The sequence below is a fragment of the Myxocyprinus asiaticus genome, chromosome 6 (assembly GCF_019703515.2).
Source record: "Myxocyprinus asiaticus isolate MX2 ecotype Aquarium Trade chromosome 6, UBuf_Myxa_2, whole genome shotgun sequence".
Lineage (NCBI taxonomy): Eukaryota > Metazoa > Chordata > Actinopteri > Cypriniformes > Catostomidae > Myxocyprinus > Myxocyprinus asiaticus.
This window is the reverse complement of record NC_059349.1, coordinates 53,994,019-54,138,197: the sequence shown is the minus strand read 5'-3', so window position 1 is coordinate 54,138,197 and position 144,179 is coordinate 53,994,019. Positions and strand designations below refer to the sequence as shown.

The 144,179-nt window shown below is 37.5% G+C and overlaps 3 protein-coding genes across 7 annotated transcripts; 2 read left to right on the top strand and 1 right to left on the bottom strand.

The window, feature by feature from the left end:
- Window positions 1-4,132: 4,132 nt before the first annotated feature.
- Window positions 4,133-15,361, top strand: LOC127443047 (methyl-CpG-binding domain protein 3-like). 2 transcript variants are annotated; one of them, XM_051701525.1, is made up of 7 exons: window positions 4,133-4,289; window positions 5,848-6,004; window positions 6,235-6,372; window positions 9,560-9,650; window positions 12,334-12,511; window positions 12,622-12,768; window positions 14,050-15,360. In XM_051701525.1, exons 1-6 carry the CDS (start codon window positions 4,276-4,278, stop codon window positions 12,764-12,766), a joined length of 723 nt encoding a protein of 240 aa, XP_051557485.1. In that variant the 5' UTR covers window positions 4,133-4,275; the 3' UTR covers window positions 12,767-12,768; window positions 14,050-15,360. The 2 variants fall into 2 exon arrangements, with proteins under 2 accessions (XP_051557485.1, XP_051557484.1); XM_051701524.1 differs by having other exon boundaries at window positions 4,162-4,385; window positions 14,050-15,361.
- Window positions 15,362-18,551: 3,190 nt separating this feature from the next.
- LOC127443022 (RNA-binding protein MEX3B-like) lies at window positions 18,552-30,277 on the top strand. The gene is made up of 3 exons (XM_051701501.1): window positions 18,552-19,507; window positions 20,124-20,642; window positions 23,259-30,277. Exons 2-3 carry the CDS (start codon window positions 20,168-20,170, stop codon window positions 24,620-24,622), a joined length of 1,839 nt encoding a protein of 612 aa, XP_051557461.1. The 5' UTR covers window positions 18,552-19,507; window positions 20,124-20,167; the 3' UTR covers window positions 24,623-30,277.
- Window positions 30,278-45,987: 15,710 nt separating this feature from the next.
- LOC127443008 (protein unc-13 homolog A) lies at window positions 45,988-140,795 on the bottom strand. 4 transcript variants are annotated; one of them, XM_051701467.1, is made up of 42 exons: window positions 140,705-140,795; window positions 124,741-124,770; window positions 121,604-121,703; window positions 112,888-113,005; window positions 105,273-105,396; window positions 104,520-104,590; window positions 104,341-104,395; window positions 101,440-101,469; window positions 101,042-101,249; window positions 97,108-98,142; window positions 96,199-96,301; window positions 95,091-95,137; window positions 94,092-94,173; window positions 92,688-92,693; window positions 92,481-92,555; window positions 90,388-90,607; window positions 89,121-89,348; window positions 88,467-88,608; window positions 86,222-86,391; window positions 85,509-85,624; window positions 81,453-81,616; window positions 81,174-81,327; window positions 80,975-81,043; window positions 76,476-76,565; window positions 76,118-76,252; window positions 74,267-74,394; window positions 68,329-68,414; window positions 68,099-68,225; window positions 67,752-67,848; window positions 67,490-67,633; window positions 63,753-63,830; window positions 63,149-63,226; window positions 56,408-56,496; window positions 54,800-54,949; window positions 54,137-54,260; window positions 50,423-50,479; window positions 50,219-50,299; window positions 49,968-50,115; window positions 49,651-49,707; window positions 47,928-48,020; window positions 47,421-47,580; window positions 45,988-46,392 (listed from the first exon to the last, which is right to left on the bottom strand). In XM_051701467.1, exons 1-42 carry the CDS (start codon window positions 140,724-140,726, stop codon window positions 46,101-46,103), a joined length of 5,583 nt encoding a protein of 1,860 aa, XP_051557427.1. In that variant the 5' UTR covers window positions 140,727-140,795; the 3' UTR covers window positions 45,988-46,100. The 4 variants fall into 4 exon arrangements, with proteins under 4 accessions (XP_051557427.1, XP_051557428.1, XP_051557429.1 ...); XM_051701468.1 differs by lacking the exons at window positions 92,688-92,693; window positions 95,091-95,137; window positions 96,199-96,301; ... (8 more) ...; window positions 124,741-124,770; window positions 140,705-140,795 and having other exon boundaries at window positions 74,267-74,388; window positions 94,092-94,188; XM_051701469.1 differs by lacking the exons at window positions 49,651-49,707; window positions 92,688-92,693; window positions 95,091-95,137; ... (9 more) ...; window positions 124,741-124,770; window positions 140,705-140,795 and having other exon boundaries at window positions 94,092-94,188.
- Window positions 140,796-144,179: the final 3,384 nt, after the last annotated feature.

Here is a 144,179-nt window from a genome sequence, read left to right as displayed (position 1 = left end):
AAAATAATCGGACATAAATACGCGTCAGTCGCGAAAGCATGGTAAGATCATATGGTAAGATCGTGGTAAAACGCTGTACAGCGGGCTGGCGGCAGTGTTTTATTGTAAAGATCGGCATCTGTTGGTTTTTATTAATAGTTTTGTCCTTGTCCTGACCTGAATAGCCTGCTAAGCTAATGAGCACATGTCACGATAACACACGTTTATGAACGTTATATTTGTGTTTAATTGTCTGATTTTATTATGAGTGTTTCAGTTAAGAAAAACTCCTTGTTATAGTTGTGTTGTACTTGATTTGAGAAATGTTTTTCACTCAACATGGCCAAAACATTAGACACGGCTAGTTTATAAAGCACATCCCATACACAATGGTGTATGAAAATAATAAAAGTCACTTAAGAACACGAAATATAATCCTTTAAACTCGGATGGGCCCGCGAGGAAAAAAACAATCATCTATATATTAATAACTACAGTCTTGACCAACACAAAATAGGGATCATTTGAAATGTGAGAAGCTCTACTTTATAATGCATGTAGACATTATGACCAAAACTGATCAAATGCTTTGAAATTTGCAGACAAATCAGAAATGTAGTGGTTAAATTATTTTTTTTAAATTGCACAGTACATATTATTGTAATCAGTAAAAACATCAATCTCATCAAATAGTCATGTGTCATATGTTGTTGGAAAGCTTTCAAAGAGTAAAATACAACCAGCCTATTTGTTTTACTCACATACAATAATATAGCGAGTAATGGTTAAGTATATGTCTATGACAATTATACTGGTGTTGCTTATATGTTGCGTTTTCACTAACAACTTCAAGAAAAATAAACTGTACATAAAATATTACATACCATTAGAGGAGGTGATTATCTTTCAAATGAGCCCTCACACAAGGTAATCAGATGCATAGATCATTAGATAATCCACATGAAGCACAATGTTACATATGACCACCAGGAGATGGCGCCAAATACATGACACAGACTCAATGATGACTCAAATGACACAGAATGAAACTCATTCTGTGAAATCTCATTACTAAAATCATGTCTGCATGCTATACAAACCTTTAGTCACTGTTGTGTTTGCATGTGTAATTAGTTCTTATGTACAATTATTATGTTTTATTTGTTTGGAGAGGCTTTTGGACACTAAGATAAATTATTTTTGTAATGTTATAACTTTTGATTGCTTTGTCATATCAACACAATATTTTTCTCAGATACAGTTGACATGATTGGAAACCACCTTATTTACACCCAGAGATATATAATGTCAAATAAGGTAGAATGTATCATAATTTATATCATTAAAAAAATTAGAATGTTTTCTTTAAAATTGTTCCAAACACTTGACCCTCTTTGTTTTTTGTTTTTTGTTGTTGTTGTTGTTGTTGTTGTTTTTGTCGAGTTACAAGCTTTTAATTTGGGGTATCCTGTTGAAACAGTAAATCTTTAAAAACACCTTCAGAGCTGAAAGGGATAAATAAGAATAAAAGGCAAAAAAAAAAAAAATTTTTTTATTTTAAAAAAAAAATATATATATATATATATATATATATATATATATATATATATATATATATAAGAAACTGACAAAAAAAAAAACAACAAAAAAAAGAGATTCCAATGATGAATCTAAAAATATAATTATATTATATAAATATTTTATTAAGAATATTATATTATAGAAATATTATCTAAATGAATTATGCTTCTTATATTTCTCAAAGAAGACTATTTTGGAACCTTGATTTTTATTGTTATTTTTTTCCATTGTGGCTGCATTTTCATGACAGTTAAGCACATTTCCCCCTAATTTCTCAAATATATTTATTTATTTATTTTTAGATTTTGAGTGAAATGTGACTGGGCTATCTTTTTGACAGGTTTTGTGGCATTCACCAAATGTCAATAATCTGTTGTAGACTGATTTCTAAATAGAATGAAAATAAAACTTTGTCCTTAAACTCATTAAACACACAACAGACATTATGTTCCTCTTCTGCCATCTTCAGGGTGCCCACGCTTGCAGTCTGGGGTGGAGTCGGAGGTGTAGCTCTTGTCCACTTCACAGACTGGCGGCTCTTCTTGGACTACGTTCCCTTCATTAGTGGAAAGTTCAAGAAGGACGAGTAGATGTCCGGAAGGTTTGTCTTCATTGCTATTTTCATATTTGAAGTGTCTGTGTGTGATTTGGATTGTGTTTGTAAACATCTGATATCATGTTTTGTTTTATTATGTTTTGCTGTTTATGCTACAAAAACTAAATGGATATGAGTTTCTTACAGCCTGTGTAAACTATGCCCAAGTAACTTTTCATTTCTGATGTTGACTGCTGCTTATCGTTGATCTTTTTGCCTTATTTTTCTCTAGATCAGAATGTTTGGATGGATTGAAAATGGACAAACATCATGATTGGTGATGACACCATTCTACCATGTGAAATGGATTAATGAATTAACTTTCCATTTCTTTATTCATGTTAATGAACAATGTGATATTTATTTTTTGGAGCATTTAGCCTGTTTTTTTTTTTTTCAGTGTGGGTTGTACTATAGCAGGTTGACTGGTGGTGCTTGTAAAGTAGAACAAAAAACAAATAATAAAATCAAAATAAAATGAGTTTGACTTGTTTGTTATATTTTGTGGCATACATATGTATAGGCTTCCCAAACTGAACTTGTTGTTCACTCGATTGATTCCATTATCTGTTGAAAATTGTTAATAGTAAATGTCTCAAAATGCTTTTTGAATCAATCAATGAATCTTCCAATACATGAGTCCCCAAGCTATTTAGAATAACTCGATGTATGCCCTTATTGTACTATATACATTAAAAGTTTAGTGAAATGCACGACAATTAAAAAATATCGATTCAAAGCGGAATAATAATAAAAACATTTCTCGCTTCAGTGAGTCGATTCAGACTGAACTGTAAGATTCGATTCTTTGAATCAAAACCCTTCCCACACATTTGTTTAACAGCGATCAACTCAGAAACAAATAATTACGCCTGCCAATAATTATAGCAAGACATAGTGTCAGACTTTGGACTTAAATTTTTTTTATTTATTTTGCCTTCAATAAAAAGGATTTTTAGATTCTACAGATGAATGAATCGCGAGTCGACTCCCAGTTCACAGGGAGTCATGTGTCAGAAGGTCGTGAGTTGATCCTGACACATATATTTACAGTGTTGGGTATAATGCATTACTAAGTAATTAATTACTGTAAATTATTTTTTCGTTGAAAAAATTAAAGTAAGGGATTACTCTTAATTTTTCAGTAATTTAATTAGTTACTTCTGAAGTAATTGTGTTAAACACTGTATAGACTATAGAACAATTCTATATAAAACAATAGTGAATTTAAAATCGAAATTTAACGTCTAATGTTAAAATGTATTTAACGCCGCCCCTTTAAATTCTTTGGCCAGTTCATGAATAATTTATTTGATTTCATATGAGTTATTTGAAAGAACTAAAAGAACAGTTTCATGTCTATCCTTGTATTTTTCATCTGGTCGAGGTTGATCAGGGTTTTAGACAGTAATTAGTAATAAGTAATGCAATTACTTTCCAGACAGAGTAATTAGTACAGTAATCTAATTACACTGTAGAAGATGTAATTAATTTTTTAGAGTAACTTACCCAACACTGTGTATATAAATATATATATATATATATATATATATATATATATATATATATATATATATATATATATATACATACATACAATCTATTACATTCACTTGATCTGTTGAAAATTGTTAATAGTTTATTTTCTTAATATGAGTTTTGAATCTTCCAATACACGATCTGAGCTATTTAGAAATGACTCATTATTTATGCTGTTATTATACTATATACGTTAGCAGTTCAGTGAAATACACGACTATTAAAAAAAATATATCGATTCAAAGCCGAATAATAATAATAAAAAATGTCTCGATTTAGTGAGTCGATACTGACTGAACTTCAAGACTCGATTCTTTGAATCAAAACCCTCTCCACACATTTGTGTGACAGCGATCGACTCTAAAACAATAATAGCAACACGTGTTTCAGACTTTTGTTGTTTTGCCTTCAATAAAAAGGATTTTGCGACTTTACAGATGAATGAAACGCGAGTCGACTCCCAGTTCACAGGGAGTCATGTGTCAGAAGGTCGTGAGGTGAGCGGATAGAGAGCAGCGACCAGCCGCCGTATAACCCCAAACATCCACCGCTTTTCCTTCCAGGCAGACTCCAGGGGAAACATGGAGAGGAAAAGGTGGGAGTGCTCGGCTCTCCCGAATGGTTGGAAAAGGGAAGAAGTGACCAGAAAGTCGGGCTTGTCCGCGGGGAAAAGTGATGTCTATTATTTTAGGTACTGCAGCGGGATTAGCCGGAGTGCAGCGAGACAAGACACTAAACTGCATTTATATGTTCGTTTACAGTGACTAAATAGATTTATATCGCGTAAGCGAGTCATTTAACACGTTATTACACCTGTTTAGGTTAGTTTTCAAGAGCGAAAATGACAATAATCTTGTTTTGGTGTCTCGCGCGAGTTAGCACGTGTTAGCAGTTACGCTAACTCAGTGTTGTTGTTTTTAGTTCTTTAAGTCATCATTATGTGCGAGTTCTAGTTGAGTCCGTATTATCTTAACTGTATGAAAATCAGCATTTATTATACGAACATGTACTGTATTATAAACAGACAGTACTACTCATGCGTTTGTGAACACTTAATCCCAACAATGCTTCCTTATGAAAAGGATAGCTGGATTAACAATTTAGAGTTATGCTTTTATTGAATATCAAAGATCTTGCTTGGATGAAAAAACCCATAAACTTGCACGGAAAGAGGGACTTGAGTAGGGTTGCCATGCAGTGTTTTTAAACATATTGCTTCTCTCATTCCTTCCAACATAATTCCCAAATATGTGTGATATTTACAAAGGACATGAATGTTTATAGAGAAATATACCTTAAACATTGTGTTAATTTTAAAAAAAGTTACTCGGAGGACAAAAATTTCAGCGTCAAAAAACTGGCATAAAAATATTTTATATTAATATTATTTTCCACATTCAGTGAGTTAATTTTTTTAACCAACATCAGTCCTGATCATAACTACCAAATATTCATTCATTTTCAGGATTTTAACCCTTTAAATGCCAGTTTATTTACGTAATGCCACTGTTGTTTTTTACACACACACATTTCTCAATACACACATGCAAAACACACCCACACAATTTTATCTGCATAATTTATTCAATTGTCCTGCAGTGCTCTATAATACAGCAAACAGAAAATAGGGGAAAAGCTTGTATTTGCTCCATAGGCTAAACATGAGAAAAATGGCACCATCTGGTGGAAAATATTAAACATGTAAATTTTGAACTCGGGGCTCTGGAATGAAAGCATAACATCATAGAATTCATGATTTTATGCTTTAATGGCACTGGGATCAGATATTGCAGTTTTAATGGGTTTCAATGGGGACATTTTTGTCCGGAAGGTCCTGAGTGTAACTATTTTGTGTACACAGTGTATTATAGATGTATTATAGGAACTGAGGTTGAAATATCAAAGTTCCACCAAAAATACACACCTTTGGAAAAATATAGGCCATTGGCATTAACAGCCCAAAATGATTGGAAAAAAATGAAAAAGATGAAAATGTCCCGAAGGTCGCACAAGGGTTAAACGTTGCTTGTGAAAACATGGACATCTTGCTTTGAGTTGTAGCTGACAGATTTGTATGTTTTGAAATGTCTTGGAAGTGCTGTTGTCTGTGTGGTGAATAACGAATATTTCTCGAACTGTGTTTTCATCCGTAGTCCATCGGGAAAGAAGTTTCGGAGTAAGCCACAGCTGGCCCGTTACCTGGGAAACTCCATGGACCTGAGCTCTTTTGATTTCCGCACAGGGAAAATGCTTATGAGCAAACTAAACAAGAATAGACACCGGACACGCTATGATCACAATCAAAGCAAGGTAAACACTAGTGACAAAATCCACTGTTGCTGGTCAGTACAGTTTAATGTGATCCATTTTATACAGTCATGAAGTAAATCAAAAACCAAATGAAGCATTTTCTGTTCGGTTTCAGTTTTGGCGCTGTTGTAGAATCTGGAATAGTTGTCTTTATGGTGTTGGGAAATGGAGACAGTAAATCTGATATTATATAAGAGTGAAGTGCCTTAAGATGATGGTTTTCTCACCAGGGTAAACCTGATCTGAACACGTCACTACCGGTTCGACAGACAGCATCCATCTTCAAACAGCCGGTCACCAAAGTTACAAACCACCCCAGCAACAAGGTTAAGACGGACCCACAAAAAGCTGTTGAGCAGCCCAAACAGGTAAACTTTCCCAAACTGTCAGAATCCAATTGAAGAACCCATTGAGAATCTTCTGTATTGGGCCTAGAAAATATTGTTTTTGCTTTTTAAGGCCTGTTTTTTCCCCCCTGTATGAATAAACTCAAATAAATAAATAAAAGGAAAAGTTCACACTCATGTCACTTTAAACATGTATGATGTTTAGGACTGTAAATCAGTTAAAAAATGTAATACAATTAATTACAGGATATGCTGATTAATTAATTGAATTTATTGCAATTAATCGCATAAGTATTTGCTGAGAAAGCCCCTCAAATAACAATAATTCAATATATAATGATTAAATAAATGTAAATAGTGATATTTAAATAATATAGATATATATTTTATAAAAATAATAAATTAGATATTTATATTGTGATGAGTAAAGACAAGTAAAGCATTGATAAGACACAAAGTGACTTTAGAAAGCAGTATATTGTTCATTTCTATATTATTGAACATAAGCCTATATACATAACATAACCCATGGGCAGTATGGCCGAGATTGATTTTCTCAGGACACGTCAATGCACACAAATGCGTCAGACGGACACTTTCGGAGCATCTCACTTCGGTTGTGGCGTCATACCGTGTTTAGGTCGCTGTGTCGGGAAAAACACGTCTCGAGATCGTTGCATTTGGAATTGCGCTCTGTCCTCATCTTGTTGTCACTAGCGTCAAGCAAGTCTGGCCCTGCATCTGAAATCGCGTACTGTCACATTATGTACTGTATTTGATGAAGGACGCACTTCTCGGCCGGTAAAACAGTACGTTCTTAAGGTATGAATGTGAGTAGTATGAATAGATTTCGGACATACTTTATCCGGGGACATGGATATTGACCTGTGACCCAAATTTATGATTTAAGAGCAACAACTACGTAAATAATCCCTTCTGGTTTTGTTAAAGAGCACCTATTATGGTTTTTAAACGTGCCTAATTTAGTTTTAAAGGTCTCATACAATAGATTTACATGCATCCAAGGTCAAAAAACACTTTAATTTGCTCATAATTTAAATTGCAGCATTACCGTTTTTTCCCAGTGTCAAAAACGACTCGTTCAGTGATCCGTTCTGAAGGATTCATTCTAAACTCCTCCTTTCAGAGAGCCTACTCTGCTCTGATTGGTCAGATGTCCCAGTCTGTTGTGATTGGTCTACCGCTTAGTGTAGTGTTTGAGGGCGGGTCAAAGCTATTCGCGAGCAGCCAATGAAGACCAGAGGCGGGTTTTTTGTTACCAAATTACGTAGGTTAGTACAGGAAGTAAGTCTGGAATTACTAACGACTCGTTTCAGGTGTTCAGAATCGGTTCTTTCTTTTGGGAGTCAATAACTCTATTTGTCGTGCAAGTTTTTTTACATTCACCAACAGCTATATAACACACTACATGAAAGGTAATATTTGAAAAACCATAATAGGTTCTCTTTAAATAAGCAATGAAAACAACATTCTTGATATATATTACTTACAGTTGAAAAGAGCCGTCCAACTTGCAGTTCTCCGCCGTTCTTTTAAACCCAGTGTTTTAAATGTGACGTCTCCTCAGCTCCTGAGAGATTATGGTATCGTAAAGTGTCCAGTCGATCCACACTTCAGAATCTCAGCGGAAATACATGTGAACCCTTTAGAATTTGCTGGTTTTCTGCATTAATTGTTCATAAAATGTGATCTCATCTTCATCAGTCACAAGTATAGACAAACACAATGTGTTTAGGGATTAGACCTGCACATTGTTCAGAAGGAATTTTGGACCATTCTTCCTTACAGAACTGCTTCAGCTCAGCCATATTAGGATGTCTGGTGTGAACGTCTCTCTTGAGGTCATCTATAGTAGACTCATGAACAGAGATGTTAACCAGCTCCAATGATTCCTTCAAGTCTTTATCTGTCACTCTAGGGTTCTTCTTTACCTCACTGAGCATTCTGCGGTGTTCCCTTTGAGTCATCTTGGCTGGGCGGCCACTTCTAGTGAGAGTACCTATAGTACTAAATCATCTCCATTTATAGACAGTTTGTTTAACTATGGACAGATGAATATCTAAACTCTTCTAGATAACTGTGTAACCCTTTCCAGCTTTATGCAAAGCAACAATTCTTGAGGTCTTCTAAGATCTCTTGTTTTGCGAGGCATGGTCCACATCAGCAGATGCTTCTTGTGAATAGCAAACTCAAAATGTTTGAGTGCTTTTAATAAGTCAAAGTAGCTCAAACCCACACCTCCTATCTCATTTCATTAATTTAATGCCAGGTTTGCCAACTACTGACTCTAGCTTTTGTTGACTTCATTAGACTAGGGATTCACATACTTTTTCCAACCTACACTGTGAATGTTTGATTGATGTATTCAATATGTACAATAACCAAACAGTAATTTGTGTGTTATTAGTTAAAACAGATTGTGTTTGTTCATTATTGTAACTTGGATGAAGATCAAACCAGATTTTAAGACAAATTTATACATAAATGCAGGTAATTCCAAAGGGTGCACATACTTTTTCTTTCCACTGTAGTAGGTCATCACGGTATTTCTCGCTTACTGTTTTATGAATACTGAAGATTTGGACATACTACTGATGGCATGCTGTTTTTGGCAAACAGTATAGTAGGGACGTAAGGATTCAGAGGCAGCAAGAGTGTGGTTTGTTCTCTTTATAAGTGGTGTGTTGCCTATACAGCTGGAGTTTCGCTTACTGCCCCCTGGAGAAAACAAGTGGTACTTCAAGTTTGAATCGCTGCAATGATAGGAATATTCCATATAACTGTCCGGGAACACAATTCATTGTATACATTTTTTTAATGCATTATATTTTATATAATTAACCGCACTGAATTAATGCATTAAATCGACATCCCTAATAATGTTATATATCCGTGGAAAGGAGTTAGAAGAATGTCACTCTGCTCTTTTCCATACAACAAAGTGGATGGTGACTAAATTGCAGTCTGAAGTGTTTTATATACTGTATAAACATTATCAACTGTCTGACACACTGTTCTCTAGCTGACGTATCTGCATCAGCCATTCAAAACCAAAATCAGCTGTCAAACTCCAGCAAGGACAAAACTGTCAGTGATGTAAACGCATAGAAACTTTTTTTTTTTCCTAGTCAGGGAACATTATATAATTTTTTGCAGTGTAATAACTTTTGTCCTGTTTAATTCACAGCTGTTCTGGGAGAAAAAGCTGAGTGGACTCAATGCGTATGATATAGCAGAGGAACTGGTGAAGACTATGGATCTTCCTAAAGGTTTGCAAGGTGAGTGTAGTAATAATAATAATAATAAAAAAAAGGTGGTTCTCAAAAGACCTCTCACAGACCCAGAAAGCGCACACACTAAAATGTTTCTCTATTTGAGCCATAAAGCTACATTATGCATTGGTTCATTTATGGATGTTTAAAGGAATATTCTGGGTTCAAAACAAGTTAAGCTCAATCTACAGCATTTGTAGCATAATGTTGATTACCACAACATACAACTCGTTCCTCCTTTTCTTTAAAAAAGCACAAATCTGTGTTCCAGTGAGACATTTACAATAGAAGTCAATGGGCTCAATTTTTGGAGGGTTTAAATGCCAAAATGTGAAGCTTATAATTTTATAAAAGCACTTACATTAATTCTCCTCTTAAAACTCGTGTATTACCGGATTACAGTGTTTACAACGTTATGTCATCAGGGCAACGAAGTTGTAAAATTGTCTATAACTTCACACAGATGTGGTTAGTAAGTGATTTTATCACGGTAAAATCATGTTAACACACATATTATTTATGTCTTGTGGCTATACTTTTGAAATAGGGATTATAAATAATATGAGAATAAAGTAAACTCAACTCATTTTAATGTTTACAGATTTGGCCCCATTTGAAAACGGGTTTCAAAGTGCGTTTTTTTTTTTTTTTTTTTTAAACGATGCCGTTATCGTCTCCGTGTAAACATACAAAAACGCGAATTTGTGAAAACGATGACGTCATGTGCACGTGTTTTACGTGTTCAGTCTATAGGCATGCGCGCGAGTACTTCAAAACAACGCGCGAGACATTCAAAACTACAATGGTGGACTACAGGACTGTGTTTGTGCTGCTCAAGATTTTGAGTTTATTGACGCTTCTCTGTAGATTTACTGCATCACTACTACGACCAGCGATCGCCATCTTCATTGTTTGTATTCACCGCTCTGTGGAAGAATGCTTATGTGCGCAGGCGCGTAGTGTTTCTTTACAAAGTGACATCGCCAACTACTGGCCTGGCATGCATAATACAGCCTTTTTAGTCATTTTCGCAGATCCGTGTGAACGGGGATCGTTTTGACAACGTTGTCATCTGTACGTGAAACTTTTTAAAAAACGCAAAGGAAAAATGTTTCCGTTTTTAGTACATCGTTGTCGTGTAAACATACCCTAAGTTGGAACTCATTCTTATTTACAGAATTGCTCGATTTAGATGGCTGTTTAGGAGCAAGATAGAAAGCTGAAGAAAAGGATAGCTGATAAATGATAACAATAGTAAATATATATATATATAATGTGTTAAAAATGTTCTTAGTCTTTCCTTACTGTGATGGGGTGGCCCAGAGGCTAAAAGAGTCCAAATTAGATGTCTCAGATGCAATTTATAGTGAAACCAAAATCTCAATAATAACCAGAAGAAAAACAAAACAAGATTTGGTGCATAACGTTGGATTTTTCATTATAAACATGCCCAAAGTACACCAGGTACTCTTAGGGTGTGTTCACACTTGGCAGGTTTGGTTCGAACTCTGTTGCGATTGCTCTGTTAGTGCGGTTCATTTGAACAAGTGTGAACGCTGCCATCCGAACCTTGGTGCGCACCAATCAAGCGAATAGTGGGTCTCGTCCGCTTCCAAACGAACTCTGGTGCGGTTCGACTGATATATGAATGCAGCATGGACCAAAGACGTCTAAACTGACCAAAAACGAAGTAATTTGCCTTACAGACCTCAAGCATATCTGGTTCTGCTCATCATAGGAGCTATGTTGCCCATTACAGTTCGGTACAGACGTCAGAACCGCCGGCAGCCGTCCTTGCAGCATATCTTCATTTGTGTGTGCAACGGAGGAATTCCTGGCGCTGTTTTGACTCCTTTACACATTTTATTAGCTCTTCTTTTGTTCTCAGCTGGTAAAAATACCACCATATATATATACTGTATATATACATAAATATAACAAGCACATTTCGCCCAGCAGCCAGCATTGTTTTGGACGATCGGCAAGTTCCGTCGCAAAATATACGTCATAAAAGCTGTCCAATCAGATTGTGAATTTTTCCTGATGACTTTTGTTTTGTATCTTTAGGTTCAGTGTTAAAAATACCAGTGTGAACGCTAAGCGAACCAGGACTAAATGTACCATTTTCTTTTTTGGTCCGGACCAAGAGAACCGAACTACAAGTGTGAACACACCCTTATTTTGAAATATCTGCAGGGAAACAAAAAATGCACTCTTATAATCATTTACAGTGTATTTCAATATAAACACTACAAAGTGAACATTTTTAAATAACAACATGAGCAGTAGTTTCAATCAGAGTCACTTTCAATTGAATCAGAGTCACTTTCTCACTGAGAAAGTGACTCTGATTCAAACTGCTTACCTGAGCTTCTCAGTTCAAATCTTTTCATCTGATTCATTTTAAAAAAGCTCAGTTCTAAAGAGTCATTTGTTCTTGATTCGGACATCATGGCTTATGCTTTGTTTATTGTTGCGTGCAGCGAGCTCATCTCAACGGAAAGGATGAAAAGTGGAGTGAGAAACGCTGGCGTGCTCTGCAGATGTAATTAAATTACTCGGAAGATGATATCGGATGAAACCGCAGATGAACACACACAAAGTGTTCCTGACTCGCAATGATTTATTTTAGTCGCAGTCTAGAGCCCTGAAATACACTCTTTAACTTGTGAGTTGTACTCTACTGCAGGTGTTGGTCCAGGCTACTCAGATAAGACTCTTCTGTCAGCTCTCGCGAGCGCTCTTCACACAAGCTCAAGTCCAATCACAGGCCAGCTGTCTGCAGCGGTGGAGAAGAACCCTGGAGTCTGGCTGAACACATCACAGCCACTCTGCAAAACCTTTATGGTCACTGATGAAGACATCAGGTAGATACAACCAGCTCAGAGCTTTCATGCTATTGTAAAAGTCAAGTGAACATGTTGCATTATATTGATGGTACTTTAAAATGTACTGAATCATTGTGCTGCTGTTACAGGAAGCAGGAAGATCTGGTGTATAATGTGAGGAAGAGGCTGGAGGAAGCGCTCATGGCAGACATGTTAGCACACATAGAGGAATCTGCTGTTGATGCCAAATCACTGGAGGAAGAATCCAATGATGAGGAGATGGAGGCTGTATAACTGTAAGAGAAAATCATTTCATCACGTCAGTGAACTAGATGATTCTTCTGATAGAGGAGCTTTTCTGTCCCCCAGGATGATTTTTAATAAATAGATAAAAATATTGAAATCTAATACAAATATAAAAGTAAAATATGTAATATTTTAATAAATATTAATAAAATATTATCTTAAATTAGAGGAACTTTTTTGTCCCCCAGGATGATTTTTAATAAATAGATCAAAATATTTAAATATAATAAATAAAAATATTAAAGTAAAATATGTAATAGTTTAATAAATATTAATATAATATAATCTTTAATTAGAGGAACTTTTCTGTCTCCCAGGATTATTTGTAAATAAATAAAAAATATTTCAATATATTATTTCAATATAGAAAAATAAAATATGTAATTTGTAATAAATATTAATATAATTTAATCTTTAATTAGAGGAATTTTTCTGTCCCCCAGGATTATTTTTAAATAAATAAATAAATATTTCAATATATGTAATTTATGTATTTAATATTTTATTTTTATATTTTAATAAATATTAATATAATATAATCTTTAATTATAGGAACTTTTCTGTCCCCCAGCATGATTTTAAAGAAGAAAATGCTATTAATTCTAGGTTTTTTAAGTTTATATTATCATAGTTTTCACTTTTAATTGTTTCACTTGATTTTGGCGCCACCTACTGGATATTTCACTGGGAAACCGCAGCAAAACTTGTAATAACGCACGTCATTTCATTTTGCTAAAATGCTGCCACGGTCACACAATTTTCATGAGATCAGACTGGAATTAAAAATTCAAAGACAGTCAATTTCTTTTTATTTTAATAAATGTAAAGCTAATTGACAACTAGGGTCCAAGTCTCTTTTAAAGGGTTAGTTCATCCACAAATGATAATTCTCTCATGATTGACTCACATTTAAGCCATCCCGGATGTGTAAGTCTTTCGTTCTTCAGCAGAACTGAAGTGAAGATTGTTATAAGCACATTTAAGCTCACATTTTTGTCCATATAATACAAGTAAACAGGTGCCATCAGGCTGCTGGCTGTTTAATCTTTTCTCAAAAAGTGGGTGATGTCATTAATTCACAACATCACACATTAAACCACAATCCACTTTAAGATAGAGGTTATGATCAGATCTTTATTCCAACAAGTAAATAATGTTTTCATATAACAAAACCAAGCAGTTAAATTTTCCGAAGTGTCTGTAATTGAGGAATCACCCAAAGACACGTTTGTGGTGTTTGATGTTACTCTAATATCTCTGTGTGTCCACAGGTTAATCAGTGTCGACTAGACCTGGATCATCACAGTATTTTTACTCCCAACACCCAAAGACGCATTCACACGCTGAAGCTGATCCCTATACAGAAAACAAAACCTCTTTGACTCAACACTTTCTTCTCTAAAGCATCTGTGAAGTTCATATTTTACCCAGAACATTTCAAGCAACAGTTTTTATAAAACCACGTTCACTTTTTCTTAAACTTCTGTGTATTTTCTTTTTTAACCAGTTTAATATTTGGGGTTGGGCTGAGATTAATTCGATGAACGCAGGTTACATTTCTCTTTCACTATTTGTCCATGAAACTGACATTTAGTATTTAACAGCATAACTTACTAGGTTTGACTGATGTCTATTTACTGTCAACAGGTTTTCTCCAGGTTTTGACTTTGATAATGTAAACTAAGTGTTTTATGTTTTCAAATCATGGTTGTAACAATTTTTATACCTTTTTTTTTTCATAAAATAAATGCCTTGTTTTTATGACTTATGTAGGAGACATTGTACTATTAGTGCATATTGTTGTTTGATAGCTGGTACAAAAATGGTGCTCATGTATTGTCTTGGTTACTTTATATTTTAGCTTGTGATGCAGTTATTTGAGTGTTGACATAAGCTTTTACATTGGTGCTTTTATGTTTTAGTTTGGTTTTTCTAGGTCTTCCCAAGCTATGTTGCCATGAATCTGTCATTGTATAGCTGACATTATCATAAATGAAAAGGAAGAGGTAGTTTACAATATTTCTTATGTATCAGTTTTACATTTATGCATTTGGCAGATGCTTTTATCCAGTGCATTCAAGGAAAACCTTTGATCAGTTTGTGTGTTCCCTGGGAATCGAACCTGTGATAGTGGCGTTGCTAGCGCCATGCAGTTTACTTGGAACAGATCAAATCGTTTTTGATTTGACTGATTTCTTGATGTGGACTCAATCTCTCTGTGAAGATTACAGTGCAGAAATGAGCATAATACAGCTTTTGTATTGTAATTATTATTTCTCCAATGTGTTAAATTAATGCTCTTTTAAAAACACACTTTCCCTCCTTTTCTTTGGTTAGTGGATGACCTGGTTTTATTTTTGATTTGTTTAATCTTTACACAGTCATGCTTGTATATACATTTTGTACCCAAGTATTCTTTTACATATTGTTTTATTGTACTCCCATATTGGAAATATGTATACACTTTGGGTGGGAGGGGAGTGCATTTTGTATTTTAAATTTTTTTTTTTTTTTTTTGCAAGAAAGCGTAGATCAGGTTTATGAGGAAAAAACTGTTAAAACATACTTAGTTTTGTAAACTTTGAAATTAAAATTTTCTTGGAATGCAAACAAGTGTAATACAGTTTTTCTCAATTGCTTTGGCACAATCGTCGAGTGACTATTAAGCTTCAAACTATACGACTAACTATACGAACAGGTCATTTGTTCACATGACTATAGTCATTTATAATTGCTCTGGCACAAAATGAATTGAGTAAGACTTGCAGATCAAAATAGTTTGCATTCATTTGCTATTGAATGATATTACTCTCAAATGTAATTATACACGTTTATTGTGTAAAATAGAACAACCAACAATCACAATAACCTGTGATATTAGATACATAATAGTTATGTGGTATTGTTGTAATAGTTGTCAGATGGATAGACTTAGGCTAGATGGGGAACAATTCAATTTCCTCACAATTTAGAGCAATGTCTATACAGGTATGAATTCATCATTGTACACTACTCAGTGCTGTAATCTCCTTGTGTTTCAGTATTGACAAGTACATCCTGTATATGCAGAATATGTTACACAATGTGGGATATGTGTAACTGTATGATTTACAATATCTACTGTAAATTATTTGCTAAATTGCTTTATTATCTTTTATAGAGCGTGATGGAGCTGGAGGCTGATGAATCCCCACACATTTTTGTGTATGTCGATGAGGCAGGATTCAACTTGACCAAAGTCAGGAGACATGGCCGTAATATTATTGGTCACCGAGCCACTGTTGACGTGCCAGGCCAGAGTGGAGGGAACATTACGATGTGTGCTGCCATATGTGGGAATGGTGTACTCCGCCACATTCCCATCATTGGGCCCTATAACACACAACATCTCCTCAGTTTCCTGGAAACTCTTTACAGGGATCTCATTCCTGAGAATGAGAGGGGGTTGGTAAGAAATGACTTGCCAATGTATGTTATAGTTTGGGACAACGTAAGTTTCCATCCTTTAAATACAGTCAGGGAATGGAGTTTCTCCCACCATCCTCCCCATTCCTAAATCCCATTGAGGACTTCTTTTCTGCATGGAGATGGAAGGTCTATGATCACCGTCCTCACGACCAGTTGTCCTTACTGGGTGCAGTGGATGCTGGTTGTGAGGATATCACAGCAGATTGTTGTAGGGTGTGGCTGCGTCATGCATTGCAAGGGAGGATATCAGGTGTGATGTAGTTGAAATGTTGTGGCCAGAGAGGAGAGACTGGAAGACCCATGAGGTTGATGAACATGCAGCATATTTTCTTTCCTCTTGCACATATTGTAGTTCCTTATATATTGTAATATTGTAAACATTCAAGGGTATGTAAACTTTTGATCAGGGCCATTTGGGTGATTTCTGTTATCACTATGATTTGAAAAGGAGCCAAACAACTCTGTGATGATAAATGGCTTCATATGATCACCACCCTTAAATTAAAGACCAAGACAAAATCAATGCCAACATTTCACAAGCAAACTTATGAGCACAGCTGTACAATGTTAGCAACTGGACAATATTACATAGTGGGTAACTATCACACTTTCAGAGTACACTGTCATTTGACAAGATGTCTTTGCATTTTGACTGTCTTGGTCTCAGCAATGATAAAGGAACCTTTTGTTTTGATGACAATGATTTATTCATTGATGGGTTTATTTACATTTGAAACATGAATCTTTTGATTAAGTAATCACCTTTTGCAAGTCACATGTGGTGTGCTGAATGTACCACATGATGTGAGAATTATACTTAGAGTTTTGACAATTGTAAGTTTGTTTCAGTAAATGTGCCAAATCAGGGCTGGTGTTTTACTGGGGTTTTTTTTTTTTTTTAAAAAGCACTGAATGTAAAAATGTAAGTGTCTTTTCTCCTTGTATTCAAATATTTCTATTTCCTTTGCTTTAATTGTACGTTTTTATTGTAATCTTTGTTTTTATTTTCATAATTTCTTTTTTGTTTGGAATGTTCATGTGGAGCACTTTGAACTACCATTTTAAGAATGTTCTAATTGTGTTCTATTGTTTTATAACCACCTTTACAAACACAGAACGTTGCCCTAACGTTAGCATATGGTTCCGTTTTTTTATTTTTTTATTTTATGCTTTGGGAACCAATTCTTACCATTGTAGGAATGTTCTAATTGTGTTCTAAACTCAGCAAAAAAAGAAACGTCCCTTTTTCAGGACACTGTATTTTAAAGATAATTTTGTAAAAATCCAAATAACTTTACAGATCTTTATTGTGAAGTGTTTAAACAATGTTTTCCATGCTTGTTCAATGAACCATAAACAATTAATGAACATGCACCTGTGGAACGGTCGTTAAGCACTAACAGCTTACAGACGGTAGGCAATTAAGGTCACAGTTATAAAAACTTAGGACACTAAAGAGACCTTTCTACTGACTCTGAAAAACACCAAAAGAAAGATGTCCAGGGTCCCTGCTCATCTGTGTGAACGTGCTTTAGGCATGCTGCATGGAGGCATGAGGACTGCAGATGTGACCAGGGCAATAAATTGCAATGTCCGTACTGTGAGACGCCTAAGACAGCGCTACAGGGAGACAGGAAGGACAGCTAATCGTCCTCGCAGTGGCAGACCATGTGTAACAACACCTGCACAGGATCGGTACATCCAAATATCATACCTGCGGGACAGGTACAGGATGGCAACAACAACTGCCCGAGTTACACCAGGAACGCACAATCCCTCCATCAGTGCTCAGACTGTCTGCAATAGGCTGAGAGAGGCTGGACTGAGAGCTTGTAGGCCTGTTGTAAGGGAGGTCCTTACCAGACATCACTGGCAACAATGTCGCCTATGGGCACAAACCCACCATCACTGGACCAGACAGGACTGGCAAAAAGTGGTCTTCACTGACGAGTCGTGGTTTTGTCTCATCAGGGGTGATGGTTGATCTCGAGTTTATCATCAACGGAATGAGTGTTACACCGAGGCCTGTACTCTGGAGTGAGATCGATTTGGAAGTGGAGGGTCCGTCATGGTCTGGGGCGGTGTGTCACAGCATCATCGGACTGAGCTTGTTGCCATTGCAGGCAATCTCAACACTGTGCGTTACAGGGAAGACATCCTCCTCCCTCATGTGGTACCCTTCCTGCAGGCTCATCCTGACATGACCCTCCAGTATGACAATGCTACCAGCCATACTGCTCGTTCTGTGCGTGATTTCCTGCAAGACAGGAATGTCAGTGTTCTGCCATGGCCACCGAAGAGCCTGGATCTCAATCCCATTGAGCACGTCTGGGACCTGTTGGATCGGAGGATGAGGGCTAGGGCCATTCCCTCCAGAAATATCCGGTAACTTGCAAGTGCCTTGGTGGAAGAGTGGGGTAACATCTCAATGTTCTAATTGTGTTCTATTTTTTTTATAAACACCCAGCAAACACAGAACGTTCTCCTAATGTTAGCATAAGGTTCCAGTTTGGTTATTTTCTGGAACCAATTCCTTACGTTATAGGAACGTTCTCTTGAGGGTTTTTATGTAACCATACAAATAAAATATTATCATGAAGAGTTGCTGTGCAGATAACATTTCAAAAGCCATGTTCAAGCCATCGGATATTGATAGTCAGTTATGTATAATGACAGATATATACATTGTCAACATCAATACCAGTTAATTGAAAGACTCAAAAACAAGTCAAGGCATCACATAAGATTTTTCACACACATTGAGTGGCCAATTAATGTCATTTAATTACATTTATTAAATGTTATATTATACATTCTAAAGAGAGTTGCATTTATTCGGTAAATAGATGAGCGTCGAGCGCGTTTGTGTCGCGTGGCCTTTGAACCCTTTGTTGTGCGCCGGGTGACGTCAGCGGAGAGAGAGAGAGAGCGCGTGGCGTGCGTCCACACACACACACACACACATACACACAGAGACAAAGACGGTGTACCGGAGGAACGGGAGGCAGCAGCGCGTTAGTCCTCTCCAGTGTTCCACGCGTGGAAAAGTCTAGAAAAACATGAGCGACACCGAGGCGGCACGTCTGATTTAAAGGCACAGGGGCGTTTGATGTGTACCGCTAATGCTTTTAAAGTACGAGTCTTTTCTTCAACGCCCCCCCAAAACAATTAGCAGCTCCGCTAGCGGTTAGCCATCCTCAGCCTCATCATCGACCAGAAAACACCGAGATAACAGCATCTGGCAGCGCGCGAGGATATAAGGTGAGACTTCCGCCGGTGCGTTTGAACGCATGTCCACGCGACTTTCATTTTTATCCGGGTTTTATAACGCGCGCGATTGTCCGCGTGCTGCACGGCTGAGATCCCCAAACAAAGGCGACAGTGTGACTGATCGTCTCCGGTTTGCGGCGCGGCTAACAACACTCCACTTTCAACTCTGATATTTCCCTCCAAACTCACAGTTTGACCAATTTGACATTCCAGCGCTGTTTGCCACAATGCTGCTGTTCAGTCTACGTCATAATGAGCCATTGACATGAAATGTAGCAGCGCTATGATACTGTAACAGGCTCAGACAATAAAGACAATGGGGATTGAAGACATGAGGCGCTTGAAAACAATAAACGCACTAGTTAGGGTCTCAAACTAACCTAGTCGTCTTGAACTGGTATATGTGACCATGTATCTCTAAATGTATGTATGGAATTACTTTATGATGCTTTAGCTAAAGAACATACACAAACAATAAAGACAAAAGGGACTTAAGAGAAAAATCACACTCAAATGCATCATAGTCCTGTATACTTAAGGTGATTACTTAATGGTTTGCATCACTTTTCATGTGTTAAATGCTTTAAAATATCTTTATTCCTTCTAGAAAGCGGTTGTTGTGTTGTCTGATGCACACACACGGGCACAACAATGCCTAGCCCCCTGTTCCACCCTGACATCATGGATCACGATATGGTTGTGAGCAGCACCGGCCAGTCCAGCGGGGTCACCCTGCCGCTCGCCCGGGACACAGAGCCGGAATCCCGGGACGAGGATCATCAGGGGGTGCTGCGCTTCGCCCTGGATCAGCTCTCACTCATGGCGCTGGATAAAGTCGACTGTTTGGACGGAACATCATCGGGCAGTGAGAACTTGAACGGAGGCGGTGGTTATGTGGACCTGCAGATGCATCCGAACGGGTCACGGGAGTCTCCCAGCTCCTGCTCGCCCTCTCCGGAGTACTACGGCTCGGGAGGAGGCGGCGGAGGATACCACATGGCCGGCCCGCACCAGCTCCCCATTCTCGGGGAACAAAGCTCCGTGCTCCGCAAGAGGAGTGTCAACATGACCGAGTGCGTGCCCGTGCCCACGTCAGAGCATGTGGCGGAAATTGTGGGCAGACAAGGTAATTTGACTCTGTTGTTTGCCAAAATCAATGCACTGCGTTCCTAGACATCATAATAAATGCAGTGCATTTGAACAACACGAAATCATCACTTTACTAGTATTTCAAATCTATGAGATAATAAAGTGGTTAGTTGCATTAAAAAAAAATGCAGTTTGAATGTGCTAAAATCCATGCATTTGTTTCCTTAGACATCATAAACAATGAATGCAATGCGTTTGAACAACACGAAAGAATCGCTATACTAGTATTTCTAATATCTGAGATTAATAAAGTGGTTAGTTGCATTCAAAAAAATGCAGTTTGAATGTGCTGAAATCCATGCATTTGTTTCCTTAGACATCATAAACAAATCCAATGCATTTGAATAACACAAAAGAATCACTACTAGTATTACTAAAGTCTTGAGATTAAGTGGTTAGTTGTATGCAAAAAGTGCATTGATTTTAGCACAATGTTCCTAGACATAATAAACTATAAATGCAATGCATTTGAACAATACTAAAGAATCACTTTACAAGTAATAGTCATGTCTGATATTAGATATGTGCCTAGTTGCATGCAAAATTGTAATTTGAATATTTACTAAAATGTCCGAAGAGATCATAAATAGTAAATGCAATGCATTAGGAGTAGAGGTGAATGTGCTCAGTGCTTGCATGCAATGTGCTGTTGTTATTGTGTTATTGTCTGCTGTTGACATGAAGCATGTGTCATGCATAGATGTTTTGAGACGATTTTTGTCTTTGTAAAAGCTACTAACGTTTAAAATGAAGGGTCTGGTGTGTGTTATTGCTCTAATAGATGGATGTTGATCGGGGGGGGGGTGGTCAGACAAAGCAGCAGATTGTAGGAGTCTGGACCTGTCTCGCGCTCTGTCCCAGACAAAAGAGACGCGAATCGACCGATGCGGCTTTACGGGCCTCACGCGCCCATCTGCGAAACAAACTTGTCTGTTTATTATTGATCTCTGATTGCGTTTTGTTTAGTGAAAGTAGGGTTTATTATGATTTTAAACGTTGTATGAATGCGTAGGGTCATGTAAGGATATATATTAGTTATGCAAGTATAGAGGGCCGAGGATGCACACTACGGTTATGGGCGGTGTTGTGTGGCTCGCGGGGTGTGTAATGCAGATGTTTGGTGAATTAATTCAATATAGTTTATTTATTATGTCTGTTAATGTTCTATAAATATGATTTATATGAGTGGCGCGGGGTTTAGTCTAATGGCATTGTTCTCTTTGTTTGAAATGCCATGCTTTCAGCCTCCCTCTATGACATCACAGAGCTCGCACACCATTGGCTGCTTGCAGTAATCCATCCGTTCGGATTTAAAGGAACAGTGCGCCTCTGCTGTGCACGCTAACAATGAAAACATTTGATGAATAAAATAATTCGGATGCATGTTTTAAGTTGTAATTTTGGGCTTGATTATCAATGTACACGCCAGTTATTTGATTAATATCCACTTGTATGCGTTATATTTCAAGATATTAGAAGTGATGCTTTCATTGTTATGTAACTTGGCTAATTAGCCTCCATACATTTCATGTAGTATCTGTTAGTTTGGTTTAACTTCTAATTAAATTCTAGAATAGTTTGGTTATGGACAAACAGACTTAACTATAGTATGCAGAATGCACCACACATATTGCACTACTGCACACACAGGACATTATAAACAAGGAATGAAATTAACTTAAAATGCAGTACTCTGCATATGGTTAGTCAGTTAACATCATTTTTTATTTTCATGTATAACTGGTCCCAATGTATATTTTTCACACATTTAAATCATTTTTGCTATCATTCATTTTAAATGATTCTGCAGTTAACATTTTCATTAGTATAAGGGAACGTGTATAAATTGGCTCCTGTAACTGGTCAAATTTTTTTATTTCGCCATTTGTAATTTTTGCCAGTACTAGATTATTGTAAATGGTCCTGCAATGTGACCGACGGATCGGCTGCCGATATTTATCGGCCAATTACTAACATATCGGCATATTGATAAGCATGAAAATGCTGATATGAAAAACCAATGTTTTAATTCTTGTTAATTTGTAAAGCACTTTGTAGAAACTCTGTGAATTCAAATGCACAATCCAATAAATAATAATGGCTACAATATGTAGAAAGTTTGGTTCTCCTAAGTACATGTTATATTTAATTTGTATTCATTCTCGTTCTCACGTTAATGCGGAAAAACGGCATAAACGGACGGTACAGTTGTGAAAACGGCACTTAATGAGGGAAACCATCTAAAATGCTTTGAAACCAGCAGACTTTGACTTCTGAGATATCAAATTATGGAAATTATTTATTGTTAGAACAGTAAAAAAAAAAAAAAAGATTTTGTACCTCTTTGTAATTTTTACAAAGTGATTTTTAAAAAGTGATCTGATAACAAAAATAAGGTAAGTGGCAAAATATCGGTATCTGCCTGTAGTTTTGTTAAAATTGGTATCGGCCAAAAAAAATTCTATCGGTGCATCCCTAATGTATAAATATTACAATACGCACGTTTATTGTTTGTGTCTTCATTTAACTTTTGGTATTTACACTTAAAACTGTTTGATAATTTTAATGACACTCTCTTTCTTAATATTCGCAGGTTGCAAGATCAAAGCTTTACGTGCAAAAACAAACACTTACATCAAGACGCCCGTGAGAGGAGAAGAATCCGTGTTTATCGTGACGGGTCGCCGTGAAGACGTCGAAATGGCCAAACGAGAGATCATTTCGGCGGCAGAGCACTTCTCCATGATACGAGCGTCACGCTGTAAAGCGGGCGGCGGCAGCGGGCCCGGGACGGGTGGATCTCTCCCTGGACCTCCAAACCTCCCGGGACAGACCACTATCCAGGTGCGCGTGCCCTATAGAGTCGTTGGTCTGGTGGTCGGACCCAAAGGTGCCACAATCAAACGCATCCAACAGCAGACACACACCTATATCGTGACGCCAAGCCGCGAGAAAGATCCAGTGTTTGAGGTGACAGGAATGCCGGAGAACGTCGATCGAGCACGAGAAGAAATCGAAACACACATCACGCTCCGCACGGGTGCGTTTGTGGACCTGCAAGGCGACAACGACTTCCACAGCAATGGTACTGATGTGAGTTTGGAAGGTCTCGGTGCGTTGGGGCTCAGCGCTACTCTGTGGTCGCGTGCCAGTCACTCTGCCCCGCCGCCTCCACCCCCTCTGCCTCCACCCTCTCTTCACCATTCGACCCGCAAGTCGTCATCCGCATCCTACTCCAACAGCGCCCTGAGCTCCGACTCGTTCTCGGCGACACGGCGAGCCACAGACGGCGGGAGTCCCACGAGTCCATTCAGTACAAGCAGCGCTGGTGGTAGCTTCTCATTCGGCGGCGATTCCACTCCAGTTCTGCCCGCCACGTCAGAAGACCTGGGCTTCGAGTTCAGTGCCGCCAACATCTGGGCACCTTTCGCCAAAGGCAATAAGCAGAAACAGCCACTTCGACGCAACAGTAGCGGGCTCAGCGGAGGAGCCGTTACCCCACGACTGTCACCCACCCTGCCCATCGACCCCTCCAGTCTGGATCACCCGCTTGCCCGCCGAGCGCAGAGTGACCCCCTTAGCACACTCTCCTGGCTACAAACGGGATCATTTTCGGGTGGTAGCAGTTGTAGCGGAGGAAGCACCACCGGTTACTCCTCCTGTTCAGCCTCCTCACTGCCCGGCGGATCGCCCACTGATTCCGAGGGAGGTGGCAGTGGCGTGGGCTTGGCATCCACCATGCTGGGTCGCCTGAAAGCAGGCAGTCTGGCTGGCATTGTGCCTGGTGGCAGCAGGGACTGCTACTTATGTTGCGAGAGTGAGGTAACGGCCGCTCTGGTCCCTTGCGGGCACAATCTCTTCTGCATGGATTGCGCCGGGCAGATATGCCAGTCGCAAGAGGCAGAGTGTCCAGTGTGCCACACCTCCGCAACGCAATGCATCAGAATCTTCTCTTAATGCCCAGGCGAAGGTGCCCACAATGCAAATCCTCACAATTAAATACTGCCTTCATAGGATTGACAGTAATTATTAGATATGACACTATTCTGATTTATTTACAATAATAATAATAATTACTATAAAGTTACTTATCGACTCAAGTACTTGTCTCAGACTGCGTAAGCAGGTTTTTTTCTTGAAACTGAGCAAAGAAATCCAGTGTCTTTAGCATTCACACTCATTCTGTCGTATTTAATGGTTATTTTTCCACTCATGCTTCCATGCGACCGCAAAGGGTTGTTTTTCGCTTGAGACTTTTTCTACTTGCAGATATTTTTCGAATTTATGCTGCATAAGTCTGCACTTTTTTCTAATGTATTGTTTGTTTAAGAGGGTTGGCAATGCAGTTGTTTTTTATTATTTTTTTTAAAATCTTGTGTTGCTGTTTTGCATTTAATTTAATTTTTTTTAAAGCAGTCGACTACGTGCATCACGCCCGTAACGACAACAACAAGAGCGTGCTTGGAAACACAAGACTGCAAAACCTGCACACTTGTTTAGACCAAAACATTACAGAGATAATACCTGTTTTTATTATCAATGAAGAATGGAACATTTAATATTTATACACGTTAAGAGTTGATATCCGATGTAATAGTTAATGTTGAATCTAAAATAGATAGAATAGTATATGTTATGAATATCATTACCGTGCTAGGAGTTTGTTTGCTACCTTGTTTTCTCTTTTGCCACACAACCTTAAAGCATTCATACTGTAATAGATGGTGCCAAATGCGCCTTCTTCGTTGATGTTTTTGGCGCCGATGATAATGCAGACTATCGTCATTGTTTACGCCTGTGAACAAAACGTCACATGTTAGTTCATTCCAACTGTCTACACACCTAAACAGGGTTGCTAGAATTTTTTTAAAAGACAGTGACAACTTTATCTGTTACAATTTTACTGTTCTTAGAGATTTTTTTTGTGTTAAGACTAGCTGATTGGTTGTGGATGTGTGGGCAGACTTTTGCCACGCCCCTCTTCAAACCACATGACTGAATTATAATATAGGTCTTTGTAACTACCCAAATGTTTCTCTTTGTTTGGGATTTGTGTGTGTGTGTGTGTTGAGAGTATGGAGTTGTTTTTAAATCGACTGTTGTAGAGCCATCCCGCTTCATGCACTGCGACACATTGAAATGTTCGTTTTTTTTTTTTTTTTTTTAATTCACGAGGGGCCCATCGCGGTCCCTTGGAGGCCAAGCAAGAGTAAAAGTCTTCCGGCCCTCGCGAGAGAATTTAGTCTCATTCTGAGGATAAACCGTTACGATCGCTTCCTGCGTACAGAGCAGCGCTCGCACTTACTACCATCATGGATCTATATTTCCATAAGCTGCCTGTGAACGTTGTTGTTTTGATAAATTAATCAACTCTCATAGCCCCTTTTGAAAGGTCTGTGACAATTTACGTGACAAGCCATGAATTCAAACTCTAAAGGGCTTCCGGTTACACACTACATACACTTCAGGTCGTATCCCGTGTTATTGCTAATAAAATAGGATGTATAGTCCCGACACAATCCGTATGGCAGCTATATCACCCAGGGCTTCCATACATTTAGTAATGCGGAATAATTTCACTGACAGTTAATCTTCCATGCCGTCAGTTTTTCTGCATTACAAGAGTGAAAACCTTTCTACCTAAACGTGGGACTTCGAACAAATCTTGAATGGGAAAAAATTATCGTTCAAGACTTTTGTTTTAAATTTGGGTTGCATGATTTGTACATATCTATGACATTTTCTTTCTTTAGCGAAATTGTGCTAGCCTCATAATTGGTCTGATTTGAAATGTGTATGAGTTAAACCACTGCAGTTTTCTTAATTTTTTGGACGTGTTGAATATTACGAAACATAAACATAGTGCCAGTCAGAATTAATTTCAAACTGAGACCAGTAATTGATGCCTTGGTGGTGTAGCTCGCTGCCGACGCGTTGTCTGTTATTAAAGGTGCCCTGTTAAGGGCGAAGGATACTTTCTGGTTTTCCACATTCAACGCAAATTTCGCCTTTAACACAGTAGCTATGCACGGACTGTCCGCCTGCATCATGTTTTTTACTAGATGCACGGACAGTTCGCGTCTTTGCGTATCGTAGGTGCGTGCCCCTGCTGTTGACTGATAAAAGGGTAATCGACGTCAGTTTGTAGGCGAACCCAGAATGCTTATTCACCATGGGTTCCCTCTGGATATTCCTATGGGTTTCTATAATGTCTGTTTTGGATTTGAGTAAAATGAGGTGTGTGGTATGTGCCTGCCGCTGTGCTTTTGTAACTGGAGCCAGCTGGTGCGTGATAGCTGTGCAGTGTGTAAACCTCACTACCCTGGCCCTAAGAGGCACACTAGTGGCTGACCCCGGTTCGAATCCCGCTCAGAGCGGGTCGAGCAGGACCGGTTATATTTTAACAGTACAGAGCGGTTCAGCTGTGATGTCAATTTGAAGTGAACCCGTAATGTTAATTCGCTACGTGTTCCCTCAGGATTTTCCTATGGGGTTTTGAAATATGAGGTCTATGGTAAACATTACTTGAAAGTACAACATATATTACACACAGTCATTCCTCAAACCTGAAACATGAACTAGTTGCTAATTAAGAACTACAACTACCACAAGCATGCGAGTGTACATGCCTGATGTAACGGAAAATTATTGTAGTCCATATTTAGCAACTTGTTAGCAACATTCTTTTTACTCCGCTTTAGAATTCACATTTGGGGTATGATTGTGTTGTAGAACAAAACGTCCAAGTATCTTCAAGGAATGTTTACCACAGACTTTATTTACCTCATAAATCCAAAACGAGTTTGCATTCAAATGAGTATACCGAGCGATCGTCGAAAATCGAAGTATACCCGAGCCTCTATAGAGAAATGAAGATTGTTTTCCATACAGACCACACGTCTGTCTTGTTACAGGCTTTGTGTCTCCTCTAGTTCGCACTCTTCTTCCAATTACAATTTATGTGGTTCTTTAATAAGGACATTATGCTTCAAACAGCGTGGCTGCGAAGCTATAATCGTAAAAGTATTTGTACAGAGAGCCATGTTGTATCTGAGCCGACCTTTTCCCTCTTTTGTCCCCAGGTTTGGTTTCACGGGAGCATCAGGAATATTATTGTGCGCTGAAGTTAGTTACTAAGTTAAGTTTTAAAAACCAGCCCCAATGGATTTTTCTGGTGAGGTATGGTAGTGTAATTTAAAAGGTTAAAAGGTACAAGAAACTAGCTGAAAGTGTTTTGTTTGGTGTTTTGTGTCTGTGGTTTTGGCATGAAGGTCAAGTGACTAGTGAAGAATCCGTCACATTAGACCTGAGTTTTTAGATTGACGCCACAGACCTGAAAATGGGTTGTGTTCCTTTTTGTCCTCCAAGGGTTAAAAACAGGGTTTACTGAGAAGATCTCAGGCAGTTTAGAATCGGAAAGACGTCAAACGCTGTTGTCCCATTAATCATTTTCGCCCTTAAACTCTATTTTGCTTTAATTCTTTTTGTACGCAGAACCAAAAGTTATTTCAATAAAGAAATGTCAGGCCTAATTGTAAATATCCTGAATACAATCACTGGGATTTGTTTTCAAGAAGTACACAACTAAAAGGTTAATGTAGTTTTTAAAACATGTATCATTATTTGTAAGTTAACTCTCTGCATGTCTTGCAGCCATCAGGCATTAATAAATTTTTTTTTTACACATTTTATTTTTACAATTTATTTGCTTATCTTGACAGAAATGACCCAGATTATAATGTGACCCTTTTATTACAGCAAATGTATCTTTATTTTCCATATTTCTGTTACCTGTGAACAACATATAGGCAATTTATAACAAAATGAGAAAAAATTATTGAAGAATTTTAAAATTGAAATATATTTTATTTGAAAGTTTATGGACCTTTTAACCGTGAGCTGGAACAATTGTATACACTTATAATTTGAGCTGACTGACGGTTCGAAGAAATGTATCAAGAGTTTTATTTTTTATGCTTCTTTAATAAAATCTTGTTTTTTGTTTCTGTTTTTGTACTGTAAAACAATAGTCTTCTGTGTCCGAGTGTTTATTTAATTCCTGTATAAAAGCAACAAAGTTAAGAATGTTTAATGTAATGTAGGATAGTATAATGTATAAAGGAATTAGTTTAGCTTTCCTTACAAATTAAATCATCAGAGAACTTTAATGGATAAACATATTTTAATTAAATGAAACTAGCTGCAGTCAGACTTGGCCAGTTTTTATTATTAGTAGGCAGTAACGACTTTTCAATGAGTTTTACCTGTTACAAAATTTGGGATGGTCTGAATATAGTTTAAAGCCATAATTTGAGGGATTTCTAGTCTAGGTTATCACTCATTAGGGGCGAGTTAGTTTGGCACGACATGTTGGTTTGTATTAAATTATCAAGTGTTTTGACAATTTTTCTGGTTACACTTTTGTTAACATTAGTTAATGAATTGGGTATTAAGCGCTAACCTGTTTTTAAATCTTGGTTAATGTTAATTAAAAATATTTACTTTCATTGATTGTTCAAGCTAATGTTAACGTAGCTTTTGACAAACATTTTTTTTTTTTTAGTGTATGTAGAAATTTACATTTGATTTACCGATATTAAAAAATGCTGTTCAAACATTGATCAATGTTAGTTCATGTTAACTGGGTTAACTAATATTAACCCTTATGTTGTGTTCTGGTCATTTTGACCCAGACAACTTTTTTTTCTTACGATTTTTTCCTTTACATAATCCAATTGGAATAAAATTATTTGACTTTGTTCACACATGGTATCTGAAAACACACAAAAAAATTGAACCATTTTCTTTAAATGTTTTGGGTTTTATTTCACTTTGTTACACTTTTGTTCATGGTCAAAAATGAACGGCCATTGGAAATGAATGGATTAGACAACAGAATACAGAAATATTAAGTGTTCAGGAGCATCCTAGTCCTTTAGATGAGCACATAATTTATGTGGATGTGTGTTTGTGCAAACACACTCTGTGTGTTGAGCGTGCTCTTGTGCATGGTCTTTCCATGTGCACTCTTTGAGGAATATTTCAAGATCTACTCATCATATTATGTTGTGTTTGGGCTTGTTTGAATCGGGATCGTCTGCTGTAAGTGATATGTCATTGTCTATGTTATATGTATGTTTCAGGAATTAATAAGGAAAAATGTGACAAAGACACTCCTGTTTATTATATTTATGTGTGTCTGTGGGAATTTCATACACTAAAACTCACTGCATTTTAACCTCTGGGTGAATCAAATTTGCTCATTACATTTTTCAAATTGAGACCTTTCCAACGATATATAACACATGGCTATCTCATCTTCTTTATGGTTTTACCAACTCTGAATATAATTGTTGTGATAACAAATGTGCAAATGATGAGAACGAAACAGTTCTTATTTGTCAGCTAATTAAAAAGCATTATTTAAGAATTGGTAGGATCAGCTATATGCATTATAAAGTCCAGATTCTAAGCTTACCTATTTTTTCTTAAAAACCTATTTTGTTCAGATCAAGCAAGTGGTTATTAATTTACGATGTAATTATTATATATTATATATTTTTTTGTTTTCCACAGGGAGTGTCCTCCTCTAGCTCAGTTCAATGAATCCTTCTATCCTTCTATCAATAAAAATTGATTGTTTTAAAAAAGGAGTACAAAAACTGTCATAATTACTAAAAAAGAAGTTGATAAAAAGATCTTGTCATTTTTGACCATGAACACAAAATGTATTAGCACAAAATGAACACAACACAAGGGTTAAAGGAATATTCCTGGTTCAATGCAAGTTTAGCTCAATCGACAGCATATGTGGCAAAATATGGATTATCACAAAAATAGTTTCAACTAGTACTTCGTTTATTTAAACATCACGGGAACATAAGATACTTACCATGGAAGTGAATGGGACCAGTCCATATATGCTAAAATACACACTTTTAAAAGTATATACACAAAATGTAAACATTATACACTGATCAGCCACAACATTAAAACCAATGACAGGAGATTTGAATAACATTTATTGGTAACACTTTATAATAATGGTCCATCATTAATAGGTAACTATGCAGGATTAATGAGTAGTACTACATTAACACTTTAGTTATTACTATTAACTAATATGGAAACATGGTTAACTAATCAGTAAGTAATGGTGATGACTGAGGTAGTTCACTGTTAGGTAATCAGTAATTACTGAATTAGATTTTCCTCATTGAGAACTATCATCTAACCTAATCAAAACATTAATGTGTTTAAAATATGAATGATTATGTTTTTATTGTGAACATGATCATGAAATGCGCCTTCAGAGAAATATGCACCTCACGTGTGTTCTTTGCTGGAATTAATTTATGAACATAACAGCTCTCTAAATCATGGCTACAGTGTCTGGTAGAGTGTCATAAGTCAGCTTACAGATGTACAGGTGCATCTCAATAAATTAGAATGTCGTGGGAAAAGTTCATTTATTTCAGTAATTCAACTCAAATTGTGAAACTCGTGTATTAAATAAATTCAATGCACACAGACTGAAGTAGTTTAAGTCTTTGGTTCTTTTAATTGTGATGATTTTGGCTTACATTTAACAAAAACCCACCAATTCACCATCTCAAAAAATTAGAATATGGTGACATGCCAATCAGCTAATCAACTCAAAACACCTGCAAAGGTTTCCTGAGCCTTCAAAATGGTCTCTCAGTTTGGTTCACTAGGTTACACAATCATGGGGAAGACTGCTGATCTGACAGTTGTCCAGAAGACAATCATTGACACCCTTCACAAGGAGGGTAAGCCACAAACATTCATTGCCAAAGAAGCTGGCTGTTCACAGAGTGCTGTATCCAAGCATGTTAACAGAAAGTTGAGTGGAAGGAAAAAGTGTGGAAGAAAAAGATGCACAACCAACTGAGAGAACTGCAGCCTTATGAGGATTGTCAAGCAAAATCGATTCAAGAATTTGGGTGAACTTCACAAGGAATGGACTGAGGCTGGGGTCAAGGCATCAAGAGCCACCACACACAGACATGTCAAGGAATTTGACTACAGTTGTCGTATTCCTCTTGTTAAGCCACTCCTGAACCACAGACAACGTCCGAGGCGTCTTAACTGGGCTAAGGAGAAGAAGAACTGGACTGTTGCCCAGTGGTCCAAAGTCCTCTTTTCAGATGAGAGCAAGTTTTGTATTTCATTTGGAAACCAAGGTCCTAGAGTCTGGAGGAAGGGTGGAGAAGCTCATAGCCCAAGTTGCTTGAAGTCCAGTGTTAAGTTTCCACAGTCTGTGATGATTTGGGGTGCAATGTCATCTGCTGGTGTTGGTCCATTGTGTTCTTTGAAAACCAAAGTCACTGCACCCGTTTACCAAGAAATTTTGGAGCACGTCATGCTTCCTTCTAAATGAACATACTTTCCAGAAGGCCAACAATTCACTAAAAATGTTTTTTTTTTATTGGTCTTATGATGTATTCTAATTTTTTGAGATAGTGAATTGGTGGGTTTTTGTTAAATGTGAGCCAAAATCACAATTAAAAGAACCAAAGACTTAAACTACTTCAGTCTGTGTGCATTGAATTTATTTAATACACGAGTTTCACAATTTGAGTTGAATTACTGAAATAAATGAACTTTTCCACGACATTCTAATTTATTGAAATGCACCTGTATATGCCCAACATGTGTATTCCTTTGGAAATCCATTCTGTACATTACAAATTATTAACTTTGGCATGTTTGATATTTCTGGAGGTCTTTTTAAAATAATTTTGGTAACCCATAAGTAATGCGTCGTGTTACCATATAAACATGGAGTTACTAATTATTTTAAATTGAGGGTCATGGTAACGCATTATTAATGAATACACAATTGAATATACACATTTTTTTAAATTAATTTTTTATTCATAGATACTGTAGGTTAATCTTACAAGAAGTGTTTAATTTTATGTGAAGTGCATTTTTTTCTGAGTAACTTAATGGATCCAATGAAAAAAAGAATGAGTGTCTAGTTCATCAAGCTTCTAATCCAGTCAGGGTTCACCATAATAAATGCTCGTGCTGAAACTGATCCCATCGATCCGCCTGCACGTGGTAAACTTTAACATACATTCTGTTCTGTTCATACCGAACATATTCAAATGAGGAAACGTCAAATTAATTTGATAAAAACTGTATGTATTTACCAAGTGGGCTGTCTAGGGAGGAAGTACACATGTGGAATTGGCCTCATGCTGCATGCTGGTTTTCTCTCTGTTGAAGTCTTGTGGAGATCAACACACTTGTTCTTTAGACACATAATTTTATTATTTTACTATATGTCAAGAGATAAGATTTTTTTTTTTTTGGATTCTTCCCCTTTTTCACCCAATTCCCAGTGCGCTTTTAAGTCCTCGTGATCGCGTAGTGATTTGCCTCAATCTGGGTGGTGGAGGACAAATCCCAGTTGCCTCTGTGTCTGAGACCATCAACCCATGTATCATATCATGTGGCTTGTTGAGTGTGTTGCCACAGAGACATAGTGCATGTGGAGGCTTCACGCCATCCACTGCGGCATCTGCACTCAACTCACCACACGCCCCACCGAGAACGAACCACATTATAGTGACCACAAGGAGGTTACCCCATGTGACTTTACCCTCCCTAGCAACCAGGCCAATTTGGAGTCACTCAGCACACCCTGGGATTTAAGCTAGTGAACTAGCGAACTCCAGGGGTGGTAGCCAGTGTCTTTCACCACTGAGCTACCCAGGCCCCAAGAGATAAGACTTTTATAACATGTAGTAACCATGAGCACCAGCAGTTAAAAGCATTATCCTGCTAAAGGTTTGTAGCCTATGCAATTATGTTCAATTATTTCAATGATTCATAATTCAGTGCCAGACATTTTTTTGAATGTCTGTGAATGTTTGTTAACTATCTGTTTGATTAAATGAATAAAATGTAGGAACAAACACTTGAGTGTTCATTACTAACTGACAAGTAATACCTCAGTTACTATTAATGGTTTATAATGTGTCTTCACTTTAGAATAATGGTCCAGATAACCTTTAACTACCAATGAAGGAACCAGTAAGATCCCATTATGTAATAATGTGTTACCATGACCATCACTTTAGAATAATGGTCCAGATAACCTTTAACTACCAAGGAAGGAAACAGTAAGATCTCATTAATTAATCATGTGTTACCATGACCCTCACTTTAAAATAATGGTCCAGATAACCTTTAACTACCAAGGAAGGAAACAGTATGATCCCATTAATTAATAATTTGTTACCATGACCCTCACTTTAGAATAATTGTCCAGATTACCTTTAACTCCCAAGGAAGGAAACAGTAAGATCTCATTCATTAATAATGTGTTACCATAACCCTCACTTTAAAATAATGGTCCAGATAACCTTTAACTACCAAGGAAGGAAACAGTAAGATCCCATTAATTAATAATGTGTTACCATGACCCTCATTTTAGAATAATGGTCCAGATAACCTTTAACTCCCAAGGAAGGAAACAGTAAGATCCCATTCATTAATAATGTGTTACCATAACCCTCACTTTAAAATAATGGTCGAGATAACCTTTAACTACCAAGGAAGGAAACAGTAAGATCCCATTAATTAATAATGTGTTACTATGACCCTCATTTTAGAATGATGGTCCAGATAACCTTTAACTCCCAAGGAAGGAAACAGTAAGATCTCATTAATTAATAATGTATTACCATGACCCTCACTTTAAAACAATGGCCAGATCATTAGTAATTCCTTGATATTTATGTGGTAACACTTAATCATTACTTATGGGTTACCAGGATTATTTAAAAAAGAACTTAAGCAATATCAAACATGCAGAAGTTAATCATTTTTTAATGAACAGAAGAGATATCCCAAGGAATAACATGTTGGGCACATCCCTGTATTTCTGTAAGGTAAGCTGACTATGATTATGGCCATTACCACCATAGACAACTGTACCCCCCCCCCCCCCCATTTTTCCATGGTTATTTATTACATTATTAAATTTGGTCCCCATCAATCCTGAATATGTGGTTACATCCTTGACTATGATACTCTACCAGACACTGTAGCCTTGATTTAGTGACTGGTTACGTTCATAAATGAATTCCCACAAAGAACCCATGCATGATCTTGTTCACAATAAAAACATATTCATTCACATTTTAGACAAACGTTAATGTTTTGATTAGTAATTAATTAGTAGTTATATTAAATTAACCATAGTTAGTTAATAGTTCTCACTGAGGCAGATCAAATTCAGTAATTATTGATTACCTAACAGTGAACTACCTCAGTCATCAGTTCATTATTACTTACTGATTGGTTAAACATGTTTCCATATTAGTTAATAGTAGTAACTAAAGTGTTAATGTAGTACTACTCATTAATCCTGCATTAATTCCTGCATAATTACCTATTAATGATGGACCATTATTATAAAGTGTTACCCATTTATTATCTCGTTACAATGGCACCTGTCAAGGAGTGGGATATATTAGGCAGAAAAAGAACAGTCAGCTCTTGAATTTCATGTGTTGGAAGCAGGAAAAATGGGCAAGAGTAAGGATCTGAGCGACTTTGACAAGGGCCAAATTGTGATGGCTAGACAACTAGATCAGAGCATCTCCAAAACGGCAGGTCTTGTGGGGTGTTCCCAGTATGCAGTGGTTAGTACCCACCAAAAGTGGTCCAAGGAAGGACAACCGGTGAACCAGCAACAAGGTCATGGGTGCCCAAGGCTCATTAATACACGTGGGGAGTGAAGGTTAGCCCATCTGGTCTGATCCCACAGAAGAGCTACTGTAGCACAAATTGCTGAAAAACACAATGCTGGCCATGATAGATAGGTGTCAGAACACACAGTGCATCACAGCTTGCTGCGTATGGGGCTGCATAGCCGCAGACCGGTCAGAGTGCCCATGCTGACCCCTGTCCACCACCAAAAGCGCCTACAATGGGCACGTGAGTGTCAGAACTGGACCATGGAGCAATGGAAGAAGGTGGCCTGGTCTGATGAATCACATTTTGTTTTAGATCATGTGGATGGCCAGGTGCATGTGCATAGTTTACCTGGGGAAGAGATGGCAGCAGGATGCACTATGGGAAGAAGGCAGGCCGGCAGAGGCAGTGTGATGCTCTGGGCAATGTTCTGCTGGAAAACCTTGGGTCCTGGCATTCATGTGGATGTTACTTTGACACATACATCCTCCCTAAAGATTGTTGCAGACCACATACACCCCTTCATGGCAACGGTATTCCCTGATGGCAGTGGCCTCTTTCAGCAGGATAATGCGCCCTGCCACACTGCACACTTTGTACAGGAATGGTTTGAGGAACATGACAAAGAATTCAAGGTGTTGACTTGGGCTCCAACTTCCCCAGATCTCAATCCGATTATCACCAAATATTGGATTCAATCTTTTTGTCAACTTGTTTTCTTTAATTTAGCACAGGTTTTGTATTTCTTTTTGGGGCTTATTGATCATAGGCCTCATTGACCTGAGATTATGCACCTCCGTTTTTGAGTGAAAAAAAGAATTATTTGTAGATAATTTTGGCAATATTAAATACTATTTATTCTGTACATTCTGTACTATTTATCACAAACATGAACACACACATACTCACGTACATGCACAAACTCTTTTGAGTATTACATGCTTGCTTTTTCACAGAGATGATCTTTATCCTACCCTGAACTGCATCCAACATCCATTCATCCATCCAACATTACCACACACACACACACACACACCAGAACTGTATTTGCCCCGCAGTGACCACTCTCCAATAGAATCAATAGAATTGTGGTGTTCCCGGTCAAAGATGAACAGTCATTGAAAATGAATGGGAAAGATTACAAAAAGCAGGAAGTTTATTTTGAAATGCTTTTATTTTCTGAAAAGTTGCACAAAGTAACACCTGTTGTGTTCGCTGACCAAATCTTAACACAGGGTATCACACCAGTCATCTTTGACCAGGAACACCACAATTCTACTGATTCTATTGGAGAGGGGTCACTGTGGGGCAAAGACAGTTCTGGTGTGTGTGGTAATGTTGGATGGATGTTGGATGCAGTTCAGGGTAGGATAAAGTTCATCTCTTTGAAAAAGTAAGCATGTAATACTCAAAACAGTTTGTGCATGTATGTGAGTGTGTGTTTATGTGTGCACGCATGTGTATGTGTGTATGTGTGCGTGCACAGATCCGAGGCCTTTATGTTTGCAAGCACACATGAACATATGTGAACACCAACATGTAAGATAGCATGAAATGCTCAAAGAGTTTGTGCGTGTACATGAGCATGTGTTCGAGTGTGTGTGTGTGTGTATGTGCATGTGCACAGATCTGAGGCTTTATGTTTGCAAGCACACATGCACATATGTGAACACCAACACGTAAGAAAGCATGTAATACTCAGAAGAGTTTGTACGTGTATGTGAGCGTGTGTGTGTGTGCGCATGCGTGTGTTTGTGTGTGTGTGGTAATGTTGGATGGATGAATGGATGTTGGATGCAGTTCAGGGTAGGATAAAGTTCATCTCTGTGAAAAAGAAAGCATGTAATGCTCAAAAGAGTTTGTGCGTGTACGTGAGCATGTGTGTGTGTGGGTTAGTGCACGTGTGCATGTATGTGCATGCGTACAGGTCTGAGGCCTTCATGTTTGCAAGCACACATGCACATATGTGAACATGAACATGATGAACATGCTCCTGAACACAAAATTTTTCTCTTATTTTTGATCTCCCCCATTCATTTTCAATGGCCGGACATTTTTGACCAGGAACACCACAAGTGTGACTTTGTGCCATTTTCTACAAAATAAAATCATTTCAAAACAAACTTCCTGATTAAACATTAAAGCACACTAGTGTGATAAATTGTAGAGAATGTTTTTTATTTTTTATTGAATATTGCCAAAATTATCCACAAACAATGTTTTTTCACTCAAATACGGAGGTGCATATAAGTTCATGCCAATGAGGCCTATGATCAATAAGTTCCAAAAAGAAATACAAAACCTGTGCTAATTGAAAGAAATCAAGTTGACAAAAAGATTGAATCCAATATTTGGTGATAATATGACATAATGAGAATTTTTTGGGAAGTTGTGATACCATATGTGAGCAAAGTCAGTAAGTTTTAGTCCAATAGGATAACATTAACTAGCATTTTCAGGCAAAAGAATATCCTCCTCGGGTCAAAATGACCGGAACACAACATGAGGGTTAAAGGATGTGCTGCTAATGTCTTGGTACCAGATACTACAGGACACCTTCAGAGGTCTTGTGGAGTCCATGCCTCCACGGGTCAGAGCTGTAGTGGTGGCACAAGGGGTACTTATACGATATTAGGCAGGTGGTTTTAATGTTGTGGCTGATCGGTGTACGTGCTTTTAGTGTGATAAAATTGCTAATCCTCTTCAACTCTGGTGCATTTTTGGGCTGCCGTCTGCAATTTTTCACTCTCAAATTTAAAAGCTCACCATACACACATAAAGTGGACTAACTGCATAAAATTGGCCACATTTTACAGAACAACACCCCCCCCCCCCCCCACGCACCCCTACACGTGCTGTTTTGAATTGAGATAAATACTTTATCTAACATGTAGCTTTTTAAAGAATATGGGACTTATGCCTTTATTGTGACACACATTTTTACCCTATTTGTGTAAAGTGACTCATATTTTCTCACAGCGACTTACATTTTTTAAATATTTATTAAATGCTTTCTTTAGATTTATTACAAAGACATTTAGTGAATCTTACGTTTCTTGTGTGGTGCAGATTTTTCATGAGAAAAGAGATGACAAGCCTCGGTTCATTATTTTTAATAGGTAGCAAATGCTGCAGTAATCCACTATCATCCTCATTAATAACAATAAATCCAAATGGTTAAAAATAAAAACTGTAAACATCCCCAGTATAAAAACATCCTCTCATGCGAACACCTTGAACACGCTACATTCATATCAGATACAATATTCACAAGCTCTTACTTTGAAAAATTAACAAACTGTGAAATATTATAAACGGAAGATTGAAATCAATTGAGATGTCAGGAGGCGCGTGCTGGCACCATTATTAACTTAATTTTCATCATGCACTTGAGTCTATTCACAGGTGGGCACCACTGCAGCGTTTCAGGGCATGCTCGCATGCATATGAGTTTTGTCCATGCCTGTTGGTGCTTCCACGTGTGTGTTTAAGGTATGTGCAAGTGTGTAGTGTGTGTAAATGAGTTAAAGTGAGAGAAAGCGGTACGTTCTTTTAATTTAATGGCATGGTTCCCTCTCTGTGGTCTCTGTAATGTTAAAGCTTGAGTTAATGAACATTCAGTGGCTGTGCTGCGTTTACGCAAAGACATCAAGCCTGGAGTGATCATTAATGTCCATTTTTTTCTAGGATTCTAACATTAGAGCAAAAAATTATGCCCTTAGAAGATTAGTTCACCTGAAAAATTATTCTGTATTTAAATTACTTCGCCACTGTGTCTTTCCAAACCGTATGCTGTTATTTTACCAACCCAGTCTCGTACAAGTCGGCTTGTGCAAAAATCCGACCGATGTTATTACGATTTTAACCCTAAATCTGAACCTTCACCCTTTAAGCTCGGATGGGCCACCAGGAGATGGCACCAAGTACATGACACAGACTCAATGATGACTCGAATGGCACAGAATGAAACTCATTCTGGGAAATCTCATTACTAAAATCATGTCTGCATGCTATGCAAACCTTTAGTCATTGTTGTGTTTGCATGTGTAATTAGTTCTTATGTACAATTATTATGATTTATTTGTTTGGAGAGGCTTTTAGAAACTTGGAGGCATTTTTTACACTATTAATTATATTTGTAATGCTATAACTTTTGATTGCTTTGTCGTATCAACACCATTTTTTTCTCAGTTACAGTTGACATGATTGGGAGTTGTTCAGAGCCACCTCTGAGATTTATAATGTAAAATCAGAAAAATAAGAAAAAGATTTTTCAGCAGTTTCTTAGTCTGAGAGTTGCAAAATTGATCATAATCTATATATCGATATCTATATATAATATCTTACAATAACGATATCTAATGATTAAGTCATCGATATTGTATTTTTCTGTGGGAAACAAAAGGAGAAATCTTTGAAGAATATCCTGGCTGCTCTTTTTCCATACAACGACAGTTTAGTGACCACGTCTGACATTTGACATTGTTTACAAATACAGCTGGTTTAAATATGCAGGATAGAAAACGAGAGTTGTTCTTCAGAGAAATCTATCGTACAACTTTAGAAGACTTAAAATATAGCGCAGAAGTCATATGGATTTCATGGTGGGTTTTTTTTGGAGAACAAAATGTTATGGTAAGATTGTTCAAAATGTCTCTGTGTTCCAAAAATAACGGCACAGAGGTTTGGAACAACATGAGGTTGAGTCAATTACAAAATGTAAATTTCTGAGTGAACTATTCCTTTAAGAATAGACTACAATGATTATTAATGATAGAAGATTAAACTATCACAGGCTACTGAATTCATGTGCACTCAAACAGCATTATTTACAGCAAGAAAACAGAAATGCAAGTACTTTGCTGATACAGTACGAATACTCTGCATTGTAAACATTTGAAATCTGTTTAAAGTGGACAGACAGACAGCTTCTGCAAATGTGATTTAATTTAATTGCACTGTGGTTTTGTTCTAAAATAGCAGTTTTTAATGGCTATCAATCCACGGGTGGCTTTGCTGTTTTTCTGACAACCACACGGATGTCATGAGAGACTTGCTGTCGATTAGAGTCTAAAATATAGGCAGCACATGTTATTTAAAGGGACAGTGCCCACAAAAATGAAATTTCTGTAATCTCTTTTTGTGTCATACGGGTTTGGAATGACAGAATTTTCATTTTTGAGTGAACGAATGTTTCCATGAAGTGTTTTAATTCACTGTATTGCTCTCGAATCAAGACAGAATAGACTACACAATCCAAGATAAACATAAAAACAAATCTTTACTGCCCTTACAATGTGGATATAATAGTATGCCTGAATGCTAGAAGGTGCTTTTTGTCATTTTGTCTCTTTGAGGCATCTTCCACCAAATAAACGTAACAGACGGTATTAAAGACAATAATATGTTCAGCAATCAAGAGCCACAGCAGGCCTGAATGCAGAAAAGTCGTTAATCGCTTGATTTATAAGCTCAATTAAGATGGATGTTATACGTTTCTTCAGGTAGGCCAGAAACATATGCAAGCACTTTACGCAAGTACGTGAACACCAGTGTTAATTTTTACACCGTTTTTTATTTTAGTCGTTTTGAATTTAGCCAATAATGATCAGATTCATTCATTTAAAATGGCATTTGTTTTTAGTCAACGCAAATAACATATTTTAGTTCACAAATATGTGCAACATGACAACAAAAGCATGTCAAACTGTAAAAGACCAAATATTCAAACATTTTGCATCAAATATAGAGTATAAAAATGTATCCAGAAAAAACTGTTTATATATAATTAATATAGTATACAGAAAAACAGTAATTAAGCTTACTGTATTTAGAAGTTACTGAGTTGTGAATTCTTCACGCTTTAGAGACTATTCCGTGTTTTAGACCATTTAGGATATTGCGTTACAATGCGTTTTTATTCTGACTAGCATGTAACCAGTGTTGGATGTAATCCAATTACAAAGCAATTAGTTACTGTCATATAATTACTTTTTACTCAAAAAAGTATTATAATGCATACAATTTTAAATTCTTGTAATCAGATTACAGTTACTGACTTTCAATTAATTTATTTACTTTTACTTTTAAAGTTATGCTTATTTCTAATATATTATTTATGTAAAATACATGAATTATGGCCCTGTAACGGTGAAGGAGAAATGTGAGGTGCTGAAAAATAGACATTATTTTAAAGTTGTTGAGGGGAAAAGTGTTTTTAAGAAGTAACTTAAATGTTAAGTAATTAGTAATGTGATTACTTTTTCCAATGAAGTAGTTAGTAAAGTAATCTGATTACATTTTTTTAGAAAGAATTAGTTATTTGTAGTGGATTAATATTTTTAAGTAACTTACCCAACACTGGCGTCATACGCGTCATTGTAAGCTGCAGATGTTATATTATTACGTGTATGTTGCGAATATAGCTGAAGAAAAAAAAAGAAAAAGATTGTTTTTCTCATCGTATTTCCATCAACGGTATGTTCTATCATGATGTGTCCTTTTCGTCTAGTCTTCGTTATTGTTGACGAAATCAAAAAACTAAACATTTCCGTGGTTATTTCATTGATGAGATTAACAGTGATGTACACAAACACATCTAGCTACGCAAGCTCGATTTCATGTGTTGTTGCGTTCCAAAATGTGTCAGAATTGCAATTCATAATACAATACAAGTATGCGTTCCAGCGATGTTTTCTTCTACGGTCAGTTTTCTCATTCAGGTCAACTGCTGTCACGGTGTAGCGACAGTTTGATGAGAATCCTGCTGAGAAAGTTAGTTAAAGATAGTTAAGATGTCAACATGTTAAAAGCTAGCTACCTGAATAATAACACATCTGGTTTAATGGCACAAACATTCAAAGGAAACTCTATCAACCCCTTGAGTACTACGGTTTCTTACCGCTACAGTAACAAAAGAACGCACATTACGTATTTACTAGGGCTGTAGATTTAACGCGTTAATTCGGTGCGATTAATTACATAAAAAATAATGCGTTAAAAAAAAAAATACGCAATTAATCATGTCCCCTCCAGGGGGCAGTAAGCGAAACTCCAGCTGTATAGGCAACACGCAGCTTATACAGAGAACAAACCGCACTTACTGACAGCAGACAGCACAAGATGAGAACACGTTCTTGCGTTCAAACACAGCTTGATGGAGCATAAATCCAAAGGCAGGGATATCAAGGCATGTTTTTCTACATTTCAAACTTCGTTTAACTTGACACAACGACCTAAAAAACGGTACATTTATGACGCAATGCAACTGAGATGCTCCAGAAGTGTTCGTCTGACACAGGTGTACATTGACGCGTCCTTAAACAAGCCTTTACAATAAATCTCAGACTGACTGACAAATTCAGTTGCAAAATTAATTGCTATGATGTTCAACAATATGCAAATAAACAATATATTGCATTCTAAAGCCACTTTTGTATTGTCTTTTTTAATGCTTAACTTGTGTGCCAAAATAATGTAATGCATTTTAATTATCTGTATTATTTTTTATTTTTATATATATATATATATATATATATATATATATATATATATATATATATATATATATATATTTATAATTATTTAAATATAACTATTTAAAATTATTTAATCATTATATATTGAATTATTGTTACTTGAGGGGTTTCTCAGCAAATATTTATGTATGCGATTAATTGTGATTAATTGCGATTAATTGCACTAAACAATTTGAATCGATTGACGGTCCTAGTATTTACAGAAGGACAGCGCTCTTGATTGCGTTGGCTATGCATCACATTTGTGTACTTGCGTAAAGTATGTTTCTAGCCTTTTTAATGACTGTTTGTTCATTTAGTGAGAATGCGTTTTTGGAGTTCAACCATTTCAGATGCGACTTTCGTACTTTTATTTTAACATAAGAAAATTCAACAAATTCTGACACCATTAAACGCTTACATAAATCTAAAGCCCTCATTTGCAATTTCATATTTATCCTGTAGTATTGTTGTACGATATTTGGATGTCCAGCAGAGAAGATACGCAAACAAACAAACAAACAAACAAACATAATACCATAATGCACAGCGAGAGTTCTGCATATCAGCTGAAGTGGCATGTGAAATTTCGTCACAGTGTTTGTAAGGCTCGTCTTCACCATGCTGAAGACGACAAGAACGACACGCAGACAAAAGCATTGCGGAAAGACGAAACGACAGGCGGACAGATCCACAGCAGGACTGGACGCGTCAACATGCAGAAAGGCAAAGTGTAAAGTACTTAAAGAGCGCAAACGAATCAAGCCCCAGAGTGTGTTTACAATTTAATATTCTATAAAACATGAGTGAGAGAGAGATTTGGAAGGGGGTATAGGTTACCCAAGTACTTCAAGGCCGCAATGCATTACAGGTGTGTGTTTGTGAAGGTGAGTATGCAACATGTGTACTCAGAATGCAGACACAATCTATTAGTGATGTGAAAAACATCATTGTGGGGAATATTGCAATATTAATTTAACATCATAACTGAGGCCGTTTTTCTGCGTTCACGTCATACCAGAGTTTCAGGCCACATCCACACTAATGTTTCATTATGTTATACACACTAGAACGCAATGCTAACTCAACCGAAAACTGAGCATTTCGAAAACGCTCTCCATAACACGCTTTGCTTTGAAACCGTCGTTTTCAGTTTCCCAACGTCATAGTTTTTCAAACAAAACACATTAGTGTGAATGTGCCCTTTGACTGGAATTACTAGGGATGGGTCAGAATGGTCGACTAGTCGGTAAGTTTATTGGTGAATTTGACTAGCGAAAATATTTATTCAGTTGTTTATTTTTAGCTTTAATAAAATGTAGCTGCAGTGCTTTAAAGGGGATACAATTAGGGACGTAAATTCTTTAGCATGCTGAAAGTCCAACAGTTACTGTTTGCACACTAAAACCCTATTCGAGAAGTTTATCGATTTTGAAAAGATGCAGTTTTGCACATTGCGCCTACTGCTAATTACAAGATGAAAACACTGAATGTTTTGAAAGAACAGACTTCTTGCAAGTCATGTCTTTTAGGCCACATTAATCAGTTCTCTTTTGAAAACTAAATGTTTTTTAGTTTCCAAACTAGTCATCATTTTCCAAAGTATGCAGTAATTGAGAGTGTTTTCAAAATGCTCCCTTTTTGATGGAGGAAAAACAGCGTTCTAGTGTGAATGAGATGCGTAGACGTAGCGAATTAATGTGTTTTTCAAATGAAAACGTATTTGTATGGACGTGGCCTTAAAAACAACCAAAATGGCAGCTACTATATATTCCTATTTGATATGTCATATCAAAGTTTTGCAAACGAATATATAGATTTAAATTAAAGCTGAATTATATAACTTTTTCGGTGTTAAAATACCTTCTTCTATTCCAGTTTAATATGCAGAGGCATACTTTAAAACTGTTAACACTGTGTCACTGTGGCACTATAAAAATTCCTGTTTGTTTTGAGTGACCCGCTTAGACCCAGGGCTATCTGTCGGGTTTTGTTGTTGTTTTGAACACTGCTTACTTTTGCAATTCCCTTCGGTGGCGCTAGTGTCGCAGAATTACATACTTCAGCTTTAATGTAGCGAAAAAGTATCAACAACAAAACCGCACATTGATCTATTTTAGAGTCATAAGTGTTGCCATATAAACGACACACTTCTAAATCCAAGGATGTGAATAACTCAAGAGTAGAATCTTGTAAATTCGCAAATTCAGACATGACGTGAACACAGAATTTGTCCTTGAGCATGCTTTGCAATCAGTAACATGACCTCTGATTGGTTGGGGAATGTGTTATGCACCAATCAGAGACCGTGTAACTGGTGTAACACTACAAAAGCTTTGTGCTAAATGTTAGGGCTCTCTGTGAATCTTAAAAGTGGCCCAAAGAGTGCAAAATAAAGTGTGTAGAATAAAATCTTTAGGACTTAAGAGTGTTTGTGTGTGTGTGTTTGAGAGAGAATATTAAAGTCAACATGAAATGGCATTCGCAACTCATTTAACTTCCGCAATGTGACACATTTGTGAGTGAACAGAATATTCGAGAAAAAAAAACTGTAACTTGGGACTTGATTTTATGCTTCAGGAACGGATTGGATGGTGAAAAGTGGGCGTGTCATCCCTGGTTACAATTTCCTTTTCAAACTGATTCTTACTTGCGATTATTGCCTGCATTACATTACAATTAACTGCCATTAAATTACTCTAACTGTTGGCAATAATTACCGACAACAGTAGCCAAAAACAATACTCTTTTAGTACCGAGCGGCTTTGGTGACGTCAGCTGAAAAAGAAAATAGTTTCAGAGGCGAAGCAAGTTATTGCATTTCAAATAATGTGCACTGATAAATGTGTATTAAGAAAGTAAATGGGGTCAATTTGATTTCATGTTGACTTTAAATGTATTTTATTATTGGGTTATACTGACATCATTATTTGCTTGAATCAAATTGCTTTAGTTCATGTGCAGATGTTGTGTATGTGTGTGCATGTCTTCTTATATTAACTGCAGTATGTTTATATGACTGTGTGTCTGTTTTGCAGCTGTGTGCTGTTCGACAGTTCTTGAGTGGCGTGTTAATACTTGATTGCTTTTGTATTAGCACAGTGTGTGTCTCTAGTGCCCCTTCAGGCTGTGAGGAAATCACAGTCTGATGTCTGGCCGGGTGCCGTACGTCGAGCCTCGCGGCTTTAGCTTCCTCTGCCCTCCTCCGCCGAGCGCTGGTCGGATTTGAGTTTGACAAACTCTTTGGCGACCTCGTCATTGTTGCGCTGGGAGAGTATTCGGAGCACGGTGAGACCCGTCTCGTCCATGTGAATGCGTTTGCCGAGCGGGAGCCAACACGCTGCGCTGCTCCGGGATGTCAAGTCCTTCAGCTGCAGAACGGCCACGCCGACGGTACGATCCTCACGAGCGAAACAATAATCCTTCACACAAACCTGCAGCTCGTAACCCTCAGGACCCAGCTCACTACCGAGCACACTAGAGAGGGAGAGAAGCCGAGAAAGATTGTTGATGTTGTGCACCACAGAAACAATGTGTTCAATGCCATAACTAGAAGTTCATCCGCCTAGAAAAGTAGTCCCTTCTCAAATACAACCAGTTTTACTTAAAGGAATATTCCGGGTTCAATACAAGTTCAGCTCAATCGACAGCATTTGTGGCGTAATGTTGATTACCAGAAAAATGTATTTCGACTCGACTTTCGACTTTTCTTTAAAAAAAGAAATACAAAAATCTGTGTTACAGTGAGACACTTACAATGGAAGTGAATGGGGCCAATTTTTGGAGGTTTAAAAGGCAGAAATGTGACTTCCATTGTAAGTGTCTCACTGTAACACAGATTTTTGCTTTATTTAAAGAAAATATTTTATTTTTGTGGTCATCAACATTAAGCCACAAATACTGTCGATTGAGCTTAACTTGTATTGAACCCCGAATATTGCAAAAAAGATCGCTTCCAGTCAGTCATTGACAAATGGACGAATTTACCCGAGTGCTCCCGTGACACCAGCACGATGGCACGTGAACTGATGCGTGACAGACACAGCCAATGAGTTGAAGGAACGTGCCAACGCGTCATGGGAGCACTCGGGTAAATTCGTCCATTTGTCAATGACTGACTGGAAGCGATCTTTTATAGTTAAAAAGCGCTTAAATATCGTACTTTTTTGCACACAAAATGATCGATTCGCTTTAGAAGACATTAATGTCACCGCTGGAGGTAGGATGGATTACTTTTATGCTGACTATCTGTGCTTTTTGGACCTACAAATATCTAATCACCATCCTCTCCCATTCTAAGGACCTGCTGAGACTGGATCTTTTTCTACAAATCTTCAAAAGTGTTTTGCAGAAGAAAGAAAGTCACACATCTCAGATGGCATGAGGGAGAGTAAATTATCAGATCGTTTTCATTTTTGGGTGAACTATCCCTTTAAGTGTCTGACATGATGATATAAATGGTTAGTCCAAGAGAAGGACATCATCAGCCTCTGTTGAAAACTTACAACTGGAAGGATTCGCTGAATTTCGGAGACCAGCTGTTGTTCTTCGATTTGGTGGCAAACTTCCTCTTCTTGTCACTCAGGTGAGGACCGATGATGTAAACCTCCACAAAGGGGCGGAATATTCCCTGCGTCTGCCAGCGTAGGTCATTGGCTGACACCACTGTCAATCAAACATGGGTAAGGATAGAAATGCACACACAACTCCAAGACCATGGCTGCATCCTAGTTTACTTACTCTTCATCCTAAACAGTATGCAAATCTAGTGACAGAGCATCCGAAATATCCCATAATGTATTGAAAATAACATGTCAAAGGTACACAAATGGTTTCTGTATAATTTACATTTTATGACTTGGTAGGATGTCAAAATACTGGTATACTATCTTTTTACATACTCAAAAGTATGTACTTTCCCATCACCATTAAATAACATATTGTCAGAGTGAATTGGGATGCAGTCCATGATTAAGAGGGCAAAATATAACGGTTATAAAATGCAGAGGCACCTTTAACTGTGATTTTGTGTCCTCCTGTGTTCGGTTCGCTGAAGATCTCCACAGTCATTGAAACCTCACCAACTGCATCATCCACGCCTGAGGCTAAACAACAGGGTCAAAGGTCAGGACAGAAGTTTCCAGAAAGACAAGGTGAACAAAATGTTAGACGTTTCTTTTTGATTGCTTACAGGGACTATACGGGGTCCATTCAAACATATAAGTGCTAATGAAACATTTAGTCACTCAAGTTATATCATATATTTTTATTTTTTTTTAAGCTTGATAGATTAGTCATGGTCACTTATGAACTGTTATGAAAATTATGATTCTTCAAAATTCTCCTTTTGCGCTTCACCATAATAATAACAACATACAGGTTTGGAACGACATGAGGAATTGTCATATTTGACCCCTTTCTTAAACCTCTCCCTTTAATGTGAGATATTGTGTTTGTTCCAGCAGAGGGCAGTGTTGGGTATTGAATCTCTAACCTTACAAAGCAAATGAAATGCATGAAAATAGGTAAACTTTAATCCAGCAGACCTCAGACACGTTTACTGCTCTTGTTTTAATAGATGAGATAAATGCTATGCACTAATATTTGTAATTTTTATAATTAGCAAAAGTAAAAATAGTTCCTTGCAAAATGGCATAGTTACTACAATTATAGTTACAGCTAAAATTATAATAAATGAATATGGGATCTCCTTCAAAGTGTGTTGGAAGATTTCAGAATGTTTTTTTAACCCTCGCAAGATTTTTATTCTTTTTGTCGAAATATTACTAACTAATTAATAACTACAGTCTTGACCAACACAAAATAGGTATCGTTTGAAAGCTTAGAAGCTCTACTTTATAATGCATGTAGACATTATGACCAAAACTGAACAAGTGCTTTGAAATTTGCAGACAAATCAGAAGTGTTCTGTTTTGATACTTTTATAAGACATTTTGCACTGAACATATTATTACAATCAGTAAAAACATCAAACTGATCAAATAGCCATGTGTCATATGTTGTTAGAAAGCTCTCAAAGAGAGCTAACGCATAGACAGAAATATAGAAAGTTATAATGAATTATATGTCTTTGACATTTAATGTTTCACGTGAATAGGTGTTGCTTATATGTCGCGTTTTTGCTTATAACTTCACGAAAAATAAAGAGAACATAAAACACCACATATCATTACTTAGAGGAGGTGATTATCTTTCAAATGAGTCTGCACCCAAGGTAATCGGATGAATAGATCATTAGATAATCCACATGAAGCACAATGTTACATATGGCCACCAGGAGATGGCGCCAAATACATGACACAGACTCAATGATGACTCAAATGACACAGAATGAAACTCATTCTGTGAAATCTCATTATTAAAATCATGTCTGCATGCTATACAAACCTTTAGTCATTGTTGTGTTTGCATGTGTAATTAGTTCTTATGTACAATTATTATGTTTTATTTGTTTGGAGATGTTTTTGTAAACTGGGATAAATTATTTTTTTAATGCTATAACTTTTCATTGCTTTGTCGTATCAACACAAAATACATTTTGGTTATGCCACTGAAACTATTTAGACGAGCTGAACGAGGCATTATCGGCTAACAGGCTCACACAAATATGCTAATAAACAATTTGCATATATTAATATGAATGAGCTGCTTAATGTAGGTAATGCACTTGTTCATTTAGTGGTTCAATGGTGAAGAGAATCAGTGAACACATACCCTTCTCTGGGTAAACGTCTTCACTATGAGTGTACCGCACGCCTTTACCTCCATGAACTACCTCAGAGAAAGAAGAGGAAGATTTAGGAGAAGATAGGAGAAATAAAATAAACAGTAAGAGCTATAAAATGAATGTGGATAGTATATCTCAGATCATTTTCACTTGGGAGAATTTTATGAGATATATTTGAGTTTATATTGAGAGCTCTGACTTTTGATTGCAGATTTTTGTATCTTGGCAAATCTGAGCACAGTTTGAGACATTGTTGAGATCTCTTCTGAAACTCCAGAGGAGACACATGTATGTGTGTGTTTACCCTGAGTGTGCTGCGAATGGACAAATTTCCTGATGAGTTTATCAGTAGCTTGTGTGTACAGTGACAGTGCATATCTCAAAGACTGAAGATCTGGACTCTTCTCCAAAAATGTCTTCTTCAAACCCACACCGCCTGCGTGGAAGTATTGCTGTTACAAACACAGACAAATAAACACCTTCAGTATCACATTCATAATCAGCTACACAATCAATGTAACAGGACTGATTCTGATTATGTGTGTTCACTCATACCTTTATAGTGTCCAGTGCGAGTTCAATGACTGCACACTGTTTAGGGGTCAATGCTTTGGCCTCTTCTCGCACCATGTGCTCCTAACAGACACAAATAAAATCATCTACACTACAGCGCACTTGTCAAAATCCAGTCATGAGTGCTGATTAAAGGCAAACAGCGATTAAGTTAAATGATGTTAAGAGATGATGCCATCAACGCACCTTCAGTTTGGAGAGCTGACCCAATTCTTTAGCAGCATTAAAGATGAGCTGTGTGCCCTACAAACCGTAAAGAGAGAAGAAAATAATGATTAATTAATGATTAAATTCACCACATCACTCACAATTATGAGCCGGTTCTTTTGAATCTTCAGCTCAAAACATACAGCACGAAGAGTGTAATGTGGTTCCCGAACAAATGACTCTTCTGAGCCGGTTCTTTTGAAACTTCACTGTGACACAAACAGCACGAACAGTGTTGTCTGGTTCCCAAACGAATGACTCTTATGAGCCGGTTCTTTTGAATCTTCAGCTCAAAACATACAGCATGAACAGTGTAATGTGGTTCCCGAACAAATTACTCTTATGAGCTGGTTCTTTTGAATCTTCAGTGCAAAAAATACAGAGCCACTAGAGCAGTGAAGTTGCTGAATGGATGACTCTTATGAGCCTGTTGTTTTGAATCTTCATCGTGAAACAAACAGCACGAACAGTGTTGTCCGGTTCCCGAACGAATGAATCTTATGAGCCGGTTCTTTTGAATCTTCAGCTCAAAACACACAGCACAAAGAGTGTAATGTGGTTCCTGAACAAATGACTCTTATGAGCTGGTTCTTTTGAATCTTCAGCTCAAAACATACAACACGGATAGTGTAATGTGGTTCCCGAACAAATGACTCTTATGAGCTGGTTCTTCTGAATCTTCTGTGCAAAAAATACAGAGCCACTAGAGCAGTGAAGTTGCTGAATGGATGACTCTTATGAGCTGGTTCTTTTGAATCTTCAGCTCAAAAAATGCAGCGCGACTAAAGCAGTGCAGTTGCTGAACGAATGACTCTTCTGAGCCGGTTCTTTTGAAACTTCACTGTGACACAAACAGCACAAACAGTGTTGTCTGGTTCCCGAACAAATGACTCTTATGAGCCGGTTCTTTTGAATCTTCAGCTCAAAACATACAGCACGGACAGTGTAATGTGGTTCCCGAACAAATGACTCTTATGAGCCGGTTCTTTTGAATCTTCAGCTCAAAACATACAGCACGGACAGTGTAATGTGGTTCCCGAACAAATGACTCTTATGAGCCGGTTCTTTTGAATCTTCAGCTCAAAACATACAGCACGGACAGTGTAATGTGGTTCCCGCACAAATGACTCTTATGAGCTGGTTCTTTTGAATCTTCAGTGCAAAAAATACAGAGCCACTAGAGCAGTGAAGTTGCTGAACGGATGACTCTTATGAGCCGGTTGTTTTGAATCTTCAGCTCAATTGACTTCTGTCATGTCAAACTCGAAATGAACCAAGAACTGTTACTGTTATGTAATGTTGTTCTTAAGGATCCTGAGACTTAAAGAGAGAGAGAGAGAGAGAGACAGAGAGACATACAGTATAACCAAATAAAATATGTTAACACATTTTTTAATTATTTTTTATTTAATATGTAGTTACAGTAAGACCAATTATTGGATTGGATTTATGCCTCTAAAAAAATCTTTGAAAAGTCAATTTGTATCATATTCTCTGTTGAAATCTGAAATGATCTTCTGAAGGCATTAAATACAGTACAAACTGCATTTCTTATTTCCAAATATTTCTTCCTCAAAAGTAAGAATCGTTAATGGAACCGTTAAAGGGGTAATTAATTATTTTAATATGTTCCTTGAGGTTCTCTTATAATATATGTGAAGATTTTGCACAAAAAACAGTCATATATTTGTAAAACATGACAATTTTCCAGCCTCATTCTGACCCTCTGTCAGAAACGTTTGGTTTTGGTGCTGCTTCTCCTTTAAGACATGACAGTACACGCCCACTGTTCTGATTGGCTCTCTTCTCTTGACTGACCTTCCCTCTCCTTGCCATCTCATCTCGCTACTGGGCGGGGCTACGAAGGTGATGAAGCGTAAAGTAGGCGTTGACGTGTTGTTGTGGAGGCGGTCAGATGCAAATGTCTACCACAGTATGACATCACAATATGGAGGAAGTTTTGAGTTCTGAAACTTACAGTATGTTTTTATAATACAATGACCTCTTATATTGACCTCTTACCTCTCATAAAATTTTAATCCTCATGTCAGGACCCCTTTAAGGAATCGGAATGGTTAAGGAAACCAGAATAGTTAAATTCCTTACGATTCCTACCCTAATCAGCACTGAGGCTGTGGATTGGGCAATATGCAAGTTGGTGTTTTGACAAGATATGTGACTTTTTTGTGACCCATTTAGAAAATCATTTGTGATAGTCTGTCACTGATATCAGCATTAAAGTTATTTGAGAGTGGTTGCACAGAGAAAGAGGAAGTGGAGGACAGGAGATACAGGAAGTACAGGCTGAGTGCTGTGACACGAGGAGAGGCATCCGAAAGTAATTAAAGAAGAGACAGTCTGTCGTGCACCATGCTAGAGTTATAAAGAGAGAGAAATGGTAGGGATCTTGTTGCAGGGCGACAGAATCAGACTCATCAGAAGTGGAGCTGATGTGAAAAGTGTTGAGACACACTGTTATACTTACAATTATCTGGTGAATGATGAGAGAATGATGATGATGAAAAAGAGCAAATCAGAGAATGAAAATCACAACAACATACACACATCCACTTATATACACACACACACACACACACACACACACTAGCTATCTAAATGTTTCTATTGTTTTAAGATAACCATAATTACTACAGACAAGCACTGATGTCACCAATCCCTCCTATTATTTCACCTCTTATCTCTCAACACCCTCCAATCATTTATTTATTTATTTATTTACATAAAATCGTGAAAAGACTGACAAATTCAAATTGTAAAAACAAATCATGGAAATACACAAAATCATTAAAAGTCATCATGAAAATAAATAAAATAATAAAATGTCATTAAATAAAAATAAAAATAAATCATGAAACTACATACATAGCATTGTAAAACACAGTGGAAATAAAATAATAAAATCACGGAAATAAATAAAATCTTATAAATAAAAATCATTAGAATTCATAGAAAGAAAAAATCATAAAAAGTCATGGAAATAAAATTGTAAAAAAAATTATGGAAATGTACAAAATCACAAAAAATATTAAAATGCCAAGTAAATACATAAAATTGTAAAAAATAATGTAAATAAATACAATCAGAAAAATGAATGTTATTAAATAAAATTGTAAAAAATAAGTGAAATATCTCTGCAATTGTAAAAAGTCATGGAAATAAATAAAACCATTAAAAAATAATTGGAATAAAAAAATGAATAACATAAAATTGAAAAAAGTAATAGAAGTAAATAAAATAATGAAACATCATAGAAATAAAATCGTAAACATTTGTGGAAAGAAATAAAATCATAAAAAATAATGGAAATTTCTGTAGTGAATATAATTAGTTTTCTCAAACATATGTCATTGGCTATAAATTGCTCCTTTTTTTACTATAAAGTGATTAATAGAACCTACCTTAATGACTAGAAATGTTGTTGGAAGGAAATGCATGTCAAAAAATGTAGAAGCCTTGTACCATGGTACTGTTTGATTACAATATTCATATACCATGGTACTTAAAAGGTATGCAACATACTTCAAAGAATACTGTGGTATTATCATCATGATAGTGTCTAAAAAAGCACTGTATAATAACGGTAAACCCATGGTTCATTTTATCGTGATACTGCAGTACTTGTGGGGTGTATGAGTGTTGTTGTGTTTGTGTGTGTCACGCACATACACACACCGTTTGGTCGGTCAACAGTGGAAGGACGATGGTTTTCTCCATTGTATTCATGACCAGTTTCCACAGTTCCTTCAGCACTCTCTTGAGGACGGTCTTCTCACAGATCTTAGCGAACAGAGTCAGACTGAAAGAGAAGTTCAGATCAGACACACATCCAAACATCATTATAATGATTAACACTGAAAAAACAATCTAATGTGAACACAGTCACGGTGTTGGGGAGCAGCACCAAATTAAATTGTAAATATAATGACTGTTTCCAAACATGTTTCCCAAACCCTCCCTTTATTCTTTCGTTGTTTACACACACAGGTAGGAACTTTAAAGCTCCAAAAAGCACATAAAGGCAGAAAAGAAGTAGCCCATACGACCCCAGGGGTTTAATCCATGTTTTTTTAAGTGATATGATAGGTTTATGTGAGAAACAGATCAATATTTAAGTCCTTTTTACTATAAATTCTCCTCCCTGACCAGTAGGTGGCGATATACACAGTAAGAATGCGAATTACCAAAAGGAAAAGAAGTTAAAGTGGAGATTTATAGTTAAAAAGAACTAAAATATTGATCTAGTTTAAAATAGTAGCTTGTAGCTTGGAAAACTAGTTTCATAGTCGCTTCCCCAACACTGTACAGTAGAGATGATGTGTTATCTGTGACTCTCACTTGCTGTCCAGGAAGTCCATGATGGGCTGCAGAACATTGTCGGCGTCCTGCGCTAAGTTTCCATTACCATTAGCAGGTACGTTAGCTCCTTTCACCTGACTAAGAATATCACCCATTTGCCTCACACTGTCCTCAATGTGTGGCTGAAAACTGGAGAAGAGACGAAATGTGTTAAAAAAAAACCTTGAACCAAAACAACCAGATCTGAGGTAAATAACAACATAACAAACTGTGATTTAAAACCAAAAAGTATTACAAAATCTGAAGGTACAAGACTGTGCACTGAACATCTTTAATGATGGAATGAATGACAGTCCTGTTTAGCATTGTAAAGTATTGCTGAGATTTTTGTTTCCAACATATAGCGATTTCTCTGATTGGTACATTGGTGAATCGCTTCAGAATTATTAGATAGTCCAGTTCTTCACTGGAGTTTCTGCTATTAAACCAGTTTCAAAATTATTACTGACTTTTGGCTTCTAAAGAAGCATATATCACCACTTAATCTCAGAGCTCATAGTAGGTCTGTATTAACTCTTTAATAATTGTCAAAATGTTTATAACTACAGTCTTGACCAACACAAAATCGGTATCGTTTGAAAGCTTAGAAGCTCTACTTTATAGTGCATGTAGACATTATGACCAAAACTGAATGAGTGCTTTGGAATTTGCAGACAAATCAAGTGTTGCGTTTTGATAATTTATAAAAAATGTATATAAGTATATGTCTTTGTCAGTTATGTTGGTGTTGCTTATATGCCGCATTTTTACTTATAACTTCACGAAAAATAAACAGAACATAAAATATCAAATCATTACTTAGAGGAGGTGATTATCTTTTAAACGAGTCCACACACAAGATAATCGGATGTATAGATCATTAGATAATCCACATGAAGCACAATGTTACATATGACCACCAGGAGATGGCGCCAAATACATGACACAGACTCAATGATGACTCAAATGACACAGAATGAAACTCATTCTGTGAAATCTCATTATTAAAATCATGTCTGCATGCTATGCAAACCTTTAGTCATTGTTGTGTTTGCATGTGTAATTAGTTCTTATGTACAATTATTATGTTTTATTTGTTTGGAGAGGATTTTGAACACTAGGATAAATTATTTTTGAAATGTTATAACTTTTGATTGCTTTGTCGTATCAACACAACATTTTTCTCAGATACAGTTGACATGATTGGGAACAAAACAGAAGCAGTTTTTCTGAGCCACTTTATTTACACCCAGAGATATATAATGTCAAATCAGAAAAAAGTAAACTTTTGGCTCATTTTTTTAATTTTTCAGCAGTTTCTTAGATTGAAAGTCTGAGAACGTAACATAATCTATAATCATAATTTTTTTGGAAAAGTTTTCTATACAATGATACCAAACAATCCTTGTTTTTTTTTTTTTGTTTTTTTATGAGTTATAAACCTTTAATTAGGGGTATACCAATGAAACCTTTAAAAACACCTTCAGAACTAAAAGGGTTAAAACGTTTATGTGTTATTATTAAAAATCAAGTTCTCTATTGAGAAAACTAATGGGATTTTAAAGTCTGAAACCCAATTGTTGTGCTTCATAAATACCCCAAACCCACCTGACTGCAAATATCCTGCTAAGATCATCCATCACGTTGTTCAGTTTGATCTGCAGATCCTTCAGGAAGTCACTGGCCTCCACGTTTAACTGCAGAAAAATTGCACGCAGAATTATGATTCAGATGTGTTTATATAATTATAATTATTACTCAAATTTCCAGCTATTATCAATCTGTTTAACACTGAGGCTCCACCCTCTTCTGAAATCCATCAAATCTTTTTAATATTCATTGAGGGACCTCAAAGTTCTGTGAATATATTGAGTATTCGATATGTGTAATGCCATCCAGCATCAAATGGACAATTACAGCTGCAAACATTCATAACGCATATGAATTATGCATTAGGTCATGAATACTCATGGATGTGATTGTTGGTCAGGGAGTATTTACGAGATGAGAAAGTGAGAATAATGAGCTATCTTTGTACATGTCTGTTTGAAACGTGTGGAATTTTATACAGGAAGTAAGAAAGAATGATTCTGTTACTTAGACAGCAATTTAAGACGTTATAGAAACAAATGAAGGTAACTCCAAAATGCATTGGAAAAGTTAAGAGAAATGTTGACTACAAATAAACGTATATTTCATTCAATGCTGGTGCTATTTTCACAATAGTGTCGCTTTTCCAGTAACAAGCTGCTTTTTCCAACAAATAGAGCTGTAGTCACATACGGAAGCCCTGAACCGCACCGCGGAAAACATTTTTTCACTAGGTGATTTTTTTAGGTGTCTTAGTCCTATGTCCTGAGCCTATGTCCTACTTTTTTTTTTTCTCTCAAATGTTTTTTCTCTATCAAAAAAAAAAATTATATATATATATATATTTTTTTTTTTCGAATTTTTTTTTCTCTCCTCAAGCGGTAACACATTAAATTTTTTTTATTTTTTTTTTTATTTTTTTTTGCTTGCTAGCTAACAATTAGCATGCAGTACCAACCTCGGCCACCAGGTGCCACTATCAGTAATCAGGAAATCTTACAAGGTAACAGATGAAGTGATCTCGACTTGTACTTGATCTGTTGATTTATAGTTGTATAATACTCTTAACAAGAATGTTTTGCAAATATTAATCAAGCAAAGAAACCTATATAATGTTTGAGAGTCTACAAATACATTGAATGCCACAATTAAATGAATATACCTCAGGTTACATATATTTCATATGGCATTCATTGTCAAGTGTGTAACAACGGGAGTTATTTCTAGTTGTTTGATGACATTCACCACGTGGGATATAGATGCTGATATTGATAATGTGTTTTTTTTAATTTGTTGACCCATGTAAACATGCTAGATAGATGTCTTTGCCCATTTCGACGCCTCTCACTGTATTAGGCTCAGTCACAATGCATATCCTTGAGAATTTCACAGACCGAGGGACAACCAGACAGCTGGACGATGTTTGAACAGAAAGCGCACACCGTTTCCTCAAGCAGCTCTGCATCTTCTTTTAACTCGACATTGATTTGGGCATCGCTAACATGAGTCATGCCTCTAAACATAGTATTTAAAACTGAAAACACATGCAAAGACATCTATCTAGCGCACGTTTACATGGGCCAACAAAATGACTCATGTGTTGCCTCTTCAGGAGAAAAAAAAAATGTAGGTGAAAAAAAATTATTTATTTTTTTGAGAAAAAAAAAATTTATATATGAGAAAAAAAAAATATTTGTAGGACATAGACTCAGAAAGGCACTGAGACCTAATTTCACCTAGTGAATTTTGTTTTTCGCAGTGCGGTTCAGGGCTTCCGTAGTCACAGAACGCTTTATTTGTCGCATTGTATTGTGAACACAGTGAATGAGGTGAGCGAGTATTCAAACATGCTCACCTGAACGGTCCTCTCTCTCAATATATATCACTGGGAAATCCAAATCATTTAGGTGAATTGGTTCCTTTGGACAGTTCATTTAAATAAACCATTCAATTATATTTAGCTATTCTAACTCCAATCCATTTTCATGAGTCGGTTCATTCGGACGGTTCATGTAAATTAACTAGTTCACATAAATGATTCACTGATTCACTTGAGCCCCTGCACAGCCTTGAAGGGACTTAAAGAGACTTTGTTTTCATTTTTTAAGCGAAATATTAATTTAAAGGAATAGTTAACCTAAAAATGAGAATTCTCTCATCATTTACTCACTCTTATGCAGTCTCAAACTCAACTTTGACTTTATTTCTTCCATGGAACACAAACGAAGATATTTTCATTGATGTAAAATGTTTATATACATACAATGCATGTCAACAGGGTCCAAAACATAAAACCCCATAAAGGCATCATAATGGTAATCTATACGACTTGAGTGGTTTAATTCATGTCTTCTGAAGCATCTATGAAATCTATGAAAATGTCTTCATTTGTGTTCTGCAGAAGAACGTCATACGAGTTTGAGACAGCAGGAGTAAATGATTCGAGAATTATCATTTTGAGTGAACTATTCCTTTAAATGCTGCTGTTTATTACTCTATTTTGACTCTAGTTTTATTAGCTTATAGGGCTGGGTGTTGATACAGATTTCCTGATTCGATTCCGATTCACAAGCTCTTGATTCGATTCCTATTTTGAATCGATTTGATTCGATAAGGCATATTTCAGTTGTCTCCGCGTCTGAGACCGTCAATCTGCGCATCTTATCACGTGGCTTGTTGAGCGCGTTACCGCGAAGACGTAGCGCATGTGGAGGCTTCACGCTATTCTCCGCGGCATCCACGCACAACTCACCACGTACCCTACCGAGAGCGAGAACCACATTATAGCGACCACGAGGAGGTTACCCCATGTGACTCTACCCTCCCTAGCAACCGGGCCAATTTGGTTGCTTAGGAGACCTGTCTGGAGTCACTCAGCACGCCCTGGATTCGAACTCGCGACTCCAGGGGTGATAGTCAGCACCAATACTCGCTGAGCTACCCAGGCCCCACATTATGAAATTATTAATTTTAAAATTTTTATTTCATCATTAGTTCTTCATCATTTTGGTCACATTTTAGATTTTTTTTTTTTTAAATGCACAAATTCCATGTATTCCATCAATAAATATGATATGATGTCTTAAATAAAAGATAGGATAACTTGCAGATATTATATTGCATATATACATTTTGTTACATTGTAATTGTTTACATGCATAATTTGTCATTTTGGCATAATCTCAGCATCTGGAACCTTTTTAATTCGACACTGAATTTTACTTTAAGATACTATGTGAATTCAGATAAAATTTAATTAACAACTTATTTCTATAGGACTAGTTATTATATACGGTAGGGCATTTTACTGTATTAACATTGCTTTCAAAATACCATAGTTACTGTCATTACTGTAAAATCGTGATAAATGTAAGCAAGGGTGATGATGTGTAATTTAATTTTTTTTTATTTTGGTGCATGCAGAGTGTTGTCTTGTTTCTCCGTCAGTCAGGGCCGGACTGGGACATAATTTAAGGCCGGGAGTCTTACACTCATCCAGGCCACCCAATAAACCCACAACAAATTTTAAAACCACAGCTGATGTTGAGAATGATGATTTAACAATACACTTTACGCTAAGGTTGTATACGTTAACACATAAACATGTAACATTCCAAATTAGGTTTAAAGACATTATAATGAATATTTTTTAATGCATTTGTTCATCTTAAAGTTAACTTATACATACTGTTCATTGTTAGTTCATGTTAGTTCTTAATGATGTTACATTACCAATTTTTAATATTAAACTGTATTAGTACGTGTAGAGATGAACATAAAGTATTGTTCATTTTTCATGTTAATTGATTATGTAATGTTAATAGTTACACAACCTTATTTCCACGTGTTACTGATACATTTAATGGAAAGCAATCAAACAATGCCTCCATGGGTAGATTACCCAAGGTGTATTATCATGCACTTTCTCAACGACTTTGTTCACTGAATAGTAAATACCTGTCCTCTTTGTTCTCTTTCTCTGATTCATCTTGTCTTAACTGGTGATTGACATCTCAGTACAAAAGGATTTATTTATTTGTTGTAAATATCACTCCATGTTGCGATTATTTGCTATCATTATAGGGCCTAATTGAACTTTCACATGGATCAAACGTAGTGCTTTTTTTAAAAAAGAAACATGAATTGATTGGATTTATTTATTCTGTATGACATGAGCATTTATCTGATTTTAATTTCAAATAAAACACTATGGTATTGTTTCTTTCTTTTTCTTGCTACCTTCAATGATGACTCTGAGAGAGAAAACGCACCCACAGCCTATTGTTGCTATAGTAACAAACGCAACTTCCACAGGTAAAACGCGCTCTCTCATTATTTTTCGTTATTTCAGCAGACAGCATGCTTCATACATTCGAATCAACAGCATTTAGTTAAAGAGGGCACACTTTGTCATTTAACTGAACTGTGCACAACCATTTAGGCACTTGCTCTGTGCGCTCTGTTCATGTACTGAATGAATGAATGCACGTCCTTGAATGAGTGGGGTTTTCCGTGCATTTACTTGAACTGCTCAGGCACTGACAATGGTATGACACATTTTAGGGGTGGCCCAGATTAGTCAAGACTAGCGGATTCGTGATTTACTATCGATTAATTATCGAATGCCAAATTCAGAAATCACTTGATTGGCAGTAAGATAAAATAATAATGAATAAGTAAATAAATAAATAAAAACAAGTGGGGCAGCGGGCCCAATCAGTCGCCAGGCCACCAGGATCCCCCCCGCCGCTCCTGATGGCCAGTCCGGGCCTGCCGTCAGTGCTGAATAGAACGTCGTGGTTTCCAGCTGTTTGAGAGGTTTGAGTTCCTCGATAGCGCTTTAAACTAGAAATGTTCAAAATTCAATTGGATTTCAAGTTTAAAAGTCTGCGACACAATATCAAGGATTTCAGAAGATAGGATGCTCCCTTGCTCCCTATTTAGTGAATGACTTAACCTCCAGTGTGCTGTCTGTCTGCACTGGTCTCAGAACAGTTTGAAATGCACCATATTTGCATCCTAACTCCATATAAAGCCTCTGAAAGACAACATTTTTCAGCTTTTGGATGAACCCATTGATCTCAATTTGATAATGCACAGTGAATATATGGATTTCTATGGAAAAAATGCACTTAAGTATACATTAGTGTACATTGTGTTTATCAGAACGCCGTTTCACGATAAATCTCTCAAATATAATAAATGGCATATCGGATGAAACTAGAGACTCTAATCTTTTGACTCGAACAGGTTTCAGTGTAAAAACTTAATTAGGTTTCTTATCAGATGTAGTTTTGTTGGCGTTTAGACCAAACACAAACTCCTCTGCGATCGACGTCATGTTGTTTTGTCACATGACTTGGTGTGATGAAATTTTAACCCCTTTACTGACAGCACAGAGTCTCCTGAACTGAGATCAGTTGGTTTAAATTAAATTATCCGTTGTGTATAGCAAAGCCAAAACACAACGTCCATGCATTTGGATGTGGGGCCACACAAGGTTAAGTTACAAATAGCCTGTGGCTTGGGAAACTACAGTTTCAAAGTAGCTTCCCCAACACTGATTAGAAATACCTCAGGGTAATTAAAACTGTAATTTACTGTTGGATGACTCAGAAGAGAAGGTGGAATGGATGGATAATGGAAAGGTTGCTAAATTGGAGAGATTTATGAATAGTGGAGGGCTGGAGTGTTTAGATGTTGGTGCATGATACAAGTGAATTCAGTCCTTTTAAAATCACTGGATGGGTGACTGGAAGCCCTATTCAGGCAGGATTCGTTTTATATGGGGACGTGGGTATAATGCAATAATTAACTGAGCCTCTCAGTGATTTTAATCCCGTGCAAATCGGTCATTCCAGTCATTTTTCCAGACTGCGCACTTTTGCGCCGGCAAACATAAAACACGTGAAACATGTGACGAGGAGGAGGGCGTGGTCGGACCATGAGGGTACATGGCCGGCGCTGAATCAGCTGATCAGCGGGAGAGCGAGATAAAGGGGAGCCAGAGACGCCTATTCGAGAGAGAGAGAGACACACACGCTGGTATGTGATAGCTGTGCAGTGTGTGTAAACCTCACTCCCCTGGCCTCAAGAGGTGCACTAGCGACTGACGCTAGAGGCTGCAGCCTTTAACCTCCTCGTTAGCCACCCGCCTCCCATGCCGGAGACCCCGGTTCGAATCCCGCTTGGAGCGGGACTGGTTATAATAGTATAACTCAGATCATTTGCTCTATGAGGAATTTCATGAGAAAGGATTGAGCTCATATCGAGATCTCTAACTTTTGATTGAAGACTTTGGTATCTTGGAAAATCTGAGCACAGTTTAAGACATTGTTAAGATCTCTAAAGGACACATGTGAGATTACTGGGGTCTTTTTCTCAGGAGAAACATTTGAGAAGCAGGAGACTTCAGCAAAAGTCTTGCTCTCCATTAAAGCTGAAGTGTGTCACTTTTTCAGTGTTAAAATACTTTTATTCCAGATTAATATGCAGAGACTTAACTATAAGTAAGCCATTCATAGGTTCATTTTCCTGAAAACTGTAAGCACGGTGTCTCTGTGTTTGTTTTAACGACCCGTATTAAGAGAGACAATAACACTGACTCGACCAATGCCGTGAGTTGGGGGCGGGACTATATGGGACATGTTCAGAAAGCGGTTTTGAAAACGTTTATTTTTGCGATTCCGTTTGGTGGCGCCAGAAATTACATACTTCAGCTTAACGCAAGTTTTACAGAGTGTTTGTAGATGGACTCACGTCTTTTCCTCCCATAGCCTCAAACATCTTCTCCAACTGAACTCTCAACTGCTGGATATTATTAATAATGATGCAAGGCTGAAAAAAAAAAAAAAAAAAAAATCAAAATAGAGGAAGTTAAAAAAAAGACGTTAGATAAGGAAACACAACATATATACTGTAACTAACAGATAAACACAGATATCTTCCATATATTCCTTCACATAGATTTCCTGCATCAAAACTGAGGAATAGTGTTAAATGTGACAGCTTAATTTAGTTGTGCAAGCTAAATGAGTCTCACTAGATGTGTGTGTCTGTGTTTGTGTGTGTGTGTGTGTGTGTGTGTGTGAGAGAGAGAGAGAGAGAGAGAGAGAGAGTTCTTCCTCTGGGAAAAATTTAAGTGAGTCCCTGCAGACAGCTAATTACTGTATTTCCATCTAATTCAATTCATAACACACACACACACACACACACACACACACACACACACAATAGTGTCAACATTACACTGCAGAAGCAGCTCCATTCAGGCACACCTCAAGAGACAAACGTGAAATGAGCCATGTGTGAAAGTTTATTTTAAATGTCATATTATAAATGTAAATGTATTAATGTAACATACCACTTTCTCCTTCTTACAGTGATTGGGGAAATCCTTGGAAATGATGTCAGCATATGACAGAAGAACATTTCCAATAGTCTGAGAGAAAAAAAAAAAACAATAAAGAAATTGTTTACAATTGATTTTTTATTAGATTTTGCATTTCAATAATGAGAATTTTGGGGGAAAATGTGCTTAACCCTTTAGGCTATGAAGGTGTTATTTATTTATTTATTTTTTATCCCCTTTTCTCCCCAATTTGGAATGCCCAATTCCCACTACTTAGTAGGTCGTGGTGGTGGCGCGGTTTCTCACCTCAATCCGGGTGGCGGAGGACAAGTCTCAGTTGCCTCCACTTCTGAGACCGTCAATCCGCGCATCTTATCACGTGACTCGTTGTGCATGACACCACGGAGACTCACAGCATGTGGAGGCTGATGCTACTCTCCGCAATCCACGCACAACTCACCACACGCCCCATTGAGAGCGAGAACCACTAATCGTGACCACGAGGGGGTTACCCCATGTGACTCTACCCTCCCTAGCAACCGGGTCAATTTGGTTGCTTAGGAGACCTGGCTGGAGTCACTCAGCATGCCCTGGATTCAAACTCGCGACTCCACGGGTGATAGTCAGCGTCAATACTTGCTGAGATACCCAGACCCCCTCTGAAGGTGTTTTTAAAGATTTCTTGTGTCAGTGGCATACCCAAAATTAAAGGCTTATAACTCTTAAAAAAAAAAAAAAAAAAAAAAAAAAAAAGGATGGTCAAGTGTTTGGTATCATTGTAAAGAAAACTTTTTACAAATTTTATTGATATAGATTATGATACATTCTGAGACTCTCAGCCTAAGAAACTGCTGAAAAATCACAAAAAAATTGACCCAAAAATGTACTTTTTTTCTTTTTTTTCTTATTTGACATTATATATCTCTGGGTGTAAATAAGGTGGCTCCGAAAAACTGCTTTTGTTTTGTTTCCAATCATGTCAACTGTATCTCAGAAAAATGTTGTGTTGATACGACAAAGCAATCAAAAGTTATAACATTACAAATATAATTTATCATAGTGTCCAAAAACATCTCCAAACAAATAAAACATAATTGTACATAAGAACCAGGACTCGAGTTGAGGTGGGATGTGAGGGGATGGCATCCCCCCTGTTGCAAGAAATGCCAAAAAAGCATCTCCCTTGTAAAACCACCATCCCCTCTTCCCATCCCCTTTAGATCAGTTGTGTCATGTATTACTTAAGAACTAATCATGCAAGTAAAATATTTAATTTTCTACGTTTGATAAATAACAGACTTTAAATAACGGTGATTTGCTGGTCAGAATTAGATTTCGACATGCGTAAGGTTGCCAGATTTCTATAGGTGAATTCCCCCAATTAAATCTTGACAGCTGTACTGTTTGGAAATATTCTGTCAGGGTGAAGCTTTAGTCACGCAATTTGGCAACCATGAGCGCGCAAGCTCTCTCTCCATTGCGAAAAGACGGCGGTTTTCTGAAAACACCGGCAGGTATGTCGGAGTTTAGCGATGGGTTGATTTGTCCTTCCTAGTGTTCACATTAAAGTTATGCACGGAAAGTAATGCAAGTTTTCTGATGAGCATATACCATAATAGCATATTTTCAAGTCATATTGATATTTTTTTATCAACAGTATAAAAAGTCTAATTAAAAGCTAAAAGAAATGTTTGCATGACTAGTGCAGAATAATCTTTTATTGTTACTTCTTAAAAAATTAAGCAGTAAAAACAATTGTGTATCTGATATTTATTTTGACATTTTTATGAAAAGGTACAAAAGTCATGTGGTGTAACGCTGAGAAAACGTTATATTTTTGACTAAAAAATGCATAATATTTATATACATAAAAATGACCTTGAAAAATTTATTTGAAACCTTTTTAAATTAATGATGAAGTTGTTTATACTCTTATGTATTCAAGGTGCAAAGGAAGCATTATTATACTATATATATATATATATATTGATGGTTACACCACATGACAATTTAAAAGTTTTAAATATTTTGGTAGAAAATGCTATAAAGGTTTGTATGAAAAAAATATATGAAACCAAACTGGACACAAAGATTACATTTCTGAGAACTTGACACGTGTTTTAAACTAGATTTTAAAAAGATTTCTCATTTTAACACCTTAGACAACCTTATTTGTCAATGACTCATAAGTACTGGACCAAAAAAAAAAAAAAGAAATCTTTAACAACACCATCCCCCTTTAAATTCTTTTACAAGTCGACCACTGATAAGAACTAATTACACATATAAACACAACAATGACTAAAGGTTTGCATAGCATGCAGACATGATTTTAGTAATGAGATTTCACAGAATGAGTTTCATTCTGTGTCATTTGTGTCATCACTGAGTCTGTATCATATATTTGGCGCCATCTCCTGGTGGTCATATGTAACATTGTGCTTCATGTGGATTATCTAATGATCTATGCATCTGATTACCTTGTGTGTGGACTCGTTTGAAAGATAATCATGTCCTCCAAGTAATGGTCTGTGTAATTTCATGTTCCTTTTTTTTTGCATGAACTTATAAGCAAAAACGCAGCATATAAGCAACACCAACATAATTGTCAAAGACATATACTTAGGTATTACTCACTATATTTTTATCTGTGAGTAAAACAAATAGGCTGGTTGGATTCTACTCTTTGAGAGCTTTCCAACAACATATGACACATGACTATTTGATCAGTTTGATGTTTTTACTGATTGTAATAATACTGTATATACAGCGCAAATTTATTTTAATAAATTATCAAAACTGAACACTTCTGATTTGTCTGTTAATTTCAAAGCATTTGTTCAATTTTGGTCATAATGCCTATATGCATTGCAAAGTACAGCTTCTAGGATTTTAAACGATATCTATTTTGTGTTGGTCAAGACTGTAGTTATTAATATTTTGACGATCATTTTTTTCTCGCAGGCCAATCCAAGCATAAAGGGTTAATTGTCATTAAAACAATGTCATTATTACAACAATCGTAATGGTTCTAAATATAAGCTTCATTGTTTTAATGCACAATATATATATATATATATATATATACACACACACTACCGTTCAAAAGTTTTGAAACACTTGACCGAAATGTTTCTCATGATCTTAAAAATCTTTTGATCTGAAGGCGTATGCTTAAATGTTTAAAATTAGTTTTGTAGACAAAAATATAATTGTGCCACCATATTAATTTATTTCATTATAAAACTAAAATGTAATAAAAAAAAAAAAAAGTTTTTGAAATTGATGACTTGGACCCAATAATAAAGAAAAGCAGCCAATAAGTGCCCAACATAGATGGGAACTCCTTCAATACTGTTTAAAAAGCATCCCAGGGTGATACCTCAAGAAGTTTAATTGTTTTTCTTTTGATTTATGTTGAAATATGACTCTTACATGTTTTTGTCAGGTTTCATAAGATTCACCCATTAATATGCCAAATATACCCCCCAAATAATGCTAGTTTTATATATAATAATCAAAACTATTATAAATATGATAATAAAAGTATGTCCCGTAATTTGGCCAAAACATGGCAACACATATCCCCCGGACGGACAGCGATAGCTCGAGGTGGACGCGTTTTTATTTATAGAATTAATCGCACTGAATTAACGTGTCATATTGACAGCCTTACCTTTTATTGTTTTGTTGCGCCAGCATTTTATATTTGTAGTTCAGTAATTCAGAAGGGTTAAGGTGTGACTTACCTTCGCAAACCTCTTCATGTAGTTCCCGACGATCTGAGGATCGGGACACTCCAGCTTCCTGATGATCTCAAAGCTCTGATTGAGCTGAGAAAACACATCCACCACCGAACAGGAGAAGAGCGCATGCTCAGACGTCTGCTGGAACTGTAGTGAGAGAGGAGAGGTTATCAGGCTAAAAGAGCATCATTTAAATGACAAACAAAACTAGACATATTGCATAAATCTAAAGAGAGCCAGGGTCTTTTGTTGAAGTGATATTTACCCCATCCTTTGTGTCTCTGACCAGAGCACCATGCAGGAAGTCTCTGGACACCTCCTCATTCTCATCCAACCACAAGATAACAAACGGCTCGAACCAACTATCAAAAGATGAAGATAAAACAGTTCGGACACTGACAGATTCCTCTTACCTCTTAACACATCTGTGGCTACTACTTATGTAGTGTTGTGTTTATTTCGCAGTATGCATGCTACCATACTACTTGTACTACTTTAGCAGTATGCAGTATGCTTACTGGGGGTTTGTTCAGATCACTAACACTAACTATGATGCTTACCTTCGCAAACACCACTAAAAAGAGTAAATAGAGTTTTGGAGGAAGCTCTTACGCTGGGTACTCCGGTACTTGGTCCTGGAAGTACAGCAGCTCTTTGCAGTATTCATTATAGAGCCATTTCACTTTGAAGTGAAGATTCATGTAATCGGCGCTCTTGCAGAGTCTGTTCTTCTCATGTTCTGAGACAGGAAGTACATCACATGCATCAGGAAATTAATCACATATCAGACTTGACTGCTCTGAGCAGTGAATCCAAATGTTGAGTGTGCGATCAGTGTTTACCTTCCATAGCATACTTCATATCCTGAGCAAACATGTTCCACATCACCTCTGCACTGATCTTGCCCACATTCAACTCCTGCGGAAACCTGCACGACCAAGAGAGAGAGAGAGAGAGAGAGAGAGAGAGAGAGAGAGAGAGAGAGAGAGAGACTGAGTTATAGGTAGTATAATTAGCCCTTTTTTAAATGTAAGATATTTTATGCCTTTTTTAGACCTGATCAAATACAATTAATACCATATATCCATACAGAACAAACCCAAACAATCTCAAAATAAATCATGCATCACAGATTTTTTTACTTAAACATTAAGGTGATTACTGAAATGAAAAAAGGGGACATTTCAAGTTCAGTGTTCAATAGACCATTTAAATTCCATGTTACTTATTAAAAAAGGAGGACAAATCGGATTTGATGCATTTTGACCATGGTGAATGTGCTGAACTATGCACTGTAAGAAATTAGTCAATCTAAGCTGATCTGGCAAAAATATAAAGTATTAATATTAAAGTAAAATATGAATGTCATATTCTTATTTTAAATTTATTTCGGTCATATTTTAATACAACAAATGAGTAAAAATGTGAGAAGGTGCTTCCTTTAGTTAGGGTGACCAGACGTCCCTGTTTTCCGGGGACAGTCCCGGTTTTAGTTGGTCTGTCCACGACTGGAGCTGTCCCCGGAAATGTCCTCGTTTTTCCCGAGCATTCAAGACAGCATTCATAGTGAAATATTACATTGCAAGAAAGCCCGAGCGGCAAAGCCTACCGTGTGTTGTTTATTTTGACCAGCAGGGGGGGCTGCTCGCTGTAGCAGTTTCAATTAATTTGTCTTTCTTTACTGATTAGTCGGGCCAGTTTTGCCATTAAGAAGTGGACCAGGCAATTGAAGAGAATTATCATCATTATTATAAGCTTCAAAGTAAGGCACGTACTAGCTATTTATGTTATAAAGTTATATTGGTATGTATTTTATAACAGGTTCTGAATTTGGCGCGGGATTGTATTGCACAGTGTAGTTTGGCCTTCATAATGTGGGAATTGACTGCACAAACTATAACATGCTGGTGAAAAGTAGTCAAATTAATACAATTTTTGTGAAAAAAGTTATGGAAATTAAAATCCTAAAACGTCCTGGATTGTTCTGTAATGAATCTACATGTTTATTCAGTATTTTCGCTTGGCTCTAAAATATTTCACTGGCTTAAAATCGTTGTTTATGAGTGTAGTCTCTTTAAAATATTTTTTTTTTTAAATCCTTATCCAGTAAACATGAAAGACTGAAAAAGTCATAGAAATTCTTGGTCTGTCTCTTAAATGAACTTATAAATAGATCTCTGTGTGTACTGTAGATGTCTTTGTATGGAGAAAGTTTGTGATGAAATAATGAATCAGTAATAAATAACGAATGAATCAATTAATTCTTCAGAAAGAGAACATACAATGTTTGAGACGGTGGAGTGAATTAATAAAACTGTTTCTGTCATATAAAGGTGAGAGGTCACCCTCTGACTGTGTCTCAACCCCGAGTGAGCTGCGTACCTAGAGAGCAGTTTTGGTCTTCATTGTTGTGGTGTGAGTGAGAATGCACCCTTAATTAGGGGGTTTGAGACGTGCCCGTGTGTCATGCGAGCGAGTGATGAACTGTTGTGTTACTCTAAATATATTCTGGCATGTTCTCTTTCTGTCTCCAGAGATTTCATTATATATTTATACTCTAGCACAACTAGTGCATCTGAATTTCCTCTCTTTACACAAGTTGTTCCCAAAGTTTTTAAACTACGTAACCCCATTATAGTGTTTTTTTCCCCACGGCACCCCAACCACTGAAAAATATATAAATAAACAAATATACTGTTGAAAACACTCCTTAATTTGAATATAAATGTAAACAAAATAAATTAAAACAATGTATTCTTTAAATGTTTCTTTAGTAAACATTGCTTCAAGTTTCTACAGTAATTATTCAACATTAAAAAAGTGCTTTAATACAAAACTACTTAAATTATTGACATAATATTTACTGTGTGATTATTATATATACATTAATACTGATTCAGTTCAATCAGAATTTTACTGAGAAGCGACCTGTCATTGATATTTATTGGGCTAAAAGCCACTGAAGTTTTGCAGCCAAGGACATTTACAGTGGTGTGAAAAAGTGTTTGCCCCTTCCTGATTTCTTATTTTTTTGCATGTTTGTCACACTTAAATGTTTCAGATCATCAAACAAGTTTAAATATTAGTCAAAGATAACACAAGTAAACACAAAATGTAGTTTTTAAATGAAGGTTGTTATTATTAAGGGAAAACAAAATCCAAACCTACATGGCCCTGTGTGAAAAAGTGTTTGCCCCACCTGTTAAAACATAACTTAACTGTGGTTTATCACACCTGAGTTCAATTTCTCTAGCCACACCCAGGCCTGATTACTGCCACACCTGTTCTCAATCAAGAAATCACTTAAATAGGACCTGCCTGACAAAATGAAATAGACCAAAAGATCTTCAAAAGCTAGACATCATGCCGAGATCCAAAGAAATTCAGGAACAAATGAGAAAGAAAGTAATTGAGATCTATCAGTCTGGAAAAGGTTGTAAAGCCATTTCTAAAGCTTTTGGACTCCAGAGAACCACAGTGAGAGCCATTATCCACAAATGGCGAAAACATGGAACAGTGATGAACCTTCCCAGGAGTGGCCGGCCGACCAAAATTACCCCAAGAGCGCAGCGACGACTCATCCAAGAGGTCACAAAAGACCCCACAACAACATCCAAAGAACTGCAGGCCTCACTTGCCTCAGTTAAGGTCAGTGTTCATGACTCCACCATAAGAAAGAGACTGGGCAAAAATGGCCTGCATGGCAGAGTTCAAAGATGAAAACCACTGCTGAGCAAAAAGAACATTAAGGCTCGTCTCATTTTTGCCAGAAAACATCTTGATGATCCCCAAGACATTTAGGAAAATACTCTGTGGACTGATGAGACAAAAGTTGAACTTTTTGGAAGGTGTGTGTCCCATTACATCTGGCGTAAAAGTAACACCGCATTTCAGAAAAAGAACATCATACCAACAGTAAAATATGGTGGTGGTAGTGTGATGGTCTGGGGCTGTTTTGCTGCTTCAGGACCTGGAAGACTTGCTGTGATAAATGGAACCATGAATTCTGCTGTCTACCAAAAAATCCTGAAGGAGAATGTCCGGCCATCTGTTCGTGACCTCAAGCTGAAGCGAACTTGGGTTCTGCAGCAGGACAATGATCCAGAACACACCAGCAAGTCCATCTCTGAATGGCTGAAGAAAAACAAAATGAAGACTTTGGAGTGGCCTAGTCAAAGTCCTGACCTGAATCCTATTGAGATGCTGTGGCATGACCTTAAAAAGGCAGTTCATGCTCGAAAATCCTCCAATGTGGCTGAATTACAACAATTCTGCAAAGATGAGCGGGCCAAAATTCCTCCACAGCGCTGTAAAAGACTCATTGCAAGTTATCGCAAACGCTTGATTGCAGTTGTTGCTGCTAAGTGTGGCCCAACCAGTTATTAGGTTTAGGGGGCAATCACTTTTTCACACAGGGCCATGTTGGTTTGGATTTTGTTTTCCCTTAATAATAACAACCTTCATTTAAAAACTGCATTTTGTGTTTACTTGTGTTATCTTTGACTAATATTTAAACTTGTTTGATGATCTAAAACATTTAAGTGTGACAAACATGCAAGAAAATAAGAAATCAGGAAGGGGGCAAACACTTTTTCACACCACTGTAGTGCTTTTCTCTTTTTCTTGCATGATAGTCCAATAACAGACAGCAGTAGGTCTGTTAGCAGATCTGATATTTTCACTGACCAGTGAGTCGACCATTTTAAGGGCTGTCTCAATCGCAAAAAGGTTACAAGGCACTGAAGCGTTCACTCCCAAAAATCCCACAATGCACCGTAAAAATGTTGGAAATGTCATCATGTCTTCTGAAGTCTCTCAAGCCGTTAGAAGACACGCACAAGTGTGAATTTATGATGTCCAAGCATTATTTTCTCTTTAAAAGCAATGATGTTTGTAATGTCTTTCAACTATAATTACAACGAAAGAGCTGTTAAAAGTAAAAGTAGGTTTAAAATACACTTTTATATTTTTATTTCTTTATTTAATGTCACTTATCTTTCAAAATAACACTGTTCGTTTGAATATCTTCAATGAAAATGAACGATAGTGTCATTTATACAGCGATGGTGCTGATTAATAACAGCTGCGCTTGAATGCGTGAGCTCGTTATTGTGTTGCAGGTAATTGAGTCTTGAGTGTCCCAATGTTTAGTGGATGAACACCCTTGCCAGCACCCGAATTGGTGTTCACTATACATGACATAGGGAGCTAAATGAGACGCACCCAGAAACTCGAGTTCCCCCCGTGATTTTCACTTTGAAGCCCGCATCACACGCAGACGATACATTAATTCAATTAAATCGTAGCCTTTTAAAGTTTAATAATGCAGAAAGCATCAGATGTGGTACATAGATCAAGATGAAAATAATTTGCAATATTGCTTTAACAGGGTTCCCATGGGCCTTACATTCAGTTTTCTCAAATTTAAGGTCATTAAAAATCTTAAATATAACTCGACCAAAAAACAAAACAAGGGGGGTCAAGTGTTTGGTATCATTGTAAAGAAAACTTGTAAAAAATGTTAATGATATAGATTATTATACATTCTGAGTCTCTCAGCCTAAGAAACTGCTGAAAACAAATCACAATTATTGACTTTTTTCCTGATTTGACATTATATATCTCTGTGTGTAAATAAAACTGCTTTTGTTTTCTTTCCAGTCATGTCAACTGTATCTGAGAAAAATTATGTGTTGATACGACAAAGCAATCAAAAGTTATAACATTACAAAAATAACTAAAAAACGTGTCCAAAAACATCTCCAAACAAATAAAACACAATAATTGTGCATAAGAACTAATTACACATGCAAACACAACAATGACTAAAGGTTTGTATAGCATGCAGACATGATTTTAGTAATGAGATTTCACAGAATGAGTTTCATTCTGTGCCATTTGAGTTATCACTGAGTCTGCATCATGTATTTGGCGACATCTCCTGGTGGTCATATGTAACATTGTGCTTCATGTGGATTATCTAATGATGTATGCATCTGATTACCTTGTGTGTGGACTCGTTTAAAAGATAATCAACTCCTCTAAGTAATGGTATGTGCTATTTTATGTTCAGTTTATTTTTCGTGAAGTTATAAGCGAACACGTGGCATATATACTTAGCTATTACTCGCTATATTTTTGTCTGTGTGTAAGATAAATACGCTGGTTGTATTCTACTCTTTGAGAGCTTTCCAACAACATATGACACATGGCTATTTGATGAGTTGTTTTTTTATTTAATTTTTTTATAAATTATCAAAACTGAACACTTCTGATTTGTCTGCAAATTTCAAAGCACTTGTTCAGTTTTGGTCATAATGTCTACATGCATTGGAAAGTAGAGCTTCTAAGCTTTCAAACGATACCTATTTTGTGTTGGTCAAGACTGTAGTTGTTAATATTTTGACAATTTTGTTTTTCTCACAGGCCCATCCGAGCTTAAAGGGTTAAGACTTTTTATGACCTTAAGGTTTAAAAAACTGAATTTAAGACCCGTGAAACCTGTTAAAGGAATATTGCAAATGATTTAAATCTTGATCTACAGTATTTACCACATCTGTTGCTTTCTGTCACATGCCACAGAAACTAATGTAAACAAATGGAAATCGTGTTTACAGTGATGCAGCTACAATGGAAGTCTATGGGGCAAGTGTACCAGAGGGTTCAAAACCTTTCAATACGTTGGGATGTTCCTTTAAGCCCAGGATGTACATCATTAGTGCAGGCTGAACTTGTTTTGAAAGAAGAGTGTTTGGTGTTGTAGGGAGAACACATACTCACTGGTTTAAACAGGGTGTGTAGGAGTTCTTATCCTCTTCTATAATGGACACAATGAGTGTGATGAGTTTAGACCAGAAGTCTAGGTTCTTAATACTGGGACCCTGTTCTTCAGGAGGAACCGTCTTGGACTGGACAGAACCACAGACAAGAGAGTTATGTTCATGTCATATATACGAATATAAACACTCTTCCAGACAAGATATCTGTTCAGTTTTGTAGTCATATAACCACCTATGCTGATTATAAGGCATCTTAAGACTACAGATGCTACTATCAATATGCTCTAATTCAAAAATAATGCATTACACTGTGTGTGCGCTCCATCAGGTATCAGGCCTACATACATAAAACCTCACACACACACTGGGAGCATCTGTCACTGCTCCTGTTATGAGGTGCCAAAAACTCAGACATGTCTTCAATCTTACTTATAAAATTCTGCAGTGTAAGTGCAGAGACGGAGAGAGATAAACACACGTCACACTGCAGTTCTTATTCTCGATTCATAACTGCTACAGTACCTTGACCATAATCAATATTTCATTTTCAATGAGCACTCTTACTTTCAAGAACTAAACTGCATAAAATCAGCATGACAATTTGAGCTTGAAAGTGGAAGGTCTTTTTTGAAGTCAACATGCCCAAAATGCAACTAACCGTATAATCCTGCATAGTTAGATAGCAAAATAAATAGGCTTATCAATGTTTAAAAGGAGGGAGACAACACTTCTCATGTCTTTTGTTGTTGACGTCAAAGGTCGTGCATCCAATCAAACTGTGTTGCTGTGCAAATTAATTTGAAATTATGACTCAGACTACATTGAATGCAGATTTACTTGTAACAAGGATAAATATATTCTAAGGACTTTTTTCTATTTACTTTTGTGCCCTAAACAATTTTGGGACTGTTCTGCATCACCATTTGGTGTCTAATGTAAAATCTTTATCTTGAGTGTTGAGTCATTTTTCTACAAGTGGCCCATCTCCTGTTTATACCAGGGACTAAAAACAAAATGTTTTTCATTTCGGTTCGTTCTGAGCAAAAATTGAATTTTTTCTTCCGGTTCAAAAAGTTCCGCAGCCTCCTTTCCAAATGCTTACCGGTTAGAACAAAATAAAATAACAGTTAATAACGTTCTTTTTAAAATGACGGTACTCTGCACTAAGGGGTGGGTGAAATAGCAATTGCAGCATTGCCAGATCTCACAAGTGAAACAAGCGACCTGGTCTGGAAAAAAAAGCTCAAAATAAGCCACTTGCCTCACCAAAATAAGCAAAATTATTTCCGGTGTGGTGGATTTCTCAGCATAGAAATCATAACAAGCATACAGTTAATTAACAGTTAAGTATCATTTTTATTACAGATCTGCTTCTGAGTCAAAAACCCGGCAGCATCAAATCTGTATTAATGCATCATATCTAATAATTATTCAGTGAAGACTTGGAAACAACTCAGAAATGTACTTTTTACCTCTAATGTTTTCCTTGTATCTGAATTTCCATGCATGTACATATGATATTTATACACAGTTGGTAAAAAGGTCTTAATTCACAGAATACAACATCCACAATGGGCAATTAGGCAAAGAAATGTACTGTGATAAACTCTTTGGCCTTTAGTTTCATGAAAATATTATCAGAAAAAAATTAACCGGTTATAACCAGTTACCAGCATTTAAAAATAACGTTTTCACTCCAGAACATTTTACACTTTGTTCTATTTTTCAGTTACGTTCTGCTAAAAATTTAGTTTGTTTTTGGTTTTCGTTCCTTGAATCATTTTTAGTCCCTGGTTTATACTGTCTCTGATAAAACATACAGACACAGGTTTACATTCACACATGTACTCACAGGGTCATTTTGATATTCTCGGCTGTACAGCTCATGGCAGTTATTAAAGATGTACTCGTATGTAGAGTTTAGACATGCTTTCACACAGTCTTTAACAACTTGACTTGCTCTGGGAGGGCTCTGGAGTTCTTGGACCTGAAAACAAACACGCAAACACCATGTGATCCTTGTTAGTGATTCTTCTTGGCAATGAGACTTAGACTTATATTTAGAGATTTTAAGGCCAAGAAATGTTGCTAAAGCGCTATAAATGATGTCTCAATAACATTTCAGAAGAAGTAAAAGTGGTACAAAGTTTTAAAATCTGTAAATTTGTCACCTACAACTAAAGTGAACCAGTAAAGAATAAATAAAGAACCTTCATCCTGAAGAATGTGATGCTGGTCAGAAGATCTACAGTGGACTTCAGATCCTGCAACCTCTCAGGACTACTGGCTGGGAAATTATTCTGAAACACACACACATCAGTTACACAGCCAGTTGCACATGCCCTAACACAATCAGTAGTATAAATATAGCATTCAGAAGTGTAAATGTAGCTGTCAGTAGTGTAAATATAAAGGTCACTAGTGTCAGTATAGAGGTCAGATGTATTAATATATAGAAGTCAGTAGTGGAAATATAGGAGTCAATAGTGAACATAAAGAGGTCAGGATTGCAAATATAAAGGTCAGTAGTGTAAATATAGAAGTCAGTAAAGTAAATATAAAGGTCAGCAGTGTAAATATAGAAGTCAGTAGTGTAAATATAAAGGTCAGTAGCATAAATATAGAAGTTGTCACAGAATGTGTATATATAGGCACATGAGGAACAGGTGAAGGCAATTAACATAACAAGGACTAAACGAGGGAGAGTGACAAGGGTAATGAGGAGGCAGGGACAGGGTAGCACACGGCTAACAGAAACACAGACACAGCCAATTACACATACACACGACAAACACACACAAACAGAAAACAGACAGAGACCGAAGAGCAGACAGAACAGGATCATGACAACGGCATCTTGGCATCCACACCTGACAGGACTGATGAACTGGCCCAGGGAGTGGACAGAGGACCAGGAGGCCAGAAAGCAGATCGAGGAGGGGGTGGGTGGGGAAGACCAGGGGAACGGAATGGGCCAGGCCGAGGGACAGATGACAGACCAGGGAGGGCAGGTGGGGGAGACCAGGGGGATGGTCTGGACCAGGTTGTAGGTGAACCAGAAGGCCATGGTGGAGCCAGAGGAGAAACCGGAGGCTTAGATGGACCAGGAGGCCAGGGCAAAGTCCGAGCCGCTGAGCAGTTGGTAAGGTCAGTGACGGCCACAGAGGACCGGACAGACTGGTCGGAAATCGTAGGGGACAGGACTTGGTCAGGCAGGTCGACCACTGTTGGGGACAGGACTGGGTCAGACCGAGTGAGGACCGCAGAGAGCTGGACGGTGGTCATTGGGGACAGGACTGGGTCAGACTTGACGACCGCTGGGGACAGGACTGAATGAGTGGCACCTGCTGGGGACTGAACAGACAGAGCAACAGACTGGTAGCTGGTGTCTGATGGGTGTTGGTTACTGGGCTGAACAATAGACTGGTGACTGGTGTCTGATGGGTGCTGGCTATTGGGCTGAGAAACATAATGGTAGCTGGTGTCTGATGAGTGCTGGCCAATGGACTGAGAAACAGACTGGTCGCTGATGTCTGATGGGTGCTGGTTACTGGGCTGAGAAACATACTGGTAGCTGGTGTCTGATGAGTGCTGGCCACTGGACTAAGCAACAGACTGGTCGCTGATGTCTGATGGGTGCCGGTTTCTGGGCTGAGAAACATACTGGTAGCTGGTGTCTGATGAGTGTTGGCTACTGGACTTAACAACAGACTGGTTGATTGTGTCAGACAGATGCTGGCCACTGGACTGAGTGAAAGGTTGGTCGCTGGTGTCTGATGGGTGCTGGCTACTGAGTTGAGCAAAAGAATGGTAGCTAGTGTCTGATGGGTGCTGGTTACTGGGTTGAGCAACAGAATGGTAACTGGTGTCTGATGGGTGCTGGTTTCTGGACTGAGTAAAAGGCTGGTTGACGGCCGCTGGGGAACAGACAGAATGGTGGTTAGCAGCCGCTGCGCCGAGGGTGTGGTTTGTGGCAGCCACTGGGCAGATGGTGAGGTCAGTCATGGCCGCTGAGAGTTGGACAGGGTCAGACAGGTCATTGGTGGCCACTGAGAACTGTGTAATACTGCTACATATTTATATATTAATGTCAGGTTAGTAATGTCAAATCACATAATATCAGTAATGTCAAGTACTTACCTCTTGTTGACTGAAATATAATTTTCCCTGTAAAACTCCATTACCCAGATTGCTATGCTGTGTTCACCTGTTACTTCCTGTATATGTCACCTCCTTTTCACTTTCTCATCCCACATGACCGTGTTTGGAGCACACGGTTGGGTATATAAGGGGTAGGAACTATGGTTTGGGGAGTTTTTGTTCTCTAAGGTGATTAGTTCTCCCAATCGATTCACAACATTCCAGGATTGCCTCCATGCTTGCTGTTTGCCCTGCTGGCAGGATTTACCTGTGTTTTTCAACAGTGATTCTTTTTTTTGTTAGGATTTGTGCTTGGACACATTGCCTTTGATATTGGATTACTTTACCGGAATGTTAAACAATGCTGAGCGTTTTAAGGATCAATGCTACAGGGACATTTGTTAACGTGGTAAGAGCTATCCATTTCTACCATTACTGGAGAGACTATCAGTTGCACAGAAAGACAGATACTTTATTTAGTATACTGCTCCACCAGTATTCATGTATATATTATGGGGAGGGGAAGGGATTAAATGTTGTTGTATTGGTGTTTGGATGTTTATATATATTTGTATAATACATTTGACTGTTTGTTTCAAGGTTACATGGTGCATAGTTTTCATTTGATTCTCATGTTCATACAGAAAAGTAAACTGGGGTATAAACAGCTTCTGAACTGTATTTATTTTCAGTGTATTCTCTCTAATAAGGGGAGAATGTTACAACTGGACAGGGTTAGATTGGACGTAGAAGGCTGCGGGGCAGGGTTCAGACTGTAAGTGTGCAGCCACTGGACAAGGTTCAGATTGGACGGCCGCAGGCGAAGAGTTAGGCTGGGTGAAAGCTGCAGCGGGCTCGGACCCCTCCTGGAACGCTGCAGCAGACCCTGATGCAGGGACCCCTCTCCTCTTCCTCCTCCTCTTGTGGGTGGAAAGAGCAGTGGGCTCCTCCGCCTCCTGGCAGTCTGCAGCAGACAGAGCAAACTGGTCCTTGGTGGACGCAGGAGGCTGAGCAGACTGGATGGTGACCACTGGTGACTGAACAAACTTGTCAACAACCTCAGGGAAATGGACAGGCTCGTCAACAGCCTCAGGGAACAGGACGGATTCGTCGATGGCCATGGGGAACTGGACAGACTTGTCGACATCCACAGGGAACTAGACTGGCTTGTTGATAGCCTTAGGGAACTAGACGGACTCGTCGACGACCACAGGGAACAGGATGGGCTTGTTGACAGCCTCAGGGAACTGGAGAGACTCGATGACCACATGGAACTGGACGGGCTCATCAATGACCACAGGGAACAGGACAGGCTCGTTGACGGCCACAGGAAACTGGATGGGCTTGTTGACAGCCCCAGGGAACTGGACGGACTCATTGATGGAGACAGGGAACAGGACAGGCTCATCAACGGCCTCAGGGAACTTACATTTATATTTACATTTATGCATTTGGCAGACGCTTTTATCCAAAGCGACTTACAGTGTACTTATTACAGGGACAATACCCCCGGAGCAACCTGGAGTTAAGTGCCTTGCTCAAGGACACAATGGTGGTGGCTGTGGGGATCAAACCAGCAACCTTCTGATTTCCAGTTATGTTCTTTAGCCCACTACGCCACCACCACACCACTTGATGGCTGCCGTGGTCAGGAGCGCTGGCAGAGACAGTAGTGTAAATATAAAGGTCAGTAGTGTAAATATAGACGTCATCAGTGTAAATATAAAGGTCAGTAGCATAAATATAAAGGTCAGTAGTGTAAATATAGAAGTCAGTGGTGTAAATGTAATAGTCAGAAGTTTGAATATAAAGGTCACTAGTGTAAATGTCGAAGCCAGTTGTGTAAATATAGAAGTCAGTAGTGTAACTTTAAATGTCAATAGTGTAATTACAGAGGTCAATAGTGTAAAAATAGAAGTAAATAGTGTCGATATACAAGTCAGTGGAGTAAATATAGAAGTCATTAGTGTAAATATAAAGGTCAGTAGTGTAAATATACACTCACTGAGCACTTAGTTAGGAACATTATGGTCCTAATAAAATGCTTGACATGGTCTTCAGCTGTTGTAGTCCATCCGCCTCAAGGTTCGACGTGTTGTGCATTCTGAGATGCTATTCTGCTCACTACAATTGTACAGAGGGGTTATCTGAGTTACTGTTGCCTTTCTGTCAGCTCAAACCAGTCTGGCCATTCTCCATTGGCCTCTCTCATTTTGGCACCATTCTGAGTAAACTCTAGAGACTGTTGTGTGTGAAAATCCCAGGAGATCAGCAGTTACCGAAATACTCAAACCAGCCCGTCTGGCAACAACAATCATGCCATGGTCGAAATAACTGAGATCACTTTTTTCCCCATTCTGATGGTTGATGTGAACTTTAACTGAAGCTCCTGACCCATATATGCATGATTTCATGAATTGCACTGCTGCCACACGATTGGCTGATTAGATATTTGCATGAATAAGAAGGTGTACAGGTCTTCCTAATAAAGTGTTCTGTGAGTGTAAAGGTCAGTAGTGTAAAAATAGAAGTCAATAAAAAGTATTATTGGAGGGCAATGAGAACAAACCCTGTACATAGAGAGATCTATCCTCAAGGAGTTGTGCAGTTGGTCCAACAGTTTCACAAACCTCTCTTTCTGCAAATAAATAAATATGCAAAACATAACTCATCAATGTAATAGTTAATCTTCCAACAGAAAAGTAATCTACCAAAACAATTTACACATGAGTTGAATGAGTCTGTTTTTAACTGAAATCTAAACTGACCCCAAAGTTGGAAGCAGCGAAGCGGTCAGAGGCAGACACGTTGTTGGATGACTGTGTCGTGTGAGCATAATAAGCATTGATGTTTGCCAGCAGTGTGCTCATGACCGCAGGTACACCGGGACACATGTACTTTGATGACAGACATGCAAAATGCCTGAACACAAACATACAAAACAATGTTATTAAAATGCTACTGTAATCACACTGATACTGTTTGATTTGTACATTTCTGTAAGAATTTTAATAGCTAATTTATTTATTCATTCACTGAATGCTTACGTCATGGCCTGGTAGATCGATTCCACTCCGTATCTCATGGCGAACTCGTCCACAATCTCCTGTGCTGTCTCTTCAAAGTACACTTTCCAAGCGTCATCGCCTTTGGCATCAGGGATCTTCACCACGCCGTTGTTCTGCTTCTCAGTAGTGTAGTGAAAAATGTGCTGCAGAAAAACACAAGTAAATCACTCAGTAACAATAATGACCAGTTTCTCAGTCGAAAATTCATTTTAAAGAGGATTTTCAAAGAAGGGCTTCCCTAACATTGATTTATCATGAACATTGAAGTCCTGAAGTGACACGTTTCCAGTGTAAATCTCACTGAAAGTGAACTATTAAATAAAGTGACACAATCACAGCCAATCAGAACATATTAAAAGGCTCAACAATAAGAATGGATGAGATGGAGATAATTTCAGGTCAGTTTCACTATGTCTTATGTTTATTATTTTTACATCAATGAAAGTTGGTGTACAGATGTAACAACGTTAAAGAAGATGTGCTGTCCTAATTTGGAGGCACTCTTTATCAACTGTAAGCCTTTCTACTTGCAGCGGGAGTTTTCCTAGTTTATTCTGGTGAGTGTGTACATCCCGCCACAAGCATGCGTGAACGCAGTGCTGCAACAGCTGGCTGATCAGACCACAGACACGGAACAACACTACCCGGACTTACTTATTATTATCTCGGTGATTTTAACAAAGCCAACCTCACCCTTGAACTGCCAAGACAGCACATCACATGCCCCACCAGGGACAGAAATATACTAGATCACTGCTACACAACATTAAATGATGCATATTGCTCTGTCCCACGTGCAGCTTTGGGACTCTCTGATCACTGTCTGGTTCATCTTCTTCCAACCTACAGGCAGAAACTAAAATCAGCTAAACCTGCAGAAAAGACTCTAAAAAGATGGACCAATAAAGCAGAGCTGGAACTACAAGCCTGCTTTGACTGCACTGATTGGAGTGTTTTTGAAGCTGCAGACACCAATCTAGATGAACTCACAGATTCTGTAACATCATATATCAGTTTCTGTGAGGATATGTGCATTCCTACTAGGACTTATTTAAAGTTCAACAATGACAAACCATGGTTTACAGGAAAACTCAGACAGCTTCTTCATGCCAAAGATGATGCTTACAGAAGCGGGGATAAAATCTTGTATAATCAGGCCAAAAACACACTGACTAAGGACATTAAAGTGGCTAAAAGAAGCTACTCTGAGAAGCTGAAAAACAAGTTTTCAGCTAACAACCCTGCATCAGTGTGGTGAGGCCTGAAAGACATTACTAACTTCAAGACACAATCCCCCAACTCTGAAGGGAATCAACAACTGGCTGAAGATTTGAATGTGTTTTACTGTAGATTTGAAAAGCCCAGTCCCACACCCCACACCTGCTCTGACCTTCACTTCACACAAACACCAACACCTGCAACCAATCTCCCCCCCACCCCCGCTACACAACCTGCACGGTTTCTTCCAGAAACAAAAGACAAGGAAACACATGGCCCAGACGGTGTTCACCCACTTATCTAAAATCCTGTGCTGACCAGCTGGCCCCCATTTTCACACTGATCTTCAGCAGATCATTGGAGCAGTGTGAATTTCCCTGCTGCTTCAAATGCTCCACTATCATCCCTGTCCCAAAGATCCCAAGATCAAAGGACTTAATGACTACAGACTCATCGCTCTGATGTCTGTGGTCATGAAGTCATTTGAGAGACTGGCGTTGGCCCATCTGAAGGACATCACTGGAACTTTTCTGGATCCCCTTCAATTTACCTATAGAGCAAACAGGTCTGTGGATGATGCAGTCAACATGGGATTGCATCATATCCTGCAACATCTGGACAGACCAGGGACATATACAAGGATCCTTTTTGTGGACTTCAGTTCGGCTTTCAACACCATCATCCCAGCTCTCCTATGGAATAAATTAACCCAGCTCTCTGTTCCCACATCTATCTGTCAGTGGATCACCAGCTTTCTGATGGACAGGCAGCAGCTAGTGAGACTGGGGAAATTCACTTTCAGCACCTGTACGATCAGCACTGGTGCCCCCCAGGGATGTGTGCTCTCTCCACTACTCTTCTCCCTGTACAAAAATGACTGCACCACCAAGGACCCCTCTGTCAAGCTCCTGAATGTTGCAGATGACACTACTGTCATCGGCCTCATCCGAGATGACGATGAGTCTGCATACAGAAGGGAGGTTAAACAGCTGGCCATCTGGTGCAGTCAAAACAACCTGGAGCTGAACACGCTCAAAACAGTGGAGATGATAGTGGACTTTAGGAGCAACACCCCAACATTAACCCCGCTCACCATTTTAAACAGCACTGTGGCAGCAGTGGAGTCATTCAGGTTCCTGGGCACTACCATCTCACAGGACCTGAAGTGGGAGACCCACATTGACTCCATTGTGAAAAAGGCCCAGCAGAGGTTGTACTTCCTTCGCCAGTTGAGGAAGTTCAACCTGCCACAGGTGCTGCTGATACAGTTCTACTCAGCAGTCACTGAGTCTGTCCTCTACACTTCAATAACTGTCTGGTTTGGTTCAGCCATGAAATCAGACGTCACACAAGACTACAAAGGACAGTTCGGACTGCTGAATGGATTATTGTTTGCCCCCTGCCCTCCCTTCAAGAACTATACACTTCCAGAATGAGGAAAAGGGCTCGATAAATCACTCTGGACCCCACTCACCCTGCCCACTACTTCTTTGAACTGTTGCCTTCTGGCCGGCACTACAGAGCTCTGAGCACCAGAACCGTCAGTCGCAAGAACAGTTTTTTCCCTCAGGCTATCCATTTCATGAACAGTTCAAACTGCCCCATTGAGCAATAATTACATGCAAATACACAGCTTAGTCAATTATATTTATTTAACATATCCTACCTCTTCTGCATTACATTCCCTTGCACTATCTGTATATAACAGATCTGTATTTGTACATATGTGTATATATATATTTTTTTCTGTCTTATTGTGTATTTATATATATTTATATATTCTATTTGCTTTTTATTTTTATTCTATTTGTATTATCTCTGTCTTGTTGTTGTATTGTTTGTGCACTGGAAGCTTCTGTCACCAAGATAAATTCCTTGAATGTGTAAGCATACTTGGCAATAAAGCTCATTCTGATTCTGATTCTGATTAATCCTGTACATAACTTTTATGCCTTGCAATCTTAAACATCTGGTTTTCTTTGATTGTTCAAAATCCTTATTGTTGAGCCCCGTTTTGATGTCTAATATACAGCTATGTGAAGTGGGATTCTACACTGCAAAAAAGCAGGAGGAGCTACCAGCACAACGCAACAAAAATAGAAACCGAGCGGCCGAAAAAATTCGTAGTTGCACGGTGCTTGGCGACAAGTCGTGGTTGCAACTGTTTAGGAAAAAAAGTTTTAAGCTTTAATTTTGTATAATAATATAGCGAGTAACAGCTAAGTATACGTCTTTGACATTTATGTTTTATGTGAACAGCTGTTGCTTATATGACGTGATTTTGCTTATAACTTCACAAAAAAAAAAAAAAAAAACATAAAATATCATATACCATTACTTAGAGTAGGTGATTATCTTTCAAATGAGCTCACACACAAAGCAATCAGATGCACAGATCATTAGATAACTGACATGAAGCACAATGTGCACACAGCATCTGGCTAAAAAAACACCCTGAGACAAATATTGTCAAATCAGAAAAATAAGAAAAAAGTGGATTTTTGTGATTTTTCAGCAGTTTTCTTAGGCTAAGAGTATTAGAATTTATCATAATCTATATCATTAAAAAAATGTGAAAAGTTTTCTATACAATAATACCAAATACTTGACCCTACTCTTTCTTTTTTTTTCCCATAAGCCTTTAATTTTGGGTATGCCACTGAAACAGGAAATCTGTAAAAACACCCTCAGTATTTTGCTGTTATCGACAACAAAACCGCACATAGATGAAATTTGGATTTATGAGCATATAACACAATGTTACACCACAATGTCCTCATAAGTGTGAGTGTTTTATAGTTTGATCTCTGCATTTACCTCATGCAGGCAGGTGTACTGGACATGATATGGAGATACAGTTTCCTCTCCTTTGATTTCAACGCTGATGTGCATACGGATTGCTCCGGATACAGCAGACTTATCCGTGCGCTTGTCTGTTCAGAGAGAGAGAGAAAATATCTAATCATTCTACTCTGTCCAAATGGCATCATTAGAAATGCTGCTAAACAAGCAGGTACAGAAAACACGCAATCTCAAGTATTTATATTGATATGCAGAACACATGCTAAAACAGTACTGTCTCTTTAAGAATACTGGCAGTTCAGCTGCCTCTCAGAAGTGTCTCTCAGAAGTGTTTTGGTTGAGTACATATTAACAGAAGTGGAGTTGTATGGCTTCTTTACTTCATATGTGCTATTTACATTCATTTATGCATTTGGCAGATGCTTTTATCCAAAGATGCTTTTATACAGTGCACTTATTACAGGGACAATCCCCCCTAGAGCAACCTGGACACAGGTGGTGGCTATGGGGATTGAACCAGCAACCTTCTGCTTTCAAGTTCTGTGCTTTAGCCCACTACGCTGCCACCACCACTCCATATGCTATGTGTACAGTTATTAAAAGAGACAATATTCAATGACAAATTGTTTGTCTGGATTTCGTCTTTGGACTCACATCACACGGAACAAGTCAAACCAAACTTTTACTCTCAGCACACAGTGAAAGTCCTAATACATGCACATACTGACCGAGGTTATACCAGACATCCATTTCTCCACTGAGTGTTCTCACTTCAATGATGGTCTGTCCCAGAAAGTCATCAGACTCGCGTTTGAATCGCTGCTTCACGCGAGACTTGATGTCATCATCTTCATCCCAAACACGCACCTTTATCCGGTCTGAAGAGTTATGACATTCACTGCAGACAAAAACACACTGCATCAACCTTATTTTAAACAGGACATGGAACAACATTTCAATCAACCATTCAGATTAAAGGGTTAGGTTTAGGGTTGGGGCTTAAACAACATTCTTATCAATAAATCATTTACCTCTGATTTTATGGGTTGGTTATAGTTAGGGTTAGTATCCATGGCATATAATAAAGTATGTATGATGTTCCCAAAAACAAGTGACAAGTGTGCATTTGTTACAGGTTGTCAGAGACAGAAAATGTTGGAATTCAAAGTAAGTCCGTCTGATGTTTGTTTAATAACTCAAATTAATCTTAAAATGACAGCCATCATGAAAGGGAGACCCAGCTTATGTTAAATTAACCCTCCTGTTGTGTTTGTTTTGTGCTAACACATTTTGTGTCCCCGGTCAAAAATGACCGGCACACTAAGATTGTTTTTAAATCTCTCATACTGCATATATTTTCACAAGATATTGAATTAGATCTTTTTATAGTGCACCAGTACACTCACCACACCTCAGCTGGTGTGTACTCCTTTTTAGACATATTTAAAATTATATATATATTTTTTATTGATAGAAGGATTCATTGAACTGAGCTCATAGTGGGGGGCACTCCCTGCGGATAATAATAATAATAATACTAGTAATAATTACATAGTAAATTAATAACCACTTGCTTGATCTGAACAAAATAGGTGTCATTTTAAAGCTTAGAATCTGGACTTTACAATGCATATAGCTGATCCTATGTGCACACGGCCGGGCACCAATAGGGCTAATCAGCTGAGGACAGGGATGGAGCCAAGCCGGATGCTGCAGTTCGGAGAGAGAGAGTCACACGCAGCTGCCGTGTGTGTTTATGTTTGTGTCTTTCGCCCCTATACCCAGGTCAGATGACTGATTTGCATGTCAGGATCACTGCAGACCTCCACCAGAGTTTCCTCTGGCTTCGCCCTGCCCAGGCATAGTTCACCATCTTTCGGGTACCATCGCACGCGCTCTTGCTCCACATCCCTGACGCTGCGGGGATCCCACCTGGGCCGGCCTGCACCGGCCTTCACCTTCATTGTGCCGTGTGTCTCTCTCTCTCTCTGTCTCTCTCTCTCTCCCGAACCGCCGCATCCGGCTCGGCTCCATCCCTCTCCTCGGCTGTTAGCCCGATTGGGGCCCAGCTGTTTGCACTCATGGCCCGGCCCCGCCCTCCTCCTCATAACACTCATAAAAAGATGAGATAGCCATGTGTTATATATCGTCTCAATTCGTAAAATGCAATGAGCAAAACTGTTTCACTCGGAGGCCAAACTGCAGTGAGTTTCAGTGTATGAAATTCCCACAGACACACATAAATATAATAAACAGGAGTGTCTTTCTGTTACGTTTTTCCTTATTACTTCCTGAAACATACAAATACAATGACAATGACATAATGTAACTTACAGCAGATTATCACGATTCAAACAAGCCCAAACACAACATAATATGATGAGTAGATCTTGAAATTTTCTTCAGAGAGTGTACATGGAAAGACGATGCACAAAAGGGCGCTCAACACACATTGTGTGTGTTTGTGTGTGAGTTGTGTGTGTGTGTGTGTCCAAGGACTTTGTGTGTGCAAACACACATCCACATATGTGCTCATCTAAAGGATTGGGACGCACCTGAACACTTAATATTTCTGTATTTTGTAGTCTAATCCATTTATTTCCAATGGTCGGTCATTTTTGACCGGGAACGTGTAACAAAGTGAAATAAAACCAAAAACAATTAAAAGAAAATGGTCAATTTTTTATTTTTTTTTCAGATACTGTATGTGAATAAAGTCAAAGAATTTTATTCCAATTGGATTAAGTAAAAAAAAAAAAAGTCGTCCAGGTCAAAGTGAACGGAACACAACATAAGGGTTAACCGGCTTTGTTATAAAACTCTGATACTGGATCTCATGGACATCATTAAACATATCTGAGAAAGGTACAATTCATTTCTTGAGGGGTAAAACTCCTTTAATTCATTTGTGACTAAATGTATGTTTTTTAAGTAGAATAGATGACACTCCAAAGATTACATTCATGTACTTACAAGTGGAAGCTCTCGTCCCAGATGGGGTTGAGGTTTCCGTAGATGGTCTTGGTTCTTTTCTTGGTTTTCCCCACCTGTACCGTAACGTAGGGGTCACTAGAACCCGTCTTATCCTTCGCCTGCAAACCCTGAGCACAAACCACTGACAGAGAGATATCGATCTTTAGAGATGATAAAATGGACAATACACACTATCAGTCAAAAGTTTGGACTCACTGTGCTGAATTATGTTAGTCACCTTGAATGTTTTGATATAATAGTTTGACGTCTTTAATATTATTTTAAAATAGTTAGGACCCACTTTATATTAGGTGTCTTTGACTACTATGTACTTAAGTATGTGTTACAATGTACCTGTTATGTACATACAGTATGTGTTGTTGCATTGTACTAACATTTAACCATAATCAGTTAAATAACAGGGTAAATGTAAATTTTGTGTGAATAAATGTATTTTAGGGGAATTTAACACTGAAAAATGTGGAATTAATTACATTTAATTACATTTATAGTTACACTGTTAACCTTACCCCTAACCCTATTGTATGTATTTTAATGTAAGTACACAGTAGACACGTTTTGACTGGAGGTGTGTGAACTATAATTTGATGTACTCATTTGTTCCTCATTGCAGAACTGTAATCCAGAGCTCACATGTGATGCTGATTTTCGCTGACCATTTCGACGTCCCGTCCAGAACGCTCTGTTTGATTTGTTTCATCTGAGTTCCGTGCGTCACCTTAACAACATCAAACACTTCCTGGATCAGCTCGAAGATCTCTGGTTTGTTGCGTTCACGGATCTTCATGCGGTCCTTCAGAACCATGATGATGTTCTGCGTGCGATCCTCCGCGCCGTGTTTAGAGCTCTTCTCAGCTGCTCCTGAAGATTTTTTAATAAAATAAAAATGTGTAATAAAATATTGTTCATTGTTAAATGATAACTCGTGCATTTGCTGATGTTAAAAAATATTTGTAAGTGTTACCAAATCATTTTCTTACTGCGTAATTTTTTTTTTCCTGGTAAAATATACATTAAAAAAAATAGTGAAAATATCTAAATATCATACCTATCATCAATAAAACAAGATACATTTATTTTCTACAAGACACATTTCCAACTTCAGTAGCTACATTTACAAGATACATTTATACATGCAAAATGACAATTGATGTTTTCAGAGAAATCTAACAAAATTATGTGATATTCATGCTTAAAACTAGCAGTAGACCTTTATATCGGTTTTACCGATTAATCGGTGCCGATAGTTGCTATTTGGAACGATCGGTTATGTGCAAAAATCTGTCGGTAGTTGCAGATAGTTTTTTCATAATTTAGTCATTTCAAAATAAGAGTCCCCAGTGTGTTTCGGGCTTGTTTGTACCAAAAAGTCTTGCGTTATGCACCAAATCTGAATTTTTTCTGGTTATTTTGGGGATTTTGGTTGAACAAAAAACTGCATCTGGGATTTTATTCATTTTGGACTCTTTGTCTTTGCTCACCACAATAAAGAACAACTATGATTTTTTTGAAACATTCTATAGATCAATAATAAAAACTATTGGCTGATTAATCGGTTATCAGCCTTTCCCACCAACATAGTTATCGGTATTGGCAAAATCCACTATCGGTTCACCTCTACTTAAAACAAGGAAAAATCTCTTGCCAAAGTAGTAAGAAAAATAAACTTGTTTTCCCTAAAATTACGTTTTCTTTTACCCTATTGGCAAATAATTTTGTCTTGTTTCAAATACAAACCTCACTCTAAATTTAGTTGTAAACAAAGTTATAGTAGCTCATTAAAGCTACACTATTTTGAAAACAGCTAGAGTCACTATAATTTGTTATCTGCTTCCCAGCTCTGCATAAATAGTGTGTTTTTGCACATTAACATGGTGTAAAAACAACTTTAGAGTCTCACTCTGCAGGCAGTCTGCGTTGAGCAGATCCTGACACTTGTCGTGACATTTGACCCCGCACTCTGAGCAGCGCATGCCCTGCCGAGCGATGCCCCACAGCAGACCCTCACACTCATAGCAGTAGGTGGGCGTGGTGGCCGTCCACACCTCAAAGTTGTGCGGAGTGGTGCAGGAGATGGGGTAGATCAGAGCTTGAAGAGTCTTCTTATACACGTGACTCTTCTAGAGGGGCAGAAACAGACCAAACGCAACACGAGACACTCACAAACTGGAATTATTTCATAATGTTCAAATAATGTGAGTGACAGAAGAAGATATTACTGTTTAACAAACACAGTACCATGGCACTACCATGGACATATACCATAGTAATACCACCTAACAGTACGATTTACATTTATCATGACATGCAGAATAAAAGAGTATCCTCCTGAGGCCATTCATTTTTATCCTCTGTAGAGGACATTTTGGTTTTTATATTTCTCTGAAACCATACAACCATACAGTACATGCCACAGGTTTTTTTGGTCTTTAAAATTTCTCACAATTCAGCATATTTTATGTATTTGATCGATTTACAATATTTTTTGTATATTAAATATCTCAAGTAAAATTTTGTGAGTTCTCAAAGTAGGATATGATTTTCTTTTACAAGAAAGACATTGATTAATTTGATGATTCCAGTACGGACATCCGGACACTTGTGTTTTCACCTATAGGGTGTAACCATATTTCTATGAAAATGCTGAAAAAAACACCCATTATAACTGAACTCCGATTAAATGCAGACACTACTAATTCATACTGTATGTGTACAAGTGCATTAAAAATTCAACACATAATTCAACATCTTTTATTTAAATGTTTTTTATTTAAATTTTCATTAAAACCGTGTAAACAAAATGAGTTTAAAACCTAAAAAATGTCCTTTATTTTCATAGTAACTGGGTCCTGAAGTCCTATACAGAGAACATCAAATAAAATATTAATAAAATATTTAAAAAACAATTATTGTCATGTTTCCTATGCACCAGACACTATATTGACATTTTATTTATTTATAAAAAAATATCTATATAATTTCATTATTTATTGTGCTGGGTCTCAGGAGGATGTAATTATCACATATTTTTTATTTATTAAACACTTTTATTATATTTAAAACTTTCTTGTTGTTATTATATATTTAAATTAGGACTGTCAATCGATGACAATTTTTTATTTAATTAATTACATGGTATGCCGATTAATTAATTAAATTAACTGTATACATACATCTGCTGAGAAAGCCCCTCAAATAACAATAAATCAATATATAATGATTAATTAATTATAAATATTTATATTTAAATTATAATTAAAATATATATATTATAAAAAAATAATACAGATAATTAAAATGCATTATATTATTTTGGCGCACAAGTAAAGCATTAAAAAAGACTACAAAAAGTGGTTTCAGAATGCAATATACTGTATATTGTTTATTGCATATTACTGTACATAAGCCTATCATTGGTCTACAGTTCATAGTAATCCATTTTGCAAATGAATTTGTCAGTCAGTCCGAGATTTATTGTAAAGGCTTGTTTAAGGACGCATCAATGTACACCTGCATCAGACGGATGCTTTTGGAGCATCTCACTTTGGTTGCGTCGTGTCATAAACATACTGTTTTTAGGTTGCTGTGTCAAGTTAAACGCAGTTTGAAACTTAAAAAAACACGTCTTGAGATCCCTGCATTCGGATTTACACTCCATCAAGCTATGTTTGAATGCAAGAACGTGTTCTCATCTTGTGCTGTCTGCTGTCAGTAAGTGTGGTTTGTTCTCTGTATAAGCTGCACGTTGCCTATACAGCTGGAGTTTCGCTTACTGCCCCCTGGAGAAAACAAGTGGTACTTCAAGCTTGAATTGCTCAAAAAGAAAGAATCTTCCTAATTATGGTCCGGGGAAATGATTAATTGCGTTAATTTTTTTTTTTAACGTGTTCTTTTTTATATAATTAATCACACAGAATTAATGTGTTAAATCAACAGCCCTAATTAAAATGCAATGTATAATAACAATAATATGGAAAGATTCATGTCACTTACCAGTTCCTCATTGTTGAGTGTACTAGAGGCCATAGCAGACGTGATGCCAGCCTTACGAGAGTTCTGTACTAAAGACTGAACACAGTACCCACATGACAGAACAATCACACATATGAGATCTCTTTAATGTCTCCACACTTTCTACTTAAAAAAAAAAAAAAAGGAGTAAGAGCCCCTTGAACATACATTAATAGAACAAATCCTTACCATAGCCTGAGTCCAGACAGCAGAGACAAAGAAAACAGATGTGTTAGTCAAAATTAAATCTGTCTGGTCTTAGTGGACAAACAAATGTGTCCAAAACCAACTTAACACAGCCTAACGCATTGTCCTTAAAAAGCACTTAAACTCTGGTGCCTTTTTGGGAGCGTGCTCGCAGTTTTTCACACTCAAATTTAAAAGCTCACCATTCACACTAATTGGTTTCATTGCCAAAAAATTGGTCTCATTTTCACAGAAATCCCCCCAAATAAAAGACTCCAATTATTCATAAATAATATTGTATGTGTTTATAATCTTATGATAAACTGAAAGTTTTTTTTTTTGTGACAAAAGTGTTTGTGATGCTATATAACATCAGTAGTCGAAAACATATTTTTCTGATGATTTGTTTAGCATGCTTTTCCTTCTGGATGGCATATTTTGTTCTGGACATCTAAGATATAACATTAGATTACTCACACAAGCAAGCTCCCAGACAAGTAAAAAATGGCTCATTTTTTAGAAAATGGCCTAAGGTAAAAGCAGATATAGATTTTTAGCTATTTGGGGTTTACAGTAGCAGTTATTGGTACATAAAAGAGACGTTTGTATTTGATGACTTACAGAAATCATATTTCACTTTATGATTCTTTTGAAAATCTTTTGAACTGTGATATTAGGGGAGCAAAATTAACTGTACAGTCACATTCCTGAGAATGAGAGCTTTCATTTGATATATGACTTGTCCATTTATGTGCTATGTGAAGGACTTTTATTTTCATATAAATATTTCTACCCCATTACCTCTAGGGGGCGCTAATTTACAACGCGAATGTTTTGAGGCCTTATTTTGTTATTTTACGTAACATAAATGCAGAAGTCATTGGTATCTATGAAAATTTCAGATTATAAGCTTTCAAATGATACCACATATGCCTGACTTATGTATACGGAGACTTTAACGCTTTAAGCATAAACATTTTTCACAATATAGCGCCCCCCCTAACCTAACCCTAACCCAACAGATTTTAAACCGCATCTGAAACTAGGGGCAGAGTGGGAGTTGGGATGGAGCGATTTCTGCATTTATTTATTTATTTGTATACATTTTTTTTACATTACAATTTTTAAAGAAGTCACATTTTAAAACAATTACATTTTTAAATTTATGTTGATTGTAAATTTGCGTCACACCTATGTCACAGTGTGTAGTGTCCATATACAGTTATCCAAACTGTAAACAATCAGACCGCAATGTACCGCCCCAATATACCATCAATAACAAAAACATTTTTTTTTTAAATGAACTGTTTTGAAGTTAAAATGTTGTTAAAAGGACGTATATAGCATATGTTCTGAAAATCAGATAAACACAGGAAGGAATATTACAGATATAGTTGTGTTTCTCACCAGATCTCTGACCAGTGGAATGGTCTTTCTCTTGCGTAGATCGGGCATGCTGTCAATGCTGTACAATGCTCCTCCCATGACGCTTATTAATAGAAACATAATGATGTGTGAAAATGATTTCAAACTGCTCTCTTCCGCAAAAGCACACTCAAGAAACAGACACATTCATTTCCTTCTCATTAGTGTTTTTTTTCCATCAACATCGTAATCATTTTGTATGGCAATAAATGTCTAACTGGAGAGTATGGAGCAAAACATTTACCATTCTTGATTATCATTTTCATTATAAATGGCTGAACATGAAATATTACACCTGACAGAATGTGTAAACCGCTTATTTGAGAGACATGCGACAGAACAGGCTACAGAAGTGTACAAATTGAAGTTTTTGAAGCCAGGAATTAGTTTGTAATAATCTGTTTTGATTCATATTTGGGATGTAACCTCCTGCTTTTCCATTTTCTCACAAAATGTGTATTTTTCCATTTGCTTTTCACTCAATATGTGTCAATGTACCATTAGATGCATAAATACGGTATACCGTCCTGTCAAAAATGTATCATAAATATTTTATATTTTAATAAATGTAGCTTTCACTTTCACTATTAATCAATGAACAGAATGGTTTCAATATAGGATATAGGATAAAGACAAGTTCAGTTTTTCTTAAGTTTAATGTATATTTTAATCAGCATGAGTTCTGGTCTGAGGACAGGTGGCTTTAGAGGTAGTGAGTGATAATGTTATGTTATAATTGTGATAAGATGAAGACAAAATCAAAGTGGAAATGTTGCTGGTTTCTCAAGAATCAGCGAGATATTACTGTTAAATGCTGCACTGATTAGGTAAATACTTGAGTATATGAGTATTAGTACACTCAGACAGCAGCATAAAATATATCTTCAATGATGTCTTATCTACTTGTCTGGTCTCCTGGTATTGGTTGTTGATTTCAGTGGAAACACTGAGCAATTAAAGATTACCTTGAGTGTGACTTACCCTCCTTTACCAAACCACAGAGACTGAGAGTCTGTCTCTCCTCGCGCCTGAGAGAGGGAGAGAGAGAGAGAGAGAGAGAGAGAGAAAGAAGGAAAGAGAGAGAAACATTTGTCTATAGTAATTTGTCTAATAAGAACATTTAAAAACCTTGCAGAAACAAAATGTTTAAACTAGCCTACGGTGGCCAGCAGGTGTCTCAGCTTGGCCAAGCCAATTAGCCTCACCAGTTTTCATTATTATTATTTATTTTAATTTTATGCATTTTTTTTTTTTTTTCATGATTTTTTTTATTTCCAGCAGGGAACCCGACTGGCTGATTAGCTTTGATCCCAAACCCAAAACATTTTCTATATTCACCACAAACACAGCAACGGAAAATGTTTACAAAAGAAAAAAATGTAAAAGTGTTACTTTGCAGGGACGCTAAAGCAATAATTTGGGATTTGTTCTCAGACAATATATCTAGAACATAAGTGTAGGCACAAAACTCAACACAACAATTTACAAAAACCACCACACAATGTTCACACAACTAACAATGAACCCACCTGCCAGTCTCGTCCAATCATGGGCCATCAGATTGAACATGCAAATCGCTATAGCAATGAAAAGAGACTGGAAAGACGACAAAACGCCGGGATACACAGACAACAACGGATAAAGAGTCAACAAAATAACGCACACAAAAAAGAAGCAAAGAGTGGCAAACTGCAAAATAAACATGACAGCGGTTATAGTGCTGTTAGCATTAGCATTGTGCGGAAAATATGAGTGTCTAAAAAATAATAAAATCATATCTGTGTGTGAGCATGTTTACAATGTTCTTAAATCTGTGTGAAAAGTTTGTGAACAGACTCACTTCAAAAGCATTTTATCATGATATCTGCTCTTCTTCAAACATTGCTAATAGCTTATAGTGACTGATCTGTTTAACACGACTGATGTGGGACCAGTTAAACTCAACAAAATTAATTGCTTCATCAATAAAAAGTACATAATATACTGTTTCTGGGTCTGATAATAGTTCAACATCACCTACATCCTTCTTTAACTTTTCAACAACTTTTTAGTTTGCTTTCAAGAAAGGAAAAGTGCTCTTATGGCTCACCTCCTGCAGCTGTTGCCGGACTTTTTCGAAGAGTCTTAACCAGTTCTCTTTCGCTCTGACCGCAGGGTCCACTGGCTCCTTTGGCTCCTCTTTCACTGGTTCACTGCAAAAACATTTGCAAGCTTGCATGTATAATCCAAGATGAATCTTTCATTCCGTTCCGAAAACCACCAGCATGACTTTTAGATGCTGGGATATCCATTAGATTGCAAAACCAACTTGCTAAAATACAGATTTTAAACCAGCCTAAGGTGGTTTGTCCATCTAAGCTGGCACCAAGCTGGTTTCCACTTATAAGGCTGGTCTGGTTTGCTGGTTTAAGATTTAGATGCTGGCATACCCACCAGATTGCTTAACTATCCTGCTGAAAAACAGATTTTAAGCCAGTCTAAAGTAGTTTGTCATTCTTAGCAGCCAATCAAGCTGGTTTCCACTGGACAAACAGTTTCGGTTTTGGAGGGTTTTGGGCACTTGTAAACTAGTCAGACTTGGAGACCAACAGGATAAGTAGTTAGACCAGCTGAACACCAACTTGGCCAGGCTTCCAGACCAGCTAAACTAAGCTTAAACCAGCTAAGACCAGCGAATCGCCTTAGGATAGTTTCAGTTTTTCAGCAGGGTAGCTTAATCAGCAACACTACCTTGGTCAACTAAATTCACCAGCTTATTTTGAAGTGACCAGCATGGCAGTGCTGGTCCACCTGCTAGTCCTGCACCAAATCAGTATTAACTAGCCTGGACTCACATGGAAATTCTTGCTGGTCTAAGCTAGTCTTTTTACTTGAGTTAGGACCTCTGAATAATCCGATACGGCAATTATACTTTTTGTTTTGATGAATGAGTTGTATTCACCTTTATCACTCAAGACCAGTTTTGAAAACCCAAAGCATGTTGAAACGTTTGTGGTACCTCTCAAGTTCAGGTACAGGTTCCTCTACTTCCACAGGTGGAGAGCAAGGAGGGCTCTCCATCTTCATTTCCTCTTTTGGAGCCTCTTCCATTGGTAAGTCGTATTCTTTCAGTGGAAATTCGTCCTCCATAGGTAGCTCCACTGTGGGAAGTTTCTCCTCTGTGGGGGTTAGAGGTTTAGGGTCTGATGCAGGAGCTTTGGAGTTGTCTGTAGGGGCAAGGTTGGGCGGCTCAAGGGCATTGGTTGTTGTAGGGGGCATATGTTGGGTTGTAGGGGCAGGAGGTTGTGGCGTTGGTGTCTGGGACTTTGTTGTTGGAGGTTGAGATTGCATTTGGGGTTGGAGTTGAGATGTTGGCGCAGGAGGTGGTGTAGGAGTAGATCCACCCAATCCAAACACGGCAGTCAGTGGTTTAGCCATGGCAAAGAAGGACTGAACGGAAGGAATGGGGCCTGATGACTGCTGTTGGGGAGGCGGTTGTTGTCTGGGCGGCTGGGATTGCTGGTTTAGGGGCTTGACTGGTGGTTGGGCTTGCGTTTGATTGGATGGTTGGCTGGTATTTTGAGACTGTGATATCTGAGACTGGGGTTGTTGTTGTTGATGTAGCGAGGACTGTTTCTCCAGTGGAGGTCTGGTAGATGATGGCACGTCCAGCGTTGGGGCAGCACTGGTTGGAGTGGGTGTGAATGGAGGCCCTTGGTCTTCACTGAGAGCTCCATCCAATGGATACAGATCTTCATCCTCGTAATTGAAGTTCTCCTCTCCCTCGTACATGTCCACCTCTCCTGGATACAGGTCACCATCCTCTTCCTCATACAGAGCACCTTCCTCACCTCCATCCTTACTGTAGGCACACTCATCGCTGTATGCGCCCTGCGTCTCATCCCAGTCAGGCGAGCCCTTGCTGTAGGACACGGACGAGTGGCAGGAGTGGTAAGAATCATTCTCATCATAAAGTTCTCGTTCACCGTATACTTCACTCAGTTGAGAACTACAGCGACTGAGCTCAGCTGAGGATGCATAGCTCCCGGTCGGACTGGAGAGGAACAGAGAGTGAAAAAGAGAGTGAGAAAGTGACAGAAAAAGAGAGTAACAAAGTGACAGAATAAAGAATGCATTGAGATATGCTATATGATATGAGACCCAGTAACAGAATTTGATTCCACCGCCTCACTTGACTTTGCCAAGAACAAAATGAAATGTATTAGATAGAGAGAAACATCCATCACAGAGATACAGTGCTTTCATGAGCTCTGAGGCTATAAAATACTGCAGTTCTGACTCCTCAAAAGGAACCCACAAACACAATTTAACAACTGTCTGGACCTACCATGCTCTCCACTGTTTAGAGATCACCATGCAAAATGGAGGTGACACCAATAGGTTTTTATGTTAGCAAAACATTCTCTTAATGTGACTAACACAGAGTTTTGCTGAGGTGGGTTTAGGCTGGTCATTAAGGTAAGAACAGTCAGTTCCTAAGAGATGCAATAGATGCAAGCTTGCAAGGCAAATCTAGAATCTATATACGTAGAGTATTTTTAAGTCAAGTGGAATTGATATTTAGGTATGGACACATTATCAATGCCTACACTGGTAGTCTAATTAGTTACAATGTCATGAATATAATTATGCATAGCTGTATATTAATACTGCATTTCATATTGAATTTGGGACATTTTATGGACCAAGCACCAAAGGTACGTAGACATCTATTGTATCTGTTAGTTTTCTTCTTCTTGTGCCATTAAAGTCTACTGCAGCCTAGAACCATTTGGATGAATGTTATTAAATATGGCACACTAATAGAGGACAGTTTGAACATATTCCATAGCAAATTTGGTGACTCTTTGTCTAACCCTGTAGTGCCACCAACAACTCAAATTTTCACTAATGCTCACGCTGATAGCTTTTGAACCATAAGTCCTGGAAACAAAACAAACCGTAATCTCAAATGTCCGATTCACATGAAATTTGGTGTATATCATCTAGGAAAACTCATGACAAAAATGTATTAAACGTTTTTTGATAGACCAAACCGTTCTCATATAATGCCTAAATGAATCTGACAGCAAGCACGCCAAAGAGGAAATTATGCTATATCCCACTCAGTTGTCTCTCATTGTTGGCATACTTCTGTTGTTTTCACTCCCCTTCACCCCATCACCACCAGTTTAGGTCCTGTCCTGGGCAGAAGTAAGATTTGACGGTTCAAGCAAGTATCCGAGCACTGAACAGTAGGACGGGGCTTACGCCAAATGATATAAGTATTTCTATGTTCGTATTAATCCCAATAATCCAGAGTATTTTCTGATAGAATTCTCCTTATGGCATTAAAACCAACTTAATTATACCACATCTGATGATCATTTAAGGCAATAAAATATTATTGCCATTTTTGCAGATGGTGTGCTTGGCCCCTTAATGGCTTCTTGCAGCTATATTACTTCTTGATATTTCCCAAATTCCGACCACATAGCATTCTGTTGTCCTGTTAAATCCTTTGACGTATTGTGCAGCAGGTGGCGCTGTTATTATGTGTGTTGTTCTGCCCTTCCTTTTTGTGTTTTGTCTCTCTCTCTCTCACACAGGATTGGACCATGGAGAAAATCAGATAGTCCTTGGTGGATAGGGATTGGTGGATATGGGGTCTGCCTATTTAAGCGGACAGTGTTGATCAGATGTGGCTGGCTTCCAAGGCCATGGTGGCCTTTTGTACTCTGTAGTGTTTTTCTTCATTGTTACCATGTGGTTGTGAAGGCCAGTGTCTAATTTATTGAAGTGAGTGACTGTTTCCTCCAAAGTCAATATGTGACTGATCTTAAAGAGGAAGCCGTGGGAAATGGGGGCCTATTTCTTTTATTGTGTGTTGAGTTTTTCCTTGTTTCTGGAATAGTTAGGGAGATAGGGAAGAATTATGTATTTTATTTTGTTTCTTTTTTGATTAGGGAAGTTAAACAAAGTTTGAATTTAGTTAGAATCTCTTTTGTTTGTTATTTTGGCCACACTCATTTCTGAAGTCTTTGCTTCACTCTTACAAAGAGAAAATAAATGTTTTATCCAATAAATTTGGGAGTTTTGGTTAATCCTGCTTGTGGCGTCTCATTTATGTTGCGTCCTTACCCCTAGATGGGACGTAACATTCCGATGTTCTCAAGATGACATACAAAGCATAAAAATGGCAACACCAGCATTTCTTTTGTAGGTATATAATTATCAACAGAGAGGATAATTTACCGTATTTTATACGTTAGACTTTTGCTAAACAGGTTTTATTGTTGTGTAATGTAGGATCTCCAAATCATTTATGCATTTTATTTGTTTAAAACTGGATGTTTATCATTAATTGTGTACATCATTCACCGGCATCTCTGTGAGGTTGAATTGCTAATTAGCTGTAATTTGGTATTTTGCTGTGAGTGAGGACATAAAAATGACTTGCTGTAAACTTGTCACATCACAACAAGTTAGAATCACAGCATCCGACTCTGGGCTGCTAAAGCACTTGCTGTAAACTTCAATCCGGGAGCAGGGGAATCTATTGTGCCTTTAAGAAATGCATGTAACTCCAAGTTGCTCCAACAGGACACTCCAATTAGTGTACTGTAAGTTGACCAAATAGAAAACAAAAGCTTTATCTTAGAGCTGCTGATGACTAATTTACGCAGTGATTGCGGTGGTAGAAAGTCTATTCTTTATGAACACAATCCACCCATTTACTGCTGTCAGTTTCTGTCTACAGTTGTTTACCACTGTCTATGTGTCTTCTACTGTCTACCGCTTTTTACTACAACCTACAATGTCTACTACAGTGCACCAAAGTCTACAGCTGTCTGCTGCTGTAATTGTTTTAATAAACACATGGCAAGTAATCTGGGAAAGTGAGTATTACACAGACACCCGTAAATGAACATCTTCCTCTGTTTCTCTCTCACCTGACTCCTCTCTGATTGTCGTAGTTGAGGTCACAGCTGTTAATGGAGCGTGAGTAGGTGCGGGGGTTGCGGTGTTGGTGGCTCATGGGATACTGGTGGACTGAGGCGTTGGGCTGAGATGTGGTGTAATAAGGGGGTGGGATGCTGTTACTGGTCTCACTGCGGTAATCACTGTCTCTGTCATCCATTGCACTGTCTGGATCATTGTCTGCAAAAAGGGACATCAAAAAAAGCTGTATTTTTGAGGGAAATTGCCATTTTTGTCTGCTACTGTTTTTGTTGTTGCTGTCTTTGGAATTGCTTGTGGGGTAGCAAATCTCTTAATTGAGGTATTCAGTGTATCTGTACATCTCAACATCATTTGTTTGAAGTTTATAATGACAGATATGAACACTCACTCTGCTGGTCACCCCACAAACTCCAGTTACCTGTGAGAGAAGACAGAGAATTAACAATAATGCAATATAATCATAGACCGATCGGCCAGGCCGGTTAATCGGCTGTTATTGGGCCATGTCATATCATGCATTCAAGTCGGAAACAAAATACAAAAGATGTCAAACTAAAACCAATACACAACAAACAGTTGTGTATGACCTTTTTCTGTGTAAAGTTATATCCAATTTTACAACTAACTGCCATGACAACGTAACGGCGTAAACTGTAAAACAACCGTAAAAATGACAATTTAAACTTTTACAGCTGAAGTTGTAACAAAATTTATGTAAGTGCTGTTATAAAATTAAAAGCTTAACATTTCGGCCCCATTCACTTCCATTGTAAGTGCCTCGCTGTTACTTTTTTTAAAGAAAAGGAGGGACGAGTCTAAATATTTTGGTAATCAACATTAGTTCAATGCTGTTGATTGAGCTTAACTTGTATTGAACTCTGAAGATTCCTTTTATGCATGGCATATGTCAAATTATTAAATCATTGGCTTTACATTAGTTGACTATAAGATCTGTCATATATAACAAATTATTATATAAAAATTACATAAATATAGCACTGAAATGTAAATATTTTGCAAAATCATCGCTTTCCATCATCTTTTCATTCTGACACTCAGCAACTCCGGTATCAACTAGAATTCCCACTTAAGTTTCCCACTTATACGACTTTGCACGATTGTTCATGTGTTTGGGAGGTTGTAATTACGATATTTCAGACTCCACTTGAAGGATGCAATTGTTTTGGCTTTTAAGTGCAGAAGAAACAATAACTCTACAAACTACGGTATTGTGGAGGAAACTATGATTACCATGGTACATTTTTGTGCCCTGAAATATCTACACTATATGCTGTCTTCATCTATCATCTTCATGGCAATACTACCTATGAGTTTCAATCTTTCAGTAGGACAGCAGTGCTCTGTGATTAAAGTGATGTTGTGTTGGCCGACATCCTGCAATGATTCCCAGTTCCTAATTCCCAGCCAATGAGAAGGGCCAACAGTCTAGCCCCACCCCCCTGGGAGCTGTGTCAGCAGTACTTATGCAGACTGAGGGTGTGTGTGTGAAATACAGAGGTCAGTCGCGGTCAAGTGCTCATGCACTCCAGTGCTCATTCAGCTTTCTGCGGCACACAGTGTCAAATCCTTCATTCATAAATCCCATTAAACAGTGACAGGAATGGAGAGCAACAGCACTTAGTGGTTTAGATGCTCATAGCAGAGCTGATGATCTGATTTATGTGTGAAAACTGAATCTGACTCTGCATTTAACACTCTTGAAAAAGAGCATCAGAAGCACAAGATCCCAAAACACCACAGAATATCTGCTGAATTGTGTCCATGCTTTATAATATACAAAGCAAATATATAGGGTTCATCCGATTTAATTTGTAGTGGTTTTCACCCCTCAGACACTCTTTTGATCATTTTTGAAGAACAATGTCACAGTAGATACTGACATATAGTCATGTGACCAAACAACATGGCGGTGATCACAGAGGAGTTTGTGTTTGGTTGAAACACCAACAAAACTACACCTGATAAGAAACCTAAATAAGTTTTGACATTGAAACCTGTTTGAGTCAAAAGATTAGTGTCTCTAAATCACTTTTATTGTAGTAACAACTCTAGTTTCATTCGGTTTGCCATTTTCAAAATTTGAGTGATTTATATGAAGTTAGGATGAAAATACGATGCATTTCAAACTGTTCTGAGACCAGTGCAGACAGACAGCACACTGGAGGTTAAGTCATTCACTAAATAGGGAGCAAGGGAGCATCCTATAGCTCTCTATGCAGTTAAGTGCATTCACTCCTAAAATCTGATCAAAAGTTCAGTTTCAGGCTGCAGATGATGTTTGGATCACTCAACATGTTTGACAGACATGTGACAATGATAATCAGTACATAGATTCAGAATTTATAATGTATCATTTTATTTTAACATGGTTGACAGTGATTGGATGATGCTGGACATTACTTTGAATCAGAAATAATTATGCTAATTTCTGATGTAATGTCTGTAACGTCTCAAAACATGAATAATCAACACTCCTGCAAATATAATAAACTATTTGATAAAAAAAATCTGACTTTCTGTAGATTGGTGTTATTTAAAATTTCACAACTTAGTCCCGCTGTCCACATATGTAGACATCGATTTTTAGGAAAACTATTTGCATGTTTCTTAGGGGCTACTAGTTAAAGATAATAAAGGGGAATGGAAAATGCACACAGCAGTCACGCAGAAGTCTCGGGAGGTTAAGTAATGTTTACCAGATCCCTTGTTTTCACTCATAAATCAAAGGCAACAATTTTTTTTCCGTAACTACAGTATCAGATATTCTATGCTATGGCTATTCTTTCCCACTGAAAATTCCAGAGAGAGCTAGTCTTTCGGGTAAGCCTACAAACTGACATCAAGACTGAACAACTCTAGAACTCATCCAAGCTAACATGCATGTAAAAATAATCGTTTTTTAATAACTCTAATATTTAAAAGATTGTTTCCATTTCATGAACGTTACGAATTCTCTTTGAAGAGAAAAGAATGCTTTGACATCATGTATTTACACTTGCGCTCATCTTCTAACGACTTGACAGACTTACGAAGACCTGACGACATTTCTGGTAAGCGAACATAATGAGCAACGATACTCCCTGTTTTTGTGTGTTTTTACGGTGCATTCAGGGGAATTTTTAGGTAGCGAACCTATCAGTGCACTGCGATTGGCACAGCCCTAAAAAAATGGGTGACTCCCTGATCAGCACCCTGACTACTAAACTAGTGAGCTGATTTAGACACATCCATGTGCATTTGTGTATTTACTGTAGAATGTTTCACTCACAGCACTGTGTTCCTGGTACAGATAATGGTCTCTCCTGAACCTCCTGATATGTATACTGCAACACATATCACACATAAACGTTAAAACCATTAAACTGATGTAATATTGCCGGATTAACTTTCATTTAAAATGCAATGCACACTATTGAGGATGACAGCAGTCAGACAGCAGAGACTCACATCCTGGTCTCGAATGGCGTTGAGCTGCTCCAGTTTTTTCGCCCAGTACCGAGCCTCTTCTTCTGGGATATCTGCGGGGGTAACACACACACAAGACACACACAGACACACAATAGTAGTCTTAGCCTCAGACAGCATGCCCATTAACTGCCCACAGACTATCTGATGCATACTGCACAAAAATGTCAAAAGCTTTTCTAAAATTATAAGCTCCAGTCTGAGTTTTGTTTTGCCAGAATAAGATACAATATGGACCAGACTCTATGCTGATAGTCAGAAGTCTGACTCAGTGAGACTAGGGTGTGAGTTATCTTATGTCTCCAACAGCATCTCTTCAGAGTGAAGAAAAGTTCATTTGTATCAACTGGACGGATTTCAGTGTAAAGGTGCAGTTCTGCTGAACACAGTCTTTTCAAGAACAATACTTCATTCATTCAGAGCGCAGACACAGCAGTCTAGTCGCTGCATTTGGCCTCATCTATTGCCTACAAAGGTATGTTTCTTAAGCTACATTTTTCAAGCTATTCAAACCACCTGCCTCTAAATAGCAATAGGGAATAGCTAATCATGTTTAATGAGTGTGTCATAAATAAGGTAATAAGTTCCACCCAAACTTCCTATTTGGAAATGCATCACAGGAATGAAAACTGCACTCGTCAAACCTATTTTATTGGGTCTTTAAACATCATATGCATGTCATATTTATAAAGCTGAATATTTTGCATAGTATTAGGGGAATGAGTGTGCGCTCACCCAGTGGCAGTTCAAAGCGAGTGTCCAGAAGAACAAGGTGAAATGTTGGATCTTTGGTGCCACAGATTTCGTTATCCGCCATAATGACCTGAGAATCAAGAGTCAGCCATTCCCCGGGTCCCTCCTGAAACACACACACACACACACACACACACACACACACACACACACACTGGTATCACTATATTAGTGAGGACATCTCATAGATGCATTTTTTTAAGTTGCAAAAACTCAACCCAAATACTAAACCTAATCCTCACACAAATCTGTTAATATGAAAGTGTTAATCTCGTAGATCTATACTAAGCACAAGGTTAACCATGGTTAATCTATAGTAAAACCATGGTTACTATATTGATATGTTATACTGTATTAAAACCATGCTTTCCACCAAAAAAACATGGTTACTTAACTTACTTTTCATTGTTACTAAAATATTACTATGGTAAAACCATGGTTTCCTTCAAAAAATAAAATAAATAAAAATAAATTGAATGCAAAACTATTGCGAGAATGCAAAACTTATTGGAAGGGAACCCAATGTAATGTGCTGGCAGGCTGAAGACAGGACAAGAACGATGAAGACGACGAAGTGAAGAACTCAAGTGCAGTTTATTTATAAGGTGCAATAAATCCTAAAAACATGAATGACTTGATTTGACAATAACATTACAAACAACAGAACAATAACCTAGTTTCCATCCACTTTTCACGTTGTTTTGTTTTCGGCAAAGTGAAAATGCGTAAAAAAATTTTTTTGCGAAATTTTACGTCTTCTGCCTGTTTCCATTCAAATGGCCTTTTATCGATAAAAATGGTGTGCGTGATGACGTTATGCCTAAAAAAAACACTTTGTCGCATACGTTTTGATTTATCGCAAAAGAAATCTGCCCTTAAGCCGTTTCCATACAGAAATGTGTTTATCGCTAATTATGTACCTTTCGCCTCTCAGATGTCCCTCATTTTTTCCCCCTGAAGTCTTTGTAAAATGGGGAGAGTATTGAGACAATTCATTGAAATTAAACAGCTTACAGTCATTTTAATTTCACAAATAAATTCAATCAGAAGACAAGGAATTGCAATCAAAGGGAACTGTTGCCCTTCTGATAGGACTGTAGTATTGGTCCTGATGTTGCGCCTGTCACAGGTTGCCACTGGTTCCGACCCGAAAGTGAATCGTCATGGCCATTCATTTGTTCTCCTTGTACTTGTCGATGACAGGTGCATAATACGAGATATTTGTGTTGGCACTCCTGGAAGTGTCATGACACAGATGTGATTGCAGCATCGGATCTGTGCCAATCCATAACAGTGCGAGTAATGCTTCATGTACTATAAATTGGTTTTCAAGGATGTATACCTTGTCATCATGATTAAAACAGGCTAACGATTGGGGTAAATTCTTTCATGTGACACTATATTTTTGCGTTAATGTCTATTTTCTCAACAAAAAGTGTTTCCAAACCAATTTTTCGCATCATTTGAAGTATCGACATAGAGTTTATGCGCTAGAGTTAAATGGAAAAATATTCTGTCGACACTTGTGAAATTTTTGCGATAATTTGCGTTTCCTTCAGCTATATCAGTAAACTTTCTGATGTGCTACACTTTTTGTCACAAAAAAAAAAAAACGTACAGAACCGTATTTAATGTTACACCTACAATACTCGACAAAGGATTAGAGAACATGAGGATATAAATACCTGGGCAAGGGTACCACATGACAAAGACAACCAATGACAAGACTTATCTAATATTAAGATAACAAGACTAATTAAAGCTGCAAGCAGCGATGAACAAGCCCTCACACCCTGGTGCACGTTGGGACTGCTGTGCCAGGGGAATGTCACTCCAATTTGTTTTAGCATTTTTTAGCACTTAAATGTTGTTAAGAGTGTATCACAGTGTAAAACATGTCATTTCCTGTTGCCAGTAGGTGGCGCTATGACTATAACTGAATATTGGCATATAGAAGTGTTCAGGCTGGGACTGTTATCAAACATGTGAAGTTTTGGGCAGATTGGTCATTGTATGTTTGAGTTACAACAACTTCCTGTTTAATGGCGAAATATCGAAATTTGTCAGGCTGCCACAGACACGCCGTTCAAAGAAACCTCAAAAGCTTCACAATTTAGCATCGCCAAGGCCTTTAGATTAGACTGACCAAATATGATGTTGATCTGATTTAATCTTTAGGAGGAGTTCGTTAAAGTACGAGGCCTGGAAATGGCAAAAACTGAGCAAAAATTGAAGAGAAAAATCACAATGGCTGACTTCCTGTTGGGTTTAGGATATGGTTCTAAGATACTTTTTTGTACGTGTTGACATGTTACATATGCCTACCGATTTTCTTAGGTGAAACGTGGCGCGAGGGCTGCTTCGTTGAAATTTTGTAGGTGGCGCTATTGAGCCATTTTGCCACAGTTAATTTTAAAACCAGTATCAGATGGAAATTTTCCCCACTTCTGAGATGTGTGCAAAGTTTCATGAGTTTTCAAGTATGTTTAGGCCCTCGAAAATGCGATTCATTTGGGAAAAAAATTATAATATGCCTAGAAGAACAATAGGGTCCTCGCGCCATCGGTGCTCAGGCCCTAATAAACAGGAACCAATAACAAAACAGAACTGAATACAAGATAACAAGACAATAAACCAATAAGAACAAGACACATGAAACCAGATAGTCACATGACAGGATCAAATGAGGGGAACAGGAAATCACATGGCAGAAAACAGGAACTAGGAAACAATGATGTACTTTTCAAAATAAAAGGCATGAAATAACAAATGAACAAAAACACATAACGTATTGCAAGGGACTGCAAAAAATAAATAAATAAATAAAAAAAATCCCGCCCTGTCCTCTAAGGGGACATTTATTTAAGTTATAGTATGTTGGGTAAGGGTTAATTACCTTACTCAAACACAGCCTATATATGTGACACTAATCAGTTATATCCAATATTACAATTTACATCCACACAGACAATAAAACGAACGAACAGGTGAACTTGAACCAATTTAGGCGCGAGTCAGAATGCGTAACTTGTGTTGCCAATTCGCCGTTATTGCTGCACGTAACGCAGTATCCTTAACCGTCTAAACGAGAGGAATTCACAATCCTTCAGTATATTCATTAAAAGCTCTGGTTTTCAGGACAGTTTTCTAATGTTGCTTAATCTTACATATTTAACATATTAATCTTTATTATGTTTGATACATGTTAAAACAGAAAATGTGGCAGATTTATGATCCTTGAGATGATTAAAAATGTCCTCACTAGTTGGTGTTCATCATGTTTCTGTATATTTGTGAGCACATTTTTTAAAAATGGGCCCTCACAAGTAAAGCCAAACCTGTGCACACACCCAGTGTTGAGTTAGTGTTGAATTACAGACTCCTCAGCCTTATTTGGCAATCAAACACATTTTTAATATATCATTTTCTTTTTTTAATGTACCTAAACTGTTGGGTAGCTCCTTGATGTTGTCTTATTATATAAATAATTTTTTTTTATTTTAGAGGCAGTTAATGGTTTGAGTTAGGGCCATGTTTGTTTGACAGGAATGTTTTTTTCCATGAGATCCTAACCACCATTAACCACCATAAATTCTGCATGAATTCTGGGAATTGTTTTTTCAGATGGGGTGACAGAGATTGGGTTCTGTTGACCTTGACTTTATTTTCCATAATGCCATTTGTGATTACTGCTTCATAATATCTGATGACTCTGATTTCTCACTGGCTGTTGTGACATCATCTAGACAGCTCTAATGATTGGCTGTGGTCTGAGGTCAATCGTTATTGCACATAAATCTCTCTTGGTGTCTAAAGTAATAAACTGATGTCGTTCTCTTTTATTTCCCAGTGAAACGTTTACTCATAAAGCGAATCCACTAAAAGCTCTCCTGTTACAGCACAAACAATTCTTCTAGTAAAAAGAGTCAAACACTCTGACTAGATTTGCATTCCCTGAAGGAAATAACAGCGCTTGAAAGGCAATAAAAGAATAGTGTTAAAGTTTCAGGCAAGTTTAGGTTTTAGGTTTTTATGTATAAATGAAATGCCACATTAGAGCCGCTTTGCTGATAAATCGTTCACAATAAGAGCAGGAACGTGCATTGAGAGAGTAAATAGGGAATTTTCTCTTTAAAGGAATTCTGGGTTCCATACAAGTTAAGCTCAATCAACAGCACTTGTGGCATAATGTTGATTAAAAATCAAGGTTACAGTGAGACACTTACAATGGAAGTGAATGGGGTCAATGTTCGGAGGGTTTAAAGGCAGAAATGTGAAGATTATAATTTTATAAAAGCACACATTAATTCTTCTGTTAAAACTTGTGTATTATTTAAACTGTAAAATTGTTTAAATCATCGTTTTTATGGTCGTTTTAGGGTTTTAGGGTTTACGATATTACGTCGTCATGCCAACAAAGTTGTAAAATTGGATTTAACTGTGAACAGAAAATGTTAGTAAGTGATTTTATCACAGAAAAATCATGTTAACGCACATATTATTTACGTCTTGTGGCTATACTTTTGAAACAGTGAGTTTTTTAATGTTTACAGATTGACTTCCATTGTTAGTGCCTTAATGTAACACAATTTTTTGTAACCCGAAATTAATTTTTGTGGTAATCAACATTATGCCACATGTGCTGTTGAATGAGCTTAATCTGTATTGAATCATAATATTTCTTTAAAAGCCATTTCTAACTATAAACAAATAAGTGGCCGCTTAGGGCCCCTGAGCCACCAGGGAGCCCCGCAGAGCAAGGGAATGCTTTTTTTTTTATTTAACTTCGTATATAGTTATTTATTATTTATAGTCAATTATTGTTTTGTTTTTTCCCCTTTTTCTCCCAATTTGGAATGCCCAATTCCCAATGTGCTTTTAAGTCCTCATGGTCGCGTAGTGATTCGCCTCAATCCGGGTGGAAGAATCCCAGTTGCCTCCATGTCTGAGACCGTCAACCCGCACATCTTATCACGTGGCTTGTTGAGCGCGTTGCCACGGAGACATAGCGCGTGTGGAGGCTTCACACCATCCACCGCGGCAACCATGCTCAACTCACCACACGCCCCACTGAGAATGAACCACATTATAGCGACCACGAGGAGGTTACCCCATGTGACTCTACCCTCCCTAGCAACCGGGCCTATTTGGTTGCTTAGGAGACCAAATTGGAACTAGCGAACTAGCGAACTCCAGGGGTGATAGCCAGCATCTTTACCACTGAGTTACCCAGGCCCCTATAGTCATTTATTGTTAGTTTGTATAGTTATTTATCGGTAAAAACAATTTGTGTTTTGTGTAATTAATCATTTCCAATTTTAAGTTAATACAGTCAAATTTAATGAATGAATAGATCATTAGATAATCCACATGAAGCACAATGTTACATATGGCCACCAGGAGATGGCGCCAAATACATGACACAGACTCAATGATGACTCAAATGGCACAGAATGACAATGACACTCTAAATTATATTTGCAATGTTATAACTTTTGATTGCTTTGTCGTATCAACACAAAAATGTTCACAGATACAGTTGATTGGGAACAAAACAAAAGCAGTTTTTCAGAGCCACCTTATTTACACCCAGAGATATATAATGCCAATATAAAAAATATGACAAAAGTAAATTTTTGGATTAATTTTTTTGTGATTTTTCAGCAGTTTCTTAGGCTGAGAGTCTCAGAATGTATCATACTCTACTGTATATCATTAAAAAAATTGAAATGTTCTCTTTACAATGATACCAAACACTTGACCCTCCTTGTTTTTTTGTCTAGTTTTAAGCCTTTAATTTTGGGTGTGCCACTGAAACAGGAAATCTTTAAAAACACCTTCAGAGCTTAAAGGGTTAACCTGAATTAATTGCAGAAAAATTAGGAGAAGAATATTAAAAATGTTAAAAAGTCGAATACCAATGCATTGGCAGAGCACTCGCATCTGCATTCGAGTGTTTGCGTAAAATTCGTTTCTGGCCTTACAAGCGCTACGCTACTTCTGACATATATAGATATCAATGTAAGGGCATATACACAAACAATGCTCTTCAAAGCCAAGAAATATTGTCTGAAAGCAAAAGCACACATCCATTAGAAGAAAATTCTTCTAAAGCGAACTATGTACAAATAACACAAATATTTCCACGATCTCTCCAATGTAAAAATTACGAGCAGTCCAAGATGCTTAAAAAACATCATGAATGTTTCAACTGTGTTACTAAGTTTAGAATTCACATAAATCACACACGTGAAAGTTAGAGGCCAAGAGAAGAAATGCTCATGAATTATTCAGAACACATGCTGTATTATTTATGTTATGTTATGAAAGCATGGGAAAAATTCAGGGTCATTTATAAAACGGGACATAAAGGCAGCAAATGGAAGGGCACTTAAAAGCACTGTCTTTAAATAAACCCAACACTGCATTACATAACTGGACAGGACGGGCACAGCAGCATGTGATGAGGACTGATGTACATAATCATCGCTGAGCCCATAGATTCAACAGCACGTCTCGTGTCTACACCAGATCTCATCAAAGATCAACATCAAGACCACTGTACCTGCACCCTCCATGATAACATGACCTTTAAATGCCCTGGTATGATGATGACATCTCACCCCACGCCCAGGAGGTTACCCCATGTGACTCTACCCTCCCTAACAACCGGGCCAGTTGGTTGCTTAGGAGACCTGGCTGGAGTCACTCAGCACGCCTTGGATTCAAGCTCATGACTCCAGGTGTGATAGTCAGCGTCTTTGCTCGGTAATGCGCTCAACAAGCCACGTGATAAGATGCGCGGACTGACGGTCTCAGACGCGGAGGCAACTGAGATTCGTCCTCTGCCACCTGGATTTAGGCGAATCACTACGCCACCTTGCGGACTTAGAGCGCATTGGGAATTGGGCATTCCAAATTGGGGAGAAAAGGGGAGAAATAATCCACACAAAAAATAAATTTTGTTTTTTTCCTTATAATCACCAGCTTTAAATCAATAGTTTTACTGTATATTTTTCCATTGTTTTTAATCCGAATACGTCATTCGCAATGCTACATGGGATCATAGTTAAAGATCTTAAGTACACAGTCTTGTATCGCTGTCTTTTTGTCTGATTTTCAAATATTGTTTTGCTTCAAATCAAAGTTTGTAATGTCGTGATTCATCTTGGAGCTGGCTGATTTGGTTCATGGCTCACAAATCGAATATAAATGGTTTTATGAAATCCCTATGGAAAAATGTATGGGAAAAATACTTCTGGAACAAAGACGGCTGAAAAAGTGGACATGCATTATTGCGCTCTATTCACAGATGTCTCTATCTGACTTTTATCATTCATTAAAATGTTTTAGTAGGTAAAGTTAGGTAAATATTGCTGTTTATTAATATGTGTTTTTATATTGGCATATAAATGGACATTATTAATTTAGTTAAATAAGTTCATTTTGTGAAAAACAGTGTGGAAACCCATATTATTTTTTAAATAGATTTTTTACTGTATTTTACTTTTTATATTAAACATTTTCACTTGTACTTGTAAATAAATAAACATATTGAATATTGGCAAAATGCTGAACTCTATTTATATTTACTGACCTCGTTTGATTGGCGGATGTTCTGCAGTGGAATCCAAACGGTGCCGACCATTGTGTCCCAGATCAGTCCTTTATTCCACACCTCCACGGTAAGACCCAGATCCAACCGATTTATCTCACTACAAGTAACAAGACAGAGCAAACATTAGACGAGGAAAAATACAGGGGACAATGCACTACATCGGAGTAAACAGCTGAATGAAGATGGAAAGAAAAAGGCTTTTATTGCAATAAACATAAACGGCTTACAAATCCTGGCATGAAGATCGCACTAACCGAGAGCTGCGTGGGCAAAGAGTTTATTTAAAGTCAAGGTCTGATGTTTACCGAGAGAAATGTGCATTTGTACTTTATCTGGCTTGATGGTTGGCACCACACAAGAGGAATCACTTTAAAACGTAAATAAACAGAAAACAAAATATGCCCAAGAGAAATACAACACATATCTACAAAACAGCAGGACACATCGTTAGAAAGAAAACTGTGAGGGGAAACAGAGAGAGACAATTAAATATGATTTGTTAGGGTGTGGCTAAAGTCAGGGTTATTATACTGTAGTTTGGGATTTTTAATTTAGCTTTTATTCCTATTTTATATTTAATTTGTCATTTCAATTCAGTTTCATTAGCTTTTACACTTTGTTAGTTTAGTTTTTGTTTTCTTAGTGTTTTCTAGTTTTAGTTGACAAAGCTACAGAATTTACTGATATCATTTAAAATGTCAAATGTCATTAAGTTTCTCAGGAAAGAGTTGTGTTACCTCCATCTAGTGGCATTTTCATTTTTAATTAAGGTAGATTGTAAATGTTTTAAATTTTATAATATAGTGTAAACAGTTAAGCGTGATCCCCTTTCTATTCGTTTGTATTTTCTTAAATGGTTAAAAATCATTACTTAACTAATCTTTGAGAAGCAAACAATTAACCTTTTGAGGTTTTAAATTGATGATTTTACATCAAGATGTGTGGCAGACCGCATTTCATGACCACTGGTCGAAAAAGCAATAGTAAATAAAGTGACCGAAATTTGAGGCAAATCTTTTCAACACTCTTAAAGTTTGGATGGGCCCGCAAGAAAAATAAATAATCATCTATATATTAATAACTACGGTCTTGACCAACACAAAATATGTATCGTTTGAAAGTTTAGAAGCTCTACTTTACAATGCATGTAGACATTATGACCAAAACTGAACAAGTGCTTTGAAATTTGCAGACAAATCAGAAGTGTTAGCATTTTGATCATTTGATCAAACAATTACACAGTATATATTATTGCAATCAGTAAAAACATCAAACTGATCAAACAGCCGTGTGTCATATGTTGTTGGAAAGCTCTCAAAGAGTAGAATACAACCAGCCTATTTGTTATACTCACAGATAAAAATATAGCGAGTAATAGCTAAGGATATGTCTTTGACAATTATGTTGGTGTTGCTTATATGCTGCGTTTTCACTTATAACTTCACAAAAAATAAATGGAACATAAAATATCAAATCATTACTTAGAGGAGGTGATTATCTTTCAAATGAGTCCACACACAAGGTAATCAGATGCATAGATCATTAGATAATCCACATGAAGCACAATGTTACATATGACCACCAGGAGATGGCGCCAAATACATGACACAGACTCAATGATGACTCAAATGACACAGAATGAAACTCATTCTGTGAAATCTCATTACTAAAATCATGTCTGCATGCTATACAAACCTTTAGTCATTGTTGTGTTTGCATGTGTAATTAGTTCTTATGTACAATTATTATGTTTTATTTGTTTGGAGATGTTTTTGGACACTAGGATAAATTATTTTTGTAAGGCTATAACTTTTGATTGCTTTGTCGTATCAACACAAAATTTTTCAGAGCCACCTTATTTACGCCCAGAGATAAATAATGGCATAATCTATATCATTAAAAAATCTGAAAAATGTTCTCTTTACAATGATACCAAACACTTGACCCTCTTTGGGTTTTTCTTTTTTTTTTTTTTTTTTTGTCAAGTTATAAGCCTTTAATTTTGGGTATGCCACTGAAACAGGAAATCTTTAAAAAAAAACTTCAGTGCTTAAAGCATTAATGTTTGAAATTATTACATATGATAATTTGTAGATATTATCTATAGAATCATTTTTCTCTGTCCCACTTTCCAAATCATGCCTGAAAAAAATATGTGAATTGTTTATAAGAGGGTCTTCAAAGGTTCGTCTTCCCAGTATTCAGTATTTCTTCATTTTTGCTTTTGACTAAGGTTGGAGACATCCTAAGATTTCTATAAAGATATAAAATCAGGTTATGTGACATTTGAATCATAATTAAAAGCAGTTTCTAAAAGTGTCCAACTTTGCCCTCTTGTTAATTAAAAGCTAAAACTAAAATTAACTCAAGGTCATTTTTATTTTTATTTTAGCTAGTTTTGGAGTTATAAAAAAGCATTTTAGTTTAGGTTCATTTTTTATTTTTATTTCAGTTAATGAAAATGTTTTCATTTAGCTTTCGTTTTATCTTCGATAACAATAATAACACTGGCTACAGTAGATGATTGTTATCTGCGTGTTTACAAGGGACTGTTAAACTGTTCTGGTTGTTTACTGGCCAAATTAAGTATAATACTTCTACAAAAGCTACTTGGAGTAATGACTAACTGACCTCAGATATTGTGGCACAGTGGGTAGATTACTTCTGAAATGTAATCCAGTACTGATTACAAATAACACAACTATAATTGCAATCAAATCAGTAACTTAATCTTTAAGATTATGCTTTTAAGGTCATCTAATCAGATTATTTTTGTATCACTTATTGCATGTTTTGCTTAATCTAATCATTAATTTTATTAATGCTTTTTTTTTTTTCCTAAACTATCGGTTATCAGCAAAAATCTATGCCTGCAAGCTGCCGATAGTTTTTTTTATTCCTCCATGTTCCTCAGAAAATGACGTTTTTTTAAATTGAAGCAAGGGCATGCAAAGAAAAATGCGATTTGTGAATAATAATAATATATAGGCTATAAAAAGCTTAATTTGGTAAATATTACATATAGAGCATTGTAACAGAGCCAAGTCTCCGTCATTTCAAAATAAGAGTCTCTGGTGTGTTTCAGGCTTGTTTAGTGTTAAAGTCCAATGTTATGCACCAAATCTTCTTTTTTTTCTGACTTTTATTGGGATTTTGGTTGAAAAATAAACTACATCTGAGATTGTATTCACTGTCTGTGCCGACTAAGAAAATGTTGTAACATTATATGAATCAATTTTAAAAACTATCGGCCGATTAATCGGTTATCAGCCTTTTCCACCACCTAGTTATCGGTATCTGCAAAATACATTATCGGTCGACCTCTATTAATAAATAATGGTAAATATCTCTAGATATGTTGTAGAGATGTAGTATTGGTACCTCCTCATAATTATTTATGAGGGGGTGTGGCCTTTATATATAATGTATGGTGCTTATTCTGCCATCCTAAGACATGGGCCGAAATGCATTTACATGGTGCAAAAGAACAAAGTTTGCAAAGCAATGTTTGTTTGCAACATGTGTTTTTACCCAAAAGCTTCTAATTATGTTCATTTGAAACACTCGTGCTTTCAATCAAACATCAAAATAATCCAAATTGACTATTACAAATGCAAAAGTGCATTGGGATTCTTGAGTTTGTGGTTTCTTTTTGAATGGATATCATTTTTGTACGGCAAAAATTACAGATATAAAGTGAATATGGACTTACATTTTCAAATGTTCCAAAGTGATCATATCACTTCAGAAGACATGGATTAAACCACTCAAGTTGAATGGATTACTTTTATGATGCCTTTACAGTATGTGCTTTTTGAAGCTTGAAAGTTTTAGACCCCATTGACTTGTATGGACAAAAACAACTATTACATTCTTCAAAAATATCTTAGTTTGTGTTCAACATAAGGGTGAGTAAATGAGAGAGTTTTCAATTTTGGGTGAACTATTCCTTTAAATAATTTGTTAGTCTTTACTGACACTTATATTTATGCATTTGGCTGATGCTTTTGGCATTGTAAGTGTAACGGTAGCCAGATGGTAGGTAGCTGTGCAATGTGTGAACCTTACTCCCCTTTAGCCTCCTTGTTAGCGTGCCCGCCTCCCATGCCGGAGACGCCGGTTCGAATTCTGCTCGGAGTGGGTTGAGCAGGACCAGTTACACAAGCACAATTCTCCACCATTTAAGCTATAGATTGAGCACTGTAAGGTCATGAGTTGAGACTGTTGTTGATATCCAGGAGAAAACAGGCAGGTAATTTCACAACACATCTCTCTATATCAGTTTGCTGGTGTGAAAATTAAAGTCACGTCACGTAGTAAAGAGCAGAGAGGAGAATCTCTGCAGAGTGTGTTACGTAAGAACAGTCATGCTGCACCAGTTCAGACTAAAGAGATAAGAGATCTGTATGCTGTCCGAGGGCGCAGAGGAGGAATACAGAGGAATGAACGCCCCTGTGAGTGTGTTAGCGATTTAAGAGGCGAGATGGAGGACACTAAAGTGAAGATGAGTGGAATAAACAAAGTTATCAAACAGAAGAAGAGAGATGAGAGAGCAAAACCAGTGAGTAATCACAACATGAAAGGACTGACTGCACAGAAGCGTGATTCTTTACCCATAAGAAAAATAAAATCACAAATGAGATCTCTTTAATATCTCAAAGATGTTTCTCCTAATAACCTCACTTGTGACTCCTCTAGAGTTTCAGAAGAGATCTTAGCAATAAGCTTGTTTACATGCACACCAGTATGCTGATTACTGCCAAAAATCAGCTTATTTAAAGAATCAGACAAAGCAAGGAATCCGCTTTTATTAGATTATATTTGAAATAACATTGTTATTCTATGCTTTTGACGTCAAACCATGAAGAGGTATGTGCACAGCACGTGTGCACGTTGGATAAGCCGGTGAGAACACCGGTAAAGGTGTTGACATGCACCGCAAAATCGGCTTAATGGGCAAAAATCGATCGGTTTATTCTTACATTGTTTATGACCTTACACCAGGACTATCCAACTTCATCAACAAGTGGGCCAGATGGAAAAATTCTTCAGAGGCATGTGGGCCGAGCAAGAATATTTTGTCAACAAAAAGCTCTATTTACAAATAACAGTATCATATTTTTTCACTATATAAATAAAACATATACTGTCAGTTATATAGCTTCCGTTTTTTGGTTTGTAATGAGAATTTCCGACTAGCAGAAAATATATATATATATATATATATAAAAACTTCATAGTAACTACATGGTATAAAGTATTTGTAAACCATTAATTAATTGGTAATTGATCATTTATAAAATATTGTTATAACACTGTTAATACATTAATAGGCTTTGCACTGTATAGTGTGTTATTCGTTTATATTCAATGTAGCAAACCATTAATTATTGCTTGATAAGTTAATATTTAAGCAGTTTGATATTGTTTTTTTATCTTTAGTAAACAACCTGTTAACCGTACCAAACTAATGTATTTTTAGTTGATGCAAACCAGTAGTAAAGAAGTGTTTGAGAACATTAAGAAGGCATACATTAATACAACACTTAATAAAGAAATGATATATACATTTACAGTACTATGTGACTCATTTTTTTGTCCGCGTCTAATAAATTAATAAAAAATACATTACAAATGCAATTCACACAAAACAATTGCTTGAATACACCTCTTCTATGATGAACATGTTTTCAATTACTGAGTTCAAAGTCACTTTGATATTTTTTCTAGGGCTTAAAGTTAAAAATGTCATGTGGTGTAACCGTCCGGAGACAGTAAAAAAATCATTGTCTCATTAAAAGCTGAAAAACTTGAAAAAAGAAATGTTGGCATGAGTTATGCTGAATTATCTTTTATTATTATTATTATTATTGTTGTTATTATTTTTAAATGCAGTGAGAAAATGCATTAAAATATGAAAAACTTTTGTCCACCAAATCAAAGTCATGTGGTGTAACCAACATGTATGTAGAATTTTTGTTGTCATGTGTCAAAAATCATAAAACAGAGAAGATCTCTTTAGACATGCAAGACTGTGTGAAGATTTAAAAACAAATCAATATTTTGTCATATCAGTAAATGTAAATATTTTGACATTTTAATGAAAAGGCATTTGGAAAAAACTGTTTTGAAATGAATGATGAAGTTGTGTAACTTATACAACTTTATCACCTCGGACAACCTTAATTGTCAATGACCCATATATGTAATGAGTTGTGTATACATTTATGCATAATCCATATGTAAATGACTGTTTAAGGAACTGTTGACTGTTTACATTCATGCTTAAAGAGCACCTATTATGGTTTTTAAATGTGCCTAATTGTGTTTTAAAGGTCTCATACAATAGATTTACATGCATCCAAGGTCAAAAAACACTTTAATTTGCTCATCATTTAAATTGCAGCATTACCTTTTTTTCCCAGTGTCAAAAACGACTCGTTCAATGATCCGTTCTGAAGCATTCATTCTAAACTCCTCCTTTCAGAGAGCCTACTGCTCTGATTGGTCAGATGTCCCAGTCTGTTGTGATTGGTCTACTGCTTACAGTGCGTGTTGGAAAGGAAACGCCCACTACCATATCCGAGTTTCAGCACCGTCTGAAACAATGTCTGTTTTACCTTACCAATTTGAGCCGAGTCCGATAGTGATGCATCGGAAGATAAACCCGAACCACCATCGCGACGAGAACAGGACGTTTCTCTGTGGTAAGTTTATATGTTGTTTGACAATAACGTGAGTTAGCCGGTTAGCAGAGGCTAACAGCTAACAGGCTAACAGCATGCACTGGCTGTACACGTACGTATACAACACAAAACTACGCATTTGGAACACTCGATAGAAAATATATTCATAAATAATTAATCATACTTACAGGCTGTGATCCAGAGGCACAAGATGGTCCAAATAAAGTGGGTACGGCCCCATGTTTAATAAATAATCCTTTTGCAAATCCCGCGTTGACTTCGGCTAGATTGGAGAAGCAGTCGTCAGTGAAATGACGGGAACACAAATGAAGGTTGGAGTTGAACTGGTTTGGTATCATTTTTAAAATTAACTCTAACCACCAACGCTTTACATCCTCATCTTTTGGTAGTATATGCAAAGTGGTTTTGCTTTGGCAGCGCAAAAAACAGCATCTTCTAGACATGGCGACAACAGGAACCTAACTCTTTCAGGACAACTACTACTGTAGTGTTTGAGGGCGGGTCAAAGCTGTTCGCAAACAGCCAATGAAGACCAGAGGCGGGTTTTTTTGTTACCAAATTACGTAGGTTAGTACAGGAAGTAAGTCTGGAATTACTAACGACTGGTTTCAGGTGTTCAGAATCGGTTCTTTCTTTTGGGAGTCAATAACTCCATTTGTCGTGCACTTTGATTTTTGAAACTTTGCAGAGTTTTTTTTACATTCACAAACAGCTATATAACACACTACATGAAAGGTAATATTTGAAAAACCATAATAGGTGCTCTTTAATAAAGGTCGTAATAAAGCACAGACTAATTGCATAATCTAAAGTGAGAACTATATATGCCTAATTAAACATTTATTAATGATCCATTACTCTTTAAAGTTGTTTACTAGGATAAAAACATTATCAATCTTATTATGTATGAACTTATTAAACAATAATAAATTGCAACAGTAAATATGAATGAATAACCAGCCTGATCTCACAGTGAAATCGGAAAGAGTAAACCGACTTTTCTTTCATCGAAATCGGTATACATTGACCGAAATTTTGAAACACTGCCCCCAGTGGCCAAAGCGGTAAGTGTTGTAGGGCACATGGGCACGTGTGAGCTCCATTTATGTCCAGGAGAGGTCACCAAAAGCTACAGTAGTAGTGAAGCAAGTTGTTTTCAGCTTTACAGGACGTTATCCAATGAAGAGAAAAGCATATATTTATAGATTCTATCCCCCAACCCAAACCCAAACCTTACCTTAACCATTAGTGGTGTAAAAAAGTAATGTTAGAGGGAAAAGTGAAACTTCTGAATCATGCTCATCATTGATTATTCAAATGTGGTTACTGTCTGGCTTTGAACCCTAGTCTCCCACGCAGCTGATGCAATGTAGGAGCAATGAATTATAAATAATGAATTAATAAAAAACTAATGCTTTGCAAATACTTTATATTGTCTAGTAATAATATAGTGTTACCGGTAATTTGAAACAAAAATAAAATGCTTTCAAAATTGGAGCAAATCAAGCTGAATATCTGACTGATCGAATATTTTCTTGACCAAATGAATGGATAGAATGTTTCTGTTTCTCCAAACTCACACTTGTAACTCATCCATGATTTTAATTCTTTAATCCTCCCATTCCCTCAAAATGATAGATAATGATAAGGACTAATTGCAGCGCAAACTCTAAAAGTGTCTTAAAACAGCGGTGCTCCTATACGAAACGCTGTAAAAACAGCGAGAAGCGGCACAACGCTCAAAGATTTCCGTCTAGTGCAAGTTTCCATTGGGAAACAATTGAAAAACAGCGTGGAAGGACGCAAAAATGTGCTTGGTGTGAACGACCCCAAACTGACAAAATTACACGGGCCACTTAAATTCCTAATGGACCAGATTTGGCCCGCGGGCCACCCGTTGAATGGGCCTACCTTACACCGATTAAGGAAAGCCGTTTAATGGGAGGGAAGTGACGAGAAAATGGACAGAAATAATGTGAAGGACTCACAACATAAAGTCTTGCTCCCAGCTGGGCTGGCAGCCCCGAACGGCGATGGTCGTACTCTTAACATTCTGCACTTTTAGAGTCACGTACGTGTTGAATTTCTCTGCAAAAGCAAAATGAATTAGGTATTACAATCCATAACATCCATACAGTGCCCTTAAAAGTATTTAAAACTGAAGTGTGTCTTTTTTACAACACTAAACAGAATTGAAAAAATATACATTGTTTTCAGACAGCTTTCCTGAATACTGCCCCAATCTGCCATTGGTCGAACCAACAGATAGTCACGCCCCAAACTCACACCATGGAAGCAATTACACTATATTTACTACCACAAAAATTAATTTCGACACGTCCCTCCTTTTCTTTAAATCTGTGTTCCAGTGAGACACTTACAATGGAAGTCAATAGGGCCAATTCGTAAACATTAAAATACTCACTGTTTTAAATATATAGACACAAGACATAAACAATATGTGTGTTACCATGATTTTAGTGTCATAAAATCACTTACCGCATCTGTGTAAAGTTATAGCCAGTTTTACTACTCCTTTGCCATGACGATGTAATCCCTAAAACCCTAAAATGACTGTTAAAATGATGATTTAAACAACTTTACAGCTCAAATAATACACAAGTTCTAACAGAAGAATTAATGTCGACAATGGCATACTATTTGCGAACATTCTGACTCCGGTCACACGGCTGTGGGAGGCATTTAGAGGACATTTAAATATGAAGATACTCAAGACTACATTTAAAATTAACTAATGTGGCATTAAAATGAGTTTTCAATTATTTTATGCCTCATTCTGTGAGTAGAATTCACATGAGGTCAGTAAGAGATGCTGTTTTAACCACTCGATGGTGATTTGAAGCAATATATATGCAGTAGATAATGTGTCATTTGTCTTGTTTACATACAGTACTACTTTAATGGCGCCAATGCGCTAACACGCTTTACGTGGCCATAATATGTGCCGATTACACTCTGTTATTGTAATTTATGATGACACTGATACTACTGCAAAGATGGGTGTATAAAAGAGTATTAATGTTCATAATACAGACAAAAGAATGGTGATAGAGGCATATCTCACTTTGGGCAGATGTGTCATTGGCTTTTGCTGCAGATGGCACATGAGTGAATTGGCACTTGAGAGTATTTGAGTAGATTTGATTCCTTTTGTAGACTAATTCAACTAAAAATTGCATGTCATGGTCTTGGAGAATGTCTCCACGTGAACGATCATAGAGATATAGGTAAGTTTGCACCAGCTCGCTAATAACTCTGCACTCCGGTGTGTTTATGTTGGCTGATCTTAACTGACTGAATGAGAATTCGCTGTCGGCCTCAAAGTAGGCGGAGCTTCAGGTCACACCTACCGATGACGTGGACCAATGGCAGTATGAAGGTGTTTAGCAGACGGTAAGAAGTTTTCCTAAAAGTTCGCCCAGGCGAGCTGTTACAAATCACTGAAATGAACTCAAAAACCACTCCGTTTTGGCCAGATCTTATTTAAGCAATAAGGCATGAGAGGCCGTACTATATTGTGAATATATATGAAAAAGAAAAACTGTCAGCTGTGGGTGCCACGGAGTGATACAAATAGAAGTTTCATGAAGAGGTCAGAGCTGTGATTTATCATGAATAAAGCACGGCTGTTGACCAATCAGCATTCAGGACCAGAACTATCCATTTTATAATCTAAATGACGTCACACACGCTCTTCAATTTCGTACGAAGTGTGCCAGGGCCTTAAGAGAGTCACTGTCCATATTTGAGCACTTAAAGCATGTCCTCGCATGTTCGTGTTAAGTGGAGCTTTGGGAAACGCACGTAAAATTTTACCAACGTTCATAAAATCACTCATAGAAAACACTCTTGACAAATAAGATCAATCGTTATTCAGAAATGGGGCCCAGAGCAATATTTTTACAGCGCCACAAAGACACAAAAATCTGTGCTGGACACAACCTACAAAGGGCAAAACTCTGTATATTAAGCTGGGATAGGAGAAAGTATTTTAATATTGAAAGAGTTACACACTTCAGCTTTAAGTAATACTTAAACATGTCTGAATATCATGGCATTAGATAACCAGATCAAAGCAGGTCACAGTTATTTTAAAGATAGTTAGCACAAGCACAATTTCCAAGCTAAACATTTCACAAAAAGAAGTTTGTTAGGTTTAAAATAGGGCTGTCAATCAATGAAAATGATTTATCGAATTAATTACATGCTATGCCGATTAATTAATCGTAATTAATCGCATACATAAACATTTGCTAAGAAAGCCCCTCAAATAACTATAATTCAATATATAATGATTAAATAACGTATAAGTTATATTTAAATAATTATAAATAAAAAAAATGTATATTATAAAAAATAATAATACAGATAATTAAAATGCATTACATAATTTTGGCACACAAGTAAAGGACAATAATACAAAAAGTGGCTTTAGAATGCAATATATTGTTTATTACAATATTATTAAACATAAGCCTATTATTTGCCTACAGATCACAGCAATCCATTTTGCAATTTAATTCGTCAATCAGTCCGAGAATTTTTATAAAGGCTTGTTTAAGGAAGGGTCAATGTACACCTGCGTCAGACGAACGCTTCTGGAGCATCTCGGTTGCGTTGCATCATAAATGTACAGTTTTTAGGTTCCTGTGTCAAGTTAAACGAAGTTTGAAACTTAGAAAAACACATCTTAAGATCCCTGCCTTCGGATTTGCAATCCATCAAGCTATGTTTGTACACAAGAATGTGTTCTCATCTTGTGCTGTCTGCTGTCAGTAAGTGTGGTTTGTTCTCTGTATAAGCTGCACGTTGCCTATACAGCTGGAGTTTCGCTTACTGCCCCCCGGAGAAAACAGGTGGTACTTCAAACTTGAATTGCTCAGATGGAAGGAATCTTCCTTATTATGGTCCAGGGACATGATTAATTCTGTAAATTATTTTAACGTGTTATTTTTTAGATAATTAATAGGACTGAATTAAAATGTTAAATTGACAGCCCTAGTTTAAAACAATAGATAAAGTGTTCACAATAAAGATGCATTGTGACACGTTGTGGTTTTGAACGTGTTAATAGTTCATTTAAGTTGTATCCGTCTTTACTCACCTTGGGGTCCATCATACTTGGCCTTCTTCACTGCAGAACAAAAACACAGAGGAGCAGCTGTTAGTATCAGACAAATAATGAGCCAATAAAATAAAGAAGTTAATATGTTTGTAGCACAAATGGTGCAGGACGAGTTCAATGCTGAGGTTTAATACTAATGGTTTGTGATTTGAACATTTCTTTAACACTAAGTATTGTATAAGTGATAGTAGTAGAAGTGATGCTTCACTAAGCAAACACTACTATCAAACCATCTTGAGCTTGGCTGTTTGGCATTTTGACTTTAAATAAGCTGCTATACTTGGTGTTCTGAGAAAGAAAACACATATACTGTATGTTGCATTCAAAGAAAGCAGAAATTGTGCATTTTAGATTAGCTTATAGGAGTTCCCTCTCTCTCTGCAGTGTAAGATGTGTGATTGTATGCTCATGCATTATTGATGCCCACTGTAGCCCAAGGCATGCAGCGCAGAATGGCATAAATATTCAAACCCTCTCCGTACCCTCCATCCATCCCCATCCCAATCTCATCTTTCTCTTCTTCTCTCTTGTCACCCTGGAGCAGCCATTACAACAGGAAGTTCCATGGCGCAGTGGATGGCAGCCTCGGTGTGGAGCTCTCCAGTTCTTTTGCTGTTTTTGTTTGTTTGTCCTGTGTTTAGTAATGTTGTTTCGATCAGTTTCACCAGAGATGAACTGTTAAATATCCGGCAGCAAACACCAGATAATCTTTTACCAGTATTTGATTATTCTGATGTTTTGTTGGACATTTTAATCAGAGGAGCTGCGGTGCTGTACAAGCACACTAAAAGACGCACACGAGGGAAGCGAGCCAGGGCGCTGGTCAAACTGCGTCAACGCGGCTTCCGAACCGTGCTGCCAAGCATACATCTAGTGAATCTTTGCTCTCTTCCTAACAAAATGGACGAACTATTTCTCCTAACCCATACAAATAAGGACTTTGCTAACTCTGCTGTTCTGTGCTTCACGGAAACCTGGCTGAGTGAAACCATTCCGGACAGCGCGTTACATCTGCCGGGCTTTCAGCTGTTCAGAGCGGATCGCATTGCGGAGTAATCGGTGAAAACAAGAGGCGGTGGAACATGCTTTTACATCAATGCAAGTTGGTGTAACAGGGTTGAAGAAGATGTGCTGCCCTAATTTAGAATCACACTTCCTCAACTGTAAGCCTTTCTACTCACCACTGGAGTTTTCCTAGTTTATTCTGGTGAGTGTTTACATTCCTCCTCAAGCGTGTGTGAGCGCAGCGCTGCAACAGCTGGCTTATCAGATCTCAGACACGGAACAACAATACCCGGACTCAGTTATTATTATTTGTGACGAGGAGGAGGGCGGGGCTGGGCCGTGACTACGCACACCCGGCCCCCAATCGGGCTAATCAGTTGAGGGAAGGGATAAGTGCAGCGGAATGCGGCAGTTCGGGAGAGAGAGAGCCACATGCAGCTGCCATGTGTGCGTTTATGTCTTTTTTTTTTTTTTTTTTTACAATCAAAGTAATATTTTAATAGGAACTTAAACGAAAAGACCCAAAAACATAAACGCACACATGGCAGCTGCATGTGGCTCTCTCTCTCTCCCGAACTGCCACATTCCCTCCTCCTCGTCACATTGGGGATTTTAGCAAAGCAAACCTCACACGTGAACTGCCCAAATACAAACAGCACATTACATGTCCAACCAGAGATAGAAATACACTGGATCACTGCTACACAACATTAAAGGATGCATATCGCTCTGTCCCTAGAGCAGCTTTAGGACTCTCTGATCACTGTCTGATTCATCTTCTTCCAACCTACAGGCATAAACTAAAATCAGCTAAACCTGTAGTTAAGACTGTAAAGAGATGGACCAATGAAGCAGAGCTGGAACTACAAGCCTGCTTTGACTGCACTGATTGGAGTGTTTTTGAAGCTGCAGCCACCGACCTGGATGAGCTCACAGATACTGTAACATCATATATCAGTTTCTGTGAGGACATGTGCATTCCTACAAGGACTTATTTAACATACAACAATGACAAACCATGGTTTACAGCAAAACTCAGGCAGCTTTGTCAGGCCAAAGAGGATGCTTCCAGAAATGGGGATAAAATCTTGTATAATCAGGCCAAAGACACACTGAAAAAAGAGATTAGAGTGACTAGAAGAAGCTACTCTGAAAAGCTGGAAAACAAGTTTTCAGCAAATGACCCTACATCAGTGTGGAGGGGCCTGAAAGACATTACTAACTACAAGACACCACCCCCCAACACTGTAGGGAATCAACAACTGGCTGAAGACCTGAATGTGTTTTATTGTAGATTTGAAAAGCCCAGTCACACACCCCACACCCGCTCAGACCTTCACTTCACACAAACACCAACACCTCATGCAACCCCCCTCCTCCTCCTCCTGCTACTCAACATGCACTTAAGATCTGTGAAGAGGAGGTGTGCCGGGTCTTCCGGAAACAAAAGACAAGGAAAGCACAGGGACCAGACTACTTGTCTAAAAGCCTGTGCTAACCAGCTAGCCCCCATCTTTACACAGATCGTCAACACGTCACTGGAGCAGTGTGAATTCCCAGCAACTTCAAACTCTCTACCATCATCCCTTTCCCAAGATTGCAGGACTTAATGACTACAGACCTGTTGCTCTGATGTCTGTGGTCATGAAGTCATTTGAGAGACTGGTGTTGGCCAACCTGAAGGACATCACTGGACCCTTTCTGGATCCCCTTCAATTTGCTTATCGAGCAAACAGGTCTGTGGATACTGCAGTCAATATGGGACTGCATTACATACTGCAACATCTAGACAGACCAGGGACTTATACAAAGATCCTTTTTGTGGACTTCAGTTTGGCTTTCAACACCATCATCCCTGCTCTCCTATGGAATAAATTAACCCAGCTCTTTGTTCCCACCTCTTTCTGTCAGTGGATCACCAGCTTTCTGACAGACAGGCAGGATACTGGGGAAATTCACCTCTAGCACATGTACAGTCAGCACTGGTGCCCCCCAGGGATGTGTGCTCTCTCAAGTCAGACATCAGAAGATTTCAAAGGATAGTCCGGACTGCTAAGCGGATTGTTGGTTCTCACCTTCCCACCCTCCAAGAACTATACACCTCCAAAGTGAGGAAAAGGGCTGGAAAAATGGCTTTGGACCCCATTCACCCAGCACACTACCTTTTTGAACAGTTGCCTTCTGGCCAGCGCTACAGAGCACTGAGCACCAGAACAGTCAGGCACAAGAACAGTTTCTTCCCTCAGGCCATTCACTTTTGAACAGTTAAAACTGCCCCCAATACTCTCCATTGTGGCAATACAATCATGTGCATATTCAACTATTCATTCATATTTATATTCCATTTATATTTATTTGACATATCCTACCTGTTCTGCACAATACATTAAATCACCTTGCACGTAACTGTATATCTGTAAATAACATATTTGAACAACACATTGCAGTTCTATATTTTTCTCTATATATTTATCTGTTGTATCTTATTTGATATTCTTATTTCACTGTTTACGTATGTATGTTTATATGTATATTTCAAATGTTTGTATGTATAATTTTTGTATTCTCTTTGCACTGGGAGCATCTGTCTCTATGACAAATTCCTTGTATGTGTAAGCATACTTGGCAATGAAGCTCATTCTGATTCTGATTCTGAAGTGAGTGTGTTTGAAGGCCTGAGTCATCTGGAATCTACACGCACACACTTACATACGCTGATCCTTTAATAAACGACTGATGTGGTTTTCATCTACACTTTTAATGGTTACAGCCTCAGACGGCACATACACAGAACATTTACTGGCCGTCTCATACATTTTGTACAGCTCCTATCTACTTGAATGGGGAAAGACTGAATCTCTGAAACATGTAAGAGTACATAACATATTTCAACTCAGCAATAAAATCTGACAACAATCATATCATAAATTGTGCTTTAGCTCAGATCACACAAAAAAAAACAAAAAAAAAAGAAATTTTTCAGGCTGGTCCATCTTATGCACATGTGCATTCTTGAATAAAACTGACAGGTGATGTCTCAAAAGGTACCAAAAAGGTGATTGGCTCTTTTAACTCTAAGACGGGACTTCCCTTCCTACAGCTGCCATATTCAGCGTTACAATTTACCCATTTATAATTATACCAGTGACCGTCTCATTCTATACAGCATCAGAACACAGTCTTGTTTAAAAGGTAGTTTGACACAAAGAGCATTTTGCAAGGTTTGTTTGAGATACTTAGGGAAAAAACTAGATTGGTTTTCTGAGTTGTGTCTGTGAAACCGATTAATCACCTGCCAATATTTATCGGCTAATTATTGACCACATTAAAACTATCATCATATTCGTAATAAGCATGAAATGGCGGATACGAAAAACCGATGGTTTATTTATTAATAGTAACACACTTTGTAAAAACTCAATAGAATTCAAATGCACAATCCAGAAATAATAATAGCTACAATATGTAGAAGGGTTGGCACTCCTAAGAACATGTAATATTTACCTTTTATCATGTCTTGTTCTCATGTTAATATGGGAAAAATCCCATGACAGTTGTGAAAGCGGCACTTAGCTATAGGCTACATGATGAGGGAAATGATTCAAAATGCTCTGAAACCAGCAGACTTTGACTTCTGAGATATCGGTATGATAGCAATTAATGATGCATGATTGATTGAAATAAGATTGAAATCACAATGTGGCTTTGTGCGATTAATAAACCTTAAAAAGCTGTGTTTTAAACTGCAATAACAGAAGTGCAAAAATGTTTTAGTACAAAATAAAACAATTTTCATATCAGTCATCGTGTTATATTAAGTCTTTTTTTAATCTTTTTATCTTGTATGTATCTTTCATTGTGGCTCTCTTTAAAATACTGGCCTGTTATGTGTTCAACAGATCCAATGTTAAATGGAAATTATTTATTGTTAGAACATTGAAAAAGCTTTTGTACCTCTTTGTACATTTTCTAAACTTTCCTAAACAGTGATCTGATGACAAAATAAGGTAAGTTGCAAAATATTGGTATCATTATCGGCTTATAGTTTTTGTTCAAACTGGTATCTGTGAAAAATTTTCATATCAGTGCATCCCTATTTATTACTTGTGGACGGACAGAAATTTTTATTACAAAGTCTATAGATGAAATTATCGCAACGTCACACCGCAGGCGACTGCATTTCTGGGTTCTTCATGTGGTGGATATAAGCAGCGCTGCAGTTTTAAAAATCTTTAGGCAATGATGTAGAGTAATAGTGTTTGTTAATGTAAATAAAAGTTATTATAAAGGTTTATGGTTTCTAGTGAAGACATACATCTGTCTGAACTATCAACAAAACTAGTTTTAACTAGTTTTAACTTGATTTAATAGGCCTGTGACAGGTTAAAAATACGCCTCCTCAGGGCCTGGGTAGCTCAGTGAGTATTGACGCTGACTACCACCCCTGGAGTCGCAAGTTTGAATCCAGGGCGTGCTGAGTGACTCCAGCCAGGTCTCCTGGGCAACCAAATTGGCCCGGTTGCTAGGCAGGGTAGAGTCACATGGGGTAACCTCCTCGTGGTCGCTATAATGTGGTTCGCATTCGGTGAAGCCTCCACGCGCGCTACGACAAGCCACATGATAAGATGCATGGATTGACGGTCTCAGACGTGGAGGCAACTGAGATTCGTCCTCCGCCACCCGGATTGAGGTGAGTCACTACGCCACCACGAGGACTTAGAGCGCATTGGGAATTGGGCATTCCAAATTGGGGAGAAAAGAATACGCCTCCTCAAACTTTAAAAGCCTGTGAAATGTGATGTATCAAAATAAAAAACAACAATCAGATATGCAATATGCATCTTTACTGCTTAAATTATTGGTTCACATGCTGTTAATATAATATTTGACTTCAATAGGCTATTTAAACTTAATAATAGGTGATTTAGATAGAACAAGTTGCTTACTGCATTCAAAATAAATGCAAAGACATATTTTAGGAGTATGTATATTATTTTTACTCACATATCCTTTCACAAACAGCCAGTACGTGCTGCAGTAGTGGAGACAAGGTCCCGTACAAGATCATCGTTAGATCAAATTTGGCCCCATATCTGTCACAGCAATTGCACTTTGCAAATTTAAAACAGGCATTTGCAATTTAGAGTTTGTGCTATTCCTTCTTAAAAAGTTCAAATCTAAATCTAAACAGCAGCACATGTGCACAGTACACATCAGACTGGTACGAACTGGACAAAAGTGTTTACATGGCATTTAAAAAAAGACTAATTATTGTTTTAGTCACATTTGTTGACTGGAATTCCGACCAATAAAGCCACTTGAAAAAATGAGATTTTAAGTCAGATCAAGCATTAGTTTAATCTCATTATAGTTAATTCAAGAGAACATTTACACACTCAGACAGTAACAACCTTCACCAGCACTGCAAAAAACACAATCAGAGAAAAATGGCGTTTTCGGGCAGCTGATCTGAGACTGATCTAAAGAGCCTGATGAATCTGTGCATCACTCAATGGAAGGAAAACACACAGAGTACATCAGTGAATCTAGAAAGTCCTTCACTTAGAGCAACTGACAATTGCAAAAGATGGTCTTGAGGACCAAGGGTTAGTTCACACTCATGTTGCTCTGAACCGCTTATGACTTTGTTTCTTGACCACAAAAGTACAAGCACCCAAGCTTCAACACAACATCTGCTGGTCTTTTCTGCTGGAAACATTACAGTTTAGTGGGAAAGACTTCATTCAAGCTCACTCAGTGGACTGGGAATTCTGTTTTTAGTACGTCAGTAAGAACATTTGAAGACATTGAACAAGACTCGATTTCAGCTTCCTTTTTTCTGTTATTCTCTCGTGAACACTCTCGGCACTCGGCTCTTATTAGACTGATGTCAGACGGCCTCGTTTGGTGTTCATCTATTTATCTCTGAGTCACTGTGTATCTTTGGCTTCTGAGCGAGTCCACTGGGGTTCCGGTGTCACTAATGCATCCTCGACTCTTCTCTCTGACTCATTACACCAGCGCGAGATAATGTCATTTATCACACACATCTCACACTGCACAATAATGGCTCCCTGAATTCACCAAAATAATTTCCTTTCATTTAATTTCCCCTATACAAACAAAACAGGTTTTCACTGTTAAAGACACACACACACATACACACACACACACACACACACAAACACACACACATTAATTAATTAAGAAAAAGAAAAAGTGTTTGTTTGTGTAGCACATGATCTGTAAATATGAGAGTGAAATCTGCATGTCCACATAGTGTATTGAGTTTCTGTAGACAGACAGACAGACAGACAGACAGACAGACAGACAGACAGACAGACAGACAGACAGATAGATAGATAGATAGATAGACAGATAGATAGATAGATAGAAGTGGTCGTCCAGCCAAGATGACTCAAAGGTCACACCGCAGAATGCTCAATGATGTAAAACAGAACCCTAGAGTGACAGATAAAGACTTGAAGGAATCATTGGAACTGGTTAACATCTCTGTTCATGAGTCTACTATATGGAAAACATTAAACGGGCATGGTGATCATGGCAGGACACCATGAAGGAAGCAGCTACTATTGTTTATCAGGATATCCTACAGGATAATGTCAGGGTGTCTGTGCACCAGCTGAAGCTCAGTAGAAGTTGGGTGATGCAGCAGGACAATGACCCTAAACATCAAAGTAAATCCACTACAGAATGGCTTCAAAAAAAGCAAATTCACCTTTTGGAGTGTCCCAGTCAGAGCCCAGACCTTAACCCAATAGAGATGCTGTGGAATGACCTCAAGAGAGACGTTCACACCAGACATCATAAGAATATGGCTGAGCTGAAGCAGTTCTGTAAGGAAGAATGGTCCAAAATTCCTTCTGAACGTTGTGCAGGTCTAATCCGCAGCTACTGGAAACGCTTGATTGAGGTTATTGCTGCCAAAGGATGATTGACCAGTTATTAAATCCAAGGGTTCACTTACTTTTTCAAGCAGCACTGTGAATGTTTAATGGGATGTGTTCAGTAAAGACATGAAAGATTATAATTGTTTGTGTGTTGTTAGCTTAAGCACATTGTGTTTGTGGAAAGTAAAAAAGCAGTATTATTCCCTGCTTTCTCATTCTTGTGCCAGTCTGAAGGTGAGGTTGGTTGAACGAGTCCCCAGGTGCATATAAAAATAGATTCTCTTGTCTGATACAGCTGCTTTATATCTGCACACTCCACAGAAATATGACAAGCGGCCACTATCTGCACTAAAAGACAAAAGCTATTTTAAGCCACTTTCCACTTCACAGCTAAACACATAAGGACAAACAGGTATCAATCATTTGCCATAGAGCTCCAGCTAAGATTGAATTATGAGAGAGAAGGGCAGCTCTATCATATGGTGTTTCATTGAGTGCAGTTAAAACAGACCCCTGTAATATATCAGTAAACAGGCCGGATCAATGAAGAGGACGCTGGATTGCAGAGCCCAGGAAACTAGTGCTTAACAATAGCTCAAAATCATAAATCACTCTCGATATAAATAATTCACACCAGGATCTGCTGCCTACAAACAACACATCGTAATCAACTCCCACACTCCATTTTTTCACCACAGCCGAGAGGACAACAACCAGCTGACCCTGGAAGGAAACTACGCAAATGTGTAACAGGTGCTGTGTGCCGTTTGTTAACTATGACAGTTTTCTAGTGCCATGTTAAATTACGAAAACGGAATATATAGAGAGTTAAGTTGTAATATTTTAAAGACATAGTATAAAGAGATTACATTTGATGACTTTGTTCTCAAAACATTACTTTTTTCTATGGGAAAAGTGTCATATTTGAGCAATAAAAGCAATTATAAGCATCAATATGAATCATACTGTGAATATTTAGCTTTTACTGAGATGTTTGGATGAAAACATGAGGTAGGATGTTATCCGCCCATACTGACTGCTAAAGCATATTCATTATTATATAAGTGTGAAAACACTCCTACATACAGCTTCTGTGGAGGGTTGACAATACGACAGTACATCATAAAAGAGTTATATCACAGCAGCAGAGAGGTGAGGTCTTATGTAATGCGTTCACATAGGGCATCTTTAGAAGTCATTGCACAATCTGTAAGGGTTTATATACGGAAATTGACTAAAGGAGTGCATGGATACCAGGTCTATCGGTTTTAGGTGACAAACAGAAAAATGTAACTCCTTTTCACTATAAATGTTGACATCTGCAATTACATTGCATGGACAAACACACATACCCGTTATGTTTAACACTTATGTTGTGTTCCCGGTCATTTTGACCAGGACGCCTTTTTTGTCTTGCAATTGTTTGTTTTTTTACATAATCCAACTGGAATAAAATTCCTTGACTTTGTGCACATATGGTATCTGAAAACACACACACAAAAAAAATTGACCATTTTCTTTAACATTATTTGGTTTTATTTCACTTTGTTACACTTGCTGTGTTCCCGGTCAAAAGTGACCGGCCAGAAATATTAAGTGTTCAGAAGCATCCAAATCCTTTAGATAAGCACATATGTGGATGTGTGTTTTCACACACACAACACAAAACACAAAGACACAATGTGTGTTGCGCCCTTTTGTGCATCTTCTTTCCATGTATACTCTTTGAGAAATATTTCAAGATCTCCTCATCATATTATGTTGTGTTTGGGCTCGTTTGAATCAGGATAGTCTGTTGTAAGTTATGATATGTCATTGTCTGTTTCAGGAAGTAATAAAGAAAAATATGCTTTGGATAAAACTGTCTGCTAAATGACTAAACATAAATACCCCCCGCCAGTAAATAAATACATTAAATAATAAATAGTTATATTAAAAAAAGATATTTAAATCTTAGGAACATTAAGATATTTTGCATTGTTTTTTGTCCCCTTTTCTCCCCAATCTGAAATGCCCAATTCCCAATGCACTCTAAGTCCTCGTGGTGGTGTAGTGACTCACCTCAATCCGGGTGGTGGAGGACGAATCTCAGTTGCCTCCACATCTGAAACCATCAATCCGCGCATCTTATCACATGGCTTGTTGAGTGTGTTACCGTGGAGATGTAGCGAATGTGGAGGCTTCACTCTACGCACATCCATGCACAACACACCACGCTCCTCACCGAGAGCGAGAACCACATTAAAGTGACCACGAGGAGATTAACCCAACGTGACTCTACCCACCCTAGCAACCGGGCCAATTGGTTGCTTAGGAAGCCTGGCTGGAGACACTCAGCACACCCTGGATTCGAACTCACGACTCCAGGGGTGGTAGTCAGCGTCTTTACTTGCTGAGCTACCCAGGCCCTGATATTTTGCATTGTTAAATTCTTTTCATGACAGTTAAGTATATTATTATGATTCTCCTCCTCATAATTTACATTCTTTTCAAAATGTACGCGTTTAAAAAATTTTTTAACAAAAGTAGACTAATAAAATGTAAATTTGAAGTTTTATTTATTTAATTTTATTAAAGATTACACCAGGCCTATTCAACTGGCGGCCCGTGGCCAAATCCGGCCTGTTTGAAAATTTCAGTGGCCCACATGAGGTTGTCAGTTGTCTTAGGGGCTGTTCTCACCGAACGCGTTTTGTGTCTGATGGTGCTGTTTTTAAATCGTTCTCCTATATAAACTTATGCTAGACGGAAGTCGCAGGTCTCAATGTTTTTAAAGTGTCTCATGCAGGAGTGCTGCGTTTTTAGACGATTTCAGAGGTTGTGCTACAAATAATAATTATCCCGAATTTTGAAGAAATAGGAAGAGTAAGTAACAACAATCAGGAGAAACAGAAAAGTTCTATTCATTAATTTCGTAAAGAAAATATTCAAGTTTGAATCACTGCATCTATAACAAACTTCACTGTTATTGCTCAATAAATATTTTTGTATAAATCTGATTTACTTTCTCAGTTATGGACCAATTTTAAAGCACTTTTAGTTTGTTTGTTTTTTCTCTCTTGATGCTTTATTATGAAGTGAACAAATATTATAGGCCTACATTAAAACAATTTCTGATAGAAGCTTTACATTAACCAAATATACTGGCTTGGCCTGCATGTCCCGGAGGTTTTTTCCATCTGGCCCACTTGGCTGTGAAGTTAAATAGCGCTGGATTACACTATTCAATTACACTGAAATTATTTTTAAATTCAAATGCATAATTCTGAAATATAGGCTTAAATATATTTTTGAGTGTACTGTAATTGTTTTCAAAAATGATTCTCCTGTCCTGACACTTCTGAAAGAAATCTGAATAATTAAAGGCAGTACAACAAATAATATCGTGATGTATAAATACTGTACAATTTAATATTTTTTCATGGTAATGAGATTTTTTATATTATGGTAATGAGAATTAGGGGTATAGTTTTTTTTTCATTGTCATGAAAATAATATCACAATGCGAAAATAAGAATGGTCCAACAAAAGACTTTATTTTCTATATGTAAAATATTATTATATATTATTTCTCTTGCTTTAAGGATGAGAAATGACCTGGACATGTTGGGTAATTCTCACGAAACTTGTAACCAAATGTCCTGGTGATTTTTTTAACCCTAAATCAATACAAAAAGAAAAGAAAAAATCAATGATAATGAAATTATCATTTGCATAAAGAAAATGAACCCTACATTAAGGACCTTTAAGATTTTTTGCATTGTGACATAATTTTCAGAACACTAAGCACATTTTACCCCTCAGTTCCTATAATCGTAATGCGTCCAGACATTTTACTTTTACTATTCCTATTGTTTTCAAAAATTTACATTTACATTTATGCATCTGGCAGACACTTTTATCCAAAGTGACATGCAGTCATTCAAGGTATATATTTTATGAGTATGTGTGTGTCCTGCAACACAGTCAGTTTTTACTGTATTATAGTCAAAAAGTTGCTGTTGTTAAATCATTTTAAAATGTGCGTAACTGTCATTAAAATAATGTCACAATGTGAAAAATCTTAATGGCCATAAAAATAGGTTTCATTTTATATAAAATGCAAAATATGTATTTTTTTATTTTTCTACAGTAGCAAGAAAAAGTACGTGAACCCTTTGGAGCTGGTTTTCTGCATTAATTGGTCATAAAATGTGATCTCATTTTCATCAAAGTCACAAGTGTAGACAAACACAATGTGCTTAAGCACAAACAATTATTATCTTTCATGTCTTTACTAAACACATCCCATTAAACATTCACAGTGCTGTGGAAAATGCAAGTGAACTCTTGGATTTAATAACTGATTGTGACGAGGAGGAGGGTGTGGCCGGGCCGTGATGGAGCACGGCCAGCGCTAAATCAGCTGATCAGCGGGAGAGCGAGATAAAGGGCAGCCGGAGACACCAGTTCGAGAGAGAGAGATGCACGCGGCCGTGCTGCATGTGTGTCTGTGTTTGTTTATGTTTGTTTTATGTTGAGTTTTATCATTAAACTTTACATTGACTGTTAGCCGGTTCCCGCCTCTTCCTTGCCCACCTTTCCTCGTTACACTGATTGATCCTCCTTTGACAGCAATAACCCCAACCAAGTTGTAGCAATTACAGATGGAAAAGGAGGAAGCTGGGACCAGCTTGACAAACACATAGACATTTAGTGACACTTTTCAGTGTGTAAAGAAACAAAAACATGCACTGATTTTCAGCAAGCTGCGTCAAATCATAAAAACACTCAAACACGCGGACAAGCTTCTTACGACTCTCTACCATCTGCAGCTGTTTCTTCTCCTTAAATACTCCCGTCTCCCCTCGCTGAAACGCGAGGCAGATGTGATGCACAGGTGGAAGTCATTCACCACTTATCTTCCCGGCCTCGCTCTGCCCAGATGCCTCCCGGCTCTGCCCTGCTCACCACATACCCCCATCGCCGAACTCAGGTCGGGGATTTCTCCGAGCTGTGACCTACTCCCCGCCACCCCCCATTTCTAGGGAGGGAGCATTGACGGGTCACACCAGTCTCCGGATCCGACCTGTGTGTGCCTGGGAGGGGGAACAGGGTGAAAGAGAGGAGAAAGGGAGGGGGGGGGGCAGGAATACAAAAAGGGAGAGAGAAAGCAGAGAGGGTAGAGAGAGGAGAGAGAGACGGGCTTGCCGGTCCCGGACATGCCGTCGACTGGCCCACAGCTCGCTGTTGTGCTTCCGTCTGTGACCCTGGGTGATGGCACTGGACCCCTCAGCCGTCCCTTCTGGTTGCTGGTTGATGCAGTGCTCCAGCACCACTGGATCGAGCACTCCCTTGGCATCGCGATCCTCAGTCAGCGGCGAGGACTCCTTGACAGCGCGTCCTTCCTCCAACCCGGGTTTTGGCACCAGTAAAGCAATTACAGATGGAAAAGGAGGAAGCTGGGACCAGCTTGAAAAACACATAGACATTTAATGACACTTTTCAGTGTGTAAAGAAACAAAAACATGCACTGCTTTTCAGCCAGCTGCAAAACACTCAAATACGCGGACAAGTTTGGTACGTCTCTCTCCCGTCTGCCACTGTCTCTTCTCCTTAAACACTCCCGCCTCCCCTCGCTGGAACGCGAGGCAGGTGTGACATGCAGGTGGAAGTCATTCACCACTTATCTTCCCAGCTCCGCCCTGCTCACCACACAAGTGTTTCCAGTAGCTGCAGATTAGACCTGCACAACGTTCAGAAGGAATTTTGGACAATTCTTCCTAACAGAACTGCTTCAGCTGAGCCTTATTCTCAGAATGTCTGGTGTAAACGTCTCTCTTGAGGTCATTCCACAGCATCTCTATTGGGTTAAGGTCTGGGCTCTGACTGGGACACTCCAAAAGTGGATTTTCTTTTTTGAAGCCATTCTGTAGTGGATTTACTTCGATGTTTAGGGTCATTGTCCTGCTGCATCACCCAACTTCTACTGAGCTTCAGCTGGTGCACAGACACCCTGACATTATCCTGTAGGATATCCTGATAAAATTCATATTTTCCTCGATGATGGCAAGTGGTCCAGCCCCCGAAGCAGCAAAGCAGCCCCAAATCATGATGCTCCCTCCACTGTACTTCATTGTTGGATGATGTTTTCATGTTGGTATGTGGTGCCCTTTTTACACCATACATAGTGCTGCGTGTTCTTCCCAAACAATTCAACCTTAGATTCATCAGTCCACAAAACATTTTCCCAGTAGTGTTGTGGAGTGTCAGTGTGGTCTTTGGCTAATTTCAGGTGTGCAGCAATGTTTTTGTATGAAAGCAGCGGCTTCCTTTGTGGTGTCCTGCCATGGACACCATTCCTGTTTAATGTTTTCCATATAGCAGACTCACGAACAGAGATGTTAACCAGTTCCAGTGATTCCTTCAAGTCTTTAGCTGTCACTCTAGGGCTCTTTTATACCTCATTGAGCATTCTGCAGTGTGCCCTGTGAGTCATCTTGGCTGTACGGCCACTCCTAGTGAGAGTAGCTACAGTACTAAATCGTCTCCATTTATAGACAGTTTGTCTAACTGTGGACAGATGAATATCTACACTCTTCCAGATATCTTTGTAACCCTTTCCAGCTTTATGCAAAGCAACAATTCTTGATCGTATGTCTTCTTAGATCTCTTTTTTTTTGTGCGAGGGATGGTCCACGTCAGCAGATGCTTCTTGTGAATAGCAAACTCAAAATGTTTGAGTGCTTTTTATAAGTCAAAGTAGCTCTAACCCACACTCCCAATCTCATTTCATTAATTGGAGGCCAGGTTTGCCAACTCCTGACTCTAATTAGCTTTTGTTGACGTCATTAGACTAGGGGTTCACTTACTTTTTCCAACCTACACTGTGAATGTTTGAATTATGTATTCAGTATGTACAATAACAATAGAATAATTTGTTCTAAATTAACTAAATTAGTTATTAGTTTAAACAGACTGTGTTAACTTAGATGAAGATCCAAGTAGATTTTAGGACAAATGAAACGTGACCTGGGCATGTTCTTGACAGGTTCCGTGGGATTCGCCTTTGAAAACTACTTAAAATGACAACAAACCCTATCCCAGTCTTTACAATAGGTTCAGAGAGTGAGAGAGATATATAGAGAGAGAGCATTTGTCTGAGCAGCTAGTGTGTTATATGGGTGCAGCACAGAATTTGAATGAGCCAGCAAAGAGAAAAAGCAGCTGTGATTTTTTTAATTCTTCAACTTTACCCATCACAGCTGACCTGTCAATCATTCAATAGTTGATCATCAGCTACATAAAAGATGGAGAAACGTGACGTCCCGAAGGATTCCGTCGGTTTGCACAGTCCAGACTGACCGTCACCGTAATGACGTGACCGGTCTCCACCGGGAATGTCATTTCATCCAGCTCACGCACGCCCGCGTGCACAGGATTCCCTCACGAGCGCATTCCCCTCCGCCACTCTAGAGATTTCACGCGCTGCGTCTATTAGCATGAGTAAAACGCCTTCATAATACAGCAATACGTTTTCAGAATAATAATGAAATAAATTGACTAATATTATGGAACGTGTATGCTTTTTATTCAGATGTTTATCCTTGTGGCGGGTTGATGAACAGGTGATGATGAATTGCATGCAGCTGAATAGATCTGTAAATTAACGGTGATGAGTAAACACCAGTACTGTTTAATCAATGGTAGGTGTGGCTGTATAGTTATATTTTTGATACCTACTAGTAACATGCTTTTTATTCCATATAACTGACATAATATGGCTAATTATTCTAAGAGAAGTAGCCTACAATCACGTTGTTTGGACATGGTACTACCATGTTTTCTGGATATATACCAAGGCAATAATGGTAGTACCCTGGAGAGACATGTAGCTAAATACAATAGTGCATGAATATGGTAATCAATCAAAGTACTATGGTATTATTACCTCCCCCCCCCCCGGATGGCGTTTGATTATGATGACAGTGCTATGCCGGATAAAACCCAGAGCCAACACACTAATAAAATGCAAGACTGACACTCACCCCCGACGCACAGCAGAGACATCGCGGAGCGTCGCGTCGACCTCCGCCAGCTGCGCTCCGCCGAGAACGGGAGAGTCTACGTGGCGTGATTTGATTCAGTCGCTTTCACTCAACAAACAGCCATAACTCCAGCCTGTTTAAAACATATACGTAAACAACCAGGTATTGCGCATGAAAAGCACTTTTTCTTGTTGTCCTCCTCTCTCAGTTTATCGGCCGTCTCTCGCCTCTAGCGCACCGACATCTTGCTTCAGCACCAGCGGCGAGCGGACAGCTCCTACAGTGACGTCACGCTGATGGGAAGCAGACTGAGCATCACACCACGCGCTGGAGTTTCTCTCTCCCACACACGTGCTCCCCCACACTTCCGCATGCGCAAAAGTGCGTCTGAGTCTTCGAATCACGTAACAGCATATAAAAAGTCGTATAAATGTTTTCTTTTGATAAGACCCGACTGAATGCGCCAGTTCAAATGAATAAAAGTGATATTGTTTTTAAAATATTAGATGTCATATAAATATATACACACACTTAAAAACAAATATTTCAGTAATTGTGATTCAATATATATATATATATATATATATATATATATATATATATATATATATATATATATATATATATATATGTATGTATGTATTCAATATATATATATTGAATCACATTTTAAAAAATCTCCAGAGGTTTCCGGCTTTTCCATGACCGTGGGAACACTCAAGAACGTGTCACATATCTGGAGAATGTTCAAATTAATTAAAGTATTTTTAAAGGATTCTCGTTTCAATCATATGAAATTTCATTAGCTTTCTTTTAGGACCTTTTGACAAGTAAAATAGCTTAGAATTTCAATACATATCCAAAACAGTGAAAGCACAGAGTAATTCAACTACAGCGAACGCTTTAGGTGGGTCTATTTGAGTTGGTTCTTACTGTAAGTGAAAGTCCAATTTCTTACCAAGAGAGTCACAGATAACTATGGAAGCCCATTTCCAGCACATACAATTGTTTATTTATTTTTTTATTTTATTTTTTTTGCTTTGGTAAAATTATGATATACAAAGTAATAATTGTGAGATACAAAGTCATAGTTATGAGATGCTAAGTCATAGTTATGAGATGCTAAGTCATAGTTATGAGATGCTAAGTCATAATTTTAAGATACTAAGTCATAACTGAGATGCTAAGTCATAATTTTAAGATATTATATGATGATTATGAGTTACTTAATCGTAATTATGAGTTACTAAATCAGAATTTTGACTTTTTATCTCAAAATTATGACTTTGAATCTCATCATTTTGACTTAGTATCTCATTATTATGTCTTTTTATAAGTATCTCATTATTATGACTTTTTATAAGCCTCATTATTATGACTTTTTATAAGCATCTCATTATTATGATTTTTTATAAGCATCTCATTATTATGATTTTTTATAAGTATCTCATTATTATGACTTTTTATAAGCATCTCATTATTATGAGTTTTTATAAGCATCTCATTATTAAGACTTTTTATAAGCATCTCATTATTATGACTTTTTATAAGCATCTCATTATTATGACTTTTTATACGCATCTCATTATTATGACTTTTTATAAGCATCTCATTATTATGACGTTTTATAAGCATCTCATTATTATGACTTTTTATAAGCATCTCATTATTATGATTTTTATAAGCATCTCATTATTATGATTTTTTATAAGCATCTCATTATTATGACTTTTTATAAGCATCTCATTATTATGATTTTTTATAAGCATCTCATTATTATGACGTTTTATAAGCATCTCATTATTATGACTTTTTATAAGCATCTCATTATTATGATTTTTATAAGCATCTCATTATTATGACTTTTTATAAGAATCTCATTATTATGACTTTTTATAAGCATCTCATTATTATGATTTTTTATAAGCATCTCATTATTATGACTTTTTATAAGTATCTCATTATTATGACTTTTTATAAGTATCTCATTATTATGACTTTTTATAAGCATCTCATTATTATGACGTTTTATAAGCATCTCATTATTATGATTTTTTATAAGCATCTCATTATTATGACGTTTTATAAGCATCTCGTTATTATGACTTTTTATAAGCATCTCGTTATTATGACTTATGACTTTTTATAAGCATCTCATTATTATGACTTTTTATAAGCATCTCATTATTATGATGCTTTATAAGTATCTCATTATTATTACTTTTTATCTCATAATTATGAATTAGTATCTCATAAGTATGAATTTTTATCTCATTATTATAATAAAATCTCATAATCTCATAAAAATCTCATAATAATTAGATAATTCATAATAATGAGATACTAATTCATAATTATGAGATAACAAATTTCTCATAACTATGAATTACTATCTCATTATGACTTTTTATCTCATAATTTTGACTTTGTATCTCATTATTATGACATTTTATGCCACGAATTGTTGAGGTAGGACCCAAACGCAGAGGCAAGTTAAAGGGCTTTATTTACAAAATAAATCAAAATACAAGCAAAAACTCCCACAAGGGGGAAAAACAGAAAACAGAAATAAAAAAAAACTACAAAAACCAAACCAACAAGAAAACAGACCCAGGTAACAAGAACAGACTGGAACACTAACAATCTGGCACAGGACTGAACCAAAGTCTTTCTAGCAAGTCAGTCCACTGTCGGTCATCTTTGGAACGCTCTCGGGAGGATATTTTGAGTCATGACAGTGCAGCTTCTATCTACTTGAATGGAGAAAGACGGTTGGTCAAGATTACGACCAACGACTTGACCACAGAATATATTTCAAATCAGCAATAAAATCTGACAATACTGGTATAATAAATTGTGATTCTTTACGTCAGATTATGCTAAAAAACTAAATTTTCCCAGCTTGTTTAGCTAATGTGCATGCGCGTTCTTGAGATGATTGACAGGCGATGTCTGTATCTAAAAGGTGATTGGCTCTTTTACCTGTAAGGCGGGACTACCTTTCTACATCCATTGACCATTGGGAGCTCAGAGCTTCTTGGTTGAGCGTTCCATTTTCTCCCATTCATTTCAATAGAAGTGGTGTGTCTCTGCTAAATAATCTCTGACTGAACACCAGAGAAGGGTAATAGGAGGCAGGTGCTGCAGATAATGAGCAGGGTGGAGAAATGGGCAGTTGTCAGGGCAACGGAGCTAGCATTCTCCATGTGGCACCTGCAAACACAAGAGGAAGAGGGTAAAACACAGAAACAAGCACAAACAAACAAAGAGGCAGAGGAGACTGTCATGATCCTGCCACAGCATGAATAAACAAAGACAAAAGTGGCAGGACCATGACGTTTTATCTCATAATTATGAATTAGTATCTCATAATTTTGACTCATTATCTCATTATTGTGGCTTTTTATCTCATAATTATGAATTAGTATCTCATAAGTATAACTTTTTATTTCTTTATTATAATAAAATCTCATTA

What these genes read in the sequence shown, in the direction of transcription:
- LOC127443022 (XM_051701501.1), top strand. Translation starts at nt 20,168, where the DNA reads ATGCCTAGCCCCCTGTTCCACCCTGACATCATGGATCACGATATGGTT. An exon ending in GGAAATTGTGGGCAGACAAG is followed by an intron (nt 20,643 to 23,258) that starts GTAATTTGACTC and finishes TAATATTCGCAG; the next exon opens with GTTGCAAGATCAAAGCTTTA.
- LOC127443008 (XM_051701467.1), bottom strand. Translation starts at nt 140,726, where the DNA reads ATGTCTCTGCTGTGCGTCGGGG. An exon ending in TTTGTGGGGTGACCAGCAGA is followed by an intron (nt 101,250 to 101,439) that starts GTGAGTGTTCAT and finishes CCCTTTTTGCAG; the next exon opens with ACAATGATCCAGACAGTGCA. An exon ending in TCGCTGCTTCCAACTTTGGG is followed by an intron (nt 81,044 to 81,173) that starts GTCAGTTTAGAT and finishes ATTTATTTGCAG; the next exon opens with AAAGAGAGGTTTGTGAAACT.
- LOC127443047 (XM_051701524.1), top strand. Translation starts at nt 4,276, where the DNA reads ATGGAGAGGAAAAGGTGGGAGTGCTCGGCTCTCCCGAATGGTTGGAAA. An exon ending in AGTGATGTCTATTATTTTAG is followed by an intron (nt 4,386 to 5,847) that starts GTACTGCAGCGG and finishes TTTCATCCGTAG; the next exon opens with TCCATCGGGAAAGAAGTTTC. An exon ending in CTGTTGAGCAGCCCAAACAG is followed by an intron (nt 6,373 to 9,559) that starts GTAAACTTTCCC and finishes TTTAATTCACAG; the next exon opens with CTGTTCTGGGAGAAAAAGCT.